At 41.0% G+C, this 144,179-nt stretch overlaps 3 protein-coding genes across 13 annotated transcripts in view; 1 reads left to right on the top strand and 2 right to left on the bottom strand.

Moving 5' to 3' along the window:
• The window catches only part of ptger4c (prostaglandin E receptor 4 (subtype EP4) c), a 2,506-nt gene extending 941 nt beyond the window's left edge, over positions 1-1,565 (top strand). Inside the window, exon 2 of the mRNA XM_072668725.1 lies at positions 963-1,565. Coding sequence (XP_072524826.1) covers positions 963-1,565 — 603 coding nt within the window. The remainder of the gene's footprint in view (positions 1-962) is intronic.
• An 11,699-nt stretch (positions 1,566-13,264) lies between these two features.
• On the bottom strand, positions 13,265-14,651 carry artnb (artemin b). Its single transcript, XM_072669134.1, has 3 exons — positions 14,474-14,651; positions 14,088-14,277; positions 13,265-13,995 (listed from the first exon to the last, which is right to left on the bottom strand). The coding sequence occupies exons 1-3, from the start codon at positions 14,519-14,521 to the stop codon at positions 13,541-13,543; spliced, it is 693 nt and encodes a 230-aa protein (XP_072525235.1). The 5' UTR covers positions 14,522-14,651; the 3' UTR covers positions 13,265-13,540.
• A 41,553-nt stretch (positions 14,652-56,204) lies between these two features.
• On the bottom strand, positions 56,205-143,091 carry st3gal3b (ST3 beta-galactoside alpha-2,3-sialyltransferase 3b). 11 transcript variants are annotated; one of them, XM_072669254.1, is made up of 14 exons: positions 142,953-143,091; positions 141,174-141,405; positions 124,517-124,664; positions 119,103-119,150; positions 115,944-115,986; positions 110,529-110,567; positions 110,160-110,252; positions 98,006-98,100; positions 91,432-91,495; positions 90,623-90,718; positions 89,640-89,826; positions 71,852-71,998; positions 64,926-65,072; positions 56,205-61,680 (listed from the first exon to the last, which is right to left on the bottom strand). In XM_072669254.1, exons 3-14 carry the CDS (start codon positions 124,623-124,625, stop codon positions 61,591-61,593), a joined length of 1,158 nt encoding a protein of 385 aa, XP_072525355.1. In that variant the 5' UTR covers positions 124,626-124,664; positions 141,174-141,405; positions 142,953-143,091; the 3' UTR covers positions 56,205-61,590. The 11 variants fall into 11 exon arrangements, with proteins under 11 accessions (XP_072525355.1, XP_072525354.1, XP_072525353.1 ...); XM_072669253.1 differs by lacking the exon at positions 141,174-141,405; XM_072669252.1 differs by lacking the exons at positions 141,174-141,405; positions 142,953-143,091 and adding an exon at positions 134,979-135,246.
• Positions 143,092-144,179: the final 1,088 nt, after the last annotated feature.

Here is a 144,179-nt window from a genome sequence, read left to right as displayed (position 1 = left end):
AAAAGGACAGCAAAAATGTTTCTAGTAAAGTGGCCAGTCACTGAAAGTACAGTGAAAGTGTTTCCAATAAAGTGGCCAGTTAATTGCAGCACAGTAAATGTGTTTCTAATAAAGTGGCCAGTTAATAAAAGTATAGGAAAGGTGTTTCCAATAAAGTGGCCAGTAAATAATAGCACAGTAAATGTGTTTCTAGTAAAGTGGCCAGTCAATCAAAGTACACTGAAAGTGTTTCTAATAAAGTGGCCAGTTAATAAAAGTACAGGAAAGGTGTTTCCAATAAAGTGGCCAGTTAATGATAGCACAGTAAAAATGTTTCTAGTAAAGTGGCCAGTCAGTAAAAGTACGGTGGAAGTGTTTCTAATAAAGTGGCCAGTTAATAAAAGGGCAACGAGAGTGTTTCTAATAACGTGGCCAGTTAATAAAAGTACAGGAAAGGTGTTTCTAATAAAGTGTCCAGTTAATAAAAGTACAGGAAAGGTGTTTCTAATAAAGTGTCCAGTTAATATAAGGACAGTGAAAGTGTTTCTAATAAAGTGGCCTGTTATTGCATTTACAGAATATGGGTTTCCAAAAAATCGTCCAGTTAATGGCAGCACAGTAAAGGTGTTTCTGATAAGGTGGCCAGTCAGTGAAGTACAGTGGAAGTGTTTCCAATAAAGTGGCCAGTTAATAATAGGACAGGGAAGGTGTTGCTCACCATGGAAAGTCATTTTGAGAGATCATCTTAGGAGAGCCTTCTTATGCATTAATTAGAAGGAGTGTCCACAAACATTTGGACATGTAGTGTAGGTCAGTTGGTACAGCCAAGCATCCATAAACGTAGTTGCTGATGACCTCCTGAACTCCTGAACTGCAGCATGTAATAGTTGTAGCCATTTCCCCAACCGGAAAACATCTGGAGTCATCTGGAGCTCTCCCGACCTGCACATTTCACTGATGACTTTTTCGCTTCCTCTCCGCAGGTGCGGATCTTCGTCAATCAGATTTACGGGCCCACTGAGATCGCCGCTGGCATGAAGCCGGATTACCGTAGCGACCTCCTGGCCATCCGGTTCGCCTCCTTTAACCCAATACTGGACCCCTGGGTGTACATCCTGTGCCGTCGAAACCTGTTCACCAAGATCTGCGAGTGGCTGAAGCGCACCGTGGGCCACAGCAGAGAGGGGCATGAGCGGACCCTGGGCTGGGTTGGCGGTCAGCACTCGCCACCATCATTAACACACAGCAACGACACCAGTTACGCCTCATTCCGCATGGTGACCTGCAGGAACGCCGCAGGAACACAGGCGGTGGTGGACACCAGACCCTACGAGAACTTGACTCTCCGCCAGGCGTGGGAATTTGACACCGCGATGGACAACTTCCACCCCTTCAGTGTGGAGCAGGAGCCAGTTCTGGGCTTCGAGAGTGAAACGGCATCGAGCTCTAAAGTGGACACCATAGGGTCGGCTGGGTGCGTTGGTACACCAACGTCCGGCGCCAAATTACACGGGAACAAGACAGAGATGGTCACCTGCACTTTCAGCACACCGAGCTCATGCCTGTCAGAAAAGAGCGTTGGATGATTGACCGCTTGGTACTCATACCTCACGTTATGTACGGTGCTGTGAAAAAGTATTTGCCCCCTTGCCAATTTCTTCTATTTTCGCATATTTGACCAGGTAACAGGACAGCTTTTAAACAGGGATGTCCTGATCCGATCCAGGCACATTTTATTGTATTGGGTAATATTTTAATCCCAATCCAGTTCTGAGTCTTTGTTTTAACCCTTAGTGTTCATAGCGCCATCTGGTGTCCTCAAGGGGGCCTTAAACGGACAATGCGGACATTCTCAGAAGGTAAATAAAAAAGGTGAGAGTCTACGGTGTGGAGCTATTTTACAGTGGAACCTGAAAACAGACCATAATATCTGACTCTTTATAATACTCTCACTGAAACACTCCAGCACTCCAACACTACCAGCGGGAGAACCGCAGAACCGCTCACTCGCATTTCTCGGTTTTTCAACCAGCACTAAGGAACCCATTCAGAACCGAGTAGAGGCTAACGCTCATGCTAACACACACACACACGCTATAGAAACCCCAATCACACACACAGCACACTCACCCGCTATAAACCAGTCACTACACAACAGTAGACCTGGGAGAGTAGAGCTGGGAGCTGATTGGTCAGGGAGGAGAGTCAGACTGGATTATCAGATATTAAACACTATAAAACATTTCTTTTTTAAGAAAAGTGAAAAATAACATTAATTTTAAGAAAAGTCTCTAAATCAGTCTGATTATAGAATCTGATACTGAAAATAAAGGGATTTTACTGAACCCATTAATCAGCAGCTCGTCTGATCTAAACTGTGGGGCTGGATTATTTATACACACTCAAAGATCAGATCGGTATCGTCGGATTCTCAGCATTAAGAGACTCAGATTGGATTGGGATTTAATGATCATTAAAATTATTGACAAGAAAGATTTATTCAAAACCTAGATCACCCATGTGATGAAGTAATCGCCTCCTTCCAATTTCTTCTATTGCTACTTCTTCCAGCTGATTTTACTATAAGATAAAGACAGCACATGTTAACACAGCTGAGCATTTTTTTTATTGAAGATTTGCCCGGTGAGAGCCATCCCTCACAAATGGAGAATACATGGAACAGTGGTTCTCTAAATACCTCAAATGAAACACAATGAAGGTTTTGGATAGTCCACGTCAAATTCAGACTTCAGTCGTCAGAGTACCCGAATTCAAACAATTCTGCAAAGAAAAGTGGGCCACCATTCCTCCATGTTAAAGTCAAAAACCTCCCATAAACTATCACCAATGTTTGATTGCGGTTGTTCCTGCCCAGAGTGGCACAACTAGGTATTAGGATTAGGGTGATTGGTGATTTCAATTAGAGTATATCTTTACCTTCCGTAAATGGCACGATCATTTAAAAGCTGCAGTGTGTGAGTAGTCCTGTTGTCTATAATCTTATATGAAAATGAGTTGGATTATCTGAAACATTTAAACTTGGGAATGGTGGTGAATACTTTTTCACAGCACTGTATGTCACCATAGCGAGGGGATTACTGCAAACAAACAGACAAACAAACTAAGAAATGATGGCAGGTGCCCGTACGCATGTTAATGTTACGGTGCCAGTGGCTTTAGGCCCAGAATATAAATGTGAATAACAATCACGTTGGTGTTGCACACATGTCAATATTCTCGAAATGTGAATTCTGTGAATTAGCATACTTTTGTTATCAGACGATCCATTTCTGCGGATCAAGAAAGAAGTATTTTCAACCGTGTAAGACATTCTACGTCTTACGTCATTTTGCCAAATGTGAATTTGTAAAGATTTATTTATGAACATGCTGCATGTGGCTGTATGCTGTTGGCCTTGCATGCTGGGTCATCTTTAATGATGTAAAACTGTCAATTATGTACTGAAATTAAATGAAGGAATTGTTGTTGTAACAATGTGAATTCTTGAATCTTTCACCTTTCATTGGCCTCATGTTTTGCTGAATCTGCTGAAACCCATTAACTCACCCGTTCATAACTCCCCCTAGCACTAGCAATGTTCCCAACGCTAGTAGGGTAAGGACTTAAAGCTAACATGCTCGGAGGAAAGAACAAGGTCCCCAGCTCTACCCCTCCAACTAACAACCAGCAACCAGAGTGATGAGGGAACAGAGCACGGCCTATTGTTGCCTATTGCTCTCACGGACCACTGATGGTGAAGCGTCATGGCTCAGGGTTCAAACCTGTGACCCCTGGGTCATAGTGGTAGTGCATTAGACCACACAGAGCCCTGTTACACTCTAAACAAAGACTGACATGTCCTTAAACTGACCTTTTGACCTCTCATTGTACCCAGGATTTAATCAACAGTCACATAACAGAGGCCTGAATGTCTTGACAACTTATGGCCATAGTGCCTGTAGGCTGTCGTCCCTTTCTGACTGGTCGGTGCTGTTGTAAATGGAATACTGCACCCTTTCCAGTCCATCCAGAAGGAGGCAGCAGAGGACTGGAGCACACACTCAGTGCCTCTACTTGTCTGATAAGTAGTGCACCTATCAGCCATAACATTAAGGACACTGACAGGTGAAAAGAGTAACACTGAAGACACAAGAAAGACTGTAGATGTAGATTACACTATCTACTTTAACACATACAGGCTCTTTGTGACTCCAAGCACTTTTCAATATTTCAGTGTGCCACACAACATTTTGACAGTACTACAGTAAATTAAAGTCATATCGAAACCACAGAAAGACACAGTAGATCACATATGATGGTTTCTATCCTGTGTAAATGTATTGGTGTAGTTGGAGAGAATTGCAAAGAGTAATATGTTTCCTACGCTCTGAGCAGTGATACAATTTCTCTTCTGTATGAATGCGCTAGTTTTGGGTGGAGATTACACTGTGTAGTAAAACTCTTCTCACAGTCTGAGCAGTGATTCGTTTTCTCTCCTGTGTGAATGCGCTAGTGTTGGTGGAGATTACACTGTGTAGTAAAACTCTTCTCACAGTCTGAGCAGTGATTCGTTTTCTCTCCTGTGTGAATGCGCTAGTTTTGGGTGGAGATTACACTGTGTAGTAAAACTCTTCTCACAGTCTGAGCAGTGATTCGTTTTCTCTCCTGTGTGAATGCGCTAGTGTTGGAGGTAGATTACACTTTGTAGTAAAACTCTTCTCACAGTCTGAGCAATGATACGGTTTATCTCCTGTGTGAATGTGTTGGTGTATTTTTAATTTGCCCTATTACCCTATTACCCTCTATACCCCACATGTAAAATTCCAGATCCCTATATAGAACGATTACAGACACCTCAGCTAGGACCGAAATGGATCCCAAATCTATCATCAGTATTGCACTACACATGCAGCTATTTAGTTTACTATGTAGGGGTAGAAACACATGAATTCGGACAATCTCTCATTATCACCATGCGTCAGCACCGGTTGTGTTAACAAACACTCGAGTGGCTGAGCTATGTTTGAACCTCTGTATACACACACACACCAGCTTAATGAGTAAAAGTAAACCATTATGCTGTTCATGATCTTTGACTGTTATGTTGCTAAGAAATATAAGTCCTCTATCAACAAACTACATAGGAAAATATCTGAAATGTGCAGTGTCCCTAGGCACTTAATTATCACTAGTTTGAGCGAGCAAAGCATTCTGGTCCACATTGGTCATGTATTTTTTTTTATTGCCTCCATCATATTTTGTGTTAATTAAATTTGTTAGGAACCCTATTTGTTTTGTTCTGTGTACATTTATCTCCTGTACATACCTGGATTCTGTGAATTATGAGGTCATTTAAGAGTGGTACTACTGGGGCTATGGCCACAATGATCCGAAGATCGCTGGTTTGAATCCCGGGTCATGCTGCTTGCATCTCTGCAACTAGCCTTGCTCGCCTTGGGTGCGTAGATGGCACTTTCTTCCCACTTCATTACAAGTGTGATTGCTTCCAATTGGGGCAGAAAATGGGGATGAAATAGGAAATAAATTATTTTTAAGAAATCTTAATACTATCATTGCTACATGCTACATAAACACACTATAGATATACTCACTATCCATACACTATACACATACTATACATACTCTATACATACACTATACATACCCTATACACACACTATATATACACATTACTGCGCTGTTTAAAATGTACAGGTTTAATACATAATCTGAATTGTTTACATGAAGACACTGGATAAAGTGTGAATTCGGGTGTAGTGTGTGTGGGGAGAAGTCAGAGGTCAGAGGTCACAGTTCCAGTAATTAAGTTTAGGGTGCAGTTTATGGTGTTTATATGGGTGGAGGTGTATTGAGACCGATGAGATAGATGGACTTTGTGATGGACTGGACATTTCTGGGGGCCTAAGAAAACACCTAAAAAGTTCATAAGAAGTATTTAATAATTTTTCAATTATTCTATTAATAATAAATAATTAAAGTCAAAAACACATTTGTTGTTTGAGGCTGTCGCAAGGTTACGAAAATAATCTTTCCTAAATATACCAGTTGTTGTGAAAATTATGTGAAATTTTAAGATGTTTTTTGAATAATTACAGTTATTTTTTAAAGCATGAAGATAAGAAAAATGCCTGTCAGTCTGAAGAGTTTCTGCAGCCCTGTGCTAAAGGAGGCAGTCGGCTAACTTGGATCTGCAGAAGAAAGAGCTTCTTTTTTAATGAGATCTACATCGTACTCCTACAAACAAGCATCATTACATCAGCAAGCACAATGCCGAGTGTAGGAGGGATAATGCTACGGGAGTGTTTTTCAGGGGTTGACCTATAGGTTGAATCCTAATCCTAATGCTCTCCAACTCAGCCCAAAAGTACTGGATGGAGCTCCAACACCATCATTCCAGAGAACACAGTTCTTCCACTGCTCCACAGCTCAATGCTGGGGGGTTTTATACCCCTCCTCTAGCCCACACCTGGCATTAGGCAGCATGGTGCCAATAGATTCATGTTTATGTGCTTCAGAGAGTCCTATTCTATTGGCAGTACTTCTCTACAGGGACTAGACAAGCTGCATGCCTGTATCAGCAATGGGTGCAATTTAAAGTAGCTGAATGCATTCATTAGAAGTGGTGTCCACAAACATTTGGACATATACGGCACCTTTTTTCACCTTTGTACCTTTAAAGTTAATGCTCAAACAAATTCCTTGTACTGAAGGATGTCATGGTTCACACTGACCAACAGATGTCAGCATTGCATGACTTTTGCCCCCTTTTCAGCTTCTGTAGTTTTGCCAAGCATCAAATGCTAAGCTATATCATTAGTCATGTGCTTTAGTGAGGTCAGTCACGGTTAATGCACTGTCCATCTTTAACGCTTATCAAATACATTCAGAGCATGCATACTTTCAGCTTATAGGACCTTCATGGAGATCATGTTCACTATATTTTGAAAGAAATATAGAAAGTATATAAGTATATAAGAAAATAACACTTTTCAAGATGTTCTAAATATAATATATAAATAATATAAACCTCATTTACTTGCTTCCTTAGACAGAAGAATAAATAGCAGACATGCTGTTCACTCATGGGCCTATGGAAAGGGGTTTAAACAGGTCTTTTGGTCACAACTGTCCCACCATTTTCACTATGTATGCTTTTTCCTGAAGGTTTTTCGGAAGCCTCATAAACTCTATTTTCAATGTATCAGCCACAGTGTGCACCTCAACACCTTTGCAGGAGAGTGCTAATCAGTGGCTACTGCACTATGGAACTATGGCGAGTCATATTAGTGGAAATCCTGTAGTATTACTCTACCACCTCGGTCCACATGCTTCTACACCTTCAGGATCTCTCAGTTTGTCCAGAAATGCACATGTACAGCCTGATTTGTATTTACAGCAGTGGAGTGGAGGTGAATTACACTCCTCACCTGTAGGGGGAGCACAGGGGCAAAAATACCAATTCTTGCATAATGCTGCTTTAAGTGAATGGCAGTCGTATTTGACGCCCGTGTTGATGTAAAAAAAAGAAAGAAAAAAGAGCCTGACGACTTTCATGGAGCATTTAAGGAGGATTTAACAAGCCTGACAACTTCCATGGGCACCAATGGAGCCATTTTTGGCTCTAACATCTAACACGAGTCATCTTACTCAGGTAGGAGGATGTAGGGTTAGGAGTCTTACCCAAGAATTCTCACCCTAGTTTGCTACAGACTACACTACACTGCATCCATATTAATTTATTGATTCTCAGCGCTGTTGTCATGGCAATGCACGTAAAGCTAACGTTCAGTATCTGTTTCTTTCCTCACGAGAGCACAAAACAATCGTGGCTCATTTTCCACCTGCATCTGTTTCCAATAGCATAAATCCGTTGAATTGTAGGAGAGGCACCATCTAGTATTAATTAACCTTAACCACACAGAGAGGTGCAGGCTGAGGCCCCTGAGCCGCCGGTGGGTTGGTGTGTGTGTGTGTGTGTGTGTGGGACAGGCTCATTAGGAGCCATCCAGCAGATGGAAACATTCTTTGCACTTTGGCAGACATGGAGTTCAGAGAGAGCCTAATGTTCACTGGAAGCACCAAAGCTCCGGTCTGTAGGATGTAACTGGATCCCGTCTGCTCGCGTTTTTTTCTCTTGTCTCTGACTTGTCTTGGTCTCAGGAGCATTTACCATCAGACTTGTCAGGGCTTTGATTGTCGAATTTTCCCCTTTTTTATCCCAATTTTAGTTCTGCCAGTGAACCCACCCGTTCATAGCTCCCCCTAGCACTAGCAATGCTCCAGTCACTAGGAGGACAAGGACTTAACACACGTCTCCTCCGACACATGCGAAGGCAGACGCCACCTCTTTTCCAACTGCCGCTGCCCCAGTTAACAGACGTCTGTGCCAGACAACATTGCTTTAAGATGGGTGGAGAGAGCGCCATCTACCCACGGCATGACAGCATTGTGCTCTCTCTGACTCCGGTCACTGATGGCAAAGCAGCATGACTCAGGATTCGAATTATAGTGGGCCATAGTAGGTTATAGGGTAGTGCCACAGTGAGCCATAAGGTAGTGCCATAGTGAGCCATAGGGTAGTGCCATAGTGGGCCATAGTAGGTTATAGGGTGGTGCCACAGTGGGACATAGGGGGCTATAGTGGGCCATAGTAGGTTATAGGGTGGTGCCACAGTGAGCCATAGGGTAGTGCCATTGTGGGCCATAGTGGTAGTGCCAAAGTGGGCCATAACAGTTAAAGGGTGGTGTCACAGTGGGCCATAGTAGGTTATAGGGTAGTGCCACAGTGGGCCATAGTGGGCCATAGTGGTAGTGCCATAGTGGGCCATAGTAGGTTATAGGGTAGTGCCACCGTGGGTCATAGGTTAGTGCCAGGGTCATAGTAGGTTAGGGTCATAGTAGGTCATAGGGTAGTGCCACCATGGGCCATAGTGGTAGTGCCATAGTGGGCCATAGTGGGCCATAGTCGGTCATAGGGTAGTGCCACCATGGGCCATAGTGGTTGTGTCATAGTGGGCCATAGTAAGTTATAGGGTAGTGCCATCGTGGTCATAGGTTAGTGCCATAGTGGGCCATAGTGAAAGTGCCATTGTAACTCTTAATAGGTTAAAGGGTAGTGCCATAGTGGGCCACAGTAGGTTATAGGGTAGTTCCATAGTGGGCCATAGAGGTTCATAGGGTAGTGCTATAGAGGGCCATAGTGGTAGTGCAATAGTGGATCATAGGGAAGTGCCATAGTGGTTGTGCCATAGTGAGCCATAGCAGGTATAAGGTAGTGCCATAGTGGGTCATAGGGAAGTGCCATAGTGGTAGAATAAACAACAAGGCCCACAAACACATCACAGATTGATGGAGTAACAGTGGGGGGTTCTCTATCCAAAATTCGCTAAATTAGGACTGGTGGTCTTGGTAGAATTGACTTGGCAAGTTTGACTCACGAGTACAAACTCGAGGACGCTGTACGGTAACTTTTCAATTGGAACAACAGCGTGGTGCGTATTGAATTATGGGATATTTAGCTGCAACAAGTCCACACAGCTGATCCTTGAGAACACGGTCAGAACAATAACATAATAACGGCCAGATAGAACTTTTGAATGGAGCAGTTCATGGGCTGCCACTGATGATGTTTCACAAGAACCAAGAGGAACACCAGTACAGACAAGAACCCAGACTGAGAATTGGCCAATGTCTTCACCAAGAACACCTGAGACTCACTGAGGTGTTTAAGAGGAGTCATAATCAGTCCAATCATGAGGAGCACCTGTGTGCTGGAGATGAGCCTCAGATGAAGGATCTTTGCATGATCTCCCCACTGAGGCCAGCAGAGGGAGACATTCCAATCTTCCACCTACTGAAACTGACTCACAGTCAAATTACTGCATCTGATTTAGATCAGGCTTTACTCTCAGCTGGACTCAGCCTTCACTGAGCCTCACCCGTATCTTATGTAGACTTGGTCTTGATTTAGTTCTCACTCTCATTCAGACTTGGTCTTGACTCAGTTTCACTCTCAATTGGACTTGGTCTTGACTGAGTCTCACTCTTATTTGGACTTGGTCTTGACTGAGTCTCACTCTCATTTGGACTTGGTCTTGACTTAGTCTTACTCTCATTTGGACTTGGTCTCCTTCTTAATCTGACCCTCTTGACTTGGTCTTTCATTTGGACTTCATCTGGACTTGGTATTGACTCAGTCTCATTTTGATTTGGACTTGGTCCTTATGTAGTCTCACCCTCAATTGGACTTGGTCTTAACTCAGTATCCCTTTCAATTGGACTTGGTCTTGACTCAGTCTCACTTTCATCTGGTCATCTTGGTCTTGACTTGGTCTCACTCTTAATTGGACACTCTTGACTTGGTCTTACATTTGGACTTCATCTAGACTTGGTATTGACTCAGTCTCATTTTGATTTGGACTTGGTACTTATGTAGTCTCACCCTCAATTGGACTTGGTCTTGACTTGGTCTCACTCTTAACTGGACTTGGTCTTGTCTCAGTCTCACTTTCATCTGGTCATCTTGCTCTTGACTTGTTTTCACTTTCATTTGGACTCGGTTCTCTGACTCACACTTGATATTGACTCAATCTCAGCCCTCCTGTGATTCAGTTAAGACTCAAACTCTACAAGTCATGGTTTTGGACTTGGTCTTGACCACAGTCTTATAACAGGAATGACTGCAATTCTTTCAAGCATCAAATGATGAAGGCACCAACCTTTCATAACAAATGATAATAGAGAAGTCATCAGAACGTCATCAGAACGAAGAGAATCATCACTCATTCTTCATAAAAAAGCTTTATTTCTATACAAGAAACACAGTTGTACAAAAATAAAGGATAATAATAATAATAATAATAATAATAGTAATAATAATAATAATTTGATGCAAATACTGTGTAAAACTATTAAATGTCTATTATAACTACTGTTGTACATTTGAATTGTTGAGTATTTCCTCAAGAGCAGCTTTTCTTAAGTGGAGAGTACATAACGACAAGGCCCTCGTGGTCAGTTTGGCTGGTTATAATGGTCATTATCATTTTCTTTCAAAATGAGGCCTGAATTCAGAATCATCTAAATCACCTAAAGCTCCGCAAACACAACTCCCACATTTAGCAAATTACAGAAAGTGTTTTAAGGAGGTTGTTGTTTCTGGAAGGTTTGAAACTGACACCGAAGGCCTTGCTGTTCGTAGATAGAACTGAGGTGAAGCACATTAAACACACTGTACACATTAATAAATATAAAAGTTCAAGAGACACATTTATACACAAGAATAAATAAATAACTTAGTTGCAAAAATAAATATTTGACCTGTTACACATACATACAGTAAATGCTAAAAGAGATGCACGGCATCCAGTTTCGTAGCACTAAGGTAAACAATGACAAAATGCATTGTGGTCGGCAGCTACATCGATGACGATTTAATAATGCGTCTGGCGAAACACGTCCTCGCCATGCTGGTCCGTGTTGACAGCATCAGACAACACTTCAGTATTGGGCCAGCTGTCTCATTAACCCTTTCCCTCAGGCCACTGCTTTCTGCAGAGAAGGTCCGTCTGTGACGGCATGCCCGAACTCAGGGTTCTGTAATCTAGGTAGTGTGTGAAACACCAACCTGAAGAGTGAGGGCAAAGATCAGTGATGAGTACCAGCTGCTGTTAGCTGTACGCGCTGTTTCTGCCCAGTCAGATGTGGTTCCATTCAAACCGCTACGCTATGTTTCTATGCTGCAGTGAAGTGAGTTACAGTGACTGAACTGCCAGTCCTGGCCTGTACAGAGGCTGAGCGCTGACGTCCTCCAGTAACAAACGGACGGGTGAAATGAAACAGGAAGGTTTGGTGTAATATTAGTCTTAGGAAACTTCTTGCCAAGAAAAACATCATGTTTGAGTAAAGCCACAGTCCTTTTTTCCCCAAGTATTGCTCCACCATGGAGCTTCAAATAAGACTCTATATGTTTTGCAGCCTGGGTCTAGTCTGGAACCACCATTATCCCACTGCCATGGAGGGCTTTGTTATTCTAAAACCAACTATCTAGCTCCCACTAGCTCCAAATATATACGTACCAGGCTTCCACCACGCTGAAAAATCCAGTTCGAGACCAGCTTTGGCTGGCAGCTGGTTACAGATGGCCTAAAAAAGCTAGAAAAGCTGAAAAGCTGGTCATCCAGACCTGCAAATCTTCAAATTTGGACTAGTTTGGTAAAGCTAGTTTTACCAGGCCAAGCTGGTCATGCTCAGGATACTCATGCTGGTCATGCTAATCATACTGGTTGACTAATCAGGCTTAGTCAGGTTGGTCATGCTGGAAGCCCAGCAAAATCGTCAATCTCAAACATACCCTATACTGGTCAAGGGCTAAGCTACCCAGCTATTAGCCTAATCTGCTTCATCCCTTTACCCCATATCTAATCCATCAACCAAGGTATATCTGCTGTCCTAGTTTTGCACTGCTGTCTTAGTTTTTAGTTAATTAGCTATGAGGCTATTGTAGCTAACACTGACTTGCCACAAGTGGGAAACGTCCATCATAATTCCCTATAATGACCATTTAGCATTATGCAGCCTCAGTCCTTGAATCAACAGGGTGGAGGAGTTCAGTAATCTCTAATAGACTTGCTGACAGCATGTGATTTTTGACACTCTATGAATAGCGTTGGACCATATTAGCAGCTATGTAACAATGCTTAGCTGTGCATTGTTGTTCCTTGCCTGTTTTTAGACACAACTGTATGTCATATAGTGTCAGGAAAACCACATGCACACGTTTATGTGAGATCACTTCCAGCAACTTGATGTGACTTGGGGCAACATGTGGTGGGTTAGGAATGCTACCGGGTTGCTTTAAGAGCTAAAGTGCAAAACCAGAGAGAGACTGACTCTTGGGATCAGGAGAAAATTGTGTAAATGGGCTTTTATGGCTTAGTTCATGTGTGTTGTCCATCTGGTAGGCCTCCAGGAACTGGGCTGAGGCTGCTATCCAGCCCGGGGTCCATAGGAACAGGTCTAAGGAACCTTAACCTTGCAGATGTCCTGAATTCGATAGTTATATAGCTTCATGTTGTCTCGGTTTACAGGTAGGTCTCTCTCAGCCCAACTCAGCTTATACACTATGGCACCAACCTTTGGAAGTGCATGTTACAGAAACCCCCAATGCATCCCTCCACGTCTCTTCTGTCCAAACATAACACCCTCTATCAGTTCCTGCTTGGATGGGAACAAACCTTTGATCATCAGGAGAGTGAGGTAACAGTGTTATCCACTATGCAGTCCAACCAGTCCACTCCCTATTGCATTACTGAATTATAGAGACTGGGATGAACACGTCAGCCAGCAGACATTTCCTGGAAGTGCTTAGTTATGTTGGTAATCAATGCTCTGGTGTATCCTCCCACAGGTATTCCACTGTTCAGCCTTCACCTGCATGCCACCTGTCCCTGAAGCTGCAGCCTTAGGTGCCTCCGCCTTTACGTCGCCTCATTTTCTCAGTGCCTCTGTTTTTGTTAGGAGATTGATTCCTCAACATCTCTCAGCCAACGCATTCACAGGCAGAGGCCGAGACCTTCTCAATGGTCCTCCAGGTGGTGGAGGCATCCATAAAAGAGACGGGCTCATAGCCCGAAGGCCGGCAGCAGGGCTGGGCGCTGATCTTTCGAGCGGTTCGCTTGGGCAGGCTGCCGTTGGTCAGCAGCGCCCGCAATGCCAGGTCATAGTTCCCCCGGAAGCTTTGACACGAGCCCACGCAGAATTTGAAGAGGATGATCTCGTCCGAGTCGTGGCCCATGCCCAGGTCCCTGACCCGCATCTCCCGCCTCTCCAACCGGCAGTCCCGGCTACTTTGACCTTGCTTCTTGTCGCCTTTCTCTTTCTTCTTCTTCTTCTTTTTCTTGTGTGATCCTTTTGACTGAGCATCTGAAGCTTCGGAGGAACGGGGCGAGCGCTCCCACCGTGCCAGACGCTCCTCCTCTACGAACACGGAAGGCTCTGAAAGCAACACAGGAGAAAGACTGTCAATTTCTTCAGTGCAAAAGAGCAAATGTGGAATGACTAACTGAGAAGCTTAGAAGCTTTCTCACCAAATAGGCTCGGCCATGGAGAGTGGTTCTCCCCATCTCCCATCTCCTCGTCTTCTTGGGGTAGGGTATCAAAAGGTTGCTCATCCAGCATGACACTGACTAAGCCCACTGGATCCTCAGGATCTTCTCTAAGGCCAGGCCTGTCTCCAACCACTAAGGGCAGTAGAGACACCAGTACCCACACAACCATCTGCAGAAAGGATGAAGAACGAAGAGTTTCATCTCCTGTGCCATGACATCCCAGAGTGCCATGACTCCATCAATCATGACATTATATATCTGAATGGAGCTTTTATAAATGCTCACGTAGGCTCACGATGTCGGTTGTCATGCAGGGCCTATTTAGGTGATGTGTAGCCTTATGTGTACTTAGTGTCTATACCTACCTTCCAGTTTCTCCTTCTAAAGGGCACATCACTGGTTTTGGACAGCATGGTGGACACCCTTCGCCTGGCCCAGCCTTTCCTCCACCATCTTTCACCTGCTCAGAGAGAACACCACACTCTTCACTCTGAGTAAGAGCAAAAGAACATACACTGTTTGTGACATGTGTGAGGACCCATTTACGATGTCAATAGAAACATATTCTTCTTGTTGTCCTGTAAAACCTATAAAATTACTAAATTAAGAAATCTAATAAAGGTCACACATTTTGTCCCATTGCTGCACAGTATATAGCCTAGAAATAGAAAACTAGACCAACATAGTTTAGTCAAATATTCTCCTAATCTCAGATTTGTTGACAAAACATATTAAGTTGGGCCTCAAAAACAATAACTGATGAAATATTATGTAAGAGGATTAAGCTATGGCTCCTCCTCCTCAATTTGTTTACTGCTTGTTCCCACCTGCAGGTTAGGACCTATTCCTATTTACCTATTACCATTCTCACTTCTGATCATGGAGGGTTGTGGTGGTGTTAATAGGATCCTAACTTATGAGCTCCTGAGTCTCCTGACACAGCGGCAGTTAGACAGCTGCTCCACCCTTTACATGTCTGTGTACCGAAAGAATGGTAAGGTCATTTGACTCTATGAATTTGAACAATGTGTTTAAGCATTGTAATTTCACAGCTGTAGACCGGCCCTACGGTCTAACTGCTGCTTATCAAGTCTGCAGAGGTCATAAGTTCGAATTACAGAAGGGCTCAGAGCTCCATTGGCAAAAGCCTCAAAGTCTGGGGACCTCATGTGTTGGGGGGAGGGGAGTTTTGCCCTGCAGATGGAAATAATAAATAGCAAGTACATTAAAAAAATAATAAAAAATGAGGGGAGGAGCCACAGATTAAAATCTTACAGATTAAAATCTTAATTTCCTCATTTTTGAGGTTCAACTTAGTATGTATTGTTGACCCAATTGAGATGCAGAAGTAAAAAATGTAAATCAGGAGAATATTTGACTGAATTAAGTTGAATAAACTCAACTCCAACACACTGTAATCAGTTACTGCATCATGTTAGATTTGGCCTGACTTCACATTTTTTCCAGTGCTTACACCTGACGAACATGTACAGCTGCTCTATTTTAGCAAGACCTTTGCAGATACAGGTCTTACATAATTGAAAGTAAAATCAAGCATGGCTTGACCGCATTTCAAAAGAAGACAAGGCGTCCCCAAACTTTTGGCAGGAGGGCTACATGCGGGCGACACGTACACATGCCTCCGAAGGTGTCTCATAAATCACGGGCACAATGCCTTCGGAAATCGTGCTTATCGTCGCTGCCCGGAGAGACAGAAAGGCCAATGTAATCAAGGAGCGTGGCCAGTGTGGACATGCCTGCGGACAAAGCTACAGTGTTAAAAACAGCCGTGGTCCGTTGGATAAACAGCCTTTAGGTAAACCCTGTCAAAAGCATTCTTGACTTGGTTAGATACGCCTGTGTAAAGGAAGCACGGTGGGGTCCCGGGCCTCAGAGGGGGTTTCTCCTAAACCGCAGAGATGCCGCCCGGCTGATAAGGGCCCTCGGCAGTGCAGATGTTTATTGACTCATTGCAGCGTGTGACTGAATAACCTTGCGCTGCCGCTGGAGCTTTCTGATTGATATCGGGGTTTGGGAAGAAGGCCACCTTGTCTCCCTTTAGAACCTAGCAGGACTTTCGATCAGCAGGATTTTGCCAAAACAGAGGAGCTCAGGAAATGATTGATGAAGTGGGGGGCAATTATTCGCCTGCAGATCGAAAGAACAACGGCTAACTGAGCATCATGGGTGTCATGGGTGACTTTATTTAGATACAGTTGTGAGAGAGGATGGTTTCACTTTCACCCCTATGAAGATCTCAGGCTCAGATACCACCTTCCTCATGGGAGCGGGTTCAAAAAAATGAGGAACCTGGGCCTGCTAAGCCAGCAAAAGTGTAGATAACCGGACTAGGACTTTTCTTGCTGTAGCACTGCTCATACAGCAGGGGGCAGTCTGCAATCTACGTACAAGCACTCCAGCCTCTATTCATGCTCTATTCATGGCACTTTCTGACAGGGTCTTGACAATGTGACCTTTTACAGGCGCTTTTGAACAGCCATAACATTAAAACCACTGATGATCTGGTTCCAGGCAGCGAGTGGTGTGACATTCTAGACGTCCGAGTGTCTGTACCAACCAAAAGACCACAGGCCACAGGGTCATGGGCATCCAAGACTCCCCAAGATGCTCCACCTCACAACTTACAGGACTTACAGGATCTGCTGCTGGCGTAAGGCTAAAATCTTGGTGCCAGAGAATGCAGAACACCACCTTCAGAGGTCTAGAGGACTCCATGCATTGATGGAAACGAGCCGTACACGGTATTAGGGAGGTGGTTTTAATGTTGTGGCTAATTGGGGCACACATAAACAGCATATTTTAAGTATCATGAGTGGAAATGTGAATTAAATGAATACAGCAGTGAGATGATAAATGGCATCTACAGTAATTTGCTGTATTATTTCACAGCATCTCCCTGGCTGGAGAGCTAGCTGTCAGTATGGTACGTTTCCAGCAATTTAGTGGAGCTGAATCACAACAGCACTGCAGTAATTTACAGTGATTGCAGTCCGCAGTTGTTTATAGCCCATTTACTGTTGTTTCTTGGCGACTCTACTGCCAATAACCTAATGTAACATCTGCAGAAAATGGTTTACAGTCTGTAATTAATGATGACATCAATTTTATCTTGTTCCACAAGATGTCCAAAGCATGTATCTCGGATCGGCCTGCAGAGTAATGTAATGGTGTGGATTTATATCCGTATGTCCCAACCGCTGAGTCTGAGTTCTGACTGCTATTTAATGTCTGCTCTGTTGGATCCATTCAGCGTTTGGACGTACTGTCGGAACCAGCAGACGATCTCCGTGCCTAGACCCTGTAGCAGAAAAGTACTCCCAATACAATAGGACTCACTGGAGAACCTAAATAAACATGAATCTATCAGCACCATGCTGCTTAATTCCAGGCGTGGGCTAGTAGAGGGGTATGTATGAAGCCCCCCAGCATTGAGCTGTGGAGCAGTGGCTACATGGTCTACATGTACTTGCATTTACATCAACTATTAGTCAAACTGCTTAAGCCCCAAATTGGACTCTCTAGAGAAGCTAAACAAACATGACCCTATCGGCACCATGCTGCTTAATGCCAGGCTTGGGCTAGTAGAGGGGTATGTATAAAGCCCCCCCAGCATTGAGGAGCTGTGGAGCAGTGGAAGAACTGTGTCCTCTGGAATAATGGATGGTGGTGCTCCATCCAAAATATTTGGAATAAGTTAGGGTGGTGATCATCCTCCAACATCCTAACCTCACCAAAACTCTTCTCTTGTTGTGAATGCCATCAAATCCTCACAGCAATGCTCCATTCTCCAAAATCTAGTAGAAAGTCTTCTTCCCTGGACGGCAGAGACAGTTACTCCAACAAAAGCAGGAGAAACTCTTTTTAACCCCCTTAGAGTTCAAACAAACAAAGAATGCACAGGTGTCCCAATACTTTTGTCTGTTTATTGTGGCTCTATTTCAGGCCTATTTGAAGTGCACAATCTTGAACATACTGCAGCAAGTATACATGCATACAACAGTGTCAACTGCTTCAGATAACAGCGTGAACACTGTTCAGAGTCCTAAGCAGTCCTGTGAAATAATAAAGTATATTTCAGAAAACATTTATGCTCAAAATATTTCAAATAATACAGTGTGTTCTTTAGAACATCTCCAAAGTTCTCCTCTTGGTGTCTAGTATTATTTGTTTTGGTAAATCAGGGCTTAATGATGGTAAATCAGGTGACGGTGTAGCGTTATTTCTGTAACTCTACAGGCTAACCTTCCTGGAACCTTTTAAAAACATTGCTGAGCGTAAATAGATGGGTTTACACACTCTTGCCATTCTCCCAAGCAGCTTCTGGAGGAGCCACTTGGGACAGAGGAAGCTCCACAGACATGCCATTTAAAAAAAAGCCATGACACAATGTGTATTCAACCAGGTGGGTCCGAACATCTGAATGGTACTGTATGTAGTTGGTCCTACATCATTTGAAAATATTTAGCAAAGTACAAATCCATCAAAAACAGGGCTCGAGCACATGCCATTTAACTGAACCAGTGACAGTGGACTCCTCTGTGCTACTGTTTGCTATGGGACGCGCGCACACACACACACACACACACACACACACATCTGCCTGTGTGTTTATCTCCCTCTGTTCATTTAGTTATGCTGTGAACTCCGTGACTGAGAGTTCAACGCTGTGTTTCTGGTCTCATCAATCACAGTCTGCCCTTCTTCTCTACAGGACTCTCAGCATTTGGCAGAAAATGAAAACCACAGAAACAAGAATCTCAGCAAGCGGGAGCTGCTCAGACGAGGCACCAGGCTGAGGTTCCTCTCCAGAAGTTCACCAGAAAGTTTAGCACTGGAGCAACAAGGCTCAAAGCGCGTGGAGGTGGGGGTTCTGACACCGCAGGGCTCACTGTTATCTAGAACGTGGACTCAGAGTGCCGTGATGTTGTTATTTATACAGCTTTAAACACACGTCTGTTTATGCCCCGCCCTCTCACCACCACTACTGGTCTGCATGTACCTGCATTTACATCAACTATTAGTCATACTGCTTAAGCTCCGCCCTCTCACCACCTCTATTAGTGTACATGTATCTGTATTTACATAAACTATTAGTCAAACTGCATAAGCCCCGCCCTCTCAACACCTCTATTGGTCTACTATATCTGCATCTACATCAACCGTTGATTAAACTCCTTAAGCCCCGCCTTCTCACCACCGCTATTGGTCTACATGTATCTGCAGTAACAGTAACCATTGGTCAAATGTCCTAAGCACCGTCTTCTCACCACTACTATTGGTCTACATGTACCTGCATTTACAATAGCCATTGGTCAAACAGCTTAAGCTCCGCCTTCTCACCACCTCTATTAGTGTACATGTATCTGTATTTACATCAACTATTGGTCAAACTGCTTAAGCCCCGCCTTCTCACCACCTCTATTAGTCTACATGTACCTGCATCTACATCAACCATTGATCAAACTCCTTAAGCCCCACCTTCTCACCACTGCTATTGGTCTACATGTATCTGCATTTACATCAACCATTAGTCAAACTGCTTAAGCCCCACCTTCTCACCACTGATATTGGTCTACATGTACCTGCATTTACATTAACCATCGGTCAAACTGCTTAAGCCCCGCCTTCTCACCACTGGTATTGGTCTACATGTACCTGCATTTACATTAACCATCGGTCAAACTGCTTAAGCCCCGCCTTCTCATCACCCTTATTGGTCTACATGTACCACCAAGATATTTAACTAACCCCTACCCTCACACACACACACACACACACACTGCCACGGTCCTACAACTTGCTCTACTTGAAGCCCCCCCCCCCAGCCACAACATCCTAACCACGACAGATGCCCGTGTGTCCCCAGTGTCCTCCTATCTGATACCCAAAATAAGGTCCCCTCAGAAACTGTACTCTGGATTCCTGCTCGGCTCCTTTAAGCCGCAGTGAGGGCACTCTGAGGCTCGCACTGGATTTGATCTGTTATTTTTCGCTAACCTGTCTCAGGGCTTCCTGTAAGTTGAGCTCACATGCAGGCGAGCAAGTCAAAGGTCACAACAGGAACGGCATCTGCTTCCCAAACACACAGCGGGACACAAGCACCTACCTGCAGGGAGTTCGTGATGGGCCATCAGTTAGGTTTATGAGACAAGAGATCCCCACTGGAAGCGTGAAGTATATGTGTGTGTTACGACTGTTCGTTACAGCCCAAGTATCAAACGAGACGGTGTAGTTGTCTCATTTACACCATTACAAAGCTTAAACACACACTTTCTGTGGTGTGCTGCATCATATTTACACACACACTCCTGTGTTACTCAAACCTACTGAGTATACTGAGCAGACTGGACTCAGCTCGGTGATCCTTACACTGTTTAAACCACCAATTAAGTAACATTTTACACAGTAAATTATCGTTTATTAAAAATTGAATGCGAGATTCTCTCAGTATCACATTTTACAGATCTGACCAATAATCAATATACTTCTGATTTATCACTTACAAAATAATAACATCCTCATTTTGACATGTTTCCCACCAGAGTAACTGACATCACTGACCGCAGGTCACATGTTTTATTTTTTATTAGAACCGTTTATGATTTTATGCATTATATAATCATCAGAAGTAACTTTCCCAAAACTAAAAATACAATCAGTAAAATACAGTACAATAAAAACACTGATAGAACTGATATATAATATTTAATAAATGTGTCAAACAATTTCCAAACTTAAGAACTGCAGCATTTATTAAAATGTATTTGATTTTACACTGAAATAATAATAAATTTGCATACATTTTTAAAATATGCTTTCCAAATCTGAATAGCCCACATTTAAATGTGAGAATGAATGAATAAATGTAAAATAATTTTTTTTGGACGGTTTTAAGAACCAAAATTGAAACATTCAGAATATTCACGTAATGTGCTATAAACCAAACGGTCTATATATATATATCATTATTAATAGTGGAAAAAAAATCATATAAGTAATATTTGTTCACTATTAATAAAGCTAGATATATATTGTAGGGACAATGTAGATCTAGCATTATTAACAGAGAAAATAATTCAAGTAGTATTTTTGCATTATTAGTGCCAAATCATATAAGTAGTATTTATGCATTATTATTAGTAGTAAAACAAAGTAGTATCTTTGCATTATTAATTGTGAAAAATCATATAAGTCTTATTTTTGCATTATTAAAGGTGAAAAATCATATATGTAGTGTTTTTTTTACACTATTAATAATGCAAGCTATATATTGTAGGGATAATTTATATCTAGCATTATTAATAGTGAAAACATACTACTTATATGATGTTTTCACTGATAAAACTGTAAGATGTATATTGTAAGGACAATACACACCTAACATTATTAATAGTGAAAAAATACTTTTTTTTATCTGATTTAATCAAGATGCAAAATGTTTCCCCGATTCTAGACTGAACCTTGTATGAGTGAAAACATGTATTTTAAGCCTTAAGAATAAACAGTAGGGTGTGCAATTAGCTATAATTTCATAACCATATCAGTTAAGCCATGATTTACAGACAGATATGACTCACATCTGTTCTACATGTCACACAGATAACTTAAATAAACAGCTTTCAAGAAGATTCAGGTAGAAACTGCTACTATGTTTAGTCTGATGAGGAAAAACGGCACAAAGATGCCTCTAAAATAATGAAAGTTTATTTACAGTTTCATTTAAGAGCCAAAATGATGCAAAACTATATTTAAAAAAGATGATTTTATTTCAATGAACAAAGGAAAGCTAAAAAAAGTTTTTTAAAAAAAGGAAGCGGCCTGTTTTTGCATAATTGGCATATAAGCCCAAACATACAGCAGCAGACATAACATATCATATACGTCTTATTTTTGCATTATTAGAAAAAATCATAAGTCTTATTTTTGCATTATTAGTAAAAATCATAAGTCTTATTTTTGCATTATTAGTAAAAATCATAAGTCATATTTTTGCATTACTAGTAAAAAATCATAAGTCATATTTTTGCATTATTAATAAAAAATCATTTAAGTCTTATTAGTAAATTAGTCTTTTTAGTAAAAATCATAAGTCTTATTTTTGTATTATTAATAGTAAAATAAATCATATATGTAGTGTTTTTTTACACTATTAATAATGCAAGCTATATATTGTAGGGATAATTTATATCTAGCATTATTAATAGTGAAATCATACTACTTATATGATGTTTTCACTGATAATAATGTTAATAATGTAAGATGTATATTGTACATAAAAAAGGAAGCAGTCTGTTTTTGCATAATTGGCATATAAGCCCGAACAGACAGCTGCAGACATGGACCTCAAGGAAACTATCGAAGTACAGGGAAAACGTAGGAGATGGGCCCTTTAACACTGACCACATATCAGCCAGATCACTCAGATGCTGAGAAAGTGTAAACTGCTCCAGCTGATGGTGCTGGGGTGAGTTGAGGGTTCCCAGTGTGAAACCACATGTCGTGTAAAGTCTAAAGTTACAGAAAAGCAGCAGAGGTGGGAGATCCTGAGAAGAATGCCAGATCAGCCACTGTCCGTCCTGCCTCACCCTAAGCCAGGAGCAGCGTTCCTCTCAGAGTCTCAGCTGGTTGTGTTTAAGCGTCTTTAGCAGTCTCTAAGAGAGACTGCCTCTTTGGTTCTTCTGCATCAGGGCCGTTCTCATGCGCCCGTAGGGCCAAACTGAGAAGCTCCAGACAGAACGGTGTTGACGACCTGGACGCTGGAGCTCCATGATTAAAGCAGATTTCCAGCAGCTCCAGAGCGTCTCTCGACCCTCAGGCTCATACTGGCCCGTGGAGAGAAAAGAGGCTGCATAATTGACACTGAAATGAGAATGCAAGCCAGCTTTGGAGATCAGCAGATGGATGGACTGATAGATATGGTGTGAAAAACTAAAAGTATTTGGACACCTGCTCATTCAGTATTTCTTCTGAAATCAAGGGTGCTTTTGTTGGAGTAACTGTCTCTACTGTCCAGAGAAGATGGCTTTCTACTAGATTTTGGAGGAGGCGCATTGCTGTGAGGATTTGATTGTATTCAGTGACGAGTGAATTAGTGAGGTTAGAATGTTAGAGGATGATGATCACCACCCCACCTTATCATCCCCAACTCCCCAACTCCCCCAAAAAGTACCGATCCCATCATTCCAGAAAACACAGTTCCTCCACTGCTCCACAGCTCAATGACGCTGGGGGCTATACACCCCTCTACTAGTCCATGCCTGGCATTCTGTAGTGTCTATTCTGTCTATCTGTAGTTTCAGACAGTAGACAGTTTGTGTTAGTCATCATTTAGCTCTTCATCACTGGTCATTGCCCACCCTCCATCCTCTCAGCCTAAAAGTGACACAGATGTGTATATAAAAAAAAAGAAACCCTTATAAACTCTCATATCAGCATCACACACTCTTCTATGTCCGGGTCACTCAGCAGTCTGTATGTAGTACAGTAGTACAGGTGAGAAAGTGGCCACTGAGTGGACGACCAAGGTAGAGGTTTCTTATAAAGTGACAAGGCTCGTAACCATTAAAGCTGCTCCCAAAAAGCAACAGCAACTACAAAGAATTGAGGTCCAAAATTATTGGAGTACTGAGCTCTCCTACAGAACTTCAGTCTGAGATACCCAGTTTAACACCTCCAAAAGCTCCTCACAGAAAGTTCTTCACCTAATGGTGATGAAGACGCTGCCTGATGCCTGAGACACGGTTCTACCAGAGTTCTGAGAAGAGTTCGGCTCTAGAACCTGCTTTTAAAACCAGATCATTAAAATGGTGGAGGGATACATGCTGCAGGGTGTAGTGCGGCTACAGAAAGTAGTCCCTAAAGAAAACTGGATTAGTTGAGATTCTCTATTCACTATTTTACCATCATCATCATCTTCTTCATCATCATCTTCATCATCATTCCATATAAAACTCAAAAGACTTGTGTAGCTTCACTGGTAGGTTTGGATAGGAAATAAATTATGGGCTGTATCTGTGTTGTAGTCATGGCAACCAGCACCTTGTTCCATTCGCCAACCACCAAAAATGTGTGAAAAAAAGTTTCCCGCGAACCAACTCTGAATGTCTTTGTTTCTCGGCCATTTCTCGGCCAGTTATGCAGAAATTCGGACCATTCTATGGAACTGCCCTGTAAGTTGGCCCACGAAACGAAAAATATGGGAATTCTCAGGCATGAAACCTGAAGCAGCTGGAAGGTCTGCAGGTCTTCGTAGAAGGTTCTAAAGGTAATAAAGCGGCGTACCGAACTGCCAGAACAGAACTGCCACCAAGAGCCTTTTTCTAGAGGTCCGATTGTCACATTCGCCCCCATATGAAAGCAGCGGAAGGAGAGAGTCCTGCGTTCTTTCACTGTCCACTCTCCGCTCGCCCTCGGCCTCGGCCATTAGAGGTGTTTCATGTGCCAGGTCTACCTGTCAGCAATGATGAGGTGTCTCTGAGCGGGATCGGCCTCTCTAAATCAGCCCAGCAATAAAACACACCTGGAGCTGCGCTGGCCTGGCCGGCCTGATCATTGCCAGACATGCTTTTATCCAGGGGTGTGTGAACAAAACACAGTTATATATTTACTGCATCAGCACTCAGTCAGCTTCATCACCCTCGGCCCTCGCTCCGAAACAACAGGGTCTCCCTGCGAAGCCCTCTCGCCTTTCAAACGGTACCTCTATAAGTACCTCTGGTACCTCTGGTACTTATATATCTATATTACTGATTGACTCGGTTATGGGCCTCTGTATTTCAAGCGTATTCAGACGCTGGTTTTACTGCATATTAAAGTTCTCGCGGCGCAGATTGATTTCTCGCCTAATCACAGCATGTCAGCGAGTGTGAAATCTGAGCTTAGGACTTAATAAAGCCTCTCAGGCAGAAGGCTAGATTTCATTACTGTCAGCGTCCAGCCGCTGGAGAGTTTCAGAGATGCTGAAAGCTGCCAGAAATACGCTTTCTGCTAAAGCTGGGTTTACTTTTAGAAAACTTGCAGGTTCCTCAGGCTTTTTCCACTAAAGCAGCCCACAGCCCTCCTTCTTTCCTCATGGTATGATGATATACACCTGCTGTCTGACACTTTATGAGCTCCACGTATTGGGACACCTGCTCATTCACTGTTTCTTCTGAAATCAAGGGGATTCAAGAAATGGAACAACTCTACTGCCTCTACTGTCCAGGAAAGGTGAGTCAGGATGTTGGATGATGATCACCATCTCATCCTTAACTCCCGAACTCATCCCAAAAATATAGGACGAAGCACCACCACCACAGTTCTTCCACTGCTCCACAGCTCAGTGGTGCTATGAAGGTTGGGGGGCTGGTATTTGCCATGGTGCCAATAGGTTCTTATTGATTATCTGCTCCAGGGAGTCCTATTCTATTGGCAATACTTCTTTATAAGGGCCTAGATGCCTAACAGGGTCAATGATGGGACCAGGAGGGGGTAAGCATGGCCCCATCTAGAATGGACCCATGTGAGAATAGGGTGGCCTGTAGCAATAGGGCCCACTTGGGAGCCCAACTGGGTCCCAGTATCAGGGTATGTACAAACCTCCTCAGAGTTTCTGCTTAGCTGGATCCCATTTAGCCCACGTTCCACCCATGTGAGCCCCACATGAGCATGCTGGCTGGGGTATCAGGTTTAGAACATGTCTGTCTACCACAATGGCAATCTTCAAAAATCCCATTCACTCCAGACAGAGAAATTTAGCTTAGCTGCAGAGTTGCTAATGTGGATTTTACGGTGACTACAGACCCAACACAACTTTATAGGTCCATATCTGGTTTACAAAAACAACTGACCTGCAGACCTGTCCAGAAGGCCTTCTTCCCTGTACAGTAGAGCTGCTGTCCAAATACTTTTGTCCCTATAGTGTATGTAGGCAGATGCAGGCCTTTTCCTCTTAACTCTCCCTTTTGTTTCCACTTCAATATGAGCTTCAGTGTGATGCAGCAAAACTCCACAGATCCCTGCAGTTACACCACATGGTCGGTGTACTGGGCGGTGTACTGGGCGGTGCGCTGGGCGGTGCGCTGGGCGGTGCGCTGGGTGGTGTACTGGGCGGTGTGGTGCTGCAGGAGGTCTGTAGGCTTTATTTCTTTATTTTTGCTTCTCAAATGCAGTGGCCACTGTTTGCATTCCACACGAGCGTGTGGATCAGCACTTTCCCCCACTACCACATCCTCTACTGCACCACAGCCTGCAGACCACACACACACACACACACACACACACACACACACACCGCTCTGTGCTCTCTGCCCAACAGTCTCTCATTAGAGGTGAATATTAATAACGCTCTAAATGTAGGTATTGTGATATACACTGAGGAGGAGGAGCTACAGTCTCTCATTAGGGGGAATATATATTAATAATGCTCTAAATGTAGGTATTGCGATATACACTGAGGAGGAGGAGCTACAGTCTCTCATTAGGGTGAATATTAATAACTCTCTAAATGTAGGTATTGTGATATACACTGAGGAGGCGGAGCTACAGTCTCTCATTAGGGTGAATATTAATAACGCTCTAAATGTAGGTATTGTGATATACACTGAGGAGGCAGAGCTACAGTCTCTCATTAGGGTGAATATTAATAACGCTCTAAATGTAGGTATTGTGATAAACACTGAGGGGGCGGGGCTACAGTCTCTGGGCAGTGTAAACGCTGTATCAGTGATTCTTCTCTGTGTTTCTGAGGCTCATCCTGAACAAACAGCTTTAGCTTCCCTGCTCGTCATCAGAGCCGCCTGCATTTCACTGTGATTCCCAAATACAGCCGTGATTAAATACATTTTCAGAGGGAATGACAGAAAGGGAACAGTTGGGTGAGCAAGTCCTTAAATGGGAAGAAATTGGGGGGGGGAGAGAGGGGCAACCGAGGAGATAATATTTCACTCCTGAACAGAGAGAGAGAGAGAGAGAGAGAGAGAGAGAGAGAGAGGGAGAGAGAGGGAGAGAGGAGATAAGTAAAGAAAAGGAAAGTGAGAGACACACAAAGAGAGAAAGGAGAGAGAGTGTGAAAGTAAGAGAGAGAGAAGAAAGAGGAAAGCAGAAGAGAAGAGAGAGAAAGAGCAAAAGTGAGTGTGTGAGAGTGAGAGACATAGAGAGAGGAAGAGAGACAAAGAAAAGGTGTGTGTGAGAGAGAAAATGAGAGAGAGAGAGAGAGAGAGAGAGAGAGAGAGAGAGAGAGACTGGAAGAGAAATAAAACGAGGAAATGTGAGAGCAAGAGAGAGAGAAGAGAGAGACAAGGAGTGTGAGAGTGAGGGTGAGACAGAAGGGGTAAGAGCAGAAAAGAGAAAGACATAGACAGAGAGAGAGAGAGAGAGAGAGAGGGAGAGTGAGTGAGAGAGAGAAAGATATAGACAGAGAAAGAGAGAGACAGAGAGAGAGAGACGAGGGGTGTGAGAGAGAGGGAGAGAGAGAGAGAGGGAGAGAGAGAGAGAGGGAGAGAGAGAGAGAGAGAGAGAGAGAGAGGGAGAGAGAGAAGGGGTGTGAGAGTAAGGACGAAAAAGAAGGGGTAAGAGGGGAAAAGAGAGAGATATAGATAGAGAGAAGTGTGTGTGTGTGAGAGAGAGAGAGAGAGAGAGAGAGAGAGAGAAAATCCTGAATCTCGAAAGAGAGGGAGAGAGACAATGAGTGTGAGAGTGAGGGCGAGAGAGGTGTAAGAGCAGAAAAGAGAGAGATATAGAAAGAAAGAGAGAGAGAGAGAGAGAGAGAGAGAGAGAGAGAGAGAGAGGAAGTGTGTGAGAGCGAGAGAGCTAAAGAGTCAGAGAAGAAAAAAGAAAAGAGATGGAGAATGAATAAAGAGAGAGAGAGAGAGAGAGAGAGAGAGAGGAGGGGCGGGGGTTGTTTTTGGGGGTGGATGCAGCTTTCTAATGTCTCCATATTTTCAGATGACTCCACAGGTAGGTTTCCACCCTGACCTGCCCATCATCATCCTCGCAGCCCTGCACTGTAGCTCACATCTCATTTGTTCAAATTAAGCCCAGGGAGGATGGAGGAGGATGGAGGAGGAGGGGGGAGGAGGGGGAGGAGGGGGAGGAGGAGGGGGGGTTGGGCGCAACCATTAGTGCGTCTGGATGAACAAACGACATTCAAAGCGTTTCCATGTCGCCCCGGTTCAACCCCAGACTGGCCCGGAGTAATGGCCTGGCCGGCCCTTTCAAAGCACCGACGGCACCATGATTAATGCATCTGACCTGGCAATTGCAGAAGAATACAGCTTATTGTATTAAAGAACTGCTTCCAGCCACAAACACAACTGTTGGTGCACAACAAGCCTACTTAACATTCTTCAACAGGGAAAGAGGGGGTTTGGTGAGAGATGATCTGATAACGAGAAAGGTAATCTTTCATCAGTTTCTGAGTGAGCTGGAACGGGGACGGGGGACTGGGACCCAAATATGGTCATCAAACACTGGGAGTTTTACATGAATGCAAAAAGCATTTGTTCGATGCTGTAAGAACAGCAGTAAAACGCCCCCCAAAGTCCCAGAATAATGGCTATTATTGGTGGTTACCATGGCAATAGTTGCCATTGTAATTGAACACTATACTATAAAACACATTGATTTCCATTGATTAATCAGTTTATTAATAATATTAATTGCAATAAGGGGTATTATCGTTTGTCGGTATTGAGTGTCTTTCTGTAATTAACTCTATATAGCATTAGAATAAACCCAAATAAGCATAAAGTCAGTGGTCAGTGAGAGTGTCTACCTGTAATTAACTCTATATAAGATTAGAATAAACCCAAATAAACATAAAGTCAGTGGTCAGTGAGAGTGTCTACCTGTAATTAACTCTATATAACATTAGAATAAACCCAAATAAGCATAAAGTCAGTGGTCAGTGAGAGTGTCTACCTGTAATTAACTCTATATAAGATTAGAATAAACCCAAATAAACATAAAGTCAGTGGTCAGTGAGAGTGTCTACCTGTAATTAACTCTATAGAACATTAGAATAAACCCAAATAAGCATAAAGTCAGTGGTCAGTGAGAGTGTCTACCTGTAATTAACTCTATATAACATTAGAATAAAGCACAATAAACATAAAGTCAGTGGTCAGTGGGGAAAGGAAACTGGGAATACTGGTCTTCCTTTAGTAGAGCACACTTTATTCATTTGATTAATTAATTTTTTCCATTATTAAAACCTTTCTAATTGATCAGAACACAACAATATCTTAAGCCCAACCAATCACATCCCTGTTTTGGGGGCAAATCTGTATCTTAGATTTGTGACTTTGTGTCCAGTGTAGGCAGCTATGTGTTACTGCTGACCAGAACTTAGCTGAAAAAACAAAAAAGATTAAGTAATTTTTCACAAAACACTGCAAACATTGACCATGTGGATAGCCAATCAGGGTGGAAGTGCCAAAATCCAGATAGTTTAAGCAGAGGTGGGAACCAACATGTAGGCCACAGCTTCCTAACAGCAATTTATAGATAAAATTATGTGAACAGGAATCACCATATTCTCATAATAACTAATGCTTTATTTGTTAATAGTAAATCACAACAACAAGCAATATTATAATCAACTATTAATATTATTATCAATTATTATGATATATATATATATATATGCGATGTAGAGATAAAGTGCCACTGAAATTCTTGGTCTAATCACAACGCCTGTAGAAAACCCTGAGTCCTTCAGTTCTTCAGCCTCTGAACTTTACTGTTACCAAGTAATCGACCGCATTAAGATTAATAACAGACTAATACGCTTAAAGTTTGAAAGGTTAAACATTGCAAAAAACGTTTTATATATAATCATATACACCCATAAAACACACCGAGCAACGCAGTTCAACAGTAGGCATGGTTGCCGAACAACACCATGGCCGCAGGTTGTATTAACTGGCCTCGTTCACTCAATTCAGCTGATGTGTTTATATCCTCATCCCTGAGAAAACGTCTTACCTACGTATGATAAAGATCACTGATTTCAGAGCTGAAACTATCCATTCCTTAACCAGCTCCAGACCCGGCCTGCCCTGTGGCACTGAGAGCTGCTCTCGCTCTGGCTGCAGCCTGTGCCACAATCAGGGCAAATTACCCGCCGGTGTCAAAGGCTAAGCTTACAGGGACAATTTGTGGCTATAACTAGACTGAAGCAACAATTACGCTGCATTCTGGAGTCAGCAAAGAAACAGCTAGAAGGTGGTGTGTGTGTGTGTGTGAGTGAGTGAGTGAGTAAGTGAGGTGGGGGGTAGACATATATCAAAATGAATGGGCTTTTTTTGTAACCACAAGGGGGAGGAAGTCAGCTTCAACATTTTAAGCAGAACATCTGTGGTGTCATTAGTTTCTCCCCAAAAATGTCCTGTTCGAACTGTCAGGTCGAGAGCCCTGATAGATGGCCTGAGAGGGAGGAGGCTTTAAACTCACATAAAATATATATAATTATAAATAGAATTATATATAATATATATATTCTCCATTGTTTACTTTCTGACAATGTGAATGAATGACACACTCACTGACTCTTATTTGGGTTTATTCTAATGTTATATAGAGTTAATTACAGATAGACTCTCTCACTGACCAATGACTGTTTATTTGGGTTTATTTTAATGTTATATAGAGTTAATTACAGGTAGACACTCTCACTGACCAATAACTGTTTATTTGAGTTTATTCTAATGTTATATAGAGTTAATTACAGGTAGACACTCTCACTGACCACTGACTTTCTGTTTATTTGGGTTTATTCTAATGTTATATAGAGTTAATTACAGGTAGACACTCTCACTGACCACTGACTTTATGTTTATTTGGGTTTATTCTAATGTTATATAGAGTTAATTACAGGTAGACACTCTAAATGACACTGACTTTATGTTTTTTATGGTTTATTCTAATGTTATATAGATTTAATTACAGGTAGACACTCTGAATGATACTGATTAGATGTTTTTTAGGGTTTATTCTAGTGTTATATAGAGTTTTACAGACATGCCGCTGAAACAGTAGTTTAATTTCCTGCCGGTTTCTCAGTACTGTATTTGAGCGATTTTCATTGGACCACTAGAATGGTTTATAGAGAGTGTTCAGCAAGATCAAAGTGTGAACGACCAGCTTAGGACGCCTCTGAGGTCTCTCTGTGTCCACAAGGACACTCTGTCCAGCTTGCGGGCACAGAAGGCCTCTCAGATGGCTCCCAGACGGCGGCGCTGACCCTTACTGAGGTTGGAGTCCAGGTCAGTTATGGGCAAACTGTGCACTTTTTAAAGGAAGGTCGCAAGAAAGCGCAAGTCAGCTTTCTCCATTCATACAATTACAACCCGCTCTTTCAGGCACGGATGGGAAAAGATAGCAGATAAGATCGTGGTTTCCATATAAATGCAGATTTTGACATTTTTCCATGAATTATATACTCTGCACTCAAAAGTTTGGGGACACTTATCCGTTCTGAATGTTTCTACGTGTTTCTAAGTATTGTCCAGTATTCTCCCGGTTTCACCCCTGTAAATACATGCGAACATACCATGCCTTTTATAATTCCACCATCTCCTCAGACCCATTTTAGTCATTAGCATTTATCTCCTCTGGGTTTGACTTGAATGTATTAAATTTGTTGGGTCTGCTCCTGCACTGCTTTACTGTAGATACCTCCCCCCATAGGATTGCTCCTCCACTTTTGGGCCAAAATAGCTTCAATCTGTGTCCCACAAACAAATCCACCACAAAAACTAGAAGGGCAGGGGATGGGATTTCTTATATTAAGCAAATGGAGTTCAAAAATGTACTTAGTGAGATTTTTTTTGAGCTATAAAGTCCTAAAACTAATAGAAATATGAAGATTTTGCGTTTTAGTCTTGATATAGCCTCTGAAATTCAGTTTCCATGTACAAAAATAAGTTATAGGGACTGAATATACTGTAAGTCTAACTCTGTAATGCAGGAATCTTGGTAGATATTTCAAGTAACCTATGACTGGATATTAAACCCTATATCAGAATTACGGGACTGCAAGCCAAGTCTGCTTAGATATTTAAATGAGATTCTTATATTTACCAACTAAGACACTTACTAAGAAGCTGAGTGCCAAGATAAATACACTTAGTTTTAAAATATCACTCACTTCATACAACTGACCCCATAATCTTACAGTCAGCCAATATTCAGAGATATACACCAATCAGCCGTAACATTAAAACCCTGCAAAGTAAAGTGGACACCACTGATTATCTGCTCAAGAGGGGGGTATATAAGGTAGTCAGTAAACTGTCAGTTCTTGAAGGTGAGAGCTAGACGACTGGGTCAGAACACCTTCAAAACATCAGACAGGGGTCTTGTGGGGTGCTCCTGGTTATGCAATGGTCAGAACACTCCAAATATACTCCAAGGAAGGACAACCGGTGAAGCAGTGGCAGGGTAATGAGCACCCCAGCCTCAGTGATGCTCATGGAGGCCCCGTCCACCTCACAACTTACAGGCCTTAAAAAAAATCTGTTGCTAACGTTGACCTTGGTAGCAGATACCACAGGACGTCTTCAGAGGTCTTGTGGAGTCCATGTCTCCACCATGAGTTTTGGCAGGACAGGGGACTGGTTGTGGTGGTGGGGGGGGGCTTCTCAATATTAGGCAGGTGGTTTTAATGTTATGGCTGATTAGTGTATACCCTCTCTGACACTCACACACAAACTTTCCCTCACCACCTCCTTCACTATCACATGCCCATTAAACACGCCACGGCCTCTGACATGTTTATGTAGTCCGACCCTTCGCTGTAAGCACAGTCTAACAGCCCTGTGGAGGCCGACGCTGGCAACATGCCACCCAGAACTTAACTATTCTGTGTTTACAGGCTTGGAGAGGTTCTGCTGATCATGGGAATGGAAGACTAGCATCGCTGTCCTATCAGAACCTGCATATATAATAATAATAAAATACGCTCTCAATAATAAAGGCTCCTGATTGGTGCTTGGGTTGGAATACAAACTTTGGTACAGACGCTTTATATTATGTGGCGATTTTTACAATTTTACAAAGCACAAGGGTCTTAGAACCATATCTTAGAACCATATATTGATCAGATTGTAAAGGAACCAGAACTTTTGCATTTGACAACAGCAGATGCTCTTGAACAGACATACAGAAATAGTCAAATATTGCTAAAAACATTAACATTATTAACATTATTATAACATATTAACATTAGTATCTCATCACTGTCACACAAAAAAGCTTGTATCTCCATTTTTGCTGTTTTTTACTTTGGTGTATATTCATATCTATAAAGTCATATATAAATATACCAAATTATACACCAAAGTGAAATATTAAATATATTATATGGATCATTTATTGGACATATGTGCTATAATATATGAAACATGCATACTTATTTGATTAGAAAATACATATGTAGTAAACATTTGCGTTATTTGACGTTATTTAACACTTTTTGACATAATGCAAATCTGCCAGTTGTTCTTTATATTGTGCCCAAATTTTACAGAACCTCAAAGAACCTCAAAGAACCTCACAGAACCTCACAGAGAATCGGAACCTCATTTAACTCTCCAAGAACAGCAGGGCGGGGGATTCAGTGGTGTGTATGTAGGGAATAGGGACGGCATGGTTACTACTTTCACTGATAGACCACAGAATTAAAGGCTAAAACAATCTTAATATTTATATTTTTAATAATTCTGTGTAGAATTAGTGTTTATATTAAAAAGTGTCAGTGGAAATTAAAAGCTCTACAGTCTCCCTGAGTGTAAATCTGCTGAGCTGGGCAGTAAAACACTGATATTAGAATAAACACTAATAAATAACATCATTATGTTCATTAAAATAATGTATTTCATATTTTTTATATAAATAATTAATATTTAATTAATAATCTTGTTGTTCTTTACATTGTATGAATGGGTCCATAGAAATGCTCCAAAATGACTTGGACTAAAATATTGTATTGTATTGTATAATAGATATTTAATTGAAAGTTAGGCAAATAAAGTTATAGTGTGAAGCTGCTTATCTGGACAGTAAGTGTTTATCTCCTCAGTAAACCACTGATATTAGAATAATATCAGATAATATCATATCATATATAATAATAACACTCCTACAGAAAGTGGTGGTGGTTCTCCATCAGTGTGTTCATCATTAGAACAATATAACAGTATATATCTATAAACCCTACATATATAAAACTGTGTATCTCCACCATTTCTTTCCTTTTCACTGTTTCACAGCATGTATAACATATCTCGCAGTTGTTCTTATATTGTTTTAGAATTTTAGAATGAATGGACCAATAGAAACGCTCCAAAATGGAGTCAAATCTTTTCCATTGACTTCCATTGAAAGTTAAGAAGATTTTTCCATTTCTTGTAAAGTTGATATTTTGGAGATACAGGTTTTTAGTTTGACAGTTGCAGCAAGTATGTCTGTATATGTACTGATAGATAACTGATTAAATATTATTGATTATGATTCGACTGTGATTGGATGCTTAGATGCTTAGACTTATAACCAATATTTCCAAACAGAAATGTGATAATATTTCATTCATGTTATTCTAAGATTATAATATTATGCATTTTACTAGATTTTTGATCAACAGACATGAATGTAAGCAGAAATGATGGTCCGATGCTGATATCTGATATTTTTCCTGCACATATCTGCCCATGCTGATACAGAATAATTTATAAAATGTAACATTACAGCACAATTTCTACATGGATCTCAACATCTCAACAAGTTATCAGCTCACACATACATAAGAGATTTGTTACAACACCAAGACTATCCCGGACCCCCCCGTAGACCACCACTAGCATCAAGAATTTAAAGTCCCGAGGTGGAACACGGGTCAATTGGCAAGGGCAAGAAAAACACAGGGATCATTTTAGTTTTAGCTCAAAGGAATTTCAGAGAGACCTCACTGTCTTACAGTCCAGTGAGACGGCTAGTATACAATATATTCGGGGGTTTAGTCCCCTAACCCCATCACTCTAACCCCATCTCTCAGCAGTGAGAGGGTTCTACTGTAGAAGCTCCAGATCTCATCAGAACAGATAAAGCAGCTGAACAAGAATCCAGTAAAAAGGAGAAACAAGAGCTTCTCATTCTGAAGAAAGAAAGTAGTGAGATCTTGTCGGTGAGCTAGTCTGAAGAACAGAGCTCGGTTCCTCCAGGTTTCTCCTGGACGCCCCCCAGTCCAGCCAGCACAGCGTGGAGGATGTGTTCAACTCCATCAGCAGCAGCAGCAGCAGCAGCTCACCTGATTTACCATCATTAAGCCCTGATTTACCACCAAACCAGGTGTTGATCTGAGGAGAACTCTAAATAATACTAGACTCCATGAGAGAGGAGAACTCTGGAGATGTTCTAATGATGAACACAGTGATGGAGAACCACCACCACCTTCTGTAGGAGTGTTATTAGTTATTAATATGGAGCAGATAAGCGGCTTTACACTATTAATTTTTGTGCCTAACTTTCAATGAAAGTCAATGTGACAGTATTCTATTCCAAGTCATTTTGGAGCATTTCTATTGGTCCATTCATACAATGTAAAGAACAACCAGATTATTAATTAAATATTAATTATTTATATTATTATAAATATTATATACATTGTTTTAATGAACATAATAATGTTATTGATTAGTGTTTATTCTAAAATCATTGTTTTACTGTCCAGATAAGCAGCTTCACACTATAACTTTATTTGCCTAACTTTCAATTAAATATCTATTATACAATACAATACAATATTTTAGTCCAAGTCATTTTGGAGCATTTCTATGGACCCATTCATACAATGTAAAGAACAACAAGATTATTAATTAAATATTAATTATATATATAAAAATATTCTATACATTATTTTAATGAACATAATGATGTTATTTATTAGTGTTTATTCTAATATCAGTGTTTTAATGCCCAGATCAGCAGATTTACACTCAGGGAGACTGTAGAGCTTTTAATTTCCACTGACACTTTTTAATATAAACACTAATTCTACACAGAATTATTAAAAATAATTTAACTCTGTGGTCTATCAGTGAAAATAGTAACCATGCCGTCCCTATTCCCTACATACACACCACTGAATCCCCCGCCCTGCTGTTCTTGGAGAGTTACATGAGGCTCAGTGGTGAACTGAGAAACTCAACATGGACATGCAATCAGGAAAAGTCCTGACAGGCATGACATCCTCTATAAACCACACTCATGATTTAGATCAGGGGATGCAAATCAGGGTCCATAGATGTGAACTTCATATCCTCGGTGGGACGCTGCAGTGAACCTCCACAGGTTCTGCTTTACGGTTCTCTCCTCTGAAGCACATCATCAGTACTCAACCTCACTCACTCCCGTCCACTCAAACATCAAGACTGCTAAGGATTCAGAAGCATCACCTTGAAGCGCAAATCACAGCAGCATTCCAGCCTCTGGAATATTCCTGGAATTTGGAATATTTGGGAATGTTTCCAGTAAATGTCCAGAACGTTTGGGCACACCACTAAAAACTGACCACAGCAAAGGCACCAATTCTTCAGCACATACAGCAATACGCCGAGACACCTCACACACACTCTAGCTGGATTACTCAACACACACTTCCACTGCGCTCCGTCAGAGACCGGAGTGAGCCTGGGGGGAGAGCTGAGGAGTCCTGGTTCAACAACAAACCCGATTCAGTTTCCAAATCTGCACCACACACACACACACCTTCCTTCACACTCAGAGTGTAAGATCAGATTAATGTCCACACACACACACACATACACACATGTGGAAATAAACTCTGTTGGCCTCACACACACACACACACACACACACACACACACTCACACACTGAAAACAGAGCTGCCAATCCAACACAAACCAAACCAGTTCACAGCTCCGGGCCTTAAGCTCAGCCGAATTAAAGGGAAAGTCTGATCAGAAGTGAAAGTGAGAGCTGATCATGAGATTAAGGCCACTTACCCAACATGCCGAGCGTGTCTGCGCGAGTCTCAGTGCCCAAAGTCCACGAGGCTTGAGGAGCAGAAGCAGTGAAGCTGCGCAGGTTAACACTGCAGGAGCTAAACTCCACACAAGCTTTAAGCAGCAGGAGGAGGAGGAGGAGGAGGAGGAGGCACCTCCCTCTGGGGCCAAGCACTCTTACACCTTATATCCAATCAGCACCAGCAACAACAACAACAACTATTATTATTAATTATAATAATAATAATAATTAAAAGAATTATTATCATAATAATAATGATGATTATAATATTTTAGACAGTAAATATAAACCTATATTATAAGCCTATATTTTTCTCACTCCGTATTTTAAACATTAAAAACAACTATATTTTAAATAATCCATACTTCAGCCAATCAGAGTCGGGGGTTCAATGTGAAACTGAGCTTCACTGTAGAGAAACTGACCCACTCTGATCTCTGTACAGTGGAGGTGAATAGAAGCAGGCGTCGGTCGCCATGGCTACAACACTGATACAGCCCATAATTTATTACCTATCCAAACCCACCAGTGCAGCAAAACGAGTCTTCTGAGTTTTATATGGAATGAAGATGATGATGATGATGATGATGATGATGATGATGGTAAAACAGTGAATAGAGAATCTGAACTAATCCAGTTTTCTTTAGGGACTACTTTCTGTAGCTGCACTACACCCTGCAGCATGTATCCCTCCACCATTTTAATGATCTGGTTTTAAAAGCAGGTTCTAGAGCCGAACTCTTCTCAGAACTCTGGTAGAACCGTGTCTCAGGCATCAGGCAGCGTCTTCATCACCATTAGGTGAAGAACTTTCTGTGAGGAGCTTTTATTAGAGCTTCAGACATCTGCTTTCCTTCACCTCCACTGTAGAACTCCAGCTCTGACCGGGTAGGGTTATCTAGAACCGAGCATTTTACACCCAGATCCTCCCACCAAAAACTCCCTCTCTGAATGAGTTAATTTGCATATTAATTGTTTAATTATGGGGATAAATCTGTGAAATTCCCATGTAAGCTCTGAGTAAACTGGGAATTCCCAAAATAGCAGTTTCTGCTTCTAGTAAAACACAATTTTAAAAAATGATGTTCTCTAAAACGTTTTTCAGAACCACTGGTTAAGGAAATATACATCCACAGACTGACAGATTAATGTGCCAGTTTATAAAAGAAATCCAGAAGAAGCTCCGCCGATCCTTTACTAGTCCTCAGTTCACACAGCCTTGTTCTCTGGAGTTGGAGAACTTCATAGTCTGATGTCTCCACACAGCTTCTACCTCGTCACATTTCAGTGCTACTGGAGACTCTCCCGGGAGCTGCGGCTCAACCTCTCAGAACCTCAGAACTTCAGGTGTTCACCACAATCCCTTTCAAGACGAGGGTGGGTTGTGAAGGGGTTCTTTTAAAGGCTAAATCTGATTGAAGGAACGTGCTCCGCTTTCTAAACCTGAGTGTACTCAGACTACGATTGCAAGAACATGGTGATTAGTCACCCCCGACCCATGTGGAGATCTATCCAGACATATGGCAGTATACAGATCTCAAACATTTGTCACATATGGAGATATTTGTCATGTCTGTTTCAACTTCTTTCAACTTGGCTATTTGCAAATATGCAAAAAATACTTTAGTCTTATATTAATATATAAAACATATATGTGTAACCTATGAATGTAAAAATATATGTTGTATATTTTGTATCTCAACAACTGTAAATGTAAAAAACCTTCTTAACTTTCAATTGAAGTCAATATTGGAGCATTTCTATTGGTTATGAGGTTAACACACAGTGTTAAGAACAACTGCATGATTTACATTATGTCAAAAAAGTAAAAACAATATAAATATACATACATATCTTATACATATAGGTACTATAATATATATAATACTCAAATGTTTACTACATATACAGATTTACATTTACATTTAAGGCAAAAAAATAGCCTCAGCTAGTTTGAATAGGCTAAAAATTCAAAGATATCTCTAAACAGGAAAAATGGACAAGCGTAAGAATCTGAGACACCAAACTGTGACGTTCTAGACAATGACTGGCTCAATCTAGAACATCTCCAAAACATCAGGCAGGTCTTGTGGAGTGTTCCCAATATGCAGTGGTCAGTACCTACCAAACGTTCTTCAAGGAAGGACAACCAATGAACCATTGAACCAGTTACAGGGTCCTGGGCACCAAGGCTACTTGATGTAACCCATGGAGTCCATGCCACTAATAGTGAGATCTGTTGTGGCGATACAAGGGGGACCTACTCAGTATCAGGCAGATGTACTAATATTTATTTCCTTTCTAATAAAACCAAATATTATGCATTTTTCATTTATTATGCACATATGTCCAATATATAATACATACACATATCTATACACTCTATATATGTACATACACTTTAAAATATACATCAATCAGCCATAACATGAGCATCATCTGCCTGATGTTGAGTAGGTCCGCCTTGTATCGCCACAACAGATGTGACCCAGGACCCTGTCACTGGTTCAATGGTTCATTGGTTGTCCTTCCTTGGAGAACTTTTAGTAGGTACTGACCACTACATACTGGGAACACCCCACAAGACCTGCCTGATGTTTTGGAGATGTTCTAGATTGAGCCAGTCATTGTCTAGAACATCACAGTTTGGTGTCTCCGATTCTTACGCTCTATTTTTCCATTCATTTACTGCCTACTATGTAGCTCCAGTCCTTGACAGCCACTAAGCCACTGTGGTGCTAATGTTTTGGCTGATCGGTGTATGCCCAATCATTTCTGAGATATGAGCATATATATATGGCCATATATCAGATTTCCGTTTGGGGGACTTCAGTCTCATTTCAGTTGTGGTGGGAAATGTGTGCACTGATTGATTGACTATAATAACACAGGGATTACTGCTGCAGTTTGTGATATAGGTTAGACTGTGCCGTGATTTATACATTATGCTCACTCTACACAAACAGCTGTCGCCTTCACCAATCCTGTGAGTAACGATCTGTAGCTGTAGGCCGTAAGGAGCTGCTCTGAAACCTGAAACGTTTACAACATGACATGCTCGACAAACACATGTTAAAAAGCATGTTAAGGCCTTATACCTTTAGCTTACGGGGGGGTGAGTCGGGCGAGTCGGGCATGTCGACTGAATCATATGACCAGGGCTGTGACCTCCTGGGAGCAGGACTTTAGTGGTCATGCATTATCGCAGGCCTACTGTTTATCACGGTTGTGACTGTTTGAATTGGTTATTTGATCCATGCGGTCATTCTGCTTTAAGTAAACGATGTTAATTCCTTAGATAAATCTCAGAATTGGCCTGGTATGTTGAAAAGTGGAGAATGTGCCCTTGAGGAGGGTAAGTGTGGGGTGAACCCCCCATGCCCCGACCCAGTTCTGTGGGTAGCCTTGAAAAAGAACAGGAGCCCACCTTAACTACATACGAACTCACCATTTCAAATCACCCTGATGGATTATGATGATTTTGTGTTGAAAGATGCAGACATGTAACATTAATTCAATGTCATGTGAGCCAAAGTGCCAGGATGTTATGATGAACAGCAGCTGGCAAGGCCAGATCAAGGTGGGTTACGTCAAAAGCTTGCAAAGTATTGCCGTTTCAGTGCCATGGTGGGATCCATTGAGTGGAAAATTTGCTTCCACAGTACATGAGGGTGGCAGTTGGTGTAGTGTGTAATGGGTAACAACAACCTTCGGGCAAGACTCCTAACATTACGTTCAACGTCACTGTGGAAAAGAGTATCAGCCAAATGCCATCAAGGTAGACGTACATAAACAGGCACGGTTTGACCTCATGACCTGGTACGAGTTCGGTACAACAGGGAAAAGTGACACCACCCCCCACCACCGCCACCTCCCCCCAAAAGGCAAAAAGCTAACTAGATTTCTTTACATTTCATTTGGAGAACGAAAAGTTACAAAAAGTTCCCACTTTTTTCCAGTGTCCGACAGCGCCCCCTTGAGGTAGTCAGTACAGGCTAAAATGTGTAAAGCAGTAAAACATAAAATGCTGGCATGCTGGACGTGTTTCCACACACATACCTTTACAACTCTCCAACAATGGTGACACAACGTCCTTAAAATAAGACAAAAATAGAGGCCAGAATATCGGAAACACTTTTACATTCATTGCATCATTTCACTGCAAGCAGAACAGAGCGAGATAAAGAATAAAGAAAGAGCACAAAACTCTTAAATCCACCACAAATCTCCCACAATAGCATGCAAATTCTCACTTTACTCGGATGGTCCATTATAGATGCCTCATAGATGCTTACCTGACATTCTAGGGCCCCAGCCTCAACCCTAACGTCACCAGAGGGCCCCCAAGAGCAAATATATATATATTAAAAATAACACTGAATAATAAAAGGAAATGATGTGCGCCGCTTGGATGGTTAGAGAAAGGCCCGGGCGTTTCACTGTATTGGTATGGGGGGGCCTTAAATGAAAATCTGTTTAGGGCCCCATTAGGCTTAGGCTTGGGCCGGCCCTGCTAGGCTGACTGTACATGATTGTCTATTGACTTCAACCCTATGCCTGACCTTAACCCTGACTCCAACCTTACCCTTACCCGTTTAGGGTTAAGGTTAGGATTTAGGGTTGATTCAATGTTAGTTGAATGTCAGGTGAGGAATCTATACTGGACCTTGGATCAATCCAATTAAAGTGATTCCCAAACTTCACTTGCTAACTTGCTTAGAGATTCAGGTTCCCAGGTAGAACTGGCAATGCGGTTCTACGTTATGTTCATTAATCTTCATCCACTGCCTGGACGCATCATCCATCGCTTACCACATACCTTCTATACAGAAAAGGCTCAGCTCGTCACACTGCTAGTGGCAAATAAGAAATGCCAAAATCTGATTATCACAGTCTAATCAATTATGTCTACTGGCCTGAGTCAGGGAGCTCGTATTTATCGGCATTTAAGCCTGCTCTATAAGACGTCTAGGTTAACGGGGCTCTGAAGTGCACTACAAAGGGTTAATGTTTTTGTTTACTTGCTTAAGCATCAACAGTGATTAAGGGAAGTTGTTTTGCGCACAGTCTACGTACCAATGTTTCAACAAACAACTTCGAAAAATAAAAATAGGACTCGTTTGCTGTGTAATGCCACAAGAGGAAGGGGCCTTAAATGTAACCTTGAGGGACACCAAGGCTAAAAGACTGGCTACAATCACGAGGGTAATTCATATGTTCAAAGCTAGTAAAATCCAAATAACAGGAACCAATACGCACACGTTTCTGATTACAGCTTACAGCACACAGCAAACCAATAGTATTAGTACCACAGCTGGGTCAAACTAAGAGAAGGGAGGCGAATTGTACAAAACAGCAAAACTGCTCATTTCCTGGTGCCCAAGAATAAACAGACGCCATGTGTCTCAGGTGTGTCAAAATATTCGGCATCTCAAACGGCCAGATATAAATACTTTGCCCCCGTTTGCTGGAAGTAGGTCAGCAGCGACACATCCTCTGCTGCGTTTCTGCGGTGTAATGGTTTTGACGGAGTCACCGAGCCGCCGGTAGAAGGGGATTCCACTAAGGCCAGGCATTCCTTGGCTCCGGTTCTCAGGAACACCTCCGCCCGCCCAAACCTCCTCCATGCCTCCCACCCCCTCTCTCCAGCTGAGCACTCTCCACCCACAAACATGCTCTCGTTCCCTGGCACTCCTTCCACTGCAAACACCAGGCTCGGAGCACAAAGCCCTGGGCAAACAAGGCCTCGCTTGCCTTCCTCTCAACAAGAAAAACGGCAAGACAAATGCAGGGAGGCTCCCCGGAGCCCTATTAATAGACCAAAGCAACAATGCGTGCAGCTGAATGCAGGATGAAAGAATGCGAATCGAGTGTCATGACAGGTTCTGAAAGCCGTGGGTGGAAGAAGAGCTAGCAAAGACAGTGTTTGCGAGTTTCCAGCTCGTAGAGATCGATTGAGATACCAGTCAGGTAACCCTGATTTTTTTTTTTTTTTTTTAGCCATTCAGGTTCGATCTGAAAGCAGCGGTGAATATTTGAGATGGAAGGATTTCCAAGTTCTTTTCAGAAGCACTAAAGCATGTCCCACCTAAGGCTTTCTCCAACAACCATCTGCTCTCGGGTGCAGTCCAGGTATTTTCCCTCTGAGAATTCACGCAGTGCGGAACCAGAAACAGACACTGAAAGTGCTCGTCCGTTTCCACTGGCTTGCTCCTACAAAGATACAGGACATACTGTTTTGTGCAATCTTAGCAAATCGGCCTGCATGTTGCAACAATGCTAATTAGTCAGAAATTAAGAGCCTCCTCAGGCATTCACTCTACATATCTGCACATGATGCACAAGATACGCATACACTCTCTGAGATGTGTGTGAAGAACCTTTAGAAGATCAAGCAACCTTCAGCTACTTTAGGTTGCACCCATTGCTGCACAGATAGCTTGTCTAGTCCCTGTAGAAAAGCATCGTCAATAGAATAGAAGGAGCAGATTAACATCATGGACCTATTGGCACCCACCATGCTGCCTAATAATGCCAGGCGTGGGCTAGTAGAGTGGTATAAAGCCCCCCAGCTTTGAGCCATGGAGCAGTGGAACAACTGGAATGATGGTGGTGGTGCTCCATCCAGTACTTTTCGGTTCCTGACCTTGACCCTTTGCTCCTCCTCCAAGATCTAGTAGAAAGTCTTCTTCCCTGGACAGTAGAGACAATAACTCTTTTCTTAACAGCAATGAAAGAGCAGGTGTCCGAATACTTTTGTCCATCGTTTACATCTTAAACACCAGTGGTAACACCTTTGTAGCAAGTGTAGGGACAACCCAGCCTACAAATGTAGGCCATTCAGCAGAAGAGCCCAGAGCAACACCTCCTCTGACATAATACCTGGCTGTCAGCTTGAGCGAGACGAACATGAGCTCGCATACTGAGCAGATTTGGGGAAGACTGCCGGTGTGTACACTCCGCTAAGCTGCTGAGCACAGGAACAACAAATGTAGGTGCCAAGTACAAACAGATCATGCGCAGCTAAGTGCGATTAGGCTGGGTACATACCACAGACACTTTCACAGAGTCCACTTCCATTATCGTCAATCCTCTTTCACAGGTGTCCCGTCCCTTCCACTCTGTAATATGATGGTTATTAGTACTAATCAGGGGTGCAATTACAGGGTGGTGCTGGGAGGCCATAGGCCCTCGCACTTGGAAACCAAGTCAAGACCTCTGACTTCTGAAAATTACCAAATGTATACAAATACACACTATATGGACAAAAGTATTGGGACACCTACACATTACAGCCCCTACAGGAGCTTTTATGCCACCCCATTCTAAATCCATAGGCTGTATTAATATGGAGCTGGTCCTCCTTTGCTCTAAGCTCTACCAGCAGCAGCAGGTCTGGAGCTCTGCTGCAGTTACTGAGTCAGTTGGAGGCTTTTCTGCACTCTGCTCTGAGCTCAGCACTCGGCCCTGACCCCGCTCTGTAACTTTACGTGGTCTGACAGACACTCGGTGGCTGAGCTGCTCTCTGTGAGCTGTTCCTCCTAAACTCTTCCACTGTTCAATAATAACACCACTCACAGCTGATGGAGGAAGATCTAGGAGGGAGGAGATTTCACCAGCTGACTTGTTGTTGTTGGTGCAGCGGTGTCTCCTATTACATACAGAACCACGCTGGAGCTCAGTGAGCTCTTCAGAACCTCCCACTCTTTCACTAATGAATGACCACTGAGGTGGTCAAACTCACTATAGCAATAATGCTGAGGTCAGTTGGCTAGGTAATGGCTATCAAACTCACTATAGTGATAATATTAAAGCCAGGTAGCTAAGTAGTAGTTATCAAACTCACTATAGTGATAATGCTAAAGCCAGTTGGCTAGGCCGTAGTTACCAAACTCACTATAGTGATAATGCTAAAGCCAGTTGGCTAGGCCGTGGTTACCAAACTCACTATAGTGATAATGCTAAAGCCAGTTGGCTAGGCCGTGGTTACCAAACTCACTAGAGTGATAATGCTAAAGCAAGTTGGCTAGGCCGTGGTTACCAAACTCACTAGAGTGATAATGCTAAAGCCAGTTGACTAGGCCGTGGTTACCAAACTCACTATAGCACTAATGCTAAAGCCAGTTGGCTAGGCCGTAGTTACCAAACTCACTATAGTGATAATGCTAAAGCCAGTTGGCTAGGCCGTGGTTACCAAACTCACTAGAGTGATAATGCTAAAGCCAGTTGACTAGGCCGTGGTTACCAAACTCACTATAGCACTAATGCTAAAGCCAGTTGGCTAGGCCGTAGTTACCAAACTCACTATAGTGATAATGCTAAAGCCAGTTGGCTAGGCCATGGTTACCAAACTCACTATAGTGATAATGCTAAAGCCAGTTGGCTAGGCCATGGTTACCAAACTCACTATAGTGATAATGCTAAAGCCAGTTGGCTAGGCCGTGGTTACCAAACTCACTAGAGTGATAATGCTAAAGCCAGTTGACTAGGCCGTGGTTACCAAACTCACTATAGCACTAATGCTAAAGCCAGTTGGCTAGGCCGTAGTTACCAAACTCACTATAGTGATAATGCTAAAGCCAGTTGACTAGGCCGTGGTTACCAAACTCACTATAGCACTAATGCTAAAGCCAGTTGGCTAGGCCGTAGTTACCAAACTCACTATAGTGATAATGCTAAAGCCAGTTGGCTAGGCCGTAGTTACCAAACTCACTATAGTGATAATGCTAAAGCCAGTTGGCTAGGCCGTAGTTACCAAACTCACTATAGTGATAATGCTAAAGCCAGTTGGCTAGGCCGTAGTTACCAAACTCACTATAGTGATAATGCTAAAGCCAGTTGGCTAGGCCATGGTTACCAAACTCACTATATACCCCAATGCAACTCAAAGGAAATAATATTTAATAGAAAAACACTTTATTATTTATCTGTATTTCAGTTTCTCTATCATCTCCTACTGTGTGACTTCTGGAAGCTTGTTTACTCTGAGTTTTTCCCCTGACTTGCCTAGCCAGAGGATTAACACTGGGCACAGAATCAAGAATCAGAGTGTGTCAGATCAGCTTCTGAAAGCTGATGAGCATGAACCTGTTATGAAATACAGTAATATCAGGGATATTAGCAATCTTAAGCCCAATTACAAGCCCATATGCAGCCTTCCTTAATCTGGGGAGAAGTAGCTGCACACACTGACACTCCTGGAGTTTATGTGTAGTGTCAGTTCCTCCCTGTAACATCGTCTGAACATGCAACAGAAGGAGACACTCTGACAAGAACCAAACTGTGACGTTCTAGACGAGTCAGACTGGGTCAGTCTAGAACATCTCCAACAACGTCCGGCAGATCTTGGGTGGTGATCCTGGTGTGCAGTGGTCAGACAGTACTTACCAAAAGTGCTCCAAGGAAGAACAGCCGGTGAACTGGCGACAGGGTGATAGGTGCCCAAGACTCACTGATGCTCATGGAGGTCACAACCTTACAGCTTACAGGACAGCTTAAAGGATCTGCTGCTAATGTCTTGGTGTTCCAGATACCACAGGTCACCTTCAGGGGTCTTGAGGAGTCCATGCCTCCATGGGTGAGAACCTACATAATAGCAGTCAGGTATGAGAGAGAGTTAAAAGGGAGGTGACGGGGTGGTGGAGGGTTGTGGAGGGTTTTGAAGACATGGGGTAGAGATGGTATTTGCGGGACGTTCTACGTTTAAGAAGCACTTTCTGAAAACTTCAGAGGGTAAAACACACGTTATTTTTACACAAGCGTTATTTTTATTTTTATCTTTTCTGAAAACATCTGTAGAACATTCCCATAGGTCCCAAACCACTCCTTCACCCTTGGTCTGAAGTCAGAGCAGTAATGACGTTGTCATCTGCAGGTTTGAGAATCTTGACTGAGCAGTTCTGACGGACGAATCCGCTCAGAGAGAAAGCACAGCGGTGCGTCCCTGCGCTGAGTGACAGCTCTTAAGAGCTGGTATTATTCCCTCTGACAAGCTGTTACTGTTCTGACACTTACAGAGACCAGGATCCAGCAGCACGCCGGCATGTTCACTGTTACAGGCCGCAGTCTAAAAAACAATGCTTCAGTAATAAACTATGTTCATATTGCTTCATTTATTGTACTGAAGTTGTGATACTGCTGTTTATTAACACAATAACAGAACATTTCACAAAGCCACAGAACTCCAGCCCAACAGCCTACAAATATTTAAATGAGATATAATCAAAAAAATGTATAAGTACTGTTAGTACATTTTCTCATCATACAGAACTGGGTTGTTCTACATGAATAGTTAACAGCAGTGCTCTGTGGGGGGGGGGGGTAAAGATAGTATGGATATGTATGGGCATGGGTGGATGAGTATGAATTTGCATAGAAAGTATGGATGGGTGTGGTGTAGGTTAGTATGAATGGGTATGGATTAGTACGGATGGGTATTGGTGTGGATGGGTATTGGTGTGGATTAGTATGGATGGATATGGGTGTGGATTAGTATGGATGGGTATTGGTGTTGATTAGTATGGATGATATGGGTGTGGATTAGTATGGATGGATATGGGTGTGGATTAGTATGGATGGGTATTGGTGTGGATTAGTATGGATGGATATGGGTGTGGATTAGTATGGATGGATATGGGTGTGGATTAGTATGGATGGGTATTGGTGTGGATTAGTATGGATGGATATGGGTGTGGATTAGTATGGATGGGTATTGGTGTTGATTAGTATGGATGATATGGGTGTGGATTAGTATGGATGGATATGGGTGTGGATTAGTATGGATGGGTATTGGTGTGGATTAGTATGGATGGATATGGGTATGGATTAGTATGGATGGATATGGGTGTGGATTAGTATGGATGGGTATTGGTGTTGATTAGTATGGATGATATGGGTGTGGATTAGTATGGATGGGTATTGGTGTTGATTAGTATGGATGATATGGGTGTGGATTAGTATGGATGGGTATTGGTGTGGATTAGTATGGATGGATATGGGTATGGATTAGTGTGGATGGGTATTGGTGTTGATTAGAATGGATGGGTGTGGATTAGTATGGATGGGTATTGGTGTGGATTAGTATGGATGGATATGGGTATGGATTAGTGTGGATGGGTATTGGTGTTGATTAGAATGGATGGATATGGATTAGTTTTGATGGTATGGGTGTGGATTAGTATGGATGGGTATGGATATGGATGAATATTGATGTACATGGGTATGAAGGGTATGGCTGCGGTAGGTGTGTATGGGCTGTGGGTTAAGTGTGTAATTATGTAATTGCCTGTTAACAGTAAAGCAAATAACATTAAAGGTTTAAACAGCTTAAAATGTCCCAGAAGTCTGGGGTTCAGTCCTCTATATGTGTGGTTTGCCATCATATATTACTTTTTGAGGCTTATTCAGCGTCCAATATAAACACTAGGCTCATGATATGTTTATAAAGGCCCACAGGTTCAAGCCTCTGCATTAATGTATAACGGGGGACCCAAGCAGGGTCATAGCAGGAGGGGGAAGTGTGCATCCAGATGTGAAGGACGCTGTTAAGAGGGAAAGATTTCCCTGTGGTTCTTCTGTTCTGCTTACCCTTCCCATCCTCTCTCTACTTCCTGTTCACACCTTCCCTCCAGAGGCTCACATAAACTCGCTGTTCACCTCTTCACTTTCCTTTTGTTTTCTTTTCTAGTTCTTAGAAGCACCACAGAGAATAAGAGCAATTAAGGTGGAACTGAAAATTCAAAGAAGAATCTGGCAAGTCATGAGCAGATCAACAGTTTCTGACTCGTTGCTCAATGAAACCAGAGGAGAAACCCTGTTGAAAGTGCAGATTCTACATTTTCAGCTCATACCACACTCAGAAATACAGACGTTCAAACACCACTAATGGTTCTTTGGAGCAATGCCGCATTCTCAAAAGAGCCACTTTTGAGGCAATTTTCTAGAGCAGTGGTTTCAATTGAGTGCATATATAAGTGGTTCTTCTGTGGTCCATAGAACCCTCCCTGGCACCTTATTTTAAGAGTGTACGTTAGTGTTTGTATGTAGAGGAGAAGATGTTTTATGATTTGAATTTGATCAAACTGCATAGCAAGTAACATCGTTTTCATCCCTACCAATGCCATGGAAGACTGGCAAGAAGTGGGGGTTGGGTAACGTATGGGAATGGTTGGGTAAGTAATGGGAAGGGTTGGGTTTGATTATGTAGGAGTATGGGTATGGATGGTAATGGATGGTAATGGATAGGAATGGTTGGTTATGTGTAAGTATAGGTGTGCATGGTAATGGATGGGAATGGTTGGTTATGTATGAGTATAGGTGTGCATGGTAACGGATCGGAATGGTTGGGTAATTAATGGGAAGGGTCGGGTTTGGTTATGTAGGAGTATGGGTATGGATGGTAATGGATGGTAATGGACGGTAATGGATAGGAATGGTTGGTTATGGTTATGTACAAGTATAGGTGTGCTTGGTAATGTATGGGAATGGTTGAGTAAGTAATGGGAGGGGTTGGGTTTGATTATGTAGGAGTATGGGTATGGATAGTAATGGATGGTAATGGTTAGGTATGGTAATGGATGGGAATGGTTGGTTATGTGTAAGTATAGGTGTGCATGGTAATGGATGGGAATGGTTGGTTATGTATGAGTATAGGTGTGCATGGTAACGGATGGGAATGATTGGGTAAGTAATGGGAAGGGTCGGGTTTGGTTATGTAGGAGTATGGGTATGGATGGTAATGGATGGTAATGGACGGTAATGGGTAGGAATGGTTGGTTATGGTTATGTACAAGTATAGGTGTGTATGGTGATGTATGGGAATGGTTGAGTAAGTAATGGGAGGGGTTGGGTTTGATTATGTAGGAGTATGGGTATGGATGGTAATGGATGGTAATGGATAGGAATGGTTGGTTATGTATGAGTATAGGTGTGCATGGTAATGTATGGGAATGATTGGGTAAGTAATGGGAGGGGTTGGGTTTGATTATGTAGGAGTATGGGTATGGATAGTAATGGATGGTAATGGTTAGGTATGGTAAAGGATGGGAATGGTTGGTTATGTATGAGTATAGGTGTGCATGGTAACGGATGGGAATGGTTGGGTAAGTAATGGGAAGGGTCAGGTTTGGTTATGTAGGAGTATGGGTATGGATGGTAATGGATAGGAATGGTTGGTTATGTACAAGTAGAGGTGTGCATGGCAATGTATGGGAATGGTTGGGTAAGTAATGGGAGGAGTTGGGTTTGGTTTTATAGGAGTATGGGTATGGATGGTAATGGTTAGGTATGGTAATGGATGGGAATGGTTGGTTATGGTTATGTATGAGTATAGGTGTGCATGGTAACGGATGGGGATGGTTAGGTAAGAAATGGATGGGAATGTTTGTGTTTGGTTATATACAAGTATAAGTATGAATGGCAATAATGGGAATGGTTGCTTATGGTTATGTATGAGTATAGATATGCATGGTAACGGATGGTTATGGTTGGTAATAGATGGGTATGGTTGGGTATGGATGGTAATGGATGGTATGATGGATGATAATGGATGGGTAAGGCCAGGAATGGGGTTAAAATGGTTAAAGGTTTCATTGGACAGGGGTTCACTGATTGTTATGTTTGGTTTTCCATTAAAACTTACATATCGAGGCTTATTCAGTGTACAATCCACCTTTATTAAATAGGTCTGTGTCAAACGTTAAAAAATACAGTTTTAATATTTTACATATTAATGCTAATAAACAATAACAGCTCGGTATTTCCAGGGGCTGAGCTGAGTAACAGCAGGGTGGGTCTGAGTGACATTGGGCAACTGCCTTTTGAGAGGTTTAAAGGTTGTTGGGGTTTTTTTTCGCTCTCTAACCGACGTAATTAACTCACATTGCTTCAAAGCACATGCTCATTTGAGGTCTAGACTATGGCCTTGTGGGTAATTAGGAAATGTGTTCCTGTTTTGATAGAGGTCACCCTGTCTCACGGATGCTTGTTTGTGTACTCGTGAGCTGTTGTGTTGATGTGCGGTTGGATGTATTTAAGAATGTGCGTCTCTTTCAAGCGTCAAGTTTGGTTCTAAATCAAACAGGAAGCGAAAAATGAGGCCTCGCGCCGGTTCCAAGAAAAGAACAAACACTGCAACAAACACAAGCTGACAGATCGCACCATGCTGCTTTAACGTGGACGCAACGATACTTATTCAAATCTACAGAACCGTCTGATGTTATTAACGATATTTAAAAGCTCATTAAAGCAAACTATTGGGCTCAAGCCAATCAAACAGTGTGAGGGTAGATCTGTTAGATCTGGGATCTGAAATCCTATCCAGCACTTTCTGATGAGATCAGCCTCCATACCCAACCATAACCATACCCATCTATACCCACCTATAGTGATCCATAAACAGACCCACCCACAGCCAAACCCAACCACAGCCATCCATACCTATCTACACCCAACCGTACCCATCCTTAACCATCCCCAATCATACCATCCATAATCATACCCACCCACACACACCTATTACTATTTTCGTCTATAGCCATACCCATCAATAACCGTTCTCGCTTCCCAATTCGCATCCCCAGCCCGATTTCGGCTCGGAACGCAGATTAGGTAGCTACCTAAACCTGAGCCATGTAGAGCTAACGCTAGTCAGGCATTTGAATGTGACAGTCGTGTCCTGTTAGGCAGGATGGAGGTTCGGTGTAGATTAGCTTCCAGGGCCTCAGATATCACTGTCCACTTTAGGTGAGGCCTTCCGATGCCATTTATTCTAAAAACCTTTGAAGGTAAGAAAATCCCAACTGAACCCATAGAGATGAGCTAGCGCTGCCGAAGGATGAACTGACTGCTGGACGCTGTTCTCTAAATCTTCCTTTCTGTTGCTAATCGAGCGTGCAGGTGAGTTGGATTTGTTTTTGTTTCTGTGGATATTTTGTCTTCATTTAAATATACAGCTTTTACCCATATATTTAAATATTTAAAGTGGTTGGTGTGGCACAACAGATAACACAACTACCTGCCAGTGAGCTTCCACACCATGTGGGAGACTGGGGTTCGATTCCTGGTCTGGGTGACTGTGCTGTGCTACACTAATAAGAGTCCTTGGGCCAGACTCCTAACACTACATTGGCCCACCTCTGTAATACGAGTAACCTTGTATATGGCTCTGGATAAGAGTGTCAGATAAATACCATAAATGTAAATGTACACCTTTAAACAGCCTGTGTCCCGCCGGTGGGCCGATAGCGTTATTAAAAACTTCTATTAGCAGAGAAAAGTCCCTGTAGTTACTGAGTTTTAAGAGGTTAAAAAGACAAGTAATCTAAAAGTAAATTGAAATTGAAAGTAATTGAAAGCAATCAGATTACATCACTTTAATATAGTAATGCTATAAATTACAATTACATTTTAAAACAGTTCATCTGTAACACAGTACAGTACCCTCCCAACCCAACCCTCCCAAGTACAGTACCCTCCCAACCCTGCCCACAGTACACTCATCCACACCCACCCATACTTACACTCTTCTATACTGATACTCATATATACCCAGCTCTAGTTTAACCCACGGAGGCCTGTGATAAGGCACGCTGTCACTTTATGAATGCTGAATTCTGAATGATCTGACCCACAGCTCAGTGCAAGTTTAAAGGTTCTAAGGGTTAAACGTTTCACATACGTTATACCGTAAATGTAGCGTCCAACTTTCCCACCTCCCGCAGTTTATGGGCTGCTGGGGTTTCAGCAGAGGCACGTGAGGAGTATCCCCTAACAGACAGGGGATCGGGTGGGTGGACAACTGTCACTGCTGATAAACACAGTGCAGACAGATGGAAGAAACGGCTGCTGGAGCGGATCTGGAGTGTTAAGGAGTCCGTCGGTGGAGCGTGATATCCCTCCATGAGGCCTGAGAGAATTAATGTACGGGTGACCGGGGCTGTAAACCCCATAAACTCTAGGGGCTGGTTTCCTGAACAGGGATTAGGACAAGACCAGGATTATGTTTTCCTTTCAATGGAGAAACAAAATGCATATGCTTAATCCCTATGGACCCACAATTCCTCACTGTCATAAGTATAGAATTTACACATTTACAGTAGTTACTGAATAATTCATAGTGGATGCAAATTAATAATGCAATAGTAGATCCTTAATAATTCATAGTGGATAAAAAACATCACAGATACTGAATATTTTATAGCAGTTATACTAATAATTACATACTGAAAATGAATCAATTCTTAGTAGTTACTGAATAATTCATATTAGATACTAAATAATTTGAAGTAGATAAATAATTAGTAATAAATACTAAAAAATAGAATAATTCATTAATAATGTTAAATAATTCATAGTATTATTCTTAGTTACTAAATAAATCATACAAGTTGCTAAATAATAAATACTACTATATACTAAACATTTCATACTGGATACTGAATGATGAACAAATAATAGATTGCAATAGTAGTAAATAATTAATGGTAGATAATAAATAATTCATAGTAGATACTGGGTCATTTATTGTAAATAGTAAATAATCAACTAGTAAATAATACTGGATACAAAATTATTTATAGTAGATAATAAAAATTATCAGTAGATACTAAAGAATTTATATTGGATACTAAACAATTCGAAGTAAATATAAAAAAATTAATACTGGAAAATCAATGGTAAACAGTAAATAATTTATACTGGATACTAAATTGTTCATAGTAGATACTGAATAGATATATAGGAGATAATACATATTTAATATATATATATATATATATATATATATATATATATATATATATATATGTATTGTATATATATATGTATGTATTACGATTAATTAAATGAAGAATATTGTAATGAGTAAATATGTAAATACAGTCCAGTTCTAACACACACACTCGCTCCACAGGTAGGGTGACAGGAAGTGGACTTTTGACTTCCTGTAGGTTTGTCCCCTGCTTCTCAAAAGCTCCCTCTGGATCAGATGGATAATCGAGGATTTAAAGCCAGCATTGAAAGACAGCGAAATGTTCCATTACAGTTCCAGTTTCCAAAACATTAGGTCCTAATAGGACCTAGAAGACCACCAAAGGTGCCCTGTGGCTTCTGCCAGCAAGAGCCCCCAGCAGATCCCTTAAGTCCTGTAAGCTGTGAGGTGGATCCACCACAGATCTGACACAGATCCCACAGGTAAACAGCCATCCAAGTCATGTAAGAGTCTTGTATCCCTCCAAAATCCAGTCCAGATGCTTGCATGTCCTTTATAGGACCAGTTAATGGTGGACAGGGGTTAGCATAGGCACTCTGACTGGTTTGCAGCTACACCACTGCTGACTGGGAGTAGCCCTGCAAGCCCTGAAATCGTTTGTGAGTGTGTGAGTTTAAAGTGTCTCAGGTTTTCACACTGCCCATTTCTCCACATCCAACACATCGACTATGAGAACCGACTGTTCAGTTAACTCTAATCCCAGACTAGCAACGACTAACAGATTCAGTCGACTAATATCGGTGACCAATTAAATTAATTCAATTACCAACTACTTTAATAGTTGGTTAGTTGGCGACGTCAACACATGCGTTTCTCAAGCTAACTAGCAAACGATTTGGGAGGCACGTGAACCGTGGATTAATCGCCAAACTTGAACCATAACAGTGTTTGTCACTTTTTACAATGCACGCAGAGCTGCAGTGAAAACACACAGACTGAGCAGCGGTCCATCACGTGAACGGACCGGTACGGGCTGTAAACACTGAGCCCACACAAAGTTCGGCCACACATCTCCAGAACCATCACTATGGTGTGTGAGTGCAGAGCAGAGTCCTATTAGTTAGTCCTGTTAGAGGCGTGCTGACATCACTGTCATAGGAAAAACGAAAAGGCAGGGGCTGAGCTCAAATTTCAGAAGTCCTAAGAACATATAACAAATATATATATGTAGCATCTATAGCATCTTATTACAACAATAACATTTTCAGCTCAAAACACATTCATACATTTCCAGCAAGACAATAAAAATGATAACAATTACATTATATATATATATATCCTGAATGAAAAATAGGAGATACTGAATAATGAATGTATAATAAATAAATACAATATAATGATTGATTAAATGAAGCATATTGTAACAAGTAAATACAGTCAAGTTCTAAGCTACTATCCTACATCAGTATCTGTACAGGGAGAAATATTTTATTATAATTTGAATTTGATCTAAAATGCTGCTGTGAGTCCAGTCTTTCCTTTTCACTTTGGACAAGATCAGACAGCTCTAATAAAATAACAATTATTTTATATATATATATATATATATATATATATATATATATATATATATATATCAAAGTATATAGCCTTGTCAATCTTATCACAACAATTACTCATCACAATTACTGCCTTTTCAGCTCAAAACACATCATTTCATACAACATTTCCAGCAAGATGTCTGAGATGTGAACTGGTTTTGTCTTTACAAACAAACAGAACTAAAAATTGCCGGAGTGAAGTACATTTTTTCATCCAAACATTCGTATCTAAATACTGTTCCTATGTACACCTAAAATGAAGACATTTTGGAGTAGCCAACCAAAATATCTCCTGAAAAAAAAAACATCTGGCATGTAATTACTTTGCAAATGAATTTGTAGGCAAATAAAGGAATGTAAACTATCAAAACATTGCTTAGGGGTCCTAAGAGTCAAATAACAGATTGAGACTTTTTAAGATTTCTTTAAGGCTCGTTTTCATTTCTGCTGCTAAAAAAAGATTTTTTTTTTTTTTTAAATAAGATTTTTTTTTTTTTTTTGGAAAATGTCATTACTTATATTTTTTGGTGTAGAAATTGGTATTGAGAATCTGGGAATTTCAGTGGTATTGGTTCTGATTACCAAAATGTATGCTATCATGACATCCCTAGTTCAAACCCAAGAACACTTCAAACCCAGAGAAGTGCTGGTTCTGCTCAGAGAGAACTGTCACTTCTAGCTTAGCTTCTGAGCCTCGCTGTTTCTCCACAGTGGCCTGCAAAGAGGAAAGGACTCCGTCTGCATTACTGTCAGTTTTAATGATTTATTTACTTGATTTTTACATCATTCGAAAGTCAACAATCCCACCTATCTGACACGGTAGGTGTTGGAGATGTCCATGATCGTGACCGTGCATGTGCTACGATAAGCTGATGAGCTGGCAGTTGTTTCAGACAGCGGTCCGTTCGGTTGGGCTGCATTAGGACTTTACACTGTTCCCAAATCCCAAACCTGCAGGTATGCTGGAACGTCTGTCCCAGAAGAGACCGCATGTGATTGGTCAGAAGAGTCAGGCAATAGTGAAGTGCTGAAAGGGTCGATGCTCTGGTCTTTAGGCGGTAAAAGACATTGACATGAGTCAGGAAGCACTTCAAAGAAAAAAATACTACATTACTGCATACAGATCTTTGGCATGAGGATGCAGATACGTTGTATCCAGCTAAACACACATCTTTCGAACATAATAAATATGACACTTACAGAGTTAGCCTGGTTTGACCATCCCAGACAGCCGCCATACACACTACAGCCTAAAACTGCAGCATCAAACAAAAATACAGATTATGGAGAGTCAAACCTGGCAACGATCGCAAATAAGCTCCAAATTCAACTTAAAAGGCTCAACACATTTACGACGTACTTGAAAATATTTATAGAATTCTAGATAAAGAACATTAACACTTCTTACATCGACTAACAATAACTCAGAATGATGAATGGTTTTGGACATAATAATGCTGATTGGCGACAGTACACTGTATCATATCAGAGCTCCTCACTTTCCAGATGATGGATTTTTTCCAGGTATGTTTAAGGCGGGGTATAGTCAGGATTTTTAACAATACTGGTACCTCCTGAATTTCACACTGTCCACATCTTAGGTACAGCTGGGACGGGCTTAGATTACATATCACCGAACAAGGAATCCCAATACAAATAACCATCCAGTTATGATATGTGGTATGTTCTACATGTAGGACAGCACATACCTATCTCCATAATTCATGTAAACGCCAAAACTCACTTTCCCCAAAGAATACGACTGAATATTATCAAGGATATCCTATAAGAATCCCTATAAGAATAATATAACCCGGGCTAAATTCTACTACAGATGCACAATGACATTGACGGTATTGACAGATGGTTTTAGCACTGGACAGACAGGTTCACATTTCCAATATTTAAAAAACTCTAGAAACTCTAGGCTAGGCTGGGCCAGGCTGGCCAGGACGCTGGGCTACTGTACTAAAATGCATTGTGACCGTCTACATTATTCCCAACCCTGGAGAACTCCCTGCCCTGCAAATGCTAGTGTTTACTCTGCTCCAGAACCCGATTCAGCTAATCAGACAATTAACAAGCCCTTCCTGAGTTGCAGGTAGTGTGCTAGGCAGGAGTTCCTCCATGACCAGGGCTGGAAGCCACTGCTCTTAAAAACAACAGGTTAAATATGTGCTGGACTGCTATGCTGTAAAACGAATCCGGTTCCGGTTCTACAGTTTGTTTTCATTTTGGTTCCATAAAGACCCGTATCTGTAATAGAGATTGTAATAGAGTGTGAAGAACATTGAAACTAGTAAAGAACCTTTATATCAAATGAAGATTCTTTAGACCTCAGTCACATTTCCATTACAGATATGGTTCTTTGGTTCATGGAATTAAGGCTATGTTCACACACAGGCCCAAATCCGATGTTTATGGGGCTGTTCACATCATCTTCTATCCAACACTGGCCCGAACAGTTCATGCTCCTAAACTGACGCTCATGTGCAACAGAGGAACACTTCAAATGAGGTGTCGGTTCCATCTTCTCCACCATCACATCATAGCTCCTATCTAGAGTTTCAGTAGCTAAGAGCTTTCTGTGAAAAGGGCAGGTAGTTTGGCCACGCCCACTACTTGGATTCTTTAAACTTCGCTTTTAAGCCTTTTATCTTGAAATTCATGCAAATATGTACATCTAAAATGAACCATCTCCTGAAAAAAAATCATCTGGCATGTAATTACTTTGCAAATGACTTTGTCGTTCATTTATAGGCGAATAAAGGAACGTTAAACTATCAAAACATTGCGTCAAATAAAAGATTATTTAAACTGACGCTCATGTGCAACAGAGCAACACTTCAAAATGAGGTGTTCGGGTCCATCTTCTCCACCATCACATCATAGCTCCTATCTAGAGCTCCAGTAGCTGAGTTTTCTGTAAAAGGGCAGGTAGTTTGGCCACGCCCACTTCTTGGATTCTTTAATCTTTGCTTTTAAGCCTTCTATTTTTCCTTTACGCTGCAGCAGCAGCGCCCTCCTTTGGCCACGTTTGGACATTCCTTTAGAAACGTCTTTAAACACTGAGCACTTGTTGCGATACAAGCCTTCTAACTTAGTCTGAACAAAGAGACTAAAACTAAGATTTCCTCACGATCCCACCACCGAAAACCCCCCTCACTGCCATCCGTCGTCTATTTTCCTTCTATTCAGCCCAGTTTTGAGGAATATCGAGTTTTCGCCGTTCATAAATAACACATCTGCGTCACATATGATGACAAGGATCAGATTTGGGCCTCAGATTTGCTGTGTGAACGTAGCCTAAAAGTGGTTCTAAGGCATTGCTCAAAGAACCAGCTGAAGTACCTTTACTTATGAGTGTATTTGGTCTTGTGATACCAATGTACGAAGCATCTGAGACCTCGGCAGTTTCTCTACAGTCAGGAAAACCAGTTGCAAGAAGGAAGACCACCAGATCAACAATGGCAACCAAGCTTGCCCAAGCTTCTCAGAACATCTCAGTCTTCATCCATGTCTTCTTCCAAAGAATGTTCTCAAATGTGATCCTAGGAAATGGTCCTAACAGAAGGTCCAGGTCAGATTCATACTCTCCTCCTCTCATAACGATGGCTCCCATCGTCCTCGTAAACTGAACTGCTCCCAACGTCAGAATCTTCGTAAAAGCTGCTTGAGTAGGTTTCGGTTGCTGAGTAAGGCCCAGTAGAAGTTGAGAAGCTAGTTCAGAGCGCAGGTGAAGTTCAGAGGACAGGTGAAGTTCAGAGGACAGGTGAAGTGAGAGTTTAGTATCAACCCTCGCACAGGCAAGAAGGCCGCCTAGTTAGCTGGTCAGGCACGGTCTGGAAGGTGATGGTCTGAAAGTCCTTCTACTGTTTCAGCCAGACCTGCTAGATCCTGTAGGCATCTGGCACTGTTTTTGTCCTCTGAACAATCCCGTCTCTGAGCTTCTTTGGCTGCGGAATATCTGGCTGCTCCTCTTTCCGCTCTGCGTGTCGCAACTGTGAAGTAGCCGATCAGATTTCACTGTAAACAAAGTCTGTTGATGTAACATTGCTGTGCTGGGCTGTGGGTTTGTTGGCTCTAGTACCTTAAAGTTACATTAAAAGCAGAATGATCGGGTTCTCTCTGAGGTAACGATACAACTGCAGTACCGATAAGAGATTTGATACCCAGCCCTAATCATATACTGTCTTCTAAGGGTGTGTTTATACTCGTAGCTGGGTTCTTTTGGTCCGGACTAAACAGGAAAGTGATGCACTGTTAGATTTCAGTCCTGCTTTGCTTTGAGTTCATACGGACAGACCTGCAATCCAACCAAAATTAGGGGAGGAAGGTGAGACGTCTGACGCTCGTATAACAGAGGCTAGGCAAGAGGTCTGCATAAGAAGGGAGGGGGTATCCACAGGTTCTGCGTGGACCACGCAATAACCAGCAGGAAAACCGTCAAATCTAACCGCTGGATCCTCCAACCTTATTATTAAGTCTTATTAAGTCACGTCGTCTTGATATCAGTATCAAACCATGATGCGGAGAACAAACACGTGTCCCAAATCTCACACGTCTTCCCTTTTTACTTATCGACTATATCAATGAATGCAGTTCTAATGGTGGCTAGTTCTGAAACGCTGGGTAGTAGTAGTGTGTGGTGGTGTGTGGTTTGGGACACAGCCCGCTAATCTAAAGCATCAGACAGAAGAAGCTACTCGCCAATGATCAAGTGGGCAGGGTTGATGCTAAATTTTGCGGGCAGGAGTGGTTCACGTCTTAAACCGCGATCGAACCGCACCAAAGTTAGTTTAGAAAAAACGGGCCGAGACTCACCTCAGCTGCTCAGGCGGTCTCGGCCCGCTGGTGGTTGGAAAAGGCAGCGTTCGCACGCACTCTAATGAACCGCACTAACAGAGCAATCACACCAGGGCTGGTTTTAATCGAACCAAAGCTGACCGGTATAAACACACCCTCAATGTCTTCTTTTCGCACCTTTGCTTCGCTTGTCCAGGGTTCGGGTTCAGGTTTGGGCCTGGATCTCCAAAAAAAACAAAAAAAAAACAACTGCTATGTAACCTGCAATCAATATCAATATCTACTGTCTAAAAAATCAACAACAACAAAAAACAACACTGTCTGTCCCCCCTGCCGAGACGCCAGGGCTCCGGTGCCTCCTCTTTTTGAAACGTGCAGCTTCTGAAATAACTCCATGTAGTGTATAAAACAGACCACCAGTCTCCCAAAAGTACAAAACCCAAACAGTTTGGAAGCGAAACCTCGCAAAGCTGAAGTGTAGAAAAGGGTAAACATCTGTATCATCAGGTACTTTCAGAGAGAAGCGCTTTGACATAGCGGCGATTCGCAAGGCTAGAGATAGAGTATACAATATAATCAATTAAACAACAGTAGAGAAAGAAAATACATCAGAAGGGAGATTAAAAACAAATCTAGGCTCTGGATGAAAAGATTACAGCGCAAAAAAAAATTAAAAACAATTTGAAAAAACCTCTCCGTTGAAAAAGCCTTACATTTTAAGAAAATAAATAATTTAACAAGAACAGATCTCAGGTCTTTGGAAAGAAGAGACAATAATACACAAGTCTGACAATCAGGAGCTGGACAGCCTTCTAGGCTCAGAGGATAGAAGAGTAAGAAGGCCATCCTCTGACCTTCTGGCAGCAGGGGCAGGATGGCCGCGGGTTGGTCTGGACGGAATCATCCATAAAGGCTGAGTTGTAACTATGCACTATATCGCTGATATTTACACAGTGAATACATTCAGGCTATAGAGGAGGGGCCGTCTCCTCTGAAAGAGGTACATTTGGCACAATCAGTGGAGCTTCGTACCCCAGCAGCGCCGCTTCAGTTCGTCACCTCTGTTGCGTAGTATTCTGACCGGGGGTGAGGGTGAAATCGGAGATGGACTGTCCCCTGAGACATTCAAGAACACCCGAATTCTCAAGAACACCGAGTGTCCCGCTCAGGGGAAGCTTGACGATCAGAAGGCACATGTAGGCACTTTTCCACGAAATTCCAAACACCTCAACGGTCTCTGATTCTTGGCCTGGCTTTCCCAATATCCTCGTTTTTCAGTCTGTTTTTTTTGTTGTTGTGGAAAGACGCCCAACCCTGGTTGACTCAAATCCCCTTTGTCAAGTCCTCGATGACGTCAGCCCTTACCAGCTTCTGGAGAAACTCCTTCTCCTTTGAGATGTTGTGAGTCCACGACTGTGGGATAAGGAGAGGACAAAGTAATCAGCTTCCTGTGACATCTGAGAAACGCAGAATAGAAAACTAGCCTGGTATCACACCTGAAACCTAACCGAGTGCCTCCGCGGATGTTAGCGTGTTAGCATGTTAGCTTGTATCAGCGACTTATCAGTCCATTCGCATCGCTGGACATTCGATAAGGGGTCTGACCAACAAGCACGACCACTCCACCACTCACCGTAAGTAACAAGCGAACGTACCACACGTTCAGGTTACGTACGGCACTGAGCATAGAGATGCTAGCTAGCAGATTAGCTTGCCAAAGCTAGCTGTCCAACATACTGCTGACTATAACTGACTAGTATACGGAAGGAAGACTAATTTAAACAAACAATTGTTGGCTTTACAAGTTGATTTAAGAAACCCACCTTTCAATCATGCTGTAATTAACCCTTTATACCCTTTCACCTAAAAACCCTCCAGTCAGTATTTAGCCAGCACCGACCTCCACCCTCCAGAGATGTGGTCGCCATAGTGCTCGCAACAAAAACGTACAAATATAGAAGTAAGTGTTAGCGATTCAGTCAGAGACATTATTAATGAAGAGGGCGACCACTGGCTGAAATATGAATGGGAATTCTGGTAATGCTCAGGAACCCACGGCCGAGGTCTTGAGATCTGAGCAAGCGCAGTAGCCAGGACAAGCCGAGGAGCGTCACTGAGCCGAATGCTCCCTATATTCACAAGGTTTTTACACCAGTGATTTAAAATCTGCTTCTGAAACGATAATCTGACCTTCAGTGTCCAGTGCTTTGGCCTCTCCTCAATTATTCAGACAGGAGCCTGGAAATAATCCAGCACCCAGCAGCACTGCAAAGATGCCGCCTAGTTTGGTCGCTCTTTTCGTTCGCATGGTTATGTTTGAGGTGTGATACCAAGGAGATTCAAATGAAAAAGATTTATTTTTTACATGCATTTAATATTTACATTCATTTCTTTACATTTTTATGATTACATAAACAAGGAAAAACATGCTATATATATGCTTTTATATATAAAATCTGAAAAGTATCTTCTGAAATTTCTGCCTGTGGAGTCAGAGCTGGAGTTCTACAGTGGAGGTGAAGGGAAGCAGACGTCTAATAAAAGCTCTAATAAAAAAAGCTCCTCACAGAAAGTTCTTCACCTAATGGTGATGAAGACGCTGCCTGATGCCTGAGACACTGTTCTACCAGAGTTCTGAGATTAAAAAATCCATTCCTGGTGGAAGGAAACATGCAGAGTGTCGTGAGACAAACCAGTCCGGGTTCACTGGTTGGTTTGGATAGTTAATATAATGGCTATATTTGTGGTTCTCAGCGGCCCAGTGGACTAAGCGGTCCACTATGATCTGAGGATTGCTTGCCATCAGCAGCCGGAGTCTGAGAAAGCACAACTAGCCTTGTGCTCTTTCGTGGCGTGGGTTGATGGAATGTCCTCCCTGCATCACTTCCAGTGTGATGCTGGTGAGTATAGGTGTCGGATGTATCCGAGCTGGGGAGCCAGGCTGGTCGCCAAGAGGCGATGGCTGGTTTCACATGTGCTAGTCGTCACTTTCCTAGTGTTTAGGGCATTGCTAGTGATAGGGAGGCTGGGTAATTGGTCTTTCAAGCTGGGTAGAAAAATTGGGTAAAATTACAAAGAATTTATTTTTAGAAAAGGCTATATTTGTGTCTGACATCTGGAAGACTTTGATCTTTACAGTGTTGGATTTGGAAGATGTCGGACACAAATATAGCCATTTCTAAAAATAAATTATTTGTAATTTTACCCAATTTTTCCAAATCCAACACTGTAAAGATCAAAGTTGTTTCTCTACAATGAAGCTCTACAATTTCGTACCCAAACCCCACTCTGAATGGAGTCATGAAATAATCTAATTTGGGAAGAAGGACCGCACCCTAAACTCCAGCCCAAAGGTCCCAGCAATTCCAGGACGTGGTCCACAATCGCAAGGACCGTTTCCACCATGAAGTTTGGAAACATACTGTTGGAGCCCTGAGCGAGGTTTTAAAAAGCAGACGTTTGATGAGCACCAGGGACTCCGGTAAAAACCTCATCCAAGGTCACGGCATCTCCTACTAACCCCAGCTAGAGACAGAGCAACAGAAAACAGCATGTCTGCCATAAACAAAATTTCTTTTTTGTGATTTTCGGGACAAGATCCAACTGCAGAGCGAGGCGGTCATGCATCCTGTTAGCATGTATGGACTTTCGGTTGGGTCTTAGCCACTAAACCCCAAAAGCACTGCAGCAAGGGGCCTGGAGCTCGATGGTTGAAACCAGAGCTTTGGGTTCCTGTGAGGTTTCTGGGGCTGTGTGGGAGGGACGGAGGGGTAAAATGATGGAGGAATCCACAGCTGCCTCTCATATCTTTTTTTCTTTGCCTCTTGCTGGAGGTCCTGGTCCCAGGCCTCTGGTCCAAGTCCCTGGGCCGTCTGCTGGCCCATTTGAAGGATCGCATCCACAACGAATCGAGGGGATTCGGGAGTAAGGTTTCACTCTCCGAGTGTAAGGAGGAAAGAAATGGGCAGAATGAATGGAAGGGTCTGAATGTCCTCAGGCAGAAGGAGAGGACTGGAAATCAACCCTCTTCCTTATGTTCCTCAGGTCTATAAGCTGGAGAAGCTAGGAGAACTTTCAGCGTCTGCAGCTTGCCCTGAATCACTGCATAAACAAGTACAACTACTTAAACCATAATAACGATCCTCACAATCCTCATGCTTCATCATGAAGCATCCACACAATGTAAAGAACCCAGTTTTTGAAAGGTACATTGAGTGGGTACCAGGTAAATACAAGGTTCTGTATACATCCCTTACACATATCTTAGCCTGCTCTAGAACCTTGTAAACCTTCAGAATAAGGAATGTCCTGCTTGCATGGGTGTTGCAGCAGCAGGTCTAGGCTGTCAGTGCATTAGCCACCAGATTCTAAAGTTTATGGGAGTCCTTTACAGCCATGACAAATACAGGCAGAAAGGAATTTTATGACATGGACAAAACAAAGGTCATCTTCATCAGGACTGGCCTGGAAAAAAAATCACTGGAGCAAACAAGGTCATATAAAGGTCTGCACACTGAGCTCACAGACAGACCCGCCTGTTCAAATATTACACTTAAATTACACCCAGTCCTCCAGGATCCCAGTATCCTCCGAGTGGTTTAATTGGTTCAACTGGTTTCTAAACAAAAGGTAATAAACAGACCAAACGAAAGGCTCACCTCTTTGATGGCAGACATTTTGACTGTCTCATAGTAGTGCAATGGTGCATGAGGGGTGTTCATGTCGTAGCCAAATCCAGCAACAGCGACCTCGTCGCAATTATGAAGAGCCATTGTTATGGCGACAGTTCCCAGTGTTGGAATGTTCTGTGGAAATAAGAGGGATTTCAGCTTCTGGAAGCTTCAGCGCTGCACTCAGACACTCTGCAGAGTTTATGGGCTACCATACCAAGACCTTCGGAGCACAGAACATCACAGTGACCGTGTGGCTTGAGGCAAATGTGTGATTTAGGCACACGGTTAGACCATGCTAACTGGTCATGCATCAACTCGGGTTACTTAATAGCAACATTAGCATGGTAGCTTCAGTGTAGCTCCGAAACAAAAGGGGTCTACAGGACTGACATCTGAATTTTTATAGACCCAATCAGAATTTCACAGGCTGTACATCAACTGCTGGTGTTTCTGTCGAAATATTTAGAGTCAAAATCAGAAATTTTGGAAACTGCAGTTGTCAAAGTTGCAACCGTTCAGAAGAATGGTTTAACACACTATAAAATAAACACTGTATAAAATAAACACTATAAATAAAAACTCTATAAATAAAAACTATATAAAATAAACACTATAAAATAAACACCCTATAAATAAACACTATAAAAGAGACACTATAAAATAGACACTATAAATAAAAACTTTAAAATAAACACTATAAATAAAAACTAAAATAAACACTATAAATAAAAACTCTATAAATAAAAACTATATAAAATAAACACTATAAAATAAACACCCTATAAATAAACACTATAAAAGAGACACTATAAAATAGACACTATAAATAAAAACTTTAAAATAAACACTATAGAATAGACACTATAAATAAACACTATAAATAAACACTCTATAAAATAAACACCCTACAAATAAAACTCCATAAAATAAACACTATAAATAACACTATAAAAAATAATTTAGGACAAAGAAGAAAGAAAGAAAAACTTGAAAAATTTACATATATATAAATTATGTATATTATATGAATATAGTAAAGTGGCATATTGGTAATAATTGAATGAAATTGATTTAATTCTAATACATAAGCTCAAACAACCCTTTAAGACAAAAATATTAATGTTGCATAGCGTTTCTCCTGAAATCAAGGGTATGAAGTGTTTCTCCTGCTTCTGTTGGAGTAGACTGTGTGCTGTGAACTGCTGTGCTAAGCTGCTAAGCTGTGTCTGTGTGTGCATTTGCACATCTGTGCAGCAATGGGTGCAACTTAAAATAGCTGAATGCATTAATTAGAAGGGGTGTCCACAAACATTCCAACTGTGTGTTAAAAGTGTATGCTGGTGATGGCGCAAATGAACTGAAATCAGTCACTAATGTATTATATGTTATATTATATATATATATATTATATGTTATAATTATTTATATTTTTTTTAGATAAGGACCACCGTACTCCCATATCTGAGAGGATTCTAGATAACCTGCCCTGGTTCTGCTGTAACCAGGCTCCCATCTTTTTCACTTTTAGCTTCAGTGGTTAAAAAGTGATCCACTCAAGATACAAGAGGCAAGATGACATGGCATAAATGTAATATAAAAAATTATATGAAACTGTTTTATCTATATTTAAATTACTGTAGGGCAGAATGGGCTTGAAACAAAGTGTTTGAATACTAAATACTTGCATAATAACAATGCATAATACATCTTAAATTATACATTTTAATGACCTAATGAGCCTAATGGCTGACTTGATTTTAATTTAATGACATGAAGGTGCAAGGAAATCCACTTCAGTGAGCCCTGAAGCCAGTAGAGCCTGGACTCAGTAGGTAAAGTTTGCTGCACACTGTTTAGTGTTGCTCAGCACCACGGCGTCCATGGTCTGCTTCCAGCACTTCACCCTTTTCCAAGCTTGGCTGGCTGAGCACTGGTGCCTGTGAGGGATCCTGGCTTTGTTCAGGCCAGCAGTTGTTAACTCATCTTGAGCTGCGTGTGATTAACAATTAGCTTAAACAGCCCCCCAACCCGTGACACACCAATTTCAGCAGCCGGACCTCCACTTCCTCATCTCCCAGGGGTGGGGAACCATTCAAAGCCATTAGCTCGTAGCAGCCCGGGGTACGGCTCGCCTACACACGCAGCCATGCACTGGAACACACATGCTCCTTCGCACACAATCAGCGGTGGGGTTCGGGCAGCATGCCCACCCCCAGCAGGTGAGTGTTAGGAGGACTCAAAGGGGGAAGGATGTGTCAAAGTGTATCCCGTCTTGATCAGTACCGTATGGGACAGCTTCCCTCCTGAGCTGCCCTCCTACCCACACACCCTCAGGGGCCTGGGGGGGTGGCCCCACGTGCTGTGCACATGTTTTTTTTGCAGTTCAAAGAGGGTGGTGGTGGTCTTCAGGTCCTCAAAATCTGCTCCAACCCTGTCTCAACGCATTCCGCACGGGGCGGGCTGACAGCTTTATCAAGCCTAACCTCTGAGGATTTCACAAACCAGCAAACCAGGTGAGCCTTCAGGAATGCAAGCAATGGGTCAGAGGGGTTTCCGTGGTATACTGAGATGGGAGATGGCCGAGGTGAGGGGTGAGAGGTGGTGGGTCACCTTACTGTACGTCCTTAATGATGAGGTATGGATTGTGTCTTTGAGTGATGCCATGGAAGTACCACTTATGAAGAGAATGAAGAGAAGTAAGTGAAGGCTCTACTCCATCAAGGCCGAACTCCAGCAGTCAGCATGATGCTATCTAGGAAGGGTGTCCGGTAGCTGAGATAACGGAGTTGGCAGTTAGTGTTCTCCTCCAAGCATGTTGAAGGTTCAGTGACATTGCATTAGCAGCATGTTTTTGGTGATCGGATCGCGTTCAGATTATGTGTAAGTAGTAAGATCTAGTCTAAAGAACAGAGCTCGGTTCCTCCAGGTTTTTCCTGGACGTTCCCCAGTCCAGCCAGCACAGCGTGGAGGATGTGTTCAACTCCATCAGCAGCAGCAGCAGCAGCTCACCTGATTTACCATCATTAAGCCCTGATTTACCACCAAACCAGGTGTTGATCTGAGGAGAACTCTAAATAATACTAGACTCCATGAGAGAGGAGAACTTTGGAAATGTTCTAATGATGAACCCAGTGATGGAGAACCACCACCACCACCACTTTCTGTAGTTTATTCTAATATTAGTGTTTTACTGAGCAGATAAGCAGCTTTACATGCTGGTATAACCGATATAAATAAAGGCCAATGATAAAACATCCTTAACAAAGGATCAGACTTAACATTCCCAGCACTGATCCAATAAAAAGCCTTGACTGGCTTCCTCAATGTCTGTGGTAATACTCATGTTCAGTGCTTGAGGTGTGTCATTCCCACTTCTTTTATGACACTGCAGTCGAGCAGCTACTCCGGGGCCCCCCACAGACTACACACCATGTCTGAGCAAGGTATGTGTTTATGAATAGGGAAGGTATTCTGGAGGCAGACAGAGCAGAGCAGTGTCAGAGATCCCAACCAGATGACACGCTGTTCTGGGCTTTTCCTGGAGCCTCATGGCACGTCTTACCAGCAGATGCTTTTCTAAAGAAGTACCATAAAATACAGGACGCTTATCTGCTTATTCATCACTTCTTCTGAAATTAAGGGGATTAAAAGGGCTGATCCTGCTTTTGTTGGAGTAACTGGCCCTACTGACCTGGGAAGAAGGCTTTCTACTATATTTTGGAGGAGCACTGCTGTGAGGATTTGATTGCATTCAGCTAAACAAGTGTTAGTGAGGTCAAGATGTTGCATGATCTCCACCACACCTCATCATCCCCAACTCATTCAATCCCAAAAGTACTGGATGGAGCTCCACCACCATCATTCCAGAGAACACAGTTCCTCCACTGCTCCACAGCTCCTCAATGCTGGGGGGCTTTATACATACCCCTCTATCCCACCCCTGGCATTAGGCAGCATGGTGCCAGTAGGTTCTTGTTCTTGAGAGTCAGGGGCACCGTCAGGGATTTTTGGGTCCCATGAAAAGATTGAGCTCCACAACTTGAACAATTCTGCCAAAATACTCAATTAATAATTTTTTAGGGCCCCTGTCAATCACAGGCCCTTGGAATCCCCCGAACTCCCCAACTCCCCCACATATGGCGCCCCTGCAGAGAGTCCTATTTTACTGGCAGTACTTCTCTACAGGCACTAGAAAGCACAAGCTCTGTATGTGTGTGTGTATTTGCACATCTCTGTCAGCAATGGTGTGACTTAAAGCAAAGCTGAATGCATTCATTACAAGGGGTGTCCACAAACATTAGGACATATAGTGTATTTCCTTGTGTTGAAGTTTGACGTAAGTTCTTCTGGCAGAAAGGGTAAAATAAAAGAGTGTGTATGTGACACAACCTGCTTTGGACGCAGTGTGGGGTTTGAGCTATCCAGAGGATTAGCCATGCCGAGTTTGACCTGTGGTCACCTTTATGGTAATTACAGTTCATTTGAGGAAACACGTGCTCAAGGCTTTCTGTGACCCCTATTTCCATAAAATTGCCTTTAAAGAACCGCCTGCCATTCGGTTCAAGAAGTCTGAGCACACCCAGTCGGTTCCTCAATGGTGCTACCAGTTCCAGAAAGGTCAAATTGTCTTCTAGCCCTTTTTGACCGATAGTGAAGTGGGTTCTGTTCTAGGTTCTGCGCCTAATTCTGAACCATCTGGTGCATTTCCACAAAAAAGGCAGTTCTAGGTTCTGGAACCTGAAAAGTTCATTCCCAGCTGGAACCAGGATTCTTAGCGCGAGCCGTGACGACATCCATGGAACAAGAAGGACACTGGTGCAAATGTGGGCCGGCCGGTTTGCTGGACAGCACCAATGTTCTGAGAACCCTGAGTTGAACCTGAACTGTTGGGGTTGATATGTTTCAACAACAAAATATTTGGAAGAATCAAAGACATTCTGAGCTCCCAAACTTGTATCAACATGGGTTTCAGTGGTCAGATCACGTTCGGAGTTCACTTGACCGCATGACAAGCCAGGTGGAAACACACCTGGGAGGCACTGTGATCGGATTACGACCGGATTACTCCAACCACATTCGGACGTGGTCAGAGACGGATCTCGACCGCATCCGCCACCAGTGAAAGTGTCTCGATCCACTCTCTTTACAAGCTGATATACACTATGTCCAAATGTTTTTGGACACCCCTTCTAATGAATGCATTCAGCTTTGCTTTAAGCTAGACACAGATATGCAAATGCACACACAGACAGCTTGTAGAAGAAGAGAAGTAGTGCCAATAGAATAGGACTCTCTGGAGCAGATCAAAATTGGCACCATGCTGCCTAATAATGCCAGGCGTGGGCTAGAGGAGGGGTATGAACCCCCCCAGCAGCATTAAGGAGCTGTGGCGCAGTGGAAGAACTGTGTTCTCTGGAATGATGATGGTGGTGGAGCTCCATCCAGTACTTTTGGGATGAGTTGGGGAGTTGGAAATGATGAGGTGGGGTGGTGATCATCATCCAACATCCTAAGATCACTAACGCTTTTGATGCTTAATGAAAGTCTTCTTCCCTGGACAGTAGAGACAGTTACTCCAACAAAAGCAGAAGAAACTCATTTTAATCCCCTTCATTTCAGAAGAAACCATAAATAAGCAGGTGTCCAAATACTTTTGTCCATTCCGTGTACATTAACGTGATATAATTACACAAACTGGTTCTTATAAAATCCAGAATTTGACCAAGAGACTTTCACAGGGGTTTGCTAAACCACGCCCCTGCACTGTTACCAGCCATGATATTTAGCCATGATGTTAACACTTGTGCCCAGGGGTTAGACTGAGATATCTAAGGTTCTTTGATGGGTGTTAACAATGTGGGAACAATATCACTCATGAAGACTAATAGCCTGTGTGTTTCAGCTGGCTTATTTAAGTCAATTAACTTAATTGGTTCGGTTTTACTATTCCCTGTTTGTCAGTTTTGGCATCAAAACACAAAGATGAAAGTTATCCTAAAGCCTTTAAATGAGCTAAATGAACTGTTCCAAACATTAATGCCACCTGTTCGACATCAAAAACATTTCCTGTCTATTCTGTCAGAGTATCTGCTTGGGAAGCTTCCTTCGGTTAGAAAAACTGGTTTCATCCTCACCTTACTGCAGGACTCTGCTTCCGACCGTTTACCCGCAGTACTTTACTTTATCTTTATCTTACTCACATTTTCATCTTCTATGGCTTCTATGACGCCACATTTACCTTTCATTTTTTCTTAATTCAGTTTAGTTTGGGTTGTTGTGGTTGGTGTGGCGCAACAGATAACACCACTACCGGCCAATGAGCTACCACACCATGTGGGAGACTGGGGTTCAATTCCTGGTCTGGGTAACTATGCTGCGCTACACCAATAAGAGTCCTTGGGCAAGACTCCTAACACTACGTTGGCCCAACTCTGTAACATGAGTACCCTTGTGAGTCGCTCTGGATAAGAGCGTCAGCTAAATGCCATAAATGTAAATGTAGTTTTGTTGTTGTTTTTATTCCTGTTTTGATTTTTATTATTATGATCCAGTGTCGACCTGAGGAGGAGGACGGGTTCCCCTTTTGAGTCTTGGTTCCTCTCGAGATTCCTTCCTCTCGACCTGAGGGAGTTTTTCCTTGTCACTGTTGCCACTAGCAGCTCAAAAGAGGCTCGTACCCGGATCTCTGTCTTGAATTGAATTGAAATGCCATCCATGGATCTTCCCAGTGAACATTTGGTCAGGGCTGAAACGACGCTTATGTAAATTACCCCAATCAGTCAGTTCTTCATGAGACCCGATCCAGTGAGCCCTGGCCCAATGTAACCCCAGGTTCTACATCTTTCAGTCTCACCACTGAGATCAGGTCACTGGTAATCTTTAATGGGAGGCACACTGTGCCTGGCACTTACCCCTTTGCCCATGAGGCCATTGTTCAGAGGCAGGCCAATGAACTGGAAAGCAGCTTCCTGGATGAAGTAAGGGTTGAGGATTCGCATCTCTGAAGGCTCCCTGGGCACGTACCGGGCCACAGACTTCCAGAAGCCCTCTGTACCCTGCTGAAGAACCAAAGAGAGACAAGAACCTTACTTAGACAGGTTTCCATGTAGACTGAGCTGATCTGGGAACACAAAACAGACCAATCAACACCTTTTCCTGGAAAGCTGGCTGTTATTAAAAAATTGAACGTGATATTTTCTTCCATAAACATGAGAAAGCATGCCATCCCCGCATACCGGCCACGCAGAAGAGAACATGTCCGCAGGGTGACGGCAGGGACGGCTTTCATTAAAAGTGAGACAGCACATCCATGTTGGACAGGCCCACAGGAAGTGGACAAATGAGATCCTGACCTCCACGGGTGTTGGGGGATCCGTGGCAGCCCCCAGGTCCTCTCGTATCAATTACTCAGGAGAGCGACCGAGCGCCGCAGCTGAGCAATTATTCAATCGGCAGCCTCGCATTGAGCTCATCAGGCATTAGAGCCGCTAACGCCGGGCTAGGCGAGGCGAGGCAGGGCCGCAACAGGGCTGCTGGCAAAGCGCCAGCCGGGTCATCTGATTTAATGGGAGTCACCTGTTCAAATAAGCAGACACTGCCTTTGATATTGTCAAATAATGGGAGCAGCCGTTGAGCTGGGCAAAAAGCTTTGAACGCTGTCTTTTTTTTTTTCTTCTTCTTTTTCCCAGCTCCTGCCGCCCCGGTGCAAGCCACGGCAAAACACATCATCTCTCCTGTCAACAGGGGGGTTTGCGCTTAAGAAGCGGCACAACAGAAAGTCTGGGGAATGCTGCAACCTCAAGCAGGTGTATGAGTGAGTGTGTGTGTGTGTGTGTGTGTATGTGTGTGTGTGTGTGTATGTGCAGAGAAAAACACACCCGGCATAATAAATCACAAAGTACGATCGTGCCTGGTTTGCAGATATACACCACCACCACTGAGGCAGGTATGCAGTAGAGTGAATACAGGGGTTATGATGCAATACACTGAAGATTGTCAGATTGAAAGATTGTCAAAATCAGATTTTAGGAAAACGCATAAAATCTGAGTAAAAGATAAGTTGACTTTCTATCCAATCAGAACAGTGGGATCTGAAGACTGCGGTCTAGTGGTCAGGGTTTAAACACTAAGCACTAAATGAACCATTGTCTGCGGCAGTATGTACAGGTAATCTTTAAAATAATAATAAATAATAATAAATACTGCATTTTTGAGAATCGACACAGCATTGCTAAACGTAATATCGCAATACTTTGATATATCAATATTTTCGTACACCCCTAAAGTAGCGCTGCATATGAATGCATGAAAAACATCCTGTTTCAACTAAACTTATTGGCCCCTTACCTAAGGCTAGAGCCCCCCAGCATTGAGCTATCTGCGTTCTCTGGAATGATGGTGGAGCTCCATTTAGTACTTTCTGGTTGGGATGAGTTGGGAAGCTGGGGTGAGGTGGGGTGGTGATCGTCTAGCACCCTGACAAGACCCTCAATAACTGCCTGCTACACAAAGGGTATGATACATTAGCGTGCACTAAAGCACTAAATAAAACACTGTCTGCGGCAGTATGTACATGTAAACTTTTAAATAATAATTCTGACCAAAAATATTTGTGTTGGATCAGGTGAACCGCCTCGGTTCAATCCAAAAACCCACAGAAACTCACCTGGAGCACCTGAGATTAGTGAGGAAGCTCACAGCTCACCACAAAACATGTCATGATTTGTTAGAGGCTCTTTCTGCATACTGCATATAACCTCCTACAATATCAGTCTGATGATGGTCTGATGAAGGTCAGTGTAATAATACAGGGGTACGGAGTGGCGTCCTGGCACAGCTGCTCTCTGGGTAAGCCGGGATCGTCCGGCGGACTCAACAAATGACTGAAAAGAAGCATTCTACATAATGAGGCGCGCACAGGGCCGGCGCTGGCATCTGAAATCTCACCCCAGGGCTGTTTGGCAAAATGAGAGTGATGGGTTGTTTGAAGACGGATACCACAGGAAGTCACAGATTGATTCCCTTACAATCACTCAGGCACGGCTGGACGCCTCTGGGAGCTCCTTATGCATTCCTTCCTGTGGAGCGGCCAGACAAACAGACAGCGGAGGGAGAGAGCGTCTGCTGTAAATACAGTGGAAAAAGACGCTTCGCCTTCTGATAACACAGCGTCCGAGGGGTTACTGCACTGAAACATTGTTATATAACTAAGAGGAATCACTGACGGCAAAAGGTCAAAGGATTATAGGTCCTTGGCAAGCCTCCTTTAATCCTGCTTTGTGAGGATGGATGTTACAAGTGCGCTTTCAAAGTGCATTTGTCCATACCTGGCACGGTAACTCTTTTTTTAGATGATATATTATTTGTGATAAACGGTATTGTCATTTTAAGACCATTGTAAGTAGGGGTGGAAGAAACTAGCGATGTATCCAAGCTGAACATGAACCTATTGGCCCCTTGCCTAAGGTTAGGAAAACTGTCGTAGAAGAAAAAACACACCGTCAAGTTGACTTTCTATCCAATCAGAACAGTGGGATCAGAAGACTGCGGTCTAGTGGTCAGGGTTTAAACACTAAGCACTAAATGAACCACCGTCTGCGGCAGTATGTACAGGTAATCTTTAAAATAATAATAAATAATAATAAATACTGCGTTTTTGAGAATCGACACAGCATTGCTAAACGTAATATCGCAATACTTTGATATATTAATATTTTCGTACACCCCTAAAGTAGCGCTGCATATGAATGCATGAAAAACATCCTGTTTCATCTAAACCTATTGGCCCCTTATCTAAGGCTAGAGCCCCCCAGCATTGAGCTATCTGCGTTCTCTGGAATGATGGTGGAGCTCCATTCAGTACTTTCTGGTTGGGATGAGGTGGGAAGCTGGGGATGAGGTGGGGTGGTGATCGTCTAGCACCCTGACAGAACTTAACAACACATTAGTGTGCACTTGGACAAAACTTCGGGACAGGCTGTATCTTAGGCTGAGTCTCCACTTCAAGTCACTGTGAGCTGTCTGAGCAGTCTTCTAGTATGACCACACAGATTTGAAGGGAGGCAAGGGAGGCCGGAGTCATCGGCCTGGCTGGCCTTTCTACAGGTGTTTCGCAGACAGAGGGACACACAGCTCACTGTGACTTTAACAGGCTGAGCGAGAGGCCAGCCAAATACACGTAAGCTCCATTAGGGCGATAAAACTCGAGAGTTTTACTAGCTGTGTGTGTTGAGGTGGGAAGCAAAGCATGCACGTTGTACAGCCCAGTATGCAAAGCCATTCTCGAGAAGTAGTCCTTTCCCTAAAGCTTAAGTGGGGAACACTGTATTACAGCGCTGATAGGAAGGCCGGAGTGGCTGGATCTGCCCATCACCCCCCCCCCCCCCCCTCCTCTGACGCAATATTGCATTTATTATGTTTAAATAGTTTGACTTCCTCTATGACAACTATTTTCATAGCCGGGCTTTCGGTCAGCGTCTGGTTCATGTTACGTCCCCAGCAAAGTTAGACACGGCCATTCTAAACATAGCGCTGTTGTTGAAGTCCTCAGCAGGTCCTGCCTGGCTCTAGTCCAAACACACCTCTTACCGGCATTCCTTTGGGGGAACCACAGCCAGACACTGACAGCAGAGAGTGAGAGAGAGACTGAGAAAGAGAGAGAGAGAGAGAGAGAGAGAGAGACCCCCTGACGGATCACCTCTCCAAGCCCTCCAAACCACAAGTCGTTTGCAGTGCGGGGTCGCTAACGACCGCGCTTCGCATCAAACAGGCCTGCCCCTGTAACTGATCTGTCCAATAAAGCAGCAGGTGAGAGAGGCCTCGCAGTTCCGCAGCGCAGATCCAGCATGCCCTTAACAAGCTTCCAGCATGGCCGCCGAGTGTTAAATCACTCCATAAAAGTCACAGGCCACATCGCCGGCCTCCCGCTCGCTCCAGCGCCCAGAACAAGTGGTCAGGGAGAACGTTTGGGCTGCATCTGCAACATCTGCACCGGGGAACAGGACGTCCCAGCATGATGAGTTCTGGTTGACGCTCTTAAGGTGCAGCAAAGGGTTCTTTAAGACGTGTGAAGAACCTTTAAAAGGTTTAAAGAACTCGATGTAAAGGTTCTTTACCAATGTAACACTAGAAGCGCCAAGCGCTGGTCAACTGACAGCTGTGACGTCTTAATGAAAGCGGCATGCCCAGCTCTGAGCTGCTCAGTGGTCTAGAGCAGCTACCACTGTGGTCCAGGGGTTGCAAGTTCAAATCTCGAGCCATGCTGCTTTGCCATTAGCATCCGAGAGAGCACAATTACCAACTTTCCGACTCTCAGAACACCCCCACCCCCATGTTTAACAGATGAGGTGCTGCTTTGGATCTTGGGAGAAATCTCCTGTAGAAACAGTGAACGTGAGTCTCCTGAAATGAACAGAACACTCTGATATTAGATTTAGTCACTGAGGCTTTATTCCTGACACTGAAAGATATATGTATAGCTTGGATTTATTGGATTATTGCTTGGATAGCTTGGATGTATTGGCTGTGTAGTTCATCTGACATTCCTGGGCATTGCCATAGAGAAATACAATCCAGAATCTAAGCAGTTATTTGCATTACTGTGGGGGTGCGTTAGCATGTTCCTTACAGGAAAACTCCCATATACCATGTTTACGTTCCAAAGAAGTCTGCAAACTTGTGCCAAGCCCCATAACAAGCTCAAAGAGTCGAAGAGTGAACATGTACGAGAAGCTGTAAATTGAGACTCTCCTCTGCTACTAAACACTTGAGTTTAAATGGACCGTGTCAGGACAGTGTGCGGGGAAGAGCAAGGATCATGGGCGGTTCGGTGGGAAGGTCAAGCTGGGCGGAAAAACTGAAGACGTTGTTTAGGAACAGGGGTATACAAGGCATCTCCAGAAAGAGAGAAAGCAAGAGTGGGCCAAACAACAAGCCCAGTGTCAGGAACATCTTCAGTTCAGTGCTTAGGTAACAGGACAGCGATGGTTTAGTTAAAAATAAAAACTCAAATACAAGCTTCCCAAAATGGAATACTTCACAATATTAAATTCTTTCCTAATTTAAAAATTCTCAAAATGAAACACTTTCCAATATTAATTATTTTTAAATAATTCTATTAAAATTAAACACTGTGCAATATCAAATTCTTCCCAAAATTAAACACTTCCCAACACTAAACTCTACCCAAAATTAAACACTTCCAAATATTAAATTCTTCTCAAAATTAAAAGCTTCCCAACATAAAAAAATATCATCAGATTTGCATGAATGGTATATTCATCATTCAGCTGGGAGTTTCTTTGAAAACTGACAAGTTTGCATGTGTGCAACGCTACTCCCTGAGATTCCCAGCTACGGATGGCTACGGCATCACTGGGGATGGTCTGGTGAAGACAGGGCTAATCTACAACCAATGCAAAGAACCATTCAGCATCCAGATGACTCTATACTTTGTCCCTGTTTGACTCAGAATCATGTTCTTTACCACTGTTCACAGTCTTAATTGGATTTTCTTAATATTCCAAGTATTAGGAAAACTAGGAATTATAAAATATACATATAATCAATCAATTAATCAATTAATTGTTGCTTCTTTAAGTTATTCTACAGCTCTGTTCATCATCCTGGACTCATCTAACACTTCTCATTCCTTTTTCTCAGAGTCTCGGGTTCCTACTGATCATCTGAAACCTGCGAGGGAGCGCAGCGTGAACACATTACCATCATTTTTATTACACTTATCTGCAACCTAATGGGATTCATTTTACTGAAAATAGGATTCCAAACTTTTAAGCGGTAGCATGTGTGCGTCTATACTTCAAGAGGTACACTGGAACTTAACAGGGTCTGCTCTTGTGTTCCTAACTGAATCTCAACACTAGCCAGCCGGTAATTTGAGAAATTCCTTGCTTTGATCACAGTCTGCTCCGGGAGTGCTCCGCCTTGGTGGTATTGAGCAAATCTGGCAATTTTAGGACTCCAGGAGAACTGCAGGAGGAAACACGACCTGTGTCTTCAGGCTACAGAACAGTGGAGGGGAAAAAAGCAGAAAATAGCCTGCCAGTGATCCATGGAAATAGCTCTGATGAACCATCAGATGGACCATTCCACAGGTGCTCCAAACCCACCTCCCACATATATTCAGCAAGAGAAGAACGCTCTTGTTCTGCACTACCGGTTCCATAACAACTCTACACTGGAAGGACGTTCTACTGGAAAAAGCCTTCAGTTGTAGGTGCAGAGAACATCCAGACAGGCAAACATGGAGCATTCTTGTTGGGCTTCCTGTTTATCTCCAGGGTTATATTTAAGGGGTCAGCAAGCCTGGGGAGGTAGGCTCTTAAAGTGAAATGGACTGTTTTTACAGCGACCGCTCGAGTCGAGCAAACTGCTTGTAGAACATGCTGTGAAAGCTGTAGGACAGATGTGTTCCTGCCGCTTCGTGAGCTGCCATGCTCTGATTTTGGAGGGCAAGGCCGTAGAAGCTATGGAATGAGCTACCAAGACTACACAGGCCTAGATTAGGGGTGTAAATCTGATCTTTTCCGATTTAGAGTCTTCAGGAAATCATCCAGAGCTCTCCTGGAGGACGGCCAGCATTCCCAGTTTCCGTCTAACACCTAGTTTGGAACTGAACAAACTGAACAAATCCATACCGTGGCTGGAGTTCACAGAGAAGATCAGCACATCAACCCGAACAGCACTAGCTGGAGCAGTTAAACATGGTACGCCTATTGGCACCATGCTGCCTAATGCCAGGCGTGGGCTAGTAGAGGGGTACAAAGCCCCCCAGCATTGAGGAGCTGTGGAGCAGTGGAAGAACTGTGTTCTCTGGAATGATGGATGGTGGTGGTGCTCCATCCAGTACTTCTGGGTTGGGAATGAGTCAAGAAGCTTGGGATTAAGTGGGGTGCTGATCATCATCCAACATCCTGACCTTGCTAATGCTCTTGTCGCTGAATGCAATCAAATCCTCACAGCAATGCACCTTCAAAATCTATCAGAATGTCTTCCGCCCTGAACAGCAGAGACGTTTACTCCCACAAAAGCTGAATCAACTCTTTTTATACCCTTGATTTCTGAAGAAACACTGAATGAGCAGGTGTCCCAATACTTTGTAGTGACAGTAAGCTGAAGCTAAAGTAGCACATCTCCAGATGCTGTCGGAAGAGTTGTGAGAGGGCTAAGGGCACTTGGACACGTTCAAGGAGCCTCCGAATGAAGGTTTTGGCAGCGGGGGACACGGGCGAGTGCGTGTGGAGGAGCACTCATCCGAAGCGGGTCAGGTTGACGAAATGGAGATCCTGTTGCTCATTATCGGCACAAAGAGTCCAAAGCCTCCACACCACACTCTGATGGTTTTTCTTTTGTTAGAAGGAATCTGAAGCATTTGGCCGTTTTCTGCTCCTTTGTACCGACTTTCACCTCTACCTCCTTCTCAGACTGCGGCCGCCGGCTCTACCCGACCAACCCGCCGCGGTTATCCGCCGTGTGAAATGTGTGTGTTCAGACTCCCACAGTCTGACCACTATTCACCACTATTAGGAGAACCCTGACCATTCTCAGCTCCTGCACGCGGCAATCATGAGGTCTCAACAGTAATAGTTCAGAAATGAGCTCTTATGTATTACTCAGTAACTACATGGACTGTAGTTGGAGCTACTCTCTGGTAACAGAAGCTGGTAATAAAGCTTTCGACCCAACAGCGGTGCTCTAGCCTTTTTAAGGGGTCAAGCCTTGTAGCATTTAACACTGTAATAATTTCCCAACACTGTAAAAACAACATGAAATAAAACCTAATAATGTAACAACCATTTTTGCCAATTTTGACCTATTGCGTATAACCTTTATAACCATTACTGGGTAATATTTGGACCACATTATTGGGTTTTCTGACATTTTTGACTGAGTTTAAACCCCTGGGAGAACATTTTAATGTTGAATTATTTGTATGATACTAAACTGAAGTGTTCAGTGAAGCGTTCAGTAAAGTTTAACTATGAAACACGAAGCAGAAATCTGCTTCCTCACACCTCTCGCTGAGAACGGTCTGGGGGCGTGGTCTTAATATTCTATATAGACTGACAGCCCTCCATTTGGTGACATATGGTGTAAATATGTGAATGTTTTATTCAATAAAGCATAACGTCACAACAAATCATGCATTAACTAATTTAAGTGTTCTAAGAAAGGCTTAAAATGTTGCTTAATTAAATTTACTGGTACAGTAACAACAGTTAGCTTAGCTTAAATGTCCTCCTCTATTTGCACTATTGTGTGTTTATGCATTTCTATCAAGGCACTGGAGAACAGGCCCAACACTGTTCTGCTGTTATGTGCAACCCTGTACCGGTATAATGACAAAGCTGACTGAAATTAACTGAACTCAATTGAATTAAAGTAATTGCTACTAAATGTGAGCAGCTTACTGTGACCAGCATGCCACCATGCATAAGTCAATCTTTATTACTGAAATATGTTGTATATGTTTATGTAAGGTAATGCAAATAAGAACTGTAGATTTCTAAAGTTCAAAAAAGGGTTCTAGCCATATTTCTGGGTTGTAGTTCACTCATGATATACACATTGAGATCACCAGCTCAGGGACTGTAAGCACTCTGCACATAAGATGTGTACTATTCTCTTTACCTGAGCACTAGCTGCTATACTTAGTACTGCACTGATGCTGTTTACAACACCAGACTGGTCTACTGGTCTCAGCACACACACCTGAAACACCTTCGCACTTGTATATTTTTTACTTATTGTATCTATTGTCTTTGTACTTATTGTCTCTGCACACTGTCTCGTGTTTTGTCTATTGTCCTTGCACTATTGTACCACATCCTCACTTATTACTGCGTTGGGGATTTAGCCTCTCAGTGTATGGCTGCACTGTAGAACTCTGAATTATGAAGTATAATGACAATAAAAATGAATCGAACCGAACTAAATTAAATGAACGCATTTCCACTATTTTTTGACGGCGGTTGCACGCCACCATAGTGCTGCGTTTTAGAGGTGCTCTGTGAGTCAGCTTTCCTGGAGACTCTGGAGTAAACAAAGCCACGCTTTCTCCAGGCATCAACAGAGAGAAGCTCCAGCATAAACAAAGAAGGAGACGCTATACAGTTTGGATCCTAGCAGACGAATTTCAGCACGTCGGTGAAAAATAAAGCAGGAAAGCAGAAAGCCGTAAGAGCTCCAGTCAAACCATGTAGGGCTGAAATAATGAGGGATTAAGACATACATGGAAACGGGCAATAATAGATAAATACAAGGCCCGGCAGGCTTGAGGATTAGCAGGTAAAGGTTATTGTGAAGGAGAGAGATTCTCAGGGGGACTATATGTTCCTCATGACCCCCGGAAACCTTTTAATTCGGTTTACTGTAATCACACTGGACGCCTGCTCATTATCTGTCCTGATTTCTGACCCTTCGTTTCCCCATACTCGACACCATGACCTCTGAGGGGTTAATCTATTCCTGGTGATTAAAACAGGTCGAGGAAAAGTTTCCAGGCATGTCCAGAGAAACCCAACCTATCAGGTCTTTGTTGATGCTGGGTGGTAGCGTTCGGCAGAAAAGACCACATTTAAATTTACTGCTATCTTTAAGCCTGAATTTTTGGGCAAGAATTTAGTTGGTCAAACATTTTATTTATGTGCAACTACTGGCCACATTTAATCATGTAAATTAAGAGCAACATTTAATTAGTGTAATAACTGACCAGAACCGTAAAGGTTTCCTTCCCTCTGTCAACTTCAGGGAGGATCATCTGACATCCGTGTTTTTGATCATTAAATTTTAGTTAGAACATCAAACACATGGTGTACCAGTAACTACATTTCCCAGGAGTGCAGTGCTGAACAGATCAATGGCTGACACTCATATTCTCCATTTTAACCTCTCTTTTAAAATATAACGAAATTCTTACAAGCTATCAGCACACATATGTGTAGCAGAAAAAAACAATACATTTTGTATTCAATAAATGTAAGTTGAGCTTATTATATGATATCATGCTTAAAAAGTTATGCCAGCCTTCAAACTATGATGTGGTAGAAGTAAGAGCAACCATGAGTATGTTGTGAGTACAATAAACATGGTAGTGACAGGAACCAATCACAGTCAGGGGAAGGCCTCACAACAAACGAGACAATGATTACAACCAATCAGAATGAGAAGGGGTTCTCAGAACAACAAAGGAAGTGGTTAGAACCAATCACAGTCAGGGGGAGGCCTCACAATAAACAAGACAATGATTACAACCAATCAAAGTCAAGAGGAGGTCTCAGACCAATCAAGACAGTGCTTAGGACCAATCACAGTCAGGGGGAGGTCAGAGAACAACAAAGGAAGTGGTGAGGACCAATCACAGTCAGGGCATCTCCCAAAAAATGAAGGCAGTGATTAGGATCAATTGCAGTCAGGGGGAGGTCGTAGGACAAATGACATAGTGGTTCAAACCAATCAGAGTCAAGGGTAGTCCTCACAACAATCGAGACAATGATTACAACCAATCAGAGTGAGGAGATCTCCGAACAACAAGGCAGTTCTCAGGACCAATCCCACAGTGGTTCGGACCAATCATAGTCAGGGGTAGGTCCCAGAACAACAAAGGAAGTGGTAAGGACCAATCACAGTCCGGGGAGGTCTTAGAACAAACAGCATTGTAGGGAGGACCAATCAGGGAAAATCTCTCAAAAAATGAAGGCAGTGATTAGGACCAATTGCAGTCAGGGGAAGGTTGTAGGACAAATGACACAGTGGTCCAGACCAATCACAGTCAGGGGTATTCCTCACAACAATCGAGACAATGATTACAACCAATCAGAGTGAGGAGGTCTCCGAACAATCAAGGTAGTTCTCAGGACCAATCCCAGTTAGGGAAAAATCTTCAAACCAATCCCAGTCCTCACAGCAAATGAGACAATGAGAATAAGAAGGAGGTCTCAGAACAACAAAGGAAGGTGTTAGAACCAATCACAGTCAGGGGGAGGCCTCACAATCAACAAGACAATGATTACATCCAATCAGAGTGAGGAGGTCTCAGAACAATCAAGGTTGTAGTTGGTTCCTGGCTAATCACCGTCAGGGATCAGTAGTTCTGTTCAGCAGCCGGTGCACACCCCAGCATAAGACCTCAAACCTCTGTGCAGTTTTGGGCAAAAAGGTGGAACTTTTATTTATTTATTTTTGTGTGGACATATTCTGCCAGATGTTCTTCATAGTTAGACCAAACAGATGTTTCCCACGTCTAATACAAGCTGTTATAGTCAATTTTGGTCTTGTTCTACAGTCTACGCTCAGCTTGATTAGAAACTGCTGCACTGCTTCCAACACCAGTGGGACTGAGGCAGCACCGGCTTTGCACATTCTGTCAGTATTATCACTTCTTCCCTTCGAGACACGTGAAGCTTTCCCTTTGCACCACAACCTCTAAAGTGGTTTAATAACTTCAATACGAGTTTCCGAAAGTGTAGACGCCGGCGTCTGAACCACTTTGTGGGCTGTGTGAAAAGGTTAGGTCTTGACCTCTGGGCGTTTACAGGCTTCGTCGGTGAAAAATCGGTTTGCATGGTCAGGTGAATCTTACGCCATTTAAAAAACACAGGTGCCAAAACGGGTCATTTAGAGCGTCACAATAAATAAATAAATAAATTAATTAATAAAGACACTTTGATTCTGTGAGCTTTCAGTGGGCAGTTTTTTAACCCCTTGAACGAGTTGGGAATTCAAATCAGGAGAGGTTTAAGAGGTTCTTCAATGCTTCTAACGTCTAAAGAACCTCCACCTGATATAAACCTTGCTTTCCAATTAAAGGTCTTCCCAAAAACCATGGTTTAGAACCATTAGGACCCTTGAGTGTACCTCAAAAATAGAAGTGCTGGTTCCTTACAGCGACCATGATCCCAAAACATGATCCAGGATGGTTTCTTTGGTCCTGCTTTGAGAACCTGTTGAGTCAGGTGAGCCGGAGTGTCTTTGGCGTTGCGAAAGCATCGGTCTCTCCAACAGCGCTTCCCTTTGAATGCCGCCGAGGTCCTGAAAAGACTCGCATTCTTTCCACCTGCGGAGCGTCCGTCCCGTACAAAGCAGCGCAGAAACAAATCACTTCAAAGCCTCCACTCGCTACTGTTCAAAGTGACATTAGCGCAGTGGACTGAAGGGAGAGCGAGCGGGGGAGCCGACTGAAGAGACGGTGCTATCTGAGGATTAGACCCAGGTCTAAAGGCATGCTTTTTCTAAAAGCTAATTGTCCACACAGTTGCGCATGCCTTTGTGTGCGCTTAAGACTCCCGGCTTGTCTCCGTCAGTAAAAAAACAACGGCGTACAATGGATCTGACTCGCCGCAGCCGCTGCTCGCAGAAAGCAAGAGTGTTGTGGTGTTTTTTTCCACCATATTTAAAAAGAGGGCCACTGTGTTTCTGACCGCAAGTCACTCAACACCACATTCTTCACAGCGCTGGTGTTTCCGAGACGTGCCGCAAGGGTTAAATAAGACAGTGTCTGTTATTGTATCTTCAAATCCTGAAAAAGTGACTTACCGTTGCTAAGGGCGGTCAGTATCGGGGGGGTGGGGGGTTATGCCATGGGGGATGATGTCATGAAGATCATCATTTTTTTAACTTATCGACTTTATTTATTGCTGCTGTTTTTGCTGTTCTGTATGAAATTTAAAGGTAATTTCATAATTACATGATTAATTACAGTACAGATTAATTTAATGACATTCTCTTCTTGATCCATTGAGCTATTAATGACTAGTAATTCACAACAAACTACTTACTTTAGTTTTTACTGCTACAAAGTCTCGAAGTGGGAACACTTAAAAATTGAGGATCTTCATTACCACCTTATGAACCATTTAAATTCTTAAATGGTTCTCTTCCTCGTAGAACCCTGTACTGTATATCTCCAATGCCTGAAACACTTCACGTATGTCCACAAAATGGATTTAGAAGGACTTAACCCTTACAATTGGCCTGCTAGCAGCAGTTAGCATGTAGTTTTATATATATATAAAAAAAGGTAAGGACCAATCACAGTCAGAGGGAGGTCTTACAACAAATTAAACAGTGGTTAGGATCAATCTCAGTCAGAGTTGAGGGAGGCCTCACAACAAGACAATGATTACAACCAATCAGAGTCAGGAGGAGGTCTTAGAACAATCAAGGCAGCGTATAGGACCAATCAGAGTGAAGAGGAGGTCTCAGAACAATCAAGGCAGCGCTCAGGACCAATCAGAGTTAATAGGAGGTCTCAGAACAATCAAGGCAGTGCTTAGGACTAATCAGAGTCAGGAGGAGGTCTTAGAACAATTAAGGCAGTGCTTAAGACCAATCAGAGTCAGGAGGAGGTCTTATAACAAGACAATGATTACAACCAATCAGAGTCAGGAGGAGGTCTTAGAACAATTAAGGCAGTGCTCAGGACCAATCAGAGTTAATAGGAGGTCTCAGAACAATCAAGGCAGTGCTTAAGACCAATCAGAGTCAAGAGGAGGTCTCAGAACAATCAAGGCAGTGCTTAGGACTAATCAGAGTCAGGAGGAGGTCTTAGAACAATTAAGGCAGTGCTTAAGACCAATCAGAGTCAGGGGGAGGTCTTAAAACAATTAAGTTGTATATATTTATAAAACCCCTTTCTCAATTTCCATTAAATTAACCATATATTGATCAACCATGAATGCATTTCTTCTGCAATTCTTTAGTATGTAATTAATCATGTAAAAACGGTTCCTAATTTTATGGTTCTCGGGATCGGTGGAAAGCTCTTTTTGTAGCTGGTTCTACTTAAAATCGTTTAAAATCGCTTAACAAAAGAAAAACAACAACAGCCTACACCTCCAAGGCTTAAATAAACCCTTACACTGGGAGGTTCTTCGAGGGTTCTTTACAACTCAAAGAACTCTCTGAACACTTAAATGGTTCTCTGCTTGGTTAAAGGGTTCTACAGCTTGGTGGAAAACCTCCACTATTGTAAAGAGTCAAAGAACCCTTTTCTGGTACTATATAGTATTAGTATATAGTATATTAGTATAGTATAGTATTAGTATATAGTATATTATTTAGTATCCACTATGGACTGTCCAGTAACGGCAAAATCCTCCACTATTGTTAAGAGTCAAAGAACCCTTTTCTGGTACTATATAGAACCCTTTACTAAGGACGGCTAAGCTCCATGATCAGGCCTGACTATCGCTTTAAGAGTCAGTAAATTCGCAAAACGCTTAGTCATGCTTAACCGAGGCCTCGATCCTAGCATTTGAACATGCTCATTAAAAACAAGGTAGAGGCTGATGTGAGGGAACGTGAGGGAACGTGAGGGAACGCGAGGCTCCCTCAGCAGAACCGATGTTAAGTATCTGTGGTAAGACAACACTCGCATCATTTTTCATTACGGATGCACAGCGGTGATGGAGCTCATTTGTCAAGTGACAAACACTTAAAAAAGCCACTTTAAACACGATACTCCTACAACTTCATACATACACGCAGGGTCACGCTGAAGACCGCCGGTCTCTAAACAGCTTTTACAGCTGTGTGTTCCCGTTGCCCAGAAAAGGAAAACAATTACAAAAGATGTGTTAGAGCGCGAGGCTGACCTTGTATAATCGTCTTCATAAATGCCAGCGTTTTGTGAGCCGGTTTGTAAACAGCCCAGTATAAAACACATCACTGCCGTTAAAAACAAGAGGACAAGAGAAATCCTTAATCCTAATGATGTGTGTTACTGTGACACAATGTTCAGGCCATCAACTCCACGTTCACACAGTGGGGAGAGCAGATCTGCCTTTAAATGCTGTATTTTTATATATTTTTTAGTTTTATGAATGTTTTAAGTGACAGAATGAATATGAATGTGAAACCCCCTTTAAACTGCAGGCTTTTTATTCATTTACATGATAAATCTAATTATTAGTCTTTCAGTAACTACTATGAATTATCCAGTGTATGTTATGAATAATTCAGAATCTATAAATTGCTCAGCAATAACTAATTAATAAAAATGATTAAGTAACCGCTATGAACTGTTCAGTGTCACTTTGGATTTTTCAGAATTTATTATGAATCATTCGGCATCCACTATGAATTATTCAGTAACTACTATGATTCTTTTTAGAATCTACTATGAATTACTGAGTATCCATTATGAACATTTCAGAATCTACTGTAAATTATTCAGTAACTACTATGAATTATTGAGTATCCATTTTGAACTTTTCATTATCCACTATGAATTATTCAGAATCTACTGTAAATTATTCAGTAACTACTATGATTCTTTTTATAATCTACTATGAATTATTGAGTATCCATTATGAACTATTCGAAATCTACTGTAATTTGTTCAGTAACTACTATGATTTTTTCAGAATCCACTATGAATTATTCAGAATTTACTGTGAATTATTCAGTAACTACTATGATTCTTTTTAGAATCTACTATGAATGATTGAGTATCCATTATAAATTATTTAGAATCTACTATAAATTATTCGGTATCCACTATGATTTTTTCAGAATCTACTATAAACTGTTGGGTATCCATTGTGAATTTTCAGTATACATTATGAGCCATTCAGAATCCACTATGAATCATTGAGTAGCTGCTAAAAATGATTCAGTATCCATTATGAATTATTTAGTATGTACTGTAAATGATTTAGTACTGATTATGAATTTAGTATCCACTATGAATTGTCCAGTAACTGCTATGACTGGATTTTTATGAAGATGAGGGACTGAAGTGTGACTCATGCTGAGACCCTACACATGTAAGAGGTGAGATAATGTTCAAACAGCCATAATCTTCAGCCAAACTCTTCTATTTTACTGAGAATGTAAAACACAGGGCTACAAATTGGGGGTTCCCTTTATAAGCGCTGTTACCAATATTACGGCAGTCTGTGGAGCTTTCATGACCCCTGACTTAGAAAAAAGGAAACTCTTGCTACCATGAGATCAAAGGCAATCTATCAGATGCCAGAGGGTAGATCCATTATCTGCATGCTTTTCCACTGTCCTGTCCCCGACAATCTGACATTCCGGGGAAAAAAAATCTGGCCTTTCAAAGGCAAAAGCAGGCTAATCAAACAAGCCGCTATTTTTCTTCCTCTGCTGAGCCTCTTGCGTACTGACAAATGTCACCCTGTAAAAATTCCACTGCGCTGTCGCTCCCTTAAAGTCATGCAGCTGTGCTGGCTGTGAGCTCCTGGACTACAGGGTTGCCAGATTCGCCCTCGGCTGAGGAGAAAACACAGGGAAGAGCTTCTATAGAAGACTATTACAGAACAAAACCAATCTCTGACACTTTCTTTATGGTTGTTTTGTTTGTTTGTTTGTTTTACAATGAAAAAAACCTCAGACTTTGCCACAATTTGATTTTATGATATTATTTAATGATATCTGATACAATTCTGAATTTAAAAATATATTTTATATTGTTGCACCGAAACCAATACCGAATCAGTATCGACAATAAAGAGCACCGATACTGCTCAGAATTCAGAATTGTCCATATGTCTGAGAGCACAGAGTCGGGGGAACGGTCTGAGGAGGGTTTTCCACTGTTTTCAGGAACATTCAGTAGACTGGATATGGAATATAATGATGATGATGGTAAAACAGTGAATAGAGAATCTGAACTAATGCAGTTTTCTTTAGGGACTACTTTCTGTAGCCGCACTACACCCTGCAGCATGTATCCCTCCACCATTTTAATGATCTGATTTTAAAAGCAGGTTCTAGAGCCGAACTCTTCTCAGAACTCTGGTAGAACAGTGTCTCAGGCATCAGGCAGCGTCTTCATCACCATTAGGTGAAGAACTTTCTGTGAGGAGCTTTTATTATTATTAGAGCTTCAGACGTCTGCTTCCCTTCACCTCCACTGTGAGCTGAAGTGTGGACCCACTTGCAGACTTTAAGGGGTTAATGTGACAGGCGTTTAAAAAAAAAAAGCAGTGCCCTTGAGCTACACCGGGCTTGCCCTCTCCGAAGCTACTAACTAAGAGGAAAGTGAAGTGCTTGTGTGCTCGGTGGGCGATAAGAAGCTGAATGGAAGTGGAGTCATTAAAATTGCCATCCCTTCTTCAGCAGAGATAAGAGGAAACTCATTCAGCCGGGCCGACCCCTCCCGATTAAAGGGCTAATTCACTGGCCGTCAGTCAAGCCTGACAGGAACCGACTTCTCTGCTCATCAAAAATGGAACAAAGGGAACAATAAGTGGAGTTCCCTCAGTGTGGACCAATACAGAAGCTCCTATTTAAATTCTTTTGTTGTGAAAATGGAAATCCATAAGTTTGACATTCATTAGAGGGGTCAGACACAAAAGATGCCCTTGATGTCTTCAACTTGCTCATGTTGACCAGTGTAGTATGGTGGTTACTAACACATAAATTAAGCAAATATATATATACATATACACACAAAATACATACATATTAGTTATAATGTTTATATTATTACGCTCTAAATGTAGGTATTGTGATATACCCTAAGGAGGCGGAGCTACAGTCTCTCATTAGGGTGAATAATAATTAATAACGCTTTAAATGTAGGTATTGTGATATACACTGAGGAGGAGGAGCTACAGTCTCTCATTAGGGTGAACATTAATAACACTTTATATATTGTGTATATATTGTGATATACACTGCCAACAGTGTTATGAAAAAACCCATCAGCCTCACCAGTTTCTCTTTGAAGATCATCTGCCTCAGCCATTTAAAGTCCAGAGGTTTGAAGGCGATGAAGACGAAGAGGGAATCTTTCTCATAGCGTTCAGGCTTCTGGATGGCTCCTTCAGGGTATGTAATCCTCATGGTGGTCTTAGTGCCGACATCTCTGGTGTAGCCATTCACTGGAGCTTCGTTTAATCTATAAGGAGATCAGCATGACTTCACATACAAAAAGATGTTCTTCGCTTTCCTTGTTTTTGCCTAATCTTGTATTCAGTGAAGTGAAGCCATTAGCTACAGATCAGGCAAAGCCAAAGAACGTTGACAGAAAAGTATTTGGACATTAGATTAAACGGCATCGTCATGGTGAATGTAGGAGCACAAGCCAATAAGACGCAGTCTGAAACGAACGTATACATCGATCAGCCATAACATTAACACCACTGCCTTGTGCCTGCACAACAGATCTGACTCGTCGAGGCATTGACTCCACAAGAAGGTGTCCTGCGGTATCTGGGGCCAATTTAAGCTTCTGCAATGAATCTACACTGTATCCTACGCCGTAGCCTGACGTGCACCTCCTATGAAATGGAATTACAGCCAGTTGTGTCCTCTCGGACTCTGGCCAGCGACGTGGCTCGGGATCTGAACCTTGCAACCCTCTTAGACAGATGAGCCACTCTGAGCCCCTTCCAAGTGTGCTTAAGTGTCAAGAGTCATTTCAGCAGGTAGAGAAAGTGATCAGTGTGATGCTCGCTGAACCACTAAAAAGATCTACATCTGCTGGAATGAATTTAATGATGCCACAATAAAAAAAAAAGTAGGCTGAGCTCTTCAGGCAGTCGAACCTCATTCGCTTTCACATATCCAGTTTAAACCCTGACCACAAATCAGCTCCGAGTTCCACACAGAGGCCTTTCAGTGAGAAATAACACACCCTACACACACTCACACACACACTGTAAATTCAGGCCATGCTGTCTGTAAATACTCACCTCACCACAACATCATATTCATCAATGCGGGAACCCAGAGACTTGTTGGCGAGGATTCCCCCGTTACCCACGATTACACATCTCTTACAGCTCAAACTGCACCAAGAGAGAACCAGAGAAAAGCACAAATTACAAATATACACTCTAAATGTAGGTATTGTGATATACACTGAGGAGGAGGAGCTACAGTCTCTCATTAGGGTGAATATTAATAACGCTCTAAATGTAGGTATTGTGATATACACTGAGGAGGCGGAGCTACAGTCTCTCATTAGCTGCTATTCAGAATAAACACTAATAATAACACTCCTACAGAAGGTGGTGGAGGTTCTCCATCACTGTGTTCATCATTAGAACATCTCCAGAGTTCTCCTCTCTCATGGAGTCTAGTATTATTTAGAGTTCTCCTCAGATCAACACCTGGTTTGGTGGTAAATCAGGGCTTAATGATGGTAAATCAGGTGAGCTGCTGCTGCTGCTGCTGATGGAGTTGAACACATCCTCCACGCTGTGCTGGCTGGACTGGGGGGCGTCCAAGAGAACCCTGGAGGAACCGAGCTCTGTTCTTGAGACTAGCTCACCGACAAGATCTCACTACTTTCTTTCTTCAGAATGAGAAGCTCTTGTTTCTCCTTTTTACTGGATTTATGTTCTGATCTGATCTGATGAGATCTGGAGCTTCTACAGTAGAACTCTCTCACTGCTGAGAGACAGGGTTGGAGTGATGGGGTTAGGGGCCTACAATCAGTTTGTGTGAGACTGTAAGTGTATGGTGGTCTGGTGCGGTTCATATGCTCTCTCCCACTCACCTGTCAAGTTCTGGACCCAGTCCATAATTCTTTGTGGCAGTTAAGATTGTGTCTATGATTCGGTCTGCAAAGGAAGCACAAGTACAATCACATGAATCACAGGGAGAAACGGGAAGCATCGGAAACAGGCCGAGCACATAGCTTTCTAATATCCGAAGTGCCGGACTGCCGGTGGTCTGCCGGTCTGTCGGATGCCCGAGCGCTGCTGAAGGGGTTTGTTGGGAAGCGGAATCTGGGCGATGGAAAAAGCTGCCTGTAAAACAGGAATGTCATTTTCAAACAACTGCATTCCTGCGAGCAAGTCCACAATTGAAAGCCCTCGGATGTGGAGCGTGTCAGCAGCGGCTCCTGATGTCAATTTATGGAGGTGTTTGGTCATAGTGAGCATTCCTCTGATGCCCGTGTGGAGAATCCGGCGCAGACAGACGCCACGGCTCGCTGTCCCAGGCCTTCTGATACCAGCACAGGCACTTCGACTTCCCAGTAAGGGAAACAAAAACACTGACCGGGCCGAGCTCTGCTTTACAGACGCACTCCTCACTAATTAGGACAAACAGGTCAACTCGAAGGACCGTTTCGGGATGGGTACCAGGTATTTCCCACTCAGCTCAGATATAATCAGCCAGGTAAGATATGGCTGGTGTCCCGATTTTTATTTTTTAGATTACAGCTGGAGATATGAGGCTAATGTTGCTAAACAGTGGAGGTCAACGACCATCCCGATATTTTCCTGTAAAGCCAAAAATGCGAGAAAACCATTCAGTCCTTATTGTACTTTCTTAAGCCCTACTGGGACGGGACTGGTGTTAGAAGGGGAGGTGGAGTAGTGTAATTAATTATTACCAGAGTATCTCAGTGAGTTTAGTCCCATCTGAAGGCACCACCCTTACGGACTATGCTCTTCTGCGTTGGCCCGTAAAGACTCCGGCACTTTTTATCTTCTATAAAACTAACCGTAAACTTAACCTCAGGTTATATAAATCCTGTGCGAATCAAAATGTGGCTCAATATTCCACCATATCCTGTGGAAAAGGAGGTTCCTCCGGGACGAATGCTCTCAAGAAGACCTTTAGCTTCTCCAAGCATGGTTCAGCCACCTCAGGCCGGTCAAATCCAGAAGAAGAGCCAAAGGACTCCTCTGAAGTGTCACTATGCAGTGTGGCCTATAGCCTACATATGTGCTAACTACTCATTTCCACTGTAAAATTTCATTCATATTACTATACATGGGTTGTGAGATGAGATTCTTACCCTGTGTGAATCGGCCAATGGTACAATGACACTACCTCCCCATGTAAAACAATCCCGTCTGAATAGGGCTTCAGTTTTTATTTACTTGTACTATTTATTTTAATTTTATTTCTATATTTGACTTTTTATTGCATTTTATTTTGCGTAATATGTCCATTTTAATCTTAAATTTTATTGTTCTGTTATATTTTTAGTTCAGGCATTCAGGAGGACCCACAGCATTGTCAGGGACAGTACACATCCTCAACACAGCCTCTTCAGTCTTCTACCATCGGGCCGACGCTACAGGAGCGTGAAGTACAGGACAGCCAGACTGAACAACAGTTTCTATCCATAAGCCAGCAGGGTCCTGAACACCCCCCCCCCCCCCCCTTTTTATCATAATTATTTTGTTTCTCGCTTTTTAAATTAATATTTATAAGATAATGTCGGTAAATGGAGGAACTTCTAAGTAAGAATTTCATTGTACAGCGTAACTGTTGGTTCTGCAGTGCACATGACAATAAACTCTTGAAACTAAGACTGCCTTTAATATCATGGTGATGCTCCACTGACCCTTTACCGAGGAGAGTAGAGCTCTGGTCTGCTACACCATGCTGTAATATTAGTCCACAGGCTTCTTTCACTTGTAAAGCACTTTAAATTTGGGTTTGATTTGTCTGAAAAGTTCTTACTAAATAAAGTGATTCATTTACACATTTGAGTTCATGAGAACCAGCAGACCTTTCCAAAAAGGCCCAGAAGGCCCTGAGGGTTCCCCACTGAAGATAATCACCTGTGGAGCTTTGGTAAAGACTGCAGTGGGACCTGCGAGATACATCTTCAGCTGTAATGTCTCAAACTTTCTGCAAAATTTATTAAAAGAAAAAAGACTTAAAAAAAAAAGAAAAAAGCTTTAAGTTCCCTTAGAACCTCTTCCGGTTCTCAGCGGTTCTTCAGTGATGAAGCATAAGGGCTGCAGCCAGTGCTGGAACTCCTGTTGTACGCAAATCAACCATAACCACAAGCGTGATGATTAAAGAGTTGAAGGGAAGAACATCAGCGGTCAGTGTTTGGACGAACTGCCGACAGTCGCCATCAAGCATCACCGATGCCAGCATAAACAGCAGGCGGAGCGCGGCCGAAAGCTAGGAGGTGAACATTTCTGGAGCAGGTTCCTTAAAAACTGCTAAGAGCAATGGCTGCTAATCGTTTTCAGATAATGGGATAAACACTTCATCCAAGCATTCCTGCAGCGGTTTGAAGAAACCAACCCCTCACCTTCAGCATATACTGTTTTGGCAAGGAAAATCAGGCTGTGAGTGATGGTGGAAAGGGCCCACTTTCCGAACGTGGGCAGTTTTGGGGGGTGGGCAGAGGTTATCATGATCATGAAGCTGTATGATCTGATCTTTCTGATCTGTTCTTGACCATTCATGGTTTATGGGAAACAAACCAGCGTAGAATTGAATGTGCAGGTCCTCACATCTGGTCCAGATACTGAGCTTCCATGAGGGGCTTTAACTTGATGGCCATTTTGCTGTTAAACGAGGTGGACAATTCTGGTAAACCTGAATAACATCTGAAATGAATCTGAAATTAAATTAAATAAATGAGCCAATTAACCCAGCCACTCATTATCAATGCTCCCCGCACTAGGAGGATGACAACAAGCACATGCCTCCTCTGACACAGGTGAAGTCAGCCATCGCCTCTTTTCTTTTCTTTTATTATTATGAAGAAGCATCATTTTTTAAGTCACATCGCTTAGTAAAGAATTGCTTCACATGACATAAATGCAAATGAATTATGATGGCTATAGTAATAGGGGCAGCGGGGCTCAGCGGGGCAACCACTCAGGGTTTCAGTGGTTAGAGCTGTGGGCTATTGATGACAGGGTTGTGGGTTCGATACCCGGGCTCGGCAAGCTGCCACTGTTGGGCCCTGGAGCAAGGCCCTTCACCCTCTCTGCTCCCCGAGTGCTGGAGTTGGCTGCCCAACACATGCTCTGGGTGTGTGTTTGCTCACTGCCTCTAGTTTACTAGTGTGCGCTGCATATGAGGGTCTGTTCTTCTGCTGCATAAACCTAATGTTCTGCTTGTCATTTCTAAGCCATCGCCTCTTTTCAAACTATGGGCAGTGCATGAGGAAAGCTCCAGAGCCCCAGCTCTGATTCATCGGCCAACAGACACCTGGCATGAGAATGGGAGGGCCATTAACCAAGGCCTGAGAGAGCAAGGCCAACTGTGCTCTCCCAGGCTCCGGCTGCTGATGGCGAAGCATCATGACTTGGGATAGTGTCAGTGTGTTACACATGTTATGAAATGATTTTTTGCTGATGTTTATTGATTATATAATTGGGATATATATGTATATATTTTTTATTATTTATTTTTTTTATTTTTTCTAGCCATTTTGGAAAAAGTGGCTACTCTTCCATTAGGCTTGCGCAGATTGCTGCAGTCGTTTAACAGCATTTCCTGGTCAGTGACCTCTAGAAACGACTACAGCAACAGTAGAAACAGCACAACTAGCAGTGAAACGCTTCAATAACGCAGATTTTAGCTGAAAATCCTGTCGATTTTTCCATCTCTATTAACCACTGCGGTACTTTTTTACCGAGCAGCAGCAGCACGAGACGAGTGAGAGAAGCAGAAGACATGGAGAGAGAGCTTCCGCCGTAGTTACTGTTCGGAAAGGAAGCCAGCCACAAAGTGCTTGAACTGGATGCGATGCCTGAACAGCATACCAAAGGCAGGGCCTCCAGAGTGACTCATCAAAAGCATGTGTCCGCATAGTACACACAACAAGCCCATCCAATAACTGCTAAAAGAGCTCCGTAGGTCATGCAAGGCTGCTCCAAGTGACTCATCTTGAGTCACTGAAAACATTTGAAAAGTTGCACAATGTGTCACATTACTTAAAGGCCTAAATCCACAGACGGAGAGAGACCTCTCTGACACAGCATGTGATGATATTAACCCCGTAAAGGCTTATCGCACACTAAGGTGTATTACTCAGTAACTACAGGGACTTCTGTACTAACTGGTGAGGCTGGTAATAACGCTTTCGGCCCACCTGCGAGACACAGGCTGACCTATTACCTAATGACCTAATGATGTTACAGCCCTACATATATAACCTCATATCTTCATTTTTACTGTTTTTCACTTTTCTCCATAATGTGAATCTGGCAGTTGTTCTTTACATTATATATACATTTCCTGATGAACGGACCAATAGAAATGCTCCAAAATGACTTGGAATAAAATCTTTCTACATTGACTTCCATTGAAAGTTACGAAGGTTTTTTCCTTCTCCTGTAAAGGTGCAGTTTTGCAGCGACGTATACATCAGTGAGCCAAAACATTATAACCACCTGCCTAATATAAACAGATCCAGCGTGGACTCCAGAAGACCTCTGAAGATGTTCTGTAGTATGTGGCATCAGGACGTTACAGTAGATCCTTTAGGTGCTGTAAGTCGAGACGAGAAGACTGTTCACATGCAGCACTGCTGCCACATCATCTACTTCTAAGAGTGGTCTTAAGCTTTTTTTATATATATAAATCATGTTATATAATATGTAAATATATCGGAATATTTTAACGATATTCATGTGTTCGGCTGTGACAGATTCTATTGGTCCATTCATCAAGAAGTACTCACACAGTGTACAGAGCAGCTACAGGGTTCAAACGATGGAGGAAACCAATGGACAACGAATGGTTTTCACAGGACAGCGGAGATATACATATATATATATTTTATATATTATATAGTGCCAGTCTGGTTAAATGTGTGCTGATTATCATCTTCATGGATTTCAAGTAGGTCTAAGTTGTAGGACCATGGCAGTGTGTGTGGAAATACCTCTCGAACCCTGCAGCTACAGTATTATGTTAATGTACACTCATTAATCAAAACCAACAAACAGCCTCAACCCTTAACTGTCCTGCTGGTGGGCCGAAAGTGTTATTACAACCCTCTCTTCCCAGAGAACAGCTCTGTAGTTAATGACTAATACACCTTAGTGTGTGTGATAAGCCTTGGGGTGTTATGGGGTAAATAGCCAATATGACCAAATCCAAATCCAAATCAGTTCAACCTACAACTTAGGCCAACTCGAACCCTTCCTCAGCCACGACATCCTAACTACGGTGGATAACACCCTGTGTCCTCAACTCAGTGTCCTCTTTTTTTTTGAAAGCAACAATATGGTCACCCCAGCATCTGGATCCAAAGAATGTAACACCTGACCATCAGCATCCATTCAACCAGGTCTTTCCAAACTTTTGACTGGTATATAAAAATGATTTTGGGGCATTTCTATTGAAATGTCATGAAATTCTGCTACAGTGTAAAGGACAGCTGTCAGATTCAGATGATGGAGAGAAGTGAGCTACAGTGAGAAGCAAATATAGAAATATAAGAAAATGCAGGATATGGAAGATTTTTTTTAAGAAGTGGAAAGCCCAATCGGAGCAGAAATCCTAGGTGGCCAAAGGAATCCTCCGACTAAAATTGGCAGCCATGAAATATCTATTTTTACATTTCTCGCACGGCCGATTTCAAAAGCTTTGTGGAGTCTTTTCACGACCCACACGTATCGCCTCTCCAAGCGAATAAAGCTCAAAGGAAGGTACACTGCTCCCACGATCCGTGGAGAAAAGAGAAACCCGGCGTAATGTAAACACGGGACAGTCTCTTTAGAAAGCCTCCGTGAGGGCGCACACGGCGGCCCTCAGAGGAACACAAAGGTTACATTCAGCACAGGCCGCCTTCGAGAGCCGGAAAATCTGACAAAATGCTGAAATCTAAGCTGTCTTTTCAGATGCGTTGGATCTAATCACACGATTTCAAGCAGCTGTGCCTGACCATAAAACCTGCATTCACGCTTACCATGCTGGAATACATTGAGAACCTATTGATTTAAGGCACCATTACTTCAAATGATCTAGATACAGAAGGTCTGGCACAATGACGCCATTCTTTGCTGGTATTCTTTTAGGAGGAATGTTCTAGTACTTTCATGATGGAACGCTTGTGTTGACTAAGCTTACATATGGTGCTCTTAAAGGGCTAGATTTTAAAAAAGGGATATTCAGGATGAACAAAATGCTGTTACTGCTGCCGACAGTAAAATCACCTAGTGTTATGAACAGGGGTAAAAGGGCAATATGACGTAGTGTGTGTCGCAGTTATTACTAATTTCTTACATATTGTGCTAAAACACACTCAACCGCCAGTCTGCACACTGAATCACACTGAATCATGGGACAGCAAAGGCTAAAAATGACAGATAGTCCAGAACGTATACTGCATATCTCAAAGATTTCCCTACCTTGGGTCTTGAATCCAAATGGAGGTACGAAGTTGGTGACTTTTGCTAATCGCTTAAAGTTTCGGTCAAGGAACATTGGTGCAGGCTGTACAAACCTGCAAGAGCAAAAACAAGAAGAGCAGATACATGACTTTATTATAGACAATCTAACATCACAACACTGGAAAACACACATATGACGGCATAGGTCCTAGCACTGTCACGGTCACTTACATACTGTCAAGAATGTTTTGCCAATAAAAGAGACAAAAATGATTATTCTCAGCTTGGTTACACAGCAAAATACTGCTGGGACTTACCACATCACAGCCTACTACAAACCTATACTCTCTCTCTCTCTCTCTCTCTCTCTATATATATATATATATATATATATATATATATATATATATAGAAATCTGTACATTTTATAAACTGTACTACAGGCCTACACTCACTATAACATGCTACACGTCTACACTCATTCTACTATCCTACATACTACAGGCCTATAATCATTAAAACATACTATATAATTTACTACATACAACTCATTGCAATATAGTACATACTACAGTTTTTTACTATTTACAACATACTTTAGAGTATACTGCATACTACAAGCCTATGCTCACCATTATATGTTACACGCATATACTCATTACAATATACTACATACTACAAACATATACTCATTACAATATACTACATACTACAGACATATACTCATTACAATATACTACATACTACAGACATATACTCATTACAATATACTACACGCATAAACTCATTACAATATACTACATACTACAAACATATACTCATTACAATATACTACATACTACAGACATATACTCATTACAATATACTACATACTACAGACATATACTCATTACAATATACTACACGCATAAACTCATTACTATATACTACATACTACAAACATATACTCATTACAATATACTACATACTACAGACATATACTCATTACAATATACTACACGCATAAACTCATTACTATATACTACATACTACATGCATATACACATTACTATATACTACATACTACATGCATATACACATTACTATATACTACATACTATACTACACACATATACTTATTTCAAAATACTACATAATATACACATATACTCATTACCATATACTAGATAGTACACACATATACTTATTTCAAAATACTACATAATATACACATATACTCATTACCATATACTAGATAGTACACACATATACTTATTTCAAAATACTACATAATATACACATATACTCATTACCATATACTAGATAGTACACACATATACTTATTTCAAAATACTACATAATATACACATATACTCATTACCATATACTAGATAGTACACATATAAACTCATTACAAAATACTACACGCATATACTCATTACAAAATACTACATACTCTACACATATACTTATTACCATATACTAAATACTACACATACTCATTACAATATACTACACGCATATACTCATTACAAAATACTACATACTACACACATACTCATTACAATATACTACACGCATATACTCATTACAATATACTACATACTACACACATACTCACTACAATATACTACATACTACACACATATTCTCATTACAATATACTACATACTACACACATACTTATTACAATATACTACACACATACTACAATATACTACATAATACACACATATACTCATTACAATATACTACACGTATATACTCATTGCAATATACTACATACTACACACATATTCTCATGACAATATACTACATACTACACACATACTCATTACAATATACTACACGTATATACTCATTACAGTTTACTACACGTATATACTCATTACAGTTTACTACACGTATATACTCGTTACAATATACTACATACTACACACATATTCTCATTACAATATACTATATAGTATACATATATACTCATATACTATATACCATATACTACATACTATAGGTTAATATACTATAAGGTACTCATCACACCATATTATATACTACACTAAATACTACACTATATATACTAAACTTACAACTTACTATAGAGTATACTACATACTACAAGCCTGTACTTACGTAAAAACAGTACATAGTACAGGCCTATGCTCACCACAATATGCTAGTCAGTCAATACTCATTTCAATATACTACATACTATAGGTCTATACTCATTACACCATATTATTTACTACACTATATACTATGCTATGTATGACAGACCTACACTTACTGCTAAATACTACAGCCCTTTACTATTAGTAACAGTACACTATATAGTAAACTACACACTACAGGCCTGCACTCAGAAACCCCTTATAAAAGGATAAAAGGATAAAAGTCACAGAGCCACTCTGTATTCCAGACGGTTGGAGCCTGGTGAGTAATCTGTAGTTGCGTTTGTCTGCGAGAGGTTAACATTTGCGGTCCGTCTCTGCTGTGACCCGTGGTCAGAGTTTAAGACAGCAGAGTTGAACCAGCAGGCATCAATCACCGGCCCCAGCGCCTCCTCATCCAGCCGAGGCCAGAGCCAAGCCAGAGGCCATTTCCCAGACACACCTCGCTCTGCTTCTGGAAGCACGGGCTCAGGATGGATGCGCGAGCCTCTGACCCACGTCCCCTGTCCGTCATCCTTTATCTGCCCAGTCCGCTACAAAGGGCCTTTCAGTACGTTGAGAGGAACACAAATGGGGAATTTTACGGAAGCGTCGTGGCTGAATTGGGAAACCGAGCACACGGTGGCGGTCACCGGTGGTGTTAGTTAAGTTTTAAATATTCTGTGCAAAGAACTATCCCTGTAGAGCAGTACTGCCAATAGATTAGGACTCCCTGGAGCAGATAAACATAAAACTTTTGGCACCCTGCGCCTAACACCAGGCATGGGCTAGAGGGCTAAGAGGTGCTCCATCCAACACTTTTGGGATTTTGGATATGAGGAGTTGGGTATCATGGAGGTGGGGTGGTGATCATCAAACATCCCGTCATTTGCCATCAAATCCTCACAGCAATGCTCCTCCTCCAAAATCTAGTAGGAAGCCCTCTTCTCTGGACAGTAGAGACAGTTACTCCAATAAAAGCAGCATCAGCTCTTTTTAATACCCTTGATTTCAGAAGAAACAGTGAATGAATGAGCAGGTGTCCCAATACTTTAGTCACTATTTCAGCCCTTTTCATTAACCAAATAATCCAGCAGGATATAGAGGGGCTTCCCAAATCCACAGACCATGAGTTGCTGTACATGCAGCCTCTATGTGTGGCCATACAATGGATGTTTTATGACTCTACTGTCTCGGGAGGACGCCCCCCAACCCCACCACTACCACCCCCTTAGGCCGTTTCTGCAGCATGAATGGTGCAAGAGTGAAGAACACAGAGGCTTCCAGCTCATATAAAACCCAGCATTTTATAAACACTCACTCAAGGTGATGCCAAAGCCGATCATTCATTCATTAGCTGCACAATGGAGCCGGATTCTATTGTAAACAACCACTCTCCTCTCCTCCACAGACGCAATCAGACATGTTCCATAACAGAGATAAGAGCATATGGAGGTATTTCTCATGTTTGGAGGGGTACTTTACTGGGGATACTACACTACCAACACTGGGTTGGGCCTCCTTTTGCCTCCATAACAGCCTCAATTCACAGATTTTGGATCAAGCGATTCCTGCAGATCCTGCTGCAGACGTCCTGTTCTGACTGGGGACGTCGCTGAAGAACTCTGAACTCACGGTCATGTTACTGAAACCAGCTTAAGAGCATCATCATGCTGGAAGTAGCCGTTAGAAGAAAACAGTAGAAGGTTGAAGGTACATGAAGGGATGCACATGGTCAGCAACGATACTCAAACAGTCCGTGGCCTTCAAGCCATGATTCACTTTCACTGGTATCAACAGCCCAACAGCCCAAAGTGTCCCCACATGATTATCATCTGACCACCACCTCCACCAGCCTGGGCTGTCCACACAAGGCAGGTTAGGTCCATAGACTAATGCCATTTGTACCAAATTCTGGTTCGACTGTCTGTAGTAAGGTTCCTCAGCAGGCATCCAGATTCATCAGACCAGGCTACGGTTCTCCACATGTCCTCAGCTGTCCAGTGTTGGTGAGCCTGTGCTGAGCCACTGCAGCCTCAGCTTTCTGGTCTTGGCTGAAAGTAGTAGAACCTGAGGTGGTCTCCTGCTGTTGTAGCTCATCCTCCTCAAGGTTGGAGGTGCTGGTGTTCATTCTGAGAAGCTTTTCTGAGCTACTGTAGCCTTTCCGGTCTGACCAGCCATTCTCTGTTGACCTTCTGACCTCTGTTATTTATAAGAAGTTGCTGTTTTCTATATTCCACCATTCCGAGCAACTCCCAGCAGATCAGCAGATGTAGCTAAATGCTAAAACCAGTGCAATCATGTCATGCTCGAAATCACTGAGATTATACTGGTTTTCCAAGCTGGTGGTCGATCTTAACATTCTTAACATTACCTGAAGCTGCTGGACTACACTGTACCCCTGCTACATGATTGGCTAATCTGCTAATTGCGTGAATGAGCAGATGTCCAGGCCTTCTTAACGAGCTGCTTGGTGAGCGACTGTCACAATAAATTACAACCAGCTTTTCGAGAAAATATTTCGGAAAGGTTCTCTAAGCGACAGAGCAGTTTAGGGTTCCACCGTTCTCAGAGGACTGTGAGTTCCAGAGTTCCTGATGACATCAGCAAACCAAGAGCAGAACTCTTGCAGAATTCAAAGAAAATCTCAGTGCTAAACTCTATGAGGCAGGAGCTTGTCCTGGATGTGGAACGCCTCTAACAAGAGCTTTTACACTTTAGCCTAGTTTCAAATCCATCACAGCCTCAGCCCACTATTCTCACAGCTCTTCAGAGAGTGTGTGTGTGTGTGTATATGTTTCTTGAGATGTAGAGAAATGCGGGGGAGGAAGAATCAATAAGAGAAAATGTCAGAGTGTAATGACCGGAAATGATGCAGGGAGATAAATGGCACAACTATTGGCAAGTGTCTACTGGAAGCAGATAAAAGTGTGTCTGTTTCACATACTAATTGCTCAAGGGCCAGAAAACGTCCAGCGGTGTGGAGGAAGAAAGGAAAGCGCGGTCACGTCGGGCGCTCTCCTCGTATCACCTGACGAAAACAGACGCGACGAGACCTTGCCAAAACAAACTGTGATTAATTAGCATGTGGCTTTTGGGGCTCAGGCGAGCCCACGTTATAAATAACTGGGTCCAAAAGCTCTGGGCCCTCAGACAGACAGGGGTCTGCTTGTCAAAAGGGGTCCCGAACAGGAGGCCTGCGCACATTGTGCTCATTTCCTCACGGCTATCTCTCACTGGGGGCTGTATTTTCATAACCGCCCACTCGAGTTCACCCGAGACATTTGATTTAGGACTCCAATACAAACAGTTTGGGGAAGGAGAGAAGGGGAGGTGTTGAAAATAAATTGGATTCCAGGGGTAGGCCAAGGACTTAGCTAAGGCTGAGCTGAGCCCGCTTCGCTGCCGACGCTTTTTGGCCTAGTTATCCATGAAAAAAAAAAGGACGCGGAGAAGCGGAATCCTTTTGGGACGAATAAGGTTTAGCCTTGAGGGCTAACGAGCTGCGTGCACTAATGTTACTTAAACAAGTAGCAGGTCGAGTTTTATCCTTATCAAAACAGAAGGGTTTAAGCCAAGTTACACAAGGGAAGTGATTCGACCAGACGGCGAGCCAGATCCTTCATTAAAAACACAGCGTTCAAAAGTTTGGAATCAAGGTTTTGCGCAACAGAAAACCAAACTGTTTATAAATCAAGCAGATGGTTCTAAAATAACTGTGAATGGTTGTAGAACATCGAGAATAATGTAGCAGTAGCAGTAGTGTAGTGGTACAGTAGTAGCAGCAGTAGTAGTACAGGTAGTAGTAGCAGCAGTAATAGTAGTAATAGTAGTAGTAGTAGTAACAGTGGTAGTAGTAGTAGTAACAGTGGTAGTAGTAGTAGCAGTAGTTATAGTAGTAGTAGTAGTAGTAGCAATAGTAGTAGTAGTAGTAGCAGCAGTAGTGGTTATAGTAGTAGTAGTAGTAGCAGCAGTAGTAGTGGTTATAGTAGTAGTAGTAGCAATAGTAGTAGTAGTAGTAACAGTGGTAGTAGTAGTAGCAGTAGTAGTAGTAGTAGCAGTAGTAGTAGCAGCAGTAGTGGTTATAGTAGTAGTAGTAGCAATAGTAGTAGTAGTAGTGGCAGTAGTAGTGGTTATAGTAGTAGTAGCAGCAGTAGTAGTAGTAGTGTAGTGGTAGTAGTAGTAGCAGTAGTAGTAGTAGTAGCAGTAGTAGTAGCAGCAGTAGTGGTTATAGTAGTAGTAGTAGCAGTAGTAGTAGTAGTAGCTGTAGTAGTAGTGGTTATAGTAGTAGTAGTAGCAATAGTAGTAGTAGTAGTAGCAGTAGTAGTAGCAGTAGTAGTGGTAGTAGTAGTAGCAGTAGTGGCAGTAGTGGTAGTAGCAGTAGTAGCAGTAGTAGTGGTTATAGTAGTAGCAGTAGTAGTAGTAGTAGCAATAGCAGTAGTAGTAGTAGTAGCAGTAGTAGCAGTAGTAGTGGTTATAGTAGTAGCAGTAGTAGTAGTAGTAGTTATTGCAGTAGTAGTAGCAGTAGTGATAGTATTAACACCAGAAGTAGCAGCAGTAGTAATTTAATTACTGAATGTAATTATAAGTATTTGGAGCTTTATTATGAGCGATGTTGAAATGTAATGGAGGCTCTAATGTTTCAGCTGGTAATGACAGTTGGGTTCGCGACCCCCCAAAAGTAAACAGTTTCTGAGAACCTTGATCTGCCACATGTGTTAATTACACACACACACACACACACTGTATTAATTACACACACACACACATACACTGTGTTAATTACACACACACTGTATTAATTACACACACACACATACACTGTGTTAATTACACACACACTGTATTAATTACACACACACTGTATTAATTACACACACACTGTGTTAATTACACACACATTGGAAGCATTGTTAACGCGTGTTGTTAATTGGAGGAACAGTTAAACCGTCTGAACCGCTAATCAGTGCTCTGTTCTACACATCACTCAGAAATCCCGTCCCTCCCAGCACTTTTACATTCATTTACTTTGTTTATTTTTACTTCAGTTTACAGCTCAACTCTTATTATAATTATTTAAATCATGTTTAAGAGCACAAACATTATATCAATGTGACTTATCATATTTAATTGGACTATAATTACAACAGAATGTAAACAAATTAAATATATTCAATTTTGTTTATACATTAGAGCTTTTTTTCATCCAGTTTCAAAAAACACAACTTTTAATACATTTCAAATGAGGATTTTATTTAATGTAATTTTGGAGCATTTCTCTTGGTCCATTTATCATTACATTTTGAGGTACACTGTAAGTATAATTATGTTAATTATAACTTAATTATATATAATTGAGGTATAATGTTATATAAAGTATAATTGTATACATTATACTTTATGAAATACCTTTTAGATTAAATATACATACTTATTTAATATAGACATTTTATATATAATTATTCAATTAAAAATAAAAATAATTATTCAACATATACATGTAATATATATGTATTAGATTACATATATATTATTAATATTTAATATAAATATTTATACATCATGATTAAATGAGTTAACTTCAACAAGAGTCAAAAATATTATTTAAAATAAAATAAAAATAATTAACTGGATTAATTAAAAATTAAACATTAAAATGATTTAGATTAAAAGATTTAAGGAAATAGAAAATTAAGAATTTTCAGTGATATTTCTTTCTCTACTTTAGACCTTCTTCAGAGATGTTTTTAAATATGGTAAATATTTAAACAGTATTTAACAGTAAAATTCCACATAAAGACTTTTAGACTCCAAAAAGATGAAGATACATCCACTAGAAGAAGGCAAGAGGAACTCTGAAGGAATGATTTGCGCCGCTCTCTGTTCCATATGGTTTGTGGTATAAATGGTTCATCTGAGAAAAAAATAAATAATAATAATCACAATTGCGCCGCATTCTCTGCCACTGTGTCTAACCGCCAAGATCTTTCACCGAGTCCCAAATTCTCCATGATTGGTGAAGACGTTATTTCTAAACAATCCGGCGGCGGCGAGAGAATAATGATTCAAGCGATCACTTGCTGACCCTTTGGCTGTAACAGAAAAAAGGCTTTACATTAACAATGGCTGTTTTGCCCCTGGAGGGTCAATCTAAAGACGGGGAACAATCGGGGATGGGCGCACGCAGAGTGACATCATCACGGGTCATCGGGTGTTCGGAGGATCTGACTGAGGGGAAGAACTTGAGTCATTCCATCTCTACAGTGGCCGTTTGACGGGTGGTTTCACCGTGTGACTCCGAGGCAGGGCCGTCGGCCACTTCCACCGAAGCCAACAACAGACGTATTATGGCCCGAGTAGAGCCAGAGGAAATGGGTGTTTGCCGCTGCGGGTCACACATTAACTCGGATTTGGGAGATCAGAGGGTTTAGCCTTCTGTTCGGTCAGGGATATTAAGAGATTAGCCTCGGGGGCTTCGTGGCTGAGCAGTGAGATAGTGTCTCAGGAATGGTGGAAACCACACAGCACAGCGAGGAGAAGCCAGAACTGGAGGAAGTTCTAAAGTCCAGCCGGAGCTGGACTCTAAAGAGGAGCTGAACTGCAGAAACTCTGGACCCCTGCTCCCAGAACCACACCTCTAATAGATCAAACTCAGTGAAGAGAGATGATGCAAAACATTTATGTGTATTAATATTCATAGTGGTCACGCCTATGAACAGGTTAGAGGTTGAAGAACCTCTGAACACTCAACAGTGTTGGGCTCAAACTCATTTTTTTTATCATGCTTAGGTGCAGAAAATCTGTAATTGTGATTTATCACAATTAATTGCAGTTATAATCAGCTAAAATAAAAATGCAATAAATTAAATGTAATCTAATTTTATATTCATTATAATATATATAGAATTGTTTTCACCCAATTAAAAAAAAAACATTTTATTTATTTACTTATTTATTTGTTTTTATTCCAAGTTATTCTGAAACATTTCTGATAAGCAAGGTATTATATTATAGTTTCTATGTTATATTTTATTTAATGTTATTTTTTATATTTACTAATATATTTCCAGATTATGTTAAAATAACATAAAATCCATTAAAAATGCAAAATTATTCTTCAACTTAAAGGAACATTTATTTTTACTAAATTAACCAAAATGATAATGTTAGATTCTCAAAAGATTTTTGATTTAAAGATTAAAGATTACAAATTTTAAAGACTTTTTAAAAATGTAAAATTTTCAGCGATATTTTTAAAAGTGGCTCAGCTAGAGATTTTCTCTACCTCTATTTTCTCTAAGATGGTCTACTCTGGACCCCTGCTGTCAGAACCAAACTTCTAACAGGTCAAACTCAGCAAAGAGAAATGATCCAAAACATTTATCTATATAAATATTCATAGTGGTCACGCTTTAACCCTGTATCTCCATTTTTACCGTCCTCACATTTTGACATAATGTGAATCTGGCAGTTGATCTTTACACTGTATCAGAATTTCATGATGAACGGACCAATAAAAACGCTCCAACATGACTTTAAATTGACCTCCATTGAAAGTTAAGAAGGTGACATTTGGAGATAACCGCAACTTACAAGATTTATCAGCATTTCAGTTCGAATGTTGTGAGTTGTCAGTTGTAATACTTTTAATTTTTACTGAATTTATCATTCTGAAAAGAAATAAAAATAATTCATCTGACATTTACAAAGGATTTGACACACTGATCTATTACATTATTTTTTCAAGCTATTAAATTCAGTAAATAAATTAATGTATTTTATAAAAATGTGCCAAAATGTGCAGAAAAATGTCATATTTCAGTTATTCACTTATTTACACTTCAGCACATTTTGGAAACAGATTAATAATTTAATTACGAAGAACTTTGATTATATATATATTTTTTATATATTTTTAAATACATTTTTTATTATATTATATAACATGATTATATTTAAGTCTCTTGTTTCTGCAGCAACATTGTGGCATTTTTCATATCACACTCATACTGACCCAGAAACCAAATTCCTTGATTTTAAAAGAATTAAAAAAAAAAAAAAACAAACATAACCAGGCTTGTTGGTGTGGCTCAGCAGATGCCATGCTGCTGTTTCCAAACACACACATCACATCAGAATCCGACACAAGAAGACTGCACCCCAGTGGTGAAATGTAAAACTATATATATATATATATATATATATATATATATATATATACATATATATATACACATATATATATATATATATATATATATATATATATATATATTTTTTTTTTTTTTTTTTTTTTTTTTTCCCTAATTTATTCATTCATAGTTTCACACTTGCAGACGCCAGACAGGTGCATGTGTACATATTTGACCTCAAGAATGGGTCAAACTACAGCTACACAATAAAGACAAGATACCACACTGCATAAACACACACACACGGGTACATTCTGCAACTCTGATATGGGTGCAATACATTATATATGGGCTGTGTTACACATGTGGACGTGTGACTTGGGTCTAGACTGGTTTGCATTATTCGGGCCAAAACAACTGGGTAGAGAGTAGAGCTGGGCAATATGACGATATTTCATCAAATTGTGATATACGATAATCTTTCCTAAGCATATGGAGGAGACTGTTAGTGTTAATAAACACTGATCAGCTGCAGGTTTCATTACTAACAGTGTAATTAGACTGAAGGGTTCATTAGATGCAGAGCAGCAGATGTTGTGTAGAAATCACTGTATTCAGTACAGGAGAGGATCTGAATAGTATCTTATAAGAATCTGCAGCTACTGATGTGTTTAGTCTGTGATTACAAATACAATGTATCGTGATAAATATCGTGTATCGCTAAAAACGTCTTTAAATATCATGATACAGTATTTTTACCATATCGCCCAGCCCTTGCTGAGAGCAATATCTGCTATTTCTAATGTACATATCTGAAGATGGTGATACATGGGACGTAATCCACCTGGATCAGCATCCAGAGAAATAAAACACTGCAGTAAAATAAACATATCCAGATATATTAGTGCCGTAATCCAGCATCACCTAAACACTCTGCTCGTCTGGAGTTCAACAAATTCATCAACACATATCAGCTTCTCAGATCAGCCTAATCTAAACATCTGGCCCATGACCATCACTGGTTTGAAGCAAATATCTGCTGCTACCAATATGATGAGGTCATCTGTAGCCATCTAATGTACACATTTATACAATATAGAATATATATAACACATATTTATAATTTATTTATCATTTAATTGAATCACAAAAATGCTTGACTTCTTCCGAAACATCTAATATAGATTGATGATCGCTCAGAGCCCCTTTCATATACTGTAGACTTAATATTATCTTTTCCTGTTAAATTTAGATTTTTTTAATAAGAAATTGCTCAGTTCAATATTCAGTAAATATATAAATATAAGATTTTATAGCAATGTGTCTTAAATGTGCAGAAAAAATATGATTTTAATTGAATCATAAAAATGCTTTACTTCTTCTAAAACAATCTTTATAGACCGATAGGTGATCGCTCAGAACCCCATATTCATATATCATAGACTTAATATTAATATTACAAAGGCTGATATTGCAATAGTAAGAAATCAGGGCGCCACACATGGGGAGGGGATAATAAATGTGGGGGTGCAAATGTGACGGCATGTATATATTTTCTTTTCCTGCTAAATTCAGAACATTTTTATAAGAAATTGTTATATTCAGTAAATATATAAACAGATTTTATAACAATGTGTCTAAAATGTATTGTCTATTTTATTATAAAAATTTATTTTCACTAATATATTTTTAATTGTAATTTATTTTCCAATCTGTTAAACATTTTCTGCACATTTTAGACATCATGCCTGTTTCTATTATTTCGTAATTCATGTTTACATTGGTTTCCTGTAAAGGTTTGGTTTACATATTTACACTTAGAACATCAACAAAATGTTTATTATTTGACCTTAGATTACCTCTGTGCACATCTCCTACACTCCTATCCCATAAAAAAAACCTGCTACTCACTTTGGATAGATAGCGGTCATCTTGGCGGCGGCGTAGCCGGGCTTGCAGGTTGTAGTGGTGAGGTTTTCATACTTGTACACCAAGTTTAGCGGCCTGTCAACACAAGACGGGACAGTTACTGCTGAAGTGGCTTACTGTGGAAGTGCACAAAGAAACAAGCCAGTATTCAGTTTACTGTGAGACTCATAACATCACTGATCCATTAGAAGGATCTTGCACACCAGGGGCCGGATTCACAAAAGTGTCTTTTTTTTTTTTTTTTTTAAAACAAAAACAAAAAACAAAACAGAAATTCTTTAAAATCTGCTTTTCTTCTCAACTTCTCAAGTTTCTCTGACTGAAAACAAAAAGACAATAATAAGAGCTTACCGATCCAAACTGGGCTCTGATTGAGCTTGTGTGTTCATCCTGCAATAAATGAAGCAATACATGAAGCCTCGTGGATTGTGTGGATATTAATAGATAGAGGAAACTCACAGAAAGCTCTGATTCTACTCTGATAAGTGTGGACAGTGCAGACTTGAAGAGATGACAAAGCAGGTTTATTAGCCATGAACCAATCAAACCGGACCAATTTAAATATCCCAGCACGTCTTCAGTCCTGAGTACAGAACCTCCTGCTGTTCTTACCTGCTGCAACCGTGATGCACAGCCAGACTCCAGCTTCTGGCAGCAGCGTTCCTGAGGAACCTCAGCCCATTCCTTATGGGCAGTGTCCTCCAGCTCACTGATATTCCTGGATTTGCTGCAGGAGCCGCCTTCTTCACATCCCACCAAAGATTCAAGGGTTCGAGGGCGTCAAAGTCTGACGCCTGTGACGACTGTGACGACCACTCCAGAATCTTCCAGGACTCCTTCTGAAACCGAGCCTCGCAGACTCTGTGAGGTATGTTAGGGTCATTGTCCTGTTGGAAGGTCCAATGACGCCCAAGCTTCAGCTTCCTCTTTAGAGAAGGCATGGTGTTCTCCTAGGATTTCCTGACTCAAGTCGCATGACCCAGAGAAAGTCTTTGGTGGGATGTGAAGAAGGCTGTTGCAGCAGCAGCAAACCCAGAAATTTTAGGACGCTGCCCATGAGGAATGTGCTGAGGCTTCTCAGGAACGCTGGAGCAATGTTCTGGAGCAATGAGGACGCCTGTCATGAAGGGGGTGAATAATTCTGAGACTGCAGACGCCATTAAAGTGGTATTTTGTGTTGAATGTGGAGAAAGCACGTGTTCATTAGTCGTGTTGGGATATTTTAATTAGCAGTATAAATGTTTTTCAATTAGACCACTGAAGATTTTCCACCACTTCTAATCTAAACTTTTTTTTTACGTTAGTTCTAATGTTGGGTGTGAAGAACAGACTAACCTGTAAAACACAAATAATGAAAATAATGTAAATAACAGAAATAAATGAAATTCAACGTGTCAAAATTTCTAAGAATATTTTGAGAACTGTTTCTAAGAACATCCCTTTAATTTAATATTCGTAATCTTAAGCGCCTCATTTTCAGGAAAGGCTTTTGTGAAGTCGGCCCCCGGGGTCGTAAATCTCAGACCTCACACACTGTTCTGATTGGTTTTGATATTTCTTTGCAGAACATTTCAGATTTCCATGATTTGATTTGGTCAATTTGGTCCAATTATCAACTGTTTAAAATATATAAACATAAATATTTCAGTGGAAAAGTTTTAGCCCCCTGTAAAAACTAGAACAAAAAGCTCCTTATTTGGGCACATGGGCCAATTACAGTGTTTTTGACCAACATCACTGACCAATCTGATTAATTATGGTATTTAATTACATCCAAGAAACATTATTTTGTTCAAAAAGGTCACAAATTATTAATGCAGGTCGATTCATTCTGGAGCATGGTATTCACACAGCCCAATGAAAATATATGTGTGTGTGTGTATGTATAATATATATATATATATATATATTTTTTTTTTTTTTTTTTTTTTTTTTTTTGTGCAAAAGTTTTTGTCCCCTGTGTAAATTAGTGTGTGAAGCTTCTTATCTGCTCAGTACATCACTGACATTAGAATAAACACTAATAATAACACTCCTACAGAAAGTGGTGGAGGTTCTCCATCACTGTGTTCATCTTTAGAACATCTCCAAAGTTCTCCTCATGGAGTCTAGTGTTATTTAGAGTTCTCCTCAGATCAACACCTGGTTTGGTGGTAAATCAGGGCTTAATGATGGTAAATCAGGTGAGCTGCTGCTGCTGCTGCTGCTACTGATGGAGTTGAGCACATCCTCCACGCTGTGCTGGCTGGACTGGGGGGCGTCCAGGAGAACCCTGGAGGAACCGAGCTCTGTTCTTCAGACTAGCTCACCGACAAGATCTCACTACTTTCTTTCTTCAGAATGAGAAGCTCTTGTTTCTCCTTTTTACTGGATTTATGTTCTGATCTGTTCTGATGAGATCTGGAGCTTCTACAGTAGAACTCTAACAGTAGTAGAGACGGGGGTTGGAGTGATGGGGTTAAAGGCTCTAAACTCTCTGTATATATTTCTTATTAAATGTTATTACAGTTGATCATAACTGATTCCATCATCCCAAGTCCCTGAAGAATGACTCAGGTGTAGAGGAACAGTACTTCTGTAAGTACGCTAAAGTTTGTCTTTTTACACCTCGGCTCTGAGTTCCCCTGCAGGCTGGTGAACTGTAGATGAGTAGCCGAGGCCAACTAAAGCAGAGGGAGCCGAATTCCTCTACCCACCAACACTACACTGCCTCATTAATAACATGTAATACACATCCAGACCAGTTCAAATAAACAGGCTGGAGGGAGACAGGCTGGCAGGCACTGAGGCGGAGCAGTGGATGAGTGTCTGAACGGGGGCGTAAGCATGCGTGTGTTAGTGTGTGTGTGGTGGTCAGAAGCAATGAGATGGAAGTGGGCGAGGATGGACACGCACTAGCTGGACCACCTTGGGAAAAACTGAGTGTGCAGGAATTTGAGCTTTTATATATATATATATATACATACCGCAGTGCTGCAGCAGTGGGTTCATGTTACCCCCAATTAATTTATAGATCATATAATATCATATATACAGTCAGTAGTTCAGCTCCTACCCTAATTATTGTATCGATCATATATAATATATATACGGTAAGTAGTTCAGCTCCTCCCCAAAATGACTGTATAGATCATATATAATATACACAGTCGGTAGTTCAGCTCCTCCCTTAATAATTGTATAGATCATATATACAGTCAGTAGTTCAGCTCTTCCCCTAATTATTGTATAGATCATATTTCATATATACGGTCAGTAGTTCAGCTCCTCCCCCAATGACTGTGTAGATCATATATCATATATACAGTCAGTAGTTCAGCTCCTTCCATATTTATTTATATACAGTCAGTAGTTCAGCTCCTCCCCCAATGACTGTATAGATCATATTTCATATATACAGTCAGTAGTTCAGCTCCTCCCCAATGACTGTATAGATCATATATACAGTCAGTAGTTCAGCTCCTTCCATATTTATTTATATACAGTCAGTAGTTCAGCTCCTCCCCCAATGACTGTATAGATCATATATCATATATACAGTCAGTGGTTCAGCTCATAATTATTGTATAGATCACATCATATATACAGTAATTGGTTTAGCTCCTCCCCCAAATACTGTATACATCATATATACAGTCAGTAGTTCAGCTCCTCCCCTAATTATTGTATAGATCATATATCATATATACAGTCATTGGTTCAGCTCCTCCGCTAATGATTGTATAGATCCTATAATATCATATATACAGTCAGTGGTTCAGTTCTTCCCCTAATTATTGTATAGATCATATATCATATATACAGTCAGTAGTTCAGCTAATTATTGTATAGATCATATATATATATATATATATATATATATATATATATATATATATATATACACACACACACACACACACACACAGTCATTGTTTTGTCTCCTCCCATAATGACTGTATAGATCATATATATCATAACCGCTCTGGGTACACTGATCTTCCACACATATACTAAGCTCATACCCTTGGTTGGTATAAAGAGCAGGTTTTGGGCCAAAGGAGGTTTAAAGGCCTAAAAATATGGCTGAAGACATCACCACAAGTGCAGAAAAGTCGTGGTCTTTCCTTTAAGCTCATGCTAGTCACTATTATTTACGTGTGATATTGATTTCCTACTAACTAATGAAGGAAACTTGATTATTTCTACTGAAAACATCCTGAAAAGCTAGATGTTCCCAAACTTATGACAGGCCCCGGATGTGTTGGTATTCAATTCAGATTGTGCTGCTCAATGAACAGCTTAACAATCACCACTGCCACTCTTTCACAACGAAAATCCACCGAAACCTGCGAATTCCAGGAATCCTTCTGTGCCTTTTCAGCACTGAAACTGCAGAAACCGCAGCGACGCGCTTATTTAGACCAAGCCTTCGCTGTGATGAAGTGCCGTGGCCTACAGGACAGTGTTGTATTTTCCTTCGCTGACAGGTTCGAGTCTTTAAACGCGAGGGTGGACGGGGTCCGAGGCCAGGGGAGTGATAAAGCACGCCTCGCGGACAGTCGCACTCGCGCTGCCGAGCGAAATCTAAACCTGTCCGAGGCTTTGCTTATTGTACAAGTGTGCAGTGTGGACGGACGGGTCTTCTGCGATAAGGAACTCTGGGAGAGCAGCGTGAGGCGTGTGTCTGAGAGCTCTGGCAGTTCAAAGATTGAGTGTAAACACACACCTACCACACACAGTCTCCTAATATTTAACACCTTAACACCTCACACTGGGGCATTTTCACAAATTGCTCACAGACGCATTGGTATCATCAAGCGGGGCCGGACGTCTCGGTCGTTGAAAATTTCGGACATTTCAAACACACCATTACTTTTCATCAGGCATGGTGTGATTCCGGCTAACTTCAGGCCAATTTGAGGGATTTTACGTCCGTACTGAGTGTGGTCTAAAAAAACGCCCGTTTCAGATGATTCAGTGAACTGGACCAATAAACACCGGCCTTATATTTGGGACAGATGTTGAAAAACTGCCTTGTTTCAAACCTTCTGACACATCTTCGCAATCGGAAGTGAATTTCCAACTCAGTAACCCGATCAAAACTGTGACTGACTAATGCTGTGCGCTCCCGTCTCTCTAAACTCCACATACACCAAACGTGCAAATGTTTGTGGACACCTCTTCTAATGAATGCATTCAGCTAGGTTAAGCTGCACCCATGGCTGAGACAGACTCAGAGACACACACAGCTTGTCCAGACCCTGTAGAGAAGAAGTATAGCCAATAGAATAGGACTCTAATGGACATTACTAGAATGGACAGTTAATATGACCCTATTGGCACCATGCTGCTGCCTAATGCCAGGCGTGGGCTAGAGGAGGGGTATGTATAAAGCCCCCCAGCAGCATTGAGGAGCTGTGGAGCAGTGGAAGAAGAACTGTGTTCTCTGGAATGATGGTGGTGGTGGTGGAGCTCCATCCAGTACTTTTAGGATGAGTTGAGGATGATGAGGTGGGGTAGTGATCATCATCCAATATCCTGACCTCACTAATGCTCAATCAAATCCTCACAGCAATGTTCCTCCTCCAAAATCTAGTAGAAATCCTTCTTCTCTGGACAGTAGAGTTTACAGTTACTCCAACAAAAGTAGGATCAGCTCTTTTAATAGGCTTGATTTCAGCAGAAATATGATTTTGCATCACTTATATTAAAGTTTGGCCCTAGTGTTGAACCTGTTAGCAGAGTTTGACTATAGTGGGTTAGTAAGCAAATAAAGGAACTTACAGCTTTCCATCCAGATTCACCAAGAACCCCTGCTGATCAAACACTGTGGAGAGAGTGGAGAAATAAATGAGATTTTATTCACACTGAATGAGGACATGGAGGAAAGCCCTGGCCCCCAGTTTCCATGTCATCATTCATACTGGACCGAAGCAAAAAAATAAATAAATAAATAAATAAATGGACACTGCTGAACACTGTCAGCGGTGCCGGAATACAGCCATAAGCCGGCAGGTTTGGATGGGAAGTGGAAGTTAGAGAGTTTTTGCAGGTGAGCAAGCAGTGTTAGATCAGGACGGCCAAAACATTCCCAAACATTCAAACTGAAGAAGAAAAGTAGCTCTGAAGAGCAGCTGTTCAGCGATGGGGCAAATTCAGACCATAGATGCTTGTGAAGCTGGATGTTTAGAAAGGGGGGAAAAGGGGAAAGTAATAGAAATGAGGTTAACTGAGGAATCAAACCAAAGTAATGACCCAGATCACCTGAATCAACCAGTACCAACACTGACATCACCTGATATACCACAGGACTCAGACTGTCTGACTGTGATCCTCTGAAAGCGGTACAGATAAAACTGGTAGCATTACACTTCGGATTTAGAGCAAACAGGTGATTTTCTTTCAAATTGGACGAACAACAAAGACTACGAAGGGAACAAGCTTCAGTAAAACTTAATTTAGTTAATTAATTAAACTAATAAATTAATATAAAAATAATATAGTATATAGTAATAATAGTAAATATAGAAAATATATAGTCTAATATGGTAATTTTATATATATTTTCTGTTAGAAAAAAGTATTTGTTGTATCTGTTTATATACATTTATAAAAAGAAAATAATATTTTAAATAAATGTATATAAACAGATACAACAAATACTTTTTTTCTAACAGAAAGTGTATATAAAATTAGTATACTTAATGTAATATGATAATGGTGTAAAATTAGTTAATTATAAGTACTTGCAAATATAAAATAAGCTTAAAAACTTTATACACTACATATAATAAATAATACCTCAGATTTAAATGTGCTATTTTTACTTAAATAACAGAAGAGAGCTGAGAGAGAAATTTGCGCTGAAATTCATGTGTTTTATTCTCTGCGTTTTTAAATTCTGGCCAGTTTAACTAGCTGTTCATTATTCAGAAAGCAGACGCACCCTACATCACCAAACCTCCAAAACAGCAGATTTACAGGAGGAGCTTTTGATAGCTGCCAAAATCAAAACTATTTGAATCCAGGTCGTTTTGGAGCGTTTCTATTGGTCCGTTCATCCTGAGATTCTGATACAATCTAAAGAACAACTGTCAGAATCACATGATGAAGAAAAGTGAAAACTACAGAAATGGAAGTGCAGGATTTTTGAGGAACAGCAGTGATGTATTGACCTTCAGCGGTTACCTTCATGTGGCTCCAGGTTACTTCAGCAGTTCAGGCTCTATTATTTACTGCTTTCACTCTGAAGCTCGGCTGGCTGCTGTTCCTTAATCACTCCAAACTCTTAGTCTCGAACCACCTGCACTCAGCCTGCTACTCTACTCTCAACTTTATTACATTTTAGTTTACATTCTACAGGAATTACGTCTGTTTTAGTTCATTTAACCTTATTCTATATTTTTCCTAATTATTAATTTTAGTTACTGCTGAACTAAAAGGTTCTTGTTTTATGTTTTTACTCTTAATTTATGTATTACCTATGTTTTTGCTCTTTGACATTTTATAATATTTTACTATTCATTTCAGGGTTTGCTTAAATTTAATTTCTACTCTTGAATTTAACTATTATAATTTATCTTTAGCTTTTTGTACTATCAAAATTGTTTTAAACTTTTTTCATTTTCAACAAATATATTATGTGTATTAGATTAGATTAGATTAGATCAGATTTAACTTTATTGTCATGGTGCAGAGTACAGGTACAATGAAAAGGTAAGCCAAAGAAATGCAGTTAGCGTCCAACCAGAAATGCAAAATACAGTATTATTATTTACATAAAAGTGCAAAATAGAAATGACTGTAACAATGTGGGGGCTATTGTGCAAGCTGTGGTATATAAAACAATAAATAGAATATATAGAATGTATGTATACACAGAATGAGGGATATATATATACATACATACATACATACATACATACATACACCCACAGTAAATATCCTCAGTTACCTTGTAAATGAGGTTCACCCTCAATGCATTTAGAGTTTTAAGAGAATTTAAAATTAAAATTACCAGAATATTTCAGACTGTTATCTTTAATTTCCTCTGATGTCTGATATCTTTATACAGCTCAGGAAAAAACTAAGAGACCACCCTAAATGATCAGTTTCACTGGTTTTACTATGTACAGGCAGTGTGTTTAGAGAAATTAACATTTGCGTTGTATTTCATAAACCATGGACAACATTTCCCTTAAATTCCAAATAAAAATATTTGCTATTTATAGCATTTATTTATTTATTTGCAGAAATGACAACTGCTCAAATAATGCAGTGAAATGATTATAATAATTATAATGTAAAGAAGTTATTATTCAGATTTAAACAGTACTAATATTCACTCTGAGAGCATTCAGAAATCACTATGCTGAAATAATAACCTCGACGGCCAATCACAGCTCTCATGTCTCGGCCGGCTCTCCACTAGTCTTTTATACTGCTGTTGGGACTTTATGCCGTTCATAGTCTGCAAATTCAGCTAACTCAGCTCTGACTGATGAAATACCTGGAATAAAACGACTGCCAGACACGCAGAGATGCAAAATGAAGAAAAAATAATAAGTGGTCTCTTAATTTTTTCCAGAGCTGTATCATCAGCTGTTTCATATTCATCTGCATCATCTTCAGATCTGACCAGATCCAGCACTATGAGCATTTCAGGCACTTAGAAAGGAGAAGACAAGCAGGAGAGAAGGAACAGGGTGTGTGAGCTGAGAGCAACTTCCACAGAGGCCTCTCTGAAGAGGAGGAGGCGGAGGAGGGAGGAGAGAGGAAGCTGCAGATTAGAGAGAGTCTCCCACAGATGACCTGCAGGTGAGATGGTGCTGCTCAGGGGGACAAACACAGGGAGCAATGCAGGGAGAGCAGCAGCTCCAGCAGCAGAAAGCCAACAAATGCTGCTGCTACTGTTTCTTTGCAGTGGGGCAGGATAGCCTGTACCTGAGCCTACTATTCGTCCCACGGAGACAATCTCCTCTGAAACCGGTGCTGAAAGACAAAACCATCAGTTAGACCCAACAGCCAACCAGCTGGACCAGAGCATCATGGGAAGTTACTTGAGACGCCCTGAATCATACCAACCCCTCCCGTCACCGTGATAAGCAGCCCTGATGAAATGATTAGCATCTCAGTAAAGCTCGGCTCCACGAGTCCCTGAATTAGCCTGAATTGGCCTGAATTAGCCTGAATTAGCAGGAAGGACAGGAGAGGATTGGTTAGAAGGTGTTAGAAGAAACCAGATTCAGACTAGTAGCATTTTTTTATACAGTAAATAACAATTTACTGTTATTGTTATTATTCCACCATGTCCCACCATCATCAGAGGGGAAGGTTTAGTGCAGAACAGTGGCGTTTCTACCTGTCGTCACTTTAGGTTTAGGTTTAGGTTTAACTGTTACAGAAACAGCAGTCGGCTCCACATCTACATCTGTGAAACAGAAGGGTTAAACATCAGCAGTGCAAAGCAGGTCACTCTGTCTGTGTAAGCTATTGTAATGATACATACACTATATGTCCAAATGTTTGTGGACACCCCTTCTAATCAATGCATTCGGCTACTTGAAGTTGCACCTATTGCTGACACACATGCAGCATGTCTAGTCCCTGTAGAGAAGAAGTACTGCCAATAGAATAAATAGGACTCTGGGGGCAGATCAATATCATGACCCTATTGGCACCATGCTGCGTAATGCCAGGCGTGGGCTATAGAGGGGTATGTATAAAGCCCCCCAGCATTGAGCTGTGTTATTTGTTTACTATGTGTTTACTTTGTTATTTCTTATTTATTTTACATCATATTTATATATTTTATTTTTATATATATAGAATTTATTTAATATAAGTCATACTGTGCTGTGTTGGTACGTCTGCAAAGAGGCTAAAATGCTAACCTAAATTAAATTGCTATTTAATAAGTCATTTTTTATTGTAGTTTTGAAATTATTTTGTCTTTGAGAAGCAAGAAAAAATACATTCATGGTATTTAAATGATGTAATGGTGAAAATATAGCAAATTAATATAAAAACTTGCTAGAAAACATGTTCGCTATTCGGTCAAACATTCTATATTGTTTTTTTTTTTATTTCTTTCAGTGCTTTACTATCCAAATTCTAACAGAAAGCTTTCTTCTCTGGACAGCAGAGACCGTTTCTTCAAGCTTTATTATTTTTTTTATTAATACCTGATGTCAGAAAGACCAACAAATGAGCAGGTGTCCCAATACTTTTGTCCATATAGTGTATAACTGTCCATAGAAAGAACAAACAAACAAAAATTGTGTTGATCCAAATGTGCACATTATTCTGTTGTTAACCTAAAGCTGGGTATCGACCGAACTGCCTAAACACAACAGTACAGCAAAACTGTCAATCAAATCCATGCAAGATATTTTGGGTAAATACTGATATTGATAATAAATATCATCACTAGTTGGTATCAGAGTTAAACTTTCAGTATTAGTATGGAGGACATTCTCAGCGACACCCAGCACTGAGCGTTAAAGTGGACGTTCTGCTGCATCGGAGATGAAAGTACCTACGCTGACTGAGATGACCCTCTGTCAACATGCCGAAATCCTTCAAGGCACGGCCTCCGCCGGCATGCCAAACACATTAGCCAGTCTCTGCCCTCTCTTTGTTATTTATCATCACGAAAGGGCTGCGCTTCCTTCCCACTTACCCTTTCAAAGCCGTCCATTGTGATTCATCTTTACAATTTGAGCAAAAGAGCTTGCATAACAGGAGTCGGGTTCAAAGCAACCCTTCCCAGGTTCATGTAATTTTCCAAAATAAACCGGGAACAGCTGCTGAAAAGTACTGTTTATAATTCATCTAGCTGCATTTTTTCCACAGAAGTTCAGGATGATGAAGCTGGAAAACCGAAAAAAACATTAACCGAATTGCTGACGAGCGCTAAATACCAAGCCATCCGTCAAATCCCAAACCTGGGACTGAATTAAAATGAACCTTTTTATTAAATTAAGGATCAAAAAGCAAGAAATCCTGCGTTTATATTCAGGAGGAATCTCACTCTCCGGCCCATGAAGTATCGCGCGGCCTCCTGGACCGTCCACGCGGTTCATTGCTGTTATTAAAACAGTGGTGAACATAAATAAAATAAAATAGGATTAAAATACACAGGTGTTTAATTAAAAGTTGGATTTATTTGCCAAAAACACAAGAAACTATCCACCACTATACACCAATGAGGCCGTAGGTCCAGCTAGCACACAATTATTATTATTATTATTAACGTACAAATAATGCATAATTAATGTATTAACATTATTTTAGTTGAGTAGAAATACACAGATTTTGCTGATCTTCCTGAAGGGACACTCCTCTCCTCCTCTATAGGAGAATGTAGGGTTAGCCCAGGCTGTGTTTTTAGACTGAGCAGCATTAGCTTAGCCGGGCGATCTACAGCCCTGTATCTCTCTCCTGAATTTAAGAGCAATAGAAAAGGGAGATTTCAGTTAATTAAGCTAATTAATGGTCTCTGTGATTAATTAATATTGGCGATAACTGTTCCTCCAGCGGTCTGTGTACAGTCGGGGAGCTAAGCAGGCTAACAGGAAACTGCTTGCCTGGCACTGTTTACCTCCGAAGTTTCCATCTGTAGTGTATTTAGTGTATTTAGTGTATTTTACACAATGGATCTGCATCAGATTTACTATCCGTTTTATAATTATCATTTGCATAAAACACCACCTGATGTACATTTACATTTATTTACATTTACAGCATTTAGCTGACGCTCTTATCCAGAGCGACTTACAAGGTAACTCGTATTACAGAGGTCGGTCAGTGTAGTGTTAGGAGTCTGGCCCAGGGACTCTTATTAGTGTAGCGCAGCATAGCCACCCAGACCGGGAATCGAACCCTAGTCTCCCACATGGTGTGGCAGCTCAGTGGCAGGTAGCGGTGTTATCCGTTGCGCCACACCAACCACAACCATGTAAAATCAGTGTACTCGTGAGCCGTCCTTACACGTGGATCCTTAATCGCTGCTTATTTTACCCTGGTCGGGTTCTTTTACCCTGCAGTTACAGCGGCTCCTGTACAGGTACAGGTATTACTGTACCTGTATTCCCCTTAATCCCCCTGATCCAATCTAAGCAGTGAGTGCACAGCTCCCCCTGCTGGATACAGTTAGTGTTAAATACATTAATTTAACATTAATTTAACATTAATCATTTCATAATCGTACATTAATACATAAAAAAGAGGGAATATTTATTTCAGGAATGATCTGAAATGAGTGTATAGTAGAGCTGGGCAATATGACGAATATGTGAATATTTTTTCGTATGATGATGAATTTTGTTTTCGTGATAACAATATTATTTTCTATGAATATGGAGGAGTTAATTAGATGAAGAGCAGCAGATGTTGTGTATAAATCACTGTATTCAGTACAGGAGAGGATCTGAATAGTAGTTTATAAGAATCTGCAGCTACTGATGTGTTTAGTCTGATTACATGTATCGTGAAAAATAAGGTAAATCGCGAAAAAAATCTTTAAATATTGTGATATAGTATTTTTACCATATCGCCCAGTCCTAGTGTATAGTGTATACCCTGTTTCTACACTCACTGTCCATTCTATCAGCTCCACTGACCATACAGCAGCACTGTGTAGGTCTATAAGTCCAGACTGGTCCAGGCCACCGTTATAAGCACTCTGTATAAGTATAATATATAAGTCTGATCCACTCGTCCACCACCAGGTCAGTCAATCAGTGTCACTGCAGTGCTGAGAATGCCCCTCCACCTCAATACTACAGTCTGCTCTGTGGTGGTCAGTCCTGTGGGGTCCTGAGCATTGAAGAACAAACAGGATGAGAGGAGGAGAGAGAGGATAACAGACTCCTGTATGATCAGTGGAGCTGACAGAATGCAGGTGGTATTAATGTAATGGCTGATTTGTGTATATAATACACAGTATATGAGACGCTTTTACTAATTTACTCCTGCAGAAAGAATAAGAGCAGACTGTTAAGCCTGAACTGCCCCAAGCTCACCCATGTGGAGCCACTGCACCTCCAGCAGCTGGACTCCAACCTCATCCGCTGCTGCTTGTCTCCCTCTAGTGGTGTAACAGCGTAACTGAAGAGAATTTAGTAAACAGCGTCCAAATGTGTGGTCTTGGGGGCGATGTAAAGCACGGCTTGTAGTGGACCCACTAAAATATATTTTAAAAATTATATAAAAAAGATTGTATAGAACTGCGTGTTATTGGGAGAGGGGTGAGTTAGGTAGGGGTCGGCAGTATGACAATACTTTGTTATTGTGATTCATTTATCAAAATATGCTTTTATGAGTATTTTGAGGATATTGGCAGTATTTAGGAATATTTACCAACTGCTGAGTGGCATGATAATAATAGAAACAGCATAATAGTAGCATATTAGAAGTAATAATAATAATAATAATAATAATAATGAACTTGTTCAATTGGATGTAGTGCAGTGTGTGATATACTGAATATAATATATCCTATAGTATATGAGTGTGTGTATATATATATATATATATATGCTTATATTATATTATATGTACTTTTAAATATAAATCTAAATATATATTTATATATACTATATACTCGTAATAATAATAATAATAATAATAATAATAATGGTCTTGTCTCAGGTGGATGTAGTGCAGTGTGTGATATACTGAATATAATATATACTATAGTATATAAGAATATATAGTATATACATGCTTATAGAGTATATTATATGTACTTTTAAATATAAATATATATAAGATAGTCCTTTATTAGTCCCTCAGTGGGGAAATTCACAATTTATAATTATATATTTAATATATACTATATACTCATATTTTTTAAATAATATAAAAATGTATACTAATTTTGCATAGTATTTTTTATTTTTTAATGTATATAATTTTTTTAAATGTCTTCAAGCATCTGGATATAAAAATACAATAAAACCACCCACTCCTGAAGGGGCAACGTTTGACCCACAGGCCGTTTGGGCAGCTTTTCACAGTGGCCAGTGTAGAACACGGGTCGCTCCTCAGGTCCAGGATCATCTCCTAGAGCATGTCTATTTCTAATAAATTCACTCCTCGCTGTGACAGACTGTGTGCCCAGACCTGACCCAACCTGACCTGTTCAGACCTGACCTGACCCGACCCATCTGACCTGATCTCAGTCCAGCGTACGACAGCGAGATCACATCAGAGACGCTCTGCTGAGTTAATCACTGAACTCTAAACCAACAGCAGTGATGCACACATGTTGACGGTCCGAGGAGCAGCCCGGCGAAGAAACGCCAACACTGCCGGCACTGGCGGCTGCGGGAGGTCAGAGCCGGGTTACTCACGTTGTTTCTGGCCCCAAACACGCAGATGCAGCTTCCCGGAGGAGTAGTAGATGAACACCAGGACCAGCATGGGACACAGAACAAACAGCAGTTTGTGTGTGGCCTTCATGATCCTCAGTCATTCACATGGTATCATCTGGTGCTTCTCCTGCAGGAACACAAGGACAAATACAGAGTTCAGTACAGAGTCCAAACAACTGAGAGTCCTCCAGAGCGCCCACGACTGACAGGGGCCGAGCCTTAAGTGAAGCGCTCCCCTTCCAAAATGCTGATAGGTGCAAATCTGGAAGGTCATCTTCTATCTCTCTGTATTTTTATTATCCTCGAGGAGAAATCTGTTGCACAGTCAGCACTCGAACATTAAAAAAGACAGAAAAATGGGGCTGCAGGCGGTCCAGCGGACCACTAATCAACACGCCGTCACTAATCTTCCCATTACATTAATATTTTAATAATAAATGAAGCAAAATTACATTCAAAGTCATTCAAGACTTCCTGACACTCCTTCTACTGAAGGCATTTAGCTACTTTAAGCTGCACCCATTGCTGACACAGATGTCTAGCCCCTGTAGAGAAGAAGTACTGCCAATAGAATAGGACTCTCTGGAGCAGATCAACATCATGACCCTATTGGCACCATGCTGCCTAATAATGCCAAGCGTGGGCTAGAGGGGTATAAAGCCCCCCAGCATTGAGGAGCTGTGGAGCAGTGGAAGAACTGTGTTCTCTGGAGTGATGGTGGTGGAGTTCCATCCAGTACTTTTTGGGATGAGCTGGGGATGATGATGATGATGGTCTTGTCGCTGAATATAATGTGCAGTAGGAGTGAAAGTGCTAATGTGTGGTTTAGGGTTACAGTCATTAACTATCTGACAGTAAGGTGTTGATTTGCTGGCTGTGCGGTCTGTGATAATGGGTAGTTTAGCAGCAGAGTGACTCATACAGGCCGACCAGGTGCTCAGAAGACAGCACACTGACTGAGGTCACGGCCGATGATAATCACACCGGCTGTTTTCTCCCACACACACAACTGTGCTCTGTTTACTGGCAGCCACCAGGTTCTCGCCGGCCTGACCACGAAATTTCCATTTATACTCATTTACTTTTCTTAAACTAAAACTTTTAATTATTGATCTTATTTTTTATTACTACCATTTTTCTCTTTTTCTTGTTAAATCGTACGCTTGTTTGTTCTTTACTTTTTAGTTTGTAGTCCTCGTTTTTATTGCTTTAAGCTTCTAAGCAGCACATCATCTATGAAATGTGCTATCAAATTATTCATTTGATATTTATTATTATCATCACTGCTATTGTATGTTTATTCTTATTGTCACTGTTATTCTTATTTTATTATTTTCACTGTTATTATTATCATCATCATTATTATTATATTACTATCATTATTGCTGTATTATTATCATTATTATTATTTGTGTTTTATTATTATTATTATTATTATTATTTTATTATCATTATTATCATTTTATTAGTATTATCGTGATTATTCTTCTTTTATTCTTTTATTCTTTGTTATCATTGTTATTATTATCATTTTATTCTTATCCTTATTATCACAATTTCATTATTATGATTGTGATTCTTATTTCTTATTATTAGCATTGTTATTATTTTTATTTTATTATTATTAGCACTGTTATTATTATCATCATTATTCTTATAATATTATTATTATCATTGCTTTATTATTATTATTATTGTTATTATTAAGGATTTCATATTCACCCTTGTTTTTTGTTTTCTTTTTTTATTTTGTTTGTTTTGTCATTTCCCCTCTTTTTCTCCTAGTTTAGTACCGCCGATTAACCCACCCTTCATAACCCAGCCTAGAACTAGCAATGATCCCAACACCAGGAGGGTATAGACTTAACACGTGTCTCCAACATCTGAATACTCTTAATTATAAGCATATAAGTGTTATTGCATTATTATGCTATTATATTGTAATTATTATTATCATACCATTTCTGGGACGATATATTGTCCTGAAAAAAATAGTTTGAGGCCAAAACTCTGAGTAACGCTTCCACTTCCCGACTGTTGGGGGAGGCCAAGAGCAAGAAATGTATCAACACTGTATAGGTTTAAGCTGATCGCATTCATCAGACGGGGTGTCCGCAAACATTTGGACATATGGTGTGTATGTCCAGATGACCAACTGCTGGCTTAGTTCTTAAAGTGTTTAACAGAAATCAGCTACAGTTACAGACATATTTGTAAGTTCTCAGAACCCCTGAGGTCCAGAGGGCCATGCACGGTCTCATAACCCGTCAATTAATTAAACCGGGCTTTCGGTCCTCCACATACTTTTAAAGTTCATTCAACTGCCCAGTCTCCTACTCTCTCTCCATCTGCTCAGCTCTTCCAAATGTTTGCTCGACCCGGACAGGGTTAGCATGACTCCAGAGTTATCAGAAAGGTCAGAACTTCCAGCTAATGAGAGGCGTTTGCCCTCAGTGGTACTGCCTGCCTTAGTCAAGCTGGGGAGAAAGACCATCCAGACGTATCCTCCCTACCTGGACCCGGACTAGGGAGGTGAAAAACCTTGATTGGGACATCCCTATCTGCTTTACAGCCTCAAAGCACATTTGCATAACTGAGAACATGGCCTGCACTCCTCTCCAGGTCCTCCTTTTTCATCTTCTGCATATCGACTGACGAGTCTTTCTTTCCTAAGCATCTGGAGGAGACTGTTAGTGCTTAATAAACACTGATCAGCTGCAGGATTCATTACTAACAGTGTAATTAGACTGGGTTAATTAGATGCCGTGAACACGAGGCTGAATAAAAATCACTTTACCAGATGGTTTAAGTAGCTACACTAAATGTCCAAATGTTTGTGGACACCCCTTCTAATCAACGCAACCCAACTTGAGCAGTGAGCATGTGTCCATATACTTTTGACCTTTTATATAGTGTATACTGACTCATTTTTAGGGCTGTATGGAAACATGTAATAGATGCAGGCACAGATATAACCCCTGAAGGTGTCCCGCTGTGGAATCTGTCACCAAGCTTAATGTTAGAAGCAGCCCCGTAAGGTGTGAGGTGGGCGGGGCCTCTAGAGCATCAATCAGTGAGCCTTGGGCACCCATTATCCTGTGGCCGGATCACCGGTTGTCCTTCCTTGGAGCACTTCTGGTATACCGGGAACACCCCACAGGACCTGGCTGATGTTTTGGAGATGTTCTGACCCAGTCTGACTCGTCTAGAACAGTCTGGTTCTTGTCAAAGTGGCTCAGACTTTTAAGCTTGCTCATTTTTCATCACCTTCAAGAACCTAATATATCCACCCCTTGACAGAAGCATCTGGAACCACATCATCAAGGTTATTCTCTTCACCTGCCATAAATAAAAAGGTGTGTGTGTGTGTGTATATATATATATATATATATATATATATATATATATATATATATATATATATATTATTATATTATATTATATTATAATAGAGGAAGAACTTAAACATTAAAAGCAACCATTTACATACTACTCATATACACATTGTTTGGACAAAAATATTGGGACACCCGCTCATTCATTGTTTCTTCTGAAATCAAGGGGAAAAAAAAAAAAAAAAAGAGTTGATCCTGCTTTTGTTGGAGTAACTGTCTCTACTGTCCAGAGAAGAAGACTTTCTACTAGATTTTAGAGAAGCACTGCTGTGAGAATTTGATTGTATTCATCCTTCCCTTCCCTCTCAGCTCCCCAACTCGTCCCAAAAGTACTGGTTGGAGCTCCAATCCAATGCTGGGGGCTTTATACATACCCCTCTATAGTTTACGCCTGGCATTAGGCAGCATGGTGCCGATGCGGTTTGGACCTAATGGTTCTGTTCGAATTCGGTACAACAAGAAAAATGCAAAACTAGTTAGTGTTGAAACCTTGTTGTTGAATAGCGCCCCCCTGAGGTATTCAGTACAGCCTGCGGTGTGTACCCTACACATGACACACATCCTACAACTGTCCAACAGCGCAGACACAGACCGCCCTCGTCTGATCCACCATAATCTCATGAGTTGGAACAAGATGCAAAAAGGCCAGAATATCGGAAACACCTGAACAGAGGCCAATACGGAATAAAGAAAGAACAGACTAAACTGAACGTATGTACCCTCAGCAAAACTAAAAATTCACATTTCATTACGAGAACACGTCTCTATGTAAAAAGATACTAAACTTCAGTGTGTGGCTTTAAAACAAGCTGCTTAAACTCTTAAATTTTTGGTTTTAGAACCAAAAAAAAGACCACATTGACAGAAAAGGTGCTAAAAATTCCATTAAAAGTCAAGCCAAAATATGCAAACCAAAATTTACTGCATCAGTCAGCTTCATGGTATCGGTGCTCTCTATTGCCGATACCGATACTGTGTGTAAGTGCCAGTATCGGCTCCGATACCAATACAGTCTCGGTATCAGTGCAACACTATAATTAAAGTTATGCTAAAAACCACCAGATATTATGGACTAGATCTTTTTATTTGTGTTACTGAATTATTAATAAATGATAAGTAAAAATTAAGTTCTATTTCTGAGTTTAGTCCCAATGTCTCCATTTCAGAACTGCATATCCACAGATCCTGTATGTACATGAAAAATAATCGACCTCAGACCCAGCCCACCACAGTTTGTGGTTCTGGCATGAGTGTAAAAGGTGGTGTTGCTGGGGGCCACCCATACAAGACTAGAAGCGAACCACTGATGAAGGTCTAGAGGATGATGAGCACAAACTGTGCACCAGCAGATGATCTCCAGTGTCTAACTGAACACCAGCAGGGTGGCGCTACATGGGAGGGTTCCCTAAAGCTCTGGTACGGTACACCAGCACTATGGGCCCACAATGCATCATTCATAACATCTGCATCTTCCTTCAGTAGTGACGACTTTATCCACATCGCTTTACACCATCTAATCACATGCTTGTGCAACCTTCCTCCAGAAAGTCAAGGCCTGATTAGGGCCACACCATTACGACATATTTGTTTTAAGCAACTGGACCAAAAATAACAGAAGCCTGATAAGGCTGAGCGTCCGTGTTCTTCCCAGCATGGAATAAAAAAAGTTAGACCACTGCTCGGAATGAATACCAGACAGATTAACCGCGCTCAGACCAGTGCTTCTTAATCCTGCTGCTAGACTTCTTTCGCTGGCAGATTCGAGTGTTTTCCTGCTCAGACACTTGCGCCTGTACCTCATGAAGGACTCAGTAGGAGCTGAGGAAGTCAGATCAGATGTGTACAAGCAAGAAGAACACTAAACTAACGAGTCACTCGCGGTCTTCTAACGCAAACTGAAGACCCACCTCTTCCGAGAGTACTTGGACGAATAGAGTACTATGGTCGCCTTATTGTCTTGTGTTTAGTAATGTCTAAGCTTAGAGGTTTCTTTTGAATTATTAGTCTATTCTAACTAGCTAAGGTTTTTTCTTGGGTAAATAGCAAAGCTCTTTGTAAGTCGCTCTGGATAAGAGCGTCTGCTAAATGCCATAAATGCAAATGTAAATGTCTGGAGTTATTCTACAGCTTCTAACTGGAATTTGCCGTTCCACCTTAAATGGTGCAGGAGTTACGGGCAGCACTGTCTGAAAGCAGCCAGAGATGCAGAGTAAGAGTAAATAATATATATAAGATAAGATAAGATAACCCTTTTTTAGTCCCACAGTGGGGAAATTCTCAGTGTCACAGCAGCAGAAGAGAGATAGCAAGACACTCAGATGCAAAAACGTAGATAAATTACCACTATATACACAATATAAATAATAGAAGTAAAAAAAAATCAAATAAGGAAAAGCAATAACAATATTATTTACAGATTATTTACAGATAATTGAAAATTGACTCTTAATTGCACGTGTGTGTGTGTCCAACGCTCGCTGTCCTCAAACCCAGACTGAAGACCCTCCTCTTCTGAGAGTACTCAGGCGAAGAGAAGAGTACTAGGGTCTCCATATTGACTTGTGTTTAGTAGAGTCTAAGATTAGAGGATCTCTGAATTTTTAGTCTATTTATACTAGCTGAGGTTCTTCTTGGGAAAATAGCAAAGCACTTTTGTAGGGTCTGTTAAATTTCTTAAATGTAAATGTAATAGCTTTACAACCCGCTGTGGCCGAATGTCAGCGCTGATTAAGCCTTGCTGACAGTGTGTTGGGTCAGGTGAGTGGGGTCTTGCACAACTAGGAAATGAGAGAGCACATCGATCTGAACGCCAACTGCAAGTGTGGCTTCTTCATGCAGACACTGACAGCTGAATTTCGAAAAGAGCCCTGTGAACGTATGACAAGGCATTTCTCAGTAAGTCTGCAGTAGGTAATCATCTGTACAGTCTGTTCATATGTTATTTTTGATAATCCTTCAGCAAAATGTTCAGACCTGCAAGGTCACCCAGAACCCAGAGCTGTATGTGTGAATCAGGTGTACCGGACATTACCTGGTACTGTGGCGGCTCAGCGGTTAGAGCTCTGGGCTACTGATGACAGGGTTGTGGGTTCGATACCCAGGCTTGACAAGCTGCCACTGTTGGGCCCTTGAGCAAGGCCCTTCACCCTCTCTGCTCCCTGGGAGCTGGAGTTGGCTGCCCACCGCTCTGGCTGTGTGTGTGCTCACTGCCCCTAGATCACTAGTGTGTGTGTGTGTGTGTGTGTGTGTGTGTGTGTGTGTGTGTGTGTGTGTGTGTGTGTGTGTGTTCACTACCACAGAGGACACATTTCACTGTACAGTAACAGATACGTGCACCTTTACCTTCATTCTGTCAGCCCCCCAGTACAAAGTCCAGGTAATGTCCACATGCATGCTACATGTGGTCTAGTCTAGTCTTATGTTGATACTGCACTTTATTACACCTTAATTAACATGTCTAATTACCATTTTTTTAATGCAGAACTCTCCCACATGCTCATAAAAGGCTGAACAGTATATTAGTCTTAAAGGCACAGTAACAGAACTAGCTTGTGGATAAAGGGAGTTTGGGTAAACGTAATGTATCGACTATTTTTGGCTCATAGACACACATAAATATCATAAACTGACCTCAGAGGACCTCAATGGACTGTGTGTGGTTGATGTACTTTAATGGGTATCCACCCATGGCAGACTAGGCATCAATTACTGGGCAAATACACTCTGCTGAACAGCAAAAATACACTGAATCTGACATTTTCAGTTCCGATCTGAGCCACTTTCATAAGTGATATTGAAACCTGATAGATATCCGGTCCCAGATATCCGGGCTTTTACAGTGAATTTATTTCCCCTCCGTGCTATCACGATAATTTCCTTATAGTAAAAATACTGTTATACGATATTTAAAGACTTTTTGCGATACACAATATTTATCACGATACATGTAATCACAGACTAAACACATCAGTAGCTGCAGATTCTTATAAACTACTGTTCAGATCCTCTCCTGTACTGAATACAGTGATTTATACTCAACATCTGCTGCTCTGCATCTAATTAACCCTTCAGTCTAATTACACTGTTAGTAATGAAACCTGCAGCTGATCAGTGTTTATTAAGCACTAACAGTCTCCTCCATATGATTAGAGAAGCTTACTGTTATCACCATAACACAATTTATCACGATACCATAAAATATCATCATATTGCCCAGCTCTACTCCCAGCCTTCTGAGGGCAATTGCATTAAGTATTGATTATCATAGGACATTACTTTAAGTCACTGTATCAGTGACATAGCTAGAGGGTGTACTAATATCTGATCATTCAGATATTCATTCAGAGCCTATAAAAACTGCTGCTTCTCTTGGCCCCTACAGCCTACTCTGGCTTTTGGACTGTGGCTCCCCTTTCTTCACTGTTGTGTACTTAATAAACTCTGTATTTGCATCCAAAAACGTTACATAAAGTAGCTTTAAAACTGCAATCTTTAAACCTAGAGACACTTAACACTTCTAAAAGCTGCTTATTCCAGCGCTGCAGCTGACCACTGCTTTGGCCAGAGTAACCAATTAGCTTTCTAATATTAGTAGGTTAGATAATATTTGTCCCATGCACTGAGAAAAAAATCTACAGTAATGTTTTAATCAACTAAAAGACTCACTATACTTTTATTATAGTACAGTTTCAGCTCTTTAATTGAGTTAGATTGGGATACAGTACCATACTTTCACTATAGTACAGTTTCAGCTCTTTAATTGAGTTAGATTGGGATACAGTACCATACTTTCACTATAGTACAGTTTCAGCTCTTTAATTGAGTTAGATTGGGATACAGTACCATACTTTTACTATAGTACAGTTTCAGCTCTTTAATTGAGTTAGATTAAGATACAGTACCATACTTTCACTATAGTACAGTTTCAGCTCTTTAATTGAGTTAGATTGGGATACAGTACCATACTTTCACTATAGTACAGTTTCAGCTCTTTAATTGAGTTAGATTGGGATACAGTACCATACTTTCACTATAGTACAGTTTCTGCTCTTTAATTGAGTTAGATTGGGATACAGTACTATACTTTCACTATAGTACAGTTTCAGCTCTTTAATTGAGTTAGATTGGGATACAGTACCATACTTTCACTATAGTACAGTTTCTGCTCTTTAATTGAGTTAGATTGGGATACAGTACCACACTTTCACTATAGTACAGTTTCAGCTCTTTAATTGAGTTAGATTGGGATACAGTACCATACTTTCACTATAGTACAGTGTCAGCTCTTTAATTGAGTTAGATTGGGATACAGTACCATACTTTCACTATAGTACAGTTTCAGCTCTTTAATTGAGTTAGATTGACATACAGTACCATACTTTCACTATAGTACAGTTTCTGCTCTTTAATTGAGTTAGATTGGGATACAGTACCATACTTTCACTATAGTACAGTTTCAGCTGTTTGAGTTAGATTGGGATACGGTACCATACTTTCTATACTATAGTACAGTTTCAGCTCTTTTAATTGAGTTAGATTAGGATACAGTACCATACTTTCACTATAGTACAGTTTCAGCTCTTTTAATTGAGTTAGATTGAGATACAGTACCATACTTTTACTATAGTACAGTTTCAGCTCTTTAATTGAGTTAGATTAGGATACAGTACCATACTTTCACTATAGTACAGTTTCAGCTCTTTTAATTGAGTTAGATTGGGATACGGTACCATACTTTCTATACTATAGTACAGTTTCAGCTCTTTTAATTGAGTTAGATTAGGATACAGTACCATACTTTCACTATAGTACAGTTTCAGCTCTTTAATTGAGTTAGATTAGGATACAGTACCATACTTTCACTATAGTACAGTTTCAGCTCTTTTAATTGAGTTAGATTGAGATACAGTACCATACTTTCACTATAGTACAGTTTCAGCTCTTTAATTGAGTTAGATTGGGATACAGTACCATACTTTTACTATAGTACAGTTTCAGCTCTTTAATTGAGTTAGATTGGGTTTAAAATTAATTAATTTTACTGTTAAAAAAATTACTGTTAATCTTAAATTATGTCTAAGTCAAAGTCAGGCTAACTTAAACACAATCTCCTGCAGTTAGAGCTACTTTAGAGCTGCTTCAGCTTGTTTTAGGAAATAAATCTCCAACACAAACAGACTAATTTGCTTATTTTGATCAATTACACTTAGTTTTAACTTCTGCTCGTAAATTAAAAGAAACATTAAACATCAGCTAGTTTCTTAAATCTCTGTCAGCTAATAGCTAAGTTAGCTAGCACTCCCCATCTAACGGCTTCCACACATTTATCAGACAAAAACACAAAAACAGCACATATTTTGCTATCTGTTGATATTTCAACACGATTAAAAACATGACGAGTTATCTTAACTACCTATATATCGATTACTGAAATCCCTTTATTAACGTTTTCTCTGGAATTTGGACTTTCTGTAATCTGCCACTAGAACCAGGACACCCAGGGCGCGGGATCCGCTCTGTCTGCAAGCCCGCCTAGGTCGCCCCTCGGGCGGGCGTAATTTTGCCCAACTTTGTCCCTCCCCATCTCCAGAACCGCAATCTCGAAAATCTCGAAACCGGTATCAATTTAAAGCTGGAATCCAGCTCGAAGCGATGGTCCGGGTTCGGAGTCGGTCCGAGCTTTCCCGTCCACGTAATTACGCTCCAAATCCAGGAAGGAGACGAGGCCAGCGACCCCCTCCTTTTCCCCAACGTCGTGGGAAACTATGAGTTGGGCTACTCAGTTAGCCAGCTAGCTCAGCCCCAACCTGAACGAATCCCTGCCTTAAAAACACACAGACTGAGCTCAAGTTCGGCTTAAAAACACGGGCATACACGACCAGGGTGACCCAGGGTGCTGACATCCGAGCTAGAAGTGCCAGAGGTGTAAACAGCAGGCTATAACTAACTAGCCAGTGAGAAATGTTGGGAGGAAACGGGCAGCAGCTACGTTACATCCACATAAGCAGCGTTTCAGCATTACGGCATATTTTCTCCGGTTCTTTTACCTGTCTTCTCCGTCTTCAGCCCTCCAAGATGAGGAAAAGAATTAGATCAACGGCATGGTTATCCCTCCTCCTTCAACAGCGTCCATTTGTCTCCCTCTTTAAGCCAAACCCTGTGAGATAACGGGACTAGCTGCAGCTGGAGGGAGAGCCTGTGCTGAGTTACTGCTAGTTAGATATCTCTGACTCGGCCTGCCATTCCCTCATACTGTAGGTGGCCCTCTATTCCACCAGTCACATGCCTGGCTTAAATACACACATACTCTACCCATACAGGCACTATAGTACCGTTTATCAATATTTAATTGAGTTAGATTGAGATACAGGACCATACTTTCTATATTATAGTACAGTTTCAGCTGTTTAATTGAGTTAAATTGAGATACAGTACCATACTTTCACTATAGTACAGTTTCAGCTCTTTAATTGAGTTAGATTGAGATACAGTACCATACTTTCTATATTATAGTACAGTTTCAGCTGTTTAATTGAGTTAAATTGAGATACAGTACCATACTTTCTATATTATAGTACAGTTTCAGCTGTTTAATTGAGTTAAATTGAGATACAGTACCATACTTTCACTATAGTACAGTTTCAGCTCTTTAATTGAGTTAGATTGGGATACAGTACCATACTTTCACTATAGTACAGTTTCAGCTCTTTAATTGAGTTAGATTGAGATACAGTACCATACTTTCACTATAGTACAGTTTCAGCTCTTTAATTGAGTTAGATTGGGGTACAGTACCATACTTTTACTATAGTACAGTTTCAGCTCTTTAATTGAGTTAGATTGGGATACAGTACCATACTTTCACTATAGTACAGTTTCAGCTCTTTTAATAGAGTTAGATTAAGATACAGTACTATATTTTCTATATTATAGTACAGTTTCAGCTCTTTAATTGAGTTAGATTGAGATACAGTACCATACTTTCACTATAGTACAGTTTCAGCTCTTTAATTGAGTTAGATTGGGATACAGTACCATACTTTCACTATAGTACAGTGTCAGCTCTTTAATTGAGTTAGATTGAGATACAGTACCATACTTTCACTATAGTACAGTTTCAGCTCTTTAATTGAGTTAGATTGGGGTACAGTACCATACTTTCACTATAGTACAGTTTCAGCTCTTTAATTGAGTTAGATTGGGATACAGTACCATACCTTCACTATAGTACAGTTTCAGCCCTGTTCAGTGTTAGACTGTGATGTATTGCTGAAGTGGGAGAGCCTGTGCTGAGTTACTGCTGGTTAGATATTTCAGACTTAGCCTGCTATTCAGTGTTAAGTAGTTGGCCCTCTAGCCAAAGCAAAGTCTCCTATTCATCCTGCTTGTCACATGCACGGCTTAAATACACTCATAATCTAACCAGCTTCACTGCAATGAATGCTCCTTTTCATGAGCCACTGGCCCCCTGTTCAACTATTTAATTACATATCCTCCAGTTTGATTGTATCCAGGCTGAAAATAGGCAGGGCTAAACTGTTATAACCTACATCAGTTGAACCCCACCCATTTATTATATGGATTGTAATGGAGGGGACTGAATTTGGGGACTGGGGAGTGAATGCTATGTATTATATGTATTATATAATGTATGTACGTATATATATATACACACACACACACACACACATACATACATACATACACACATTATTTAATACATAGCATTCCACTCATAGCATTCTCTCTCTCTCTCTCATTATATATATATATATATATATATATATATATGCGATTTACATAGCATATTGTAGCATATAAAACCTAGATTTTTTTTATTTAATTCTGTTTAATCTACGTTAATTATAGTATTTTTGTAAATGTGGCACTGTCACTGCTTTCCTAAATAAACAAATTCCAACAAAAAATTAAGAAATTGTTAAATGCAATTCTCCGAAACAATGTTCTTTAATATTCGTCTTAAGTCTTAATTATTGTCTTAAGATTTTTTTAAGACACTCTTTAAGACATTCTTATTGGCTGTTTGTAGTGTAGCTTATATTCTGCATTAACCAATTAAGCATTATTTCTTTCATTTAAATTAGGAGAGAAAACGGTGAATGGTTAAATGGTTCTTCTGCCTAGTGGGAAACATTTTAGAGCTTTTAGGTTGTGTCCGGTTCTGTATAGTCCCAGAACCCTGCATAGAATCATCTGACAAATCCATAAATCCAAATTTCCAGTTGTAACATTTCCGGCTTGGCCGTTTTGAAGGTCAGATTTTATGATGCATGTTTGTATTTATAGTTTCCTGACTTTTATGTGGAACCAGCCACGTTCTCCACCGTTACAGCAGCAGAACCCCTCCACTCCCCTTCTATTACCTGATCATTTGCTCAAAAGGCTCCGTCCAGCGTCTGCTTGTATCTGTCAAAGCAGATCGATAAATATTAAATCAGCTCAGTAACTCAACCCTGAATCTCCGTTTTCCATTTGAACCTGGAGAGCAGAGCAGGAGCAGTGTGTGTATGGCCAGTACCTGCAGTAACTGAATACACTCAGGTCCAGCCCCCCAGCACATGCTCTTTTGGACCTGCAGCAAGGCTTTTCAATCCAGTCTCCATCTGCACCACCTGTCCAGGACCTCCCACTCTTATAAATAAAGGTGCTACAAAGGGTTCTTTGAGAGATGCCATAGAAGAACCAACTTTTGGCTTCATAAAGAACTATTATAATATTTTTATAAATTATATGAATATAGTAAAGTAGCATAGTGTTAATACCTGAGATAATAAGTATGGGATATAATTGCACCAGAGTTATTGCACACATATTGCAGATCAATTGAATTAGAGTACATATGTTTAAATATATACATTTAGAATTTTTTTTTAATTTAGTTTAATTCATTTAACTTATTTACCCAGAGTAGACCTAAAATAAAGGCAACTAGACATTTGCTTCAGCACCCACCTGATCAGTTTAAATAGTCGAAATACAGAAATTACTGTCCAAGTTCACAGGATTAAAGGTGGAGACTGATTTTACAGGACTGTTAGAGTTTAAATAAGGAAAATTCACTCACAGCTCTTGTTTACTGAAAATGTCTGACTGATTAGTTTTGTTTGCATCTGTTTTTCTGTCATTTTGTTCCAGACTGCACAGATTTAACTAAATATTGGAAAATTTAAATAAATAAAGCTATTTTTTATTGTTTATATTGTTTATAAGCAGTGGAATGCAGTATAAAATGCAGAAATGCAGCACACTATAAACAATGCTGAGTATCTTAAAAGAAATTCTTAATATTTTAAAAATGAAGAGAATATTTGATAACGTTTTTTGGAGAATTGTATTTAAGAACATTCTCAAACTTCTTAAGTGTTAATCTGGAGATCCTTGATAGTTTTTTTAAGAAAACATTTGTGAATCCAACCCCAGATTCAGTCTGAATTTTTAGTGCATCCTTTTAGTTTTAAAAGTCAATTTGTAAATTATTGTTATTTTGAAAATTGCGCTTAAGAACATTAGATCTTATTTACCAATCATTCCTAAGAATAAATATATTTTAGATGCCAGAGGTTAGTTTAAAAGTTAGGACAAATTCTAATTCTTCAGTTTTTTTATTAGGAAATTTTCCTTATTAACTTTTCACTTAAGAAAAAAATAAGAAAAAAATGTAATCATTTAATTATTTAGGATAAGCTGCAAAAAAAATATTCAAATAAAAATATACATATTATATATATAAGTAATTAAAACTAAGAGAATATTTGAGATTTTTGGAGAACTGCATTTAGGAACATTCTCATCAGCTTATTAGCTTTTATCTTAAGATTCTTCAAAAGTTTTAATGAATCCTGGTCACCCCCTGACCTCCCCTGGCCTCCTGTGGTCACCCTTGGTCACCCCTGGTCATCCCTGGTCACCCCTGGTCATCCCTGGTCACCCCTTCGCCAATTTACATTAATAATTGATGTTGTAAATGTAAACAAGCCAAATCCCTTTAGAGACACATTTCTACACATGCTATGGTGGTTGCTAAGGTATATAACACTATGTTTTCTTTCATGGCGCTTGCTAAGGTGTTCCAGGTGCATGTTATAGTGTCACTAAGTGGATTCTAGGTGGGTGCTAAGGTGTCACTAATAGAAGCCCACTCACGGATGGCCGTGGCATCACCATGTACAGAGCTAAACCTCCTCATTATGGAGCAGACCTTTAGATGGTTGCGCCGCTTAGTAACTAAGTAGTAACTGTGTTTTGGTCGTGTTCAGGGGACGTTCGGCACGCGCCCAACTATAAGTCTTCATTTTATCCTGAATAAAATTTGTGCTAGCTGTAACGGGGCATTGATAACATAAACTTGTGAAATTAGCGTTGTGATAAAGCTGATATGGCTAATAAGTTCTAGCTTTAGTTCACATGCATGACAGTAAGATGACTAATATAATAATAATAATAATAATAATAATAATAATAATAATGATAATACTACTACTACTACTACTACTACTAATAATAATAATAATAATAATAATAAATAATAATAATAATAATAATGATAACACTACTACTACTAATAATAATAATAATAATAATAATAATAATAATAATACTAATAATAATAATAATAATAATAATAATAAACTAGTAATATTTTTAAGCAAGCTGTGCCCCTTCAAAATTCTGTGTGCGCCCCTGGTCCTAACCTGTCCCTCATCCTACTGTTCAGAGAAGTCAGCTTGGTATCAGAGGGTCAGGGGTTTGATCCCCTAAAGTGTCTGACCACTGATCCAGGTGTGTGTGCTCACTGTCCCTAGTCGCTAATATGTGTGTGTGTGTGTGTTTACTGCCACGGATGGGATAAACGTGGAGGTTAATTTCCGCTGTGCTCTGGCTACAATGGATGATCTTAATCTTTTTCCTCGGTTGTTTAATCTTGTGTGGAAAACAGCGCTCAGCCTTTACTGACCACTACCCTTCAGCTGCCCCGCTGCTGCCTTTCCATTTTCTCCATTAATCACTGCCTACTACCTTTAAACGAGCTGTGAAATACGACTCTGTGTTCCTAACAGAAGTCCGGAGACTGGCATCTTAATGGAAATGTTATTGTTGTGTCCCTAGATGATCATAAATCAGTCAATGAAATAATTCATGTGATTATCTTTATCTACAGTGACTTCTGTCAAGAGGTGGAGCTACATATTAGGCAGCGAGTGAACAGTCAGTCAGCTCTTGAAGGTGATGAAGGTGATGAAGCAGGAGAAATAAAATGGACAAGCGTAAGAATCTGAGATACTTTGACAAGAAGAACCGGACTGTGATGTTCTAGACTCGGTCAGAACATCTCCAGAACATCTCCAGAACATCAGGCAGGTCTTGTGGGGTGATATTGAATAATTCAGATCAGATACAGAATAATTAATAGTAGGTACTGAATAATTCAGATCAGATATTGAATAATTCAGATCAAATACCGAATAATTCAGATCAGATATTGAATAATTAATAGTAGATATTGAATAATTAATAGTAGATATTGAATAATTCAGATCAGATACTGAATAATTCAGATCAGATACTGAATAATTAATAGTAGGTACTGAATAATTCAGATCAGATATTGAATAATTCAGATCAGATATTGAATAATTAATAGTAGATATTGAATAATTAATAGTTGAGATCGGTTGTGGCGGCATTGGGGTGACCAACTCAATTTTAGGGATGTGGTACTATTGTTATGGCTGATCAGTGTAAGTAATTAAATATTCTCATCTTACTTGTTTATATAAGTGGAATAGATCAGTTTAGTAATAAGCAGCGGTTAGAGCACCGACACGGAGTAAATCAGGTCTTAACTGAGGAGAAACAATACTAACAGTGTACTCCGATACTAAATACTAATTACAAAGTACTTCATCAGTTAGTAGATGATAACTATCACTTAATGAATAGTGAACTTATACCATATATAATGGCTGCTGACTTGGTTAAAGCCAAGTAATAAGTAATTTGTGACATTTAATGGAAACTGTTGGTGGAGAAGCAAACCCAGTGGGAAAGCCCACAGGGGAAGTCAGTGGGTGGGTGCTGAAGCGGACTGAGACCAGGCTGAAAAACAGCCAAATTATTACTTTAAGGCTTCTAAAGACCAAGAAACTGGTTCAGGTCTATTTGCAGCCCGCATTATTTGGCAACCCAGTCCTGGGTAAAGCAAAAAGACCCTACAAACTCACACGTTGGGTAAAGCAGTGACCAACACAGAGTGGTTAAACCCAGCTAATCCACTCGGCTGACTCAACCCAGAGTTCTTCCAGCGAACACAGAGCTCTGCTCTAATCGGAGGGTCCTGGGAAAGGCCTTGACCAGTTTTCGACACCTCCCCCTTCTTTCCTTCCTAGCTTGTCAAAGAAGGCCTGTCTGATCTCAGCTGACTCCACACAGCTCCTCCACTCTCACTCGGTTAAGCTGTAGAGGATGAGAAGGTGGTGTGTTTTGTGCTCAGTTTAGAGCTTAATAAAGATAATAATAACAATACTGAATAATTAATAAGTCATAACAAATAACTAATTCTAGGTACTGAATAATTCACACCAGATACTGAATAATTCACACATGATCATAAATAATTAATATCAGATATACTGAATAAATCATGGTAAATACTGAATAATTGATAGGTCATACTGAAAAAGGTATACTGAACTATTCATATCAGATACTGAATACCTCATATTAGATTTTGAATAATTAATAGTAGATACTGAATAATGTATATCAGATACTGAATAGTTAAGCGTATATACTGCTTAATTAATGGTAGATACTGAATAATTCATATCAGATACTGAATAATTAATAGTATATACTAAATAATTAATAGTAGATACTGAATAATTCACATCAGATACTAAATTATTAATAGTAGATACTGAACAATTCATATCAGATACTGAATTACTTATGGTAGATACTTAATAATTCATAGTGCATACTAAATACTTCATAGTGGATACAGAATAATTGATAAGTTATAATGAATAATACATTCTAGGTACTGAATAATCTACAGTACATGCTGAATAATTTATATTCGATATCAAATAATACATAGTGGGTACTGAATAACTTATACAAAGTACTGAAATAATCTATAGTAAATATTGAACATTTTATAGCAGATAGTGAAAAATTTACAGTGAATACTGAATAATTCATATCAGATACTAAATGATAAATAGTAGATACTAAATAATTCATATCAGATACTGAATAATTTATAGTAGATACTGAACAATTCATAATGGATATTGTAAAACTTGGATACAGTTGGATTATATTAAACCTGTCCTCACAGCTCTGTAAAAAACAAGCCACAGCTTTCTTTATTTTGTGAAAAACGACCTGTGTATGAAATGATGACGTCCGTCAGCCACTATCAGCATGATAAGTCTGTTTCTCGGTACAAACAGAACTGAACTTTTGGAAGATTGATTTTTTTGGGGGTCTAAAGTAAATCAGGTGACATTTTAAAGAAATATTGACTTTCTACTCATTTAGAGCAGAGAGCAAAGTCTGAACTGTGGCTTCGCTCTAACAGCAATTTTATTTGTCTTTTAAGAGGCTAAAAAAATGAGATTCTTGCTGAAATGGATTCTGTGGACAGAAATAGATAACACATCTGGCGCGGTTTACAGTGAATCAGATTTACATTCTTTCAAATAAACACTGAAATTGAAATATTATATGATTTAAAAATTCATTTAATTCTGTTTATTTGTAGAGATGTAAATAGTTCAGTACAGAACTGTCGATATGGGTGTGAATAGTGTGTGTATTAAAATAAAAATAAAGTAAAATAGAAATATAAACAGATGTAATAGGATAATATAGTAATAATATATAGACATAGCTACGCAGTCAAACAGTACAGTAGTTGATGTCTGTATGTGTGCCTCTGTACCAGATTATCTCATCATTCTATGTAATAGATCTGAAGAAGCTTCACTGCCTACCTGATCTTATTGGCTGTGATGGTTCTGAGGTTTCTTATCTTTAGCTGCTCGTCTTCTCAGGCTGCCTTCTGTCTCTCTCTGCCTCTTATAACTCAGATCTCTGTCGCCGGACGCCTTCTTCCGCCCCGCGTTTCCTTCTTGTATTAACAGCGGTTCTGTAATTTGCAGAGGTCATAGTGACACAAGTACACTGGAAAACAACCTGGAAACCACCTAGAATACCATAGAAACCACCTAGCAACAACCATATCACTTATATCTCATACCACTTACGCTGAGCAACTATTCCATGGGTTTGCATATTTCTAGTCGTACATGCAGGTGTATGTAGTCATCAGGTACAACAAACACACATCTAGTCCTGTATTCAGTGTGTGTGTGTGTGTGTGTGTATACAATATAAAAAAAATAGAAATACATACAGGTTTAATAAGATATATAGACATAGGAATCATATTTATATATGTATATATATATATATTAGAGAGAGAGAGATGGATATATTTGGACAAAAGTATTGGGACACCTATCTACCAGCAGCAGGTCTGGAGCTCTGCTGCAGTTACTGAGTCAGTTGGAGGCTTTTCTGCACTCTGCACTGAGCTCAGCACTCGGCCCTGACCCCGCTCTGTACCTTTACGTGGTCTGACAGACACTCAGTGGACACTGAGCTGCTCTCTGTGAGCTGTTCCTCCTAAACTCTTCCACTCTTCAATAATAACACCACTCACAGCTGATGGAGGAAGATCTAGGAGGGAGGAGATTTCACCAGCTGACTTGTTGTTGTTGGTGCAGCGGTGTCTCCTATTACATCCAGAACCACGCTGGAGTTCAGTGAGCTCTTCAGAACCTCCCGTTCTTTCACTGATGGGCTAGGGACTGGATTTTATACACCAGTGGCTGAACGTGACTCCTGAATTCAGTGATTAACAGAGGTGTCCCAATACTTTTGTCCATAAAGTGAACCCCCCCCCCCACACACACACACACACACACACACACATTTATTACTCCTTCAAATGTGTAGAATTAGAAGCAGCTGCAGATGATCAGAACATGGTCAGAGGTTCCTATTGATTGCTAAGTTCGGAGCTCTGATGGTGTAAACTCTGTACGCTTCAGTCCCGTACAGCAGTAGCCGACACTCAGGCTGCTGAGTCTCCCTCTGTGCCCAGCGCCTGGTTTTATGGGCAGTCCTGGTGTTTCAGCTGGCCTGTGGTGTATGAG

This window comes from Salminus brasiliensis, chromosome 23 (assembly GCF_030463535.1).
Source record: "Salminus brasiliensis chromosome 23, fSalBra1.hap2, whole genome shotgun sequence".
In the NCBI taxonomy this organism is placed as follows: Eukaryota; Metazoa; Chordata; class Actinopteri; order Characiformes; family Bryconidae; genus Salminus; species Salminus brasiliensis.
The sequence above is the reverse complement of the archived record's forward strand: the minus strand, read 5'-3'. Positions and strand labels throughout refer to the sequence as shown.

Coding starts and splice junctions, on each gene's coding strand:
- artnb (XM_072669134.1), bottom strand. CDS start 14,521: ATGCTGTCCAAAACCAGTGATGTGCCCTTTAGAAGGAGAAACTGGAAG. Junction 14,278..14,473: donor TTAGAAGGAGAAACTGGAAG/GTAGGTATAGAC, acceptor TCCTTTCTGCAG/ATGGTTGTGTGGGTACTGGT. Junction 13,996..14,087: donor TCCATGGCCGAGCCTATTTG/GTGAGAAAGCTT, acceptor TGTTGCTTTCAG/AGCCTTCCGTGTTCGTAGAG.
- st3gal3b (XM_072669254.1), bottom strand. CDS start 124,625: ATGAAGGCCACACACAAACTGCTGTTTGTTCTGTGTCCCATGCTGGTC. Junction 115,987..119,102: donor GGGACGAATAGTAGGCTCAG/GTACAGGCTATC, acceptor CTCTCTCCACAG/TGTTTGATCAGCAGGGGTTC. Junction 89,827..90,622: donor GAATATGATGTTGTGGTGAG/GTGAGTATTTAC, acceptor ATCTCCTTATAG/ATTAAACGAAGCTCCAGTGA.